The sequence below is a fragment of the Eleutherodactylus coqui genome, chromosome 7 (genome assembly GCF_035609145.1).
Source record: "Eleutherodactylus coqui strain aEleCoq1 chromosome 7, aEleCoq1.hap1, whole genome shotgun sequence".
Taxonomy (NCBI): domain Eukaryota; kingdom Metazoa; phylum Chordata; class Amphibia; order Anura; family Eleutherodactylidae; genus Eleutherodactylus; species Eleutherodactylus coqui.
The window spans coordinates 130315219-130459397 of record NC_089843.1 but is presented as its reverse complement, the minus strand read 5'-3'; the positions used below and the strand labels follow the sequence as shown (position 1 = coordinate 130459397).

The 144179-nt window shown below is 41.2% G+C and overlaps 1 protein-coding gene across 1 annotated transcript; it reads left to right on the top strand.

Moving 5' to 3' along the window:
• Positions 1 to 32246: 32246 nt before the first annotated feature.
• HHIP (hedgehog interacting protein) lies at positions 32247 to 139855 on the top strand. Its single transcript, XM_066573692.1, has 13 exons — positions 32247 to 32643; positions 44580 to 44775; positions 59653 to 59809; positions 63181 to 63382; positions 105473 to 105624; positions 107097 to 107270; positions 107618 to 107761; positions 109389 to 109510; positions 110929 to 111052; positions 112677 to 112807; positions 114164 to 114245; positions 134941 to 135089; positions 139338 to 139855. The coding sequence occupies exons 1-13, from the start codon at positions 32386 to 32388 to the stop codon at positions 139529 to 139531; spliced, it is 2085 nt and encodes a 694-aa protein (XP_066429789.1). The 5' UTR covers positions 32247 to 32385; the 3' UTR covers positions 139532 to 139855.
• The last annotated feature ends 4324 nt before the right edge of the window (positions 139856 to 144179 follow it).

Genomic DNA, 144179 nt, shown 5'->3' with positions numbered 1-144179 from the left:
AGTGCGACCACATCAACCATTTCATTGCCTGAGTGTATACTATATTTGCAGTTAATGTAGACGTAATATCATACATAGTAAGTGCAGCTCCTGATAACTGAAGCAGTAAAGTTCTATTAGCGCTGAGTCAGACGAGTGTTTTAAAAACGGCTCTTTTATAACCAATGCTTTCCCCTTTGAGAACATAGGGAGAAGATTGCTCTCTTCTGCCATTGCTGTGACAGCTGTGGCAGGGGAGTCCTTCATCCCCGCAGGGAGTTCCCTCATCACTGAACACTGTGACAGCATTGCCACTGGCCCCATTGACAACAAAGTGAAACCCCTGAATATGACAGCATCCAGGGGTTTCACATCCAAGGAATCCCATGTTGGGGCTAGCGTTCCTCTCCAATTATTTTCAATGGGGCCGCACTAGTTATGTGTGAATTTTAGCTTCGGTCATGTGTTTTTTTCACATTCATCCGGCGTTTTTTTTAACGCGCCTATACATGGTTGTCTGACTGAGCCCTTAAAGGGATTTCAAAAAGTAAGAAAATTCAAATAATTAAATTTTTCATAGAGCAGATACAGTACAGTCATTCACTCTCAATCTTTAGGTATTTGTCACATCCACCCAGGACGTGCTGGATCCATAATCTGCAGATCTAGCACAAATGTGCACAAGCTGTGTAATAATAAAAGCAAACCAAAATATGGGAACTCTTTCCCTATCTAATTAACCTCAGGTACAGGGACCTGCCTAAACAAAGACAATTCGCCCTGACAAGGGCGTACCTGACCTTGTACCTCTGCCCTTAGTTAACCCTACGTGGGATAGGGGAAACAAAGAACACCAATAGAAAATAAACACAAACTTAGCTTAGATGCAGCGGGGCAAATAAATGATCCAGAAGAGAGCTCTGACTGAGACCACAGTCAGAGATAGATTGAAGATTCAACGGCAATTCTGCCCCGCCTCAGCCAGACTAAATAGCCTGATATTTAGCCTCAGGTGTGCCTAAGCATGTCTCACCTAATACTATACCCACCAAGGCCAGAAGATGGAGAACCACCTGCAAAACCTGCACTTTGGCAGCAATACCAAAACTGCTGCAACAGTTTTCCTACAACCTCAACATTAGGTTCAAATAAGACTTCAAAAAACAGTTTTTTTGTTCTCAAAGACAGGATTATTTTATCAATTTTTATTTCTCTGTATTCCAACAGTCAGAACTTTCTTTTACTTTTATATTGATTAAAATAGCTGTATGAGGCTTTCTTAGCTGAAGGATAATTTGTTATTTCTGTTATTTTTTACTTATTTCCCATGTGGCATAAATAAAGTGTTAACTTTGATTTATGAGTTGATACAGTTACGGTGTTACCAAATATGTATAGTTTTTATGTTTTGCACTTTTGAACAATAAAGGCAAGTGAATAAACAGAAATTTGCGTTACTGGATTCCGAGAATCATTACCCTTTCCCTTAGAAATAGCCATAAGGGGTCTTAATTTTGGCAGGACAATTTATAGGTTTAATTCGCACAATTTTGGGATACATTTAATTTATTGATAATGGGAAAACACATCAAATTCAATAGCATTTTTAATGATAGTACATTGGAGTTTTTTTGTGGGGGAGGGTGGATTTTTTTCAACTATAGGATAATAATCTTTATTTATATAGCCCCAACATATTCCACAGCACTTTACAAATCAGGGGCTACATGTACAGAAAACATCCTACATTAGCTCTATTATTACTAATGACTAGAGATGAGCGAGCGTACTCGCTAAGGCAAACTACTCGAGCGAGTGAGTTGCTGGAGTGAGCAGGGAGGAGCGGGGGAGAGAGTGAGAGAGAGATCTCCCCACGTTTCTCCCCGCTCTCCCCTGCCCCCCGCCAGCCCCCGAATCTTTAGAGACGAGCGGGCAGGTACTCGCATAAGGCACTACTCGCTCGAGTAATTTGTCTTAGCGAGTACGCTTGCTCATCTCTAGTAATGACCAATTTAAACAATAGGGCTGAGGTCTGCTCAGAAAGCCTACAATCTATGAGGAGTGATACGAGAGGTAGAAGTGATGTTCTGTACAATGGTCCAACCATCTTTTTAAATAAATAGGCTAGTAGTTATAAATCTGCATGAGCTGGTATCTGTGTATGTACATTTACGAAGTACATTACAGTTTTGGGTGTGGGGGATACTATGATCTGGGTCTGAAGGAGAATGTAATTGGTTATATAATGCTTTGGAATACTTAGCATTCTTAAGCATTATGGCCCTTAGTGTGTCACTCCAAGCCATCTAGGGAGATACCTATTACAGACGTGTAGACTTTTAGGCCCCCACCGGTATAGTATTTCATATGCACCCTGCAATTACATCAAGGGGTATTGATGGGCTAACAGAGAGAGCCCCTTCCCTTTGTCAATCTCCTGAAATGTTCGTGGTCGCTAATGACTACTGCACCTAGACATACACTTTAAAACTATTAACTAGAATATGATCTGATATGACTGAAAAAATGCCCTAAAAGGCCTTAACACTGGATTGCTCTTGGTGTAAAAAGATAAATTGTTGCTGGGCTTCATTGCACCCCCCATTTGTTGATATAGTATTGACCATGGTGTTAAATATCCTGAATTAAAGAACTATAGTGCTGAAGTGTATATGTCGACTTCAGCCACTCTACCAGTGGTTACTACATGGGCGCAACTGCTGTACCTGCATGATCACACGTACATACAGGTAAATTCAATTAATTTCTGCTTTGGTTATATATTCACATCTTGGTGTGGGAGCGGTCTTTAGCAAACTGCGTTACATGTGTATTTTTTTTTATTAAATGCTTTATTTAATATTTTATTTTTAAAAAAAACATTTTTCAAAATCAACAAGGAGTAAAATCTGGCAAGAAATGGGAGGCGAGAGTATTACCTAAGGAGTCCAAGCAATGGTGTTGATGAGAGTAGACCTTAGGAAGACTAAGGCCTCGGTCACACGGGCGATTTTCCGTGCGGTCTGCGCATGCGATCTGCGATTTTATAAAACCATTGCTTTTCAATGGTATCGGACACATGAGCGCTTTTTATGCGCTCGTCCGATAAATTATAGAACAGAAATCGCAGATCGCACCTATCTGCGATTCCTGTTCTCTTATCTATATGCGCTCAATGGGGCCGGCGGCAGCAGCGCCGACCCCATTGAGAACATATATTAGACAAATCATTCTCCTCTGCCACAGCTGTAACAGCTGTGGCAGAGAAGAATGATGTTTGCCCATTAAATTCAATGGAGCCGGCAATACAGCCAGCTCCATTGAAAGCAATGGGCTGCCGGCGATCGCACGATGAATTTTCGGGAAGGGCTTAAAAATATAAGCCCTTCCTGAAAATTCATCGTGAGATCGCCCGCAGCCCATTGCTTTCAATGGAGCCGGCTGTATTGCCGACTCCATTGAATTCAATGCGCTGGACAGCGCTGCACAGCTCCGGCCCGTTTCTAATGAAACTCGGCTAGAAGCAGATTTTTCGGGCGATTTTTCGGCCCCGGTCACGCGATTTGCGGATGCGCATCCGTCATGCGATCCGAAAATCGCGGGAAAAAATGCCTGTGTGACCGAGGCCTTAGGGTTCTATCCAGGCAGATTTCAGTTATTTTGCATGTGAGTACAATCAAAGAGAGCTCTGCTGTATTTAAGGCAAGTATAACTTTAGTATGGATAGATACTGCCAGCCTGGTAATCAATCAGCCATGAGTTAAATCCTTGAAGCTTGCTTTTTGAATAGTTTGTAAGATGTCCTCTTCCTCGTTAATTGTCATAGATAGACTTGTACTATGTAGGGGAGAGAAAAGTGAGGACATACAGAGCAAAGTCACTGCAAATGAATCTCTCTCCAAGCAATTGGACACAAGCTGTTAAGATGTCAAGGTTGAATGGGATGTCTGCTTCCTATTGCTTGTTCTAGGTACCACATGGTGGGGTGAAAGCAATCATATATTCAGTATTAAAGTGGACAGGAAATATTTGAATTATGGGTTCCCGGGTTTCAGAAAAATGTTTAGATCCTTTTTGTAATGAAGCGTTAACCCAATCCATTTTTAGGAAGAATTTTAGTTGCTCCAAGAATAACTGAAATGATGGTCAATCGGGGTCTAACCACATTTGCAAAAATGGTTTTACGAGCTATGGATATACAAAACACAAGTCTCTTCTGCTTTAGCGAAGTGTGATTTTTCAGTGGGCAGTGGGTGCCCAAAGAAGTCCCAACCTGTTGTGATAGACTTCTAGTGGCTAACAAAGAGTTGGATTCTCCACCAGACCATTCGAATAAGTGAGCATGCCCAAAGACGATGGAGAAGGTTTACTTCTGGTTCTCCACATCTGGAGCAGGATGTTTCTGATACATTATCCATGAGGAAATTGCATGTTTTTCTAATGTTGTGCATTAGTGTGGGAGTGATGATTACAACAAAACATACAACACTCAGGTATTTTGATATGATATCTTTCAAGCATTGAGGTGATATATATTGATAGCATCGCAATATTAATGAAATTCTAGAGGATTTGTGAAGTATTGGAATGTGATGTTGGACTTTTAAAGTTGGGCTGTGTACTTCAGTCATTGCTCTGGCCCAAGTCTTTGAGTAGTTTCCATATTACAAAGGCAATGTATCAGGAAACGGATGTGAATCCGATTTAGCAACACACTGATTTGGCTTAAAGCTAGATACACAGGCCACACTTGGGCAACCTTGGATCTCATCTTTTAACTCTCCAACTGGGATTTGGTCTTTGCTGCAGGATACCCAAGCCGGTACAGTTGTCAGAAACAGGCCAGAGACAGGCAGCCAATGGAGAACACAACACCAGTTGAACAGGCTTACACAGATAAAAGACTCAAATTGCTTAGGCATCCTCCTTAGGGGTAGGATGCCTTCTAAAGCCAAGGCTGACAGGTGATAGGTGGGGAACAGATAGCACAGCATGCACTGGCCCTTTAAGTATCAGGGCAGGATCACGTGAGAGCCCTATAGGTAGAGGCAAGTGACCATGCACCAAGAAGGACATGGCATGTGCTATGGGAATATGCAGCAACAGCAGATGAGCGGAAACAGTGGCGTGGCGTGGCGTGACACAGTGCATAATTAGGGTATGTTACTGAAGTAGAATAATATAGACATCATAAGCCTTATTATTGCCAAATCACAATTGATAGGGTGAATCTGGCATTTGCAACCTGAAAAAAATATTGTATAGTTAATAAATTACAAACAGTATCACAGATCCATGTCTCAGTCATGTTACTAGTTACTAGTAAACCTAAAGAATGCAGAGTTTGCAAGTCATTGGTCTGGCTTCTTTTAATGCATATACAAGACAAATTGACTTAAATGTCCCAAAATAATAAATGAATATCTTAACAAATGGTTGGATACTGAATATGGAAAATGTTTAAAGGAGATTTACAAATTAGAGGTTCGCTTTTGCCTTGGACACTAGGCAATTCTTCCGAGATGGAAAAACAACTTTTTTGGATTCTGTTTGAAAAATGTACTAACCGAGCAATAAGATATTGTTGTCATCATGGGTGGTTTAATGATTGTTTCACAGAACCCTGATATGTGATGCTGTAAAGTGGGTTTTAGATGGACTATAGTGTGAATGTGGTTTGAACTGACACAGATCCAATGAACTGTGGTTAGTAAAGCAAAGTGTATGGATGCCATAGAATTTGAGAATGTGGTTTTTAAGGGTGTAGTAATATTTTGTTTGTGGTTTTACTGGTGCATCCACATTGACTTATCTCCGGTATTTACAGAGTCAGTGTTATCCCAAATTAGTATTTCAGGCAATTCCAGAAAATAAAATCTACAACAATACAATCATCTCCATTACTAGATGGAATTATAGCGTTGTGGTTGAAGGCAAAATAGAACCTTATGGAATAGCTGCATCTGTAAATAAAATCAATCAAAGTAATTATTGGATAATGCTTGTTTTATCTGGACTTCTAAAGAAGAAAAAATGTTTGCTGAGTAGAGATATAGTATTACATGAGACAGAGGTGACCTGCATTCTCCTATCAACACTCCTGCTTAAAGGGGCTTTCTAGAACTCCTATATTGATAGGATGGCTCACCAATATACAATTGGTGGGGGCCTGTCACTCAAGACCCCCATTGATCCATTGAAAAGTAGAGATGAGCGAACGTGCTTGTTTAGGACAATTACTCGATTGAGCATCGCTTTTTTCGAGTAACTGACTATTCGGGCAAAAAGACGCGGGGGGCGGCGGGGTGGAGCGGGGGGTAGCAGGGGGGAACAGGGGGGAGCTCTCTCTCTCTCTTTCCCCCCCACTCCCCACCGCAACCCCCCACTCATTCCCGGCGCCCCCCAAATCTTTTCGCCCGATTGGGCAGTTACTCGAAAAAAGCGATGTTCAATCGAGTAATTGTCCTAAACGAGCACGTTCACTCATCTCTATTGAAGAGGCCTCTTTACTGCATACCAGGCATAGTGCTGTACATTTCATAGCAGCATACATTCACTTGAATGGGACTGAGCTGCTCTCAGGCCATGTGACAAATGAACGTGTTATCACTGGGATGAGAAGAGACGGTTGGGCTCAGGTCTCTTTAAATAGCTGATTGGTGTGGATTTCTTGCAACTGACCTCGCCCGATTTAATACTGATGACCTATTCTAAGGATAGGTCATTAATATTGGAGTCCTGACAAAACTATTTAACCCTTTCCCACCATCTGCGATACATGTATAATGGAGGTGGGTGGCAGTGTATGAATAACATGTATAATGGAGGTGGGTGGCAGTTGGGAGCCAAGCCCACTCAATATGGCCTGACAGGGGGAGGGAGCTCCCTCTGTCTCCCAAATACCCCCTCCTCCATGACAAGATCACAGGGTGACGTTCAGTCACCATGGTAGCCTAGGGGCCCCCAGGCATGCCATAGATGTTTCTATTAAGCCCAAACTTATCCTCTATTCACAGCAGTCGGACCCCACCTATCCCAAGATTTCACCCCCAGCTCATCTTGAAATTCTGGCTGCATTGGCCAGTGGCATGCATGTCTCCACTTCATTCATTTCTACCGGACAGCCAGAGACTGCTGAGTTTAGAAGGGTTTTGTCATACGAAAGAAAAAAATTCTATACCCACCTATTCCTACCCAGGCAGACTCCTTACCTCATCTTCTCTCCGCCGATCTTCTCCTGTCTCCTGCAATCCAACCAAGTCACGTCACCTCCAGCCGGCCGGATCCTCTTCTTCTTGTCATGGAGCTTGCCTTTCTCACATACTTTTTCTGGCAGGTCAGTGAAGGTCACTAGCCTGTGACGTAGCGTTCACTGGCTAGGAAGGAATGCTGATCTATTGCTGAGACAGCACACATGCGCAGTCTCTGCAATAGCTCAGCACTACCTGCTAGGCTGTGAAAGCTATGTCACTAGTGACGTAGTGTACATTGCTGGGCAGGAAGAATAATGCCTCTGAATGTATGTAGCGTCAAGGGAAGCAGAAGAATCAGCCAGCTGGAGGTGAGGTGAACCCCCTCCAACCCCCTTGGACTGAAGGAGACAGGAGAAAATCAGAGAGGAGAAGATGAGGTAAGTAGACTGCCTGGGGAGAAATAGGTAAGTATGCAATTTGTTTTTTAATGACAGAACCCCTTTAAGCACTCAGCTATCTCCAGCAGTCCCATTGAAGTGAATGGAGCAGAGCCTCACACACCCAATCATCGCTGTCATAACTTAAGGATGTGTTGAGGTGAAATCCTGAGATGGGGCATTCCCTTTAATAGACTTCCTGTAAATGTATGTTATACTGAAATATACTGTCCAAGCAGTCAGACAATTGCTAGAGGATAAGGTGACATCAGCTAAACCTGTCACTTTGGCTTCTAATGTAGAAGTCCCTGGCTGCAGTGCTTGTAAACAAAAGACCACAGTGCGTCATTGCCACAATGGGAGGTAAGTATTGTGTTTTGTTGTTTTTTCTTCAGGGTTATTACAAATCATCTTCCTAATTTTAAAACCTCATCACTCATGTTTAATGACACTCAGATACGTAAATTTGCTATCAATGGAAATAGAAACTCAAAAAAGTTTTGTTGCACAATATGACAAATGTTTAACACATCATAAGTGTTCAATGTGACATACATCGAGCCGTAGTCAAGTTCCTGCCATACATGTTGCAGCGTATCACTACTGACTGATGGAATGGCTTATGGGATGCACACTCGCAGATCCTGCATGGTGGGTGGTAAGGGGGGCATGTAGACTCTTATTTGTAAATCTCCCTCAGAGAAAGAAATTACAAGGTGTAAAGTCCGGGGAATGTGGAGGCCAAGGAAGAAGTTCACTATCGTCACGACCTGCATGGCCAATCCATTTGTTTGAAAGTCGCCTACTGAGCTCACTTATGTATTTATGTTGATAATTGGGATGGGGGTGGCGTAGGGGGATGCCCCATCCTGTTGGAAGATGAAACCTAGGATTTCCTGTTCCAGTGGCTGCAGAAGCCAAATTTGTAGTATGTCCAGGTACTAAATCCCAGAGATTGCTTCCTCATGGAGAAAGATGGGGTCGTACACATTCCTACGGGTTATAGCACAAAACACATTCACCTTGGGGAAGCCATGCATATGCTCCACATAGAACAGGTGGGCTTCCTCCCCCAGATTCTGACATTACGTTCGTTAACTGTGCCTGAAAGATGGGAGGTGGCTTCATCACTAAACACTACAGATTCCATGGAACCTCACTTTCAATTAGAGTTTTGGTATACTAACAAAAAGAATATCACCTCACTTTGTCATTCGGTTTCAGGGCTGGTAACAATTACAATCGGCAGAGATAACGTTACACACATTTGCGCAGAATCTTCCACATAGGCCGCCTGCACACGGGCGGAAATCCCGCGGCGGGATTTCCTGCGGGATTTCCGCCACTGAAAGTTTGCATAGGAGCGCATTACAATACGCACTCCTATGCAGACGGCCGCGGTTTGGCCGCGCGAAATCTCGCGCGGCAAACAACCCGCGACATGTCCTATTTTTGTGCGGGGCTCGCACTCAACCGGCCGCCGACTCCGGTCTGCGCATGCGCCGTCTGCGCCCCAGCCGGCACATGAAAGAGCTGGGGCCGCCAGGCGCGGGAGAGTACGCGCTCGTCCCTGCAGGCTCTCGGGTCGGGTCCCGCGGCGAGAATTCTCGCTGCCGGATCCGACCCGCTCGTCTGCAGGCGGCCATAGTCGGCTATGTGATGTCCAGTTCTTTGCTTGCTCCATCAGTGGATTTTGGAGGACTTTGTGTGAAATTTACATGGACACGCTCCACTGTTTCCACACTTACTGGTGGACGTCCGGATGTTTTTCGTTTACAGATGCAACCTTTTTCCTTAAAATGGGAGTCTCACTTACAAATTATGCACCCACTGGGTTGATCTTCACCGAACTTTGTTCAAAAATGATATTGCACACTAATAACAGACCAGTAGACGTGAAAGTCAAGGACACCAAACTCTCTCCTGTCTTCATCGACTGGCATTTTGTCATTACACGTGAGTTCTGAGGGTTTCAAATCGCGAAGATCATTTGTAGTAACACTGCATATACTGCATCCCTCCACTACCACCAACCAATAAATTGGAAAACTCTTCAATTACACAGATTTCTGTACGAAATTTTAATATATTTATGCATAAAAATATATACATAGCTTAAATTCAAATTGAAGGGATTAAATCCACTGTGGATCTGCACTAAGACTGTCAAAATCTATAGGTGCAGATTTGCTGCATATTTTTTAAGGCAATGGCAGCTTTGGTATGGGTATTCCACGGCAAAAAAAAAATTACACGGCTTCACAACACACTTTACCTCTTCAATTGAAATGGTGAAATATGCTATCGATCCGCATCATAATCCACATCAAACGGTGTTGATTTTAACATACATCATGGTGCGGATCAGCACCAAAATCTATAGCGCAAAATATGCTGCGGATTTTGGCGCAGATCCACACTAAAATCCACTATGTGTGAACAGACACTCAAGATACTTCCCTGCGTTTAGTTTCCAGCTAGCCTTTCCGCAGGTAGTCCTATTTCTTATTTCATTGCCTAGTACAGTAGCAAATTATGTGGCTGTAGCCTGTAGCCTTCATCATGTGATGGGTGTGTTTTACAAGGGTCCTTAGTGGTCTGCATATTTACATTTCAGGCTCATGAAAAGAGAAAGTTTATCTTTGTAACTGTCGTCACCGTGGTCTCCCAGTGCTGCACATTTTCTAATCCATCTGTTGCTCCACACTTGTTTTAATTTACCCTTCCCTCAAAGTCTCAGTTACATATGCACTTATGAAAACCCCAGGTGATGTGAAGATCTGGTTTCAGCTGCACAATGAACTTTGATTGTGCATGTTACTGCTGTATGTTATCACTGTTCTATGATAAATGGTTTCTTAAAGACTGGAATGACCATGAATGTGTTTTTCCAACGTCTGTTCCATAATATTCCAGCAGATTTATGTACATTCTACACATTGGTCACATTATATTGATCTTTCCTCTATCCTGAACCATGTCAATTAAAGACTTGGAGACATGAATAAAGCACCGGTCAGTAGACTAAAAGAGAAGAAAATACTTTTAACCAATACAATACATAACCTTGTTATAGGAATACATTAAAAAGCACATACCGTAGGTTTACATTAATACATTAGTGCTTCTTTGGAAATTATCTTAATTTACATACTTAATTTACAACCTTTCATAATGAAGTTTATTTACCCAAGTTTGGAATACGTAAAATGCTCACCTTCTTAATCATTTTATCTAATTTATTTTGTAGTGAAAAAGTAGGCAAATATTTATATTTTAAATGTATTAAGGACTACTCAAGGAAGACCTAACATGTCCTCGGGTCAGCGGGTGGCCTTGTTGACTCTACTGCAGCTTCTCTTTTCCTTCTACCTCCCCCACTCCCACGTACTGTTACATAGGCCTCCCAGCACTTTTAATCTGTCAAGTAGTGGGTCTGCACATTGCTCACTGTCAATGGATGACATCAGATTTGATTGACATTGAGCAGTGGAGACTGCAGGCTTGCCAAATTCACCGCACCATAAGCCGAATCTAAAGGGATTTGGTACAGGTGAACGAGGGGGAAGAGAGAGAAAAAAGCTGTGCTATAGTCAATGGAGCTAAGGCTTCAAAGCTATGCAGCCAGCCCCTCTGAGCAAAGGACCAGACAGATTCTCTTACTTGAAATGCTGTACATGTACGGAACCTAGATGATGCAAGCTGAGAAAGTGAGCCCCCGACATCCGCAGCAGGAGCCAGCTGTAATTGAAAGCTGGTATCCCGCTGCAATGGCAGGGAGCTCCAGGACCCTCTATAAATCCATTTCATGCCATGATCAATGCTGATGTATGTATTAGCTGACTTCATGAACAGGAACCAGACATTGGGTGGATAGTATGTAAGCTGTTAACTGAGGGAGTGAGCTTCCTCTTTGACGTCATCTGCCCTCCACCATCCAATCGGGGCTGACGGGTTGATTTGTTAATGTTTTATCATATTTGTAAATATTTTTTGATTAAATGTAACACTTTGCTGATGAATTGGAGAGTTTACTCTTATTCAATCAAATACAGCAGAGCTGGATGCATCCAAATACATTGTATAATGTAACAATGTCATGGATGGAATTTCATATTTTCACTAATACATACCAGTGCATGATGCATAATTGAACATTTCATAAATGTGTGGTGGTTATTCAGATTTTCCATTTCCTCTGCATGGCAGTTAACTAGTTAAGTTTCTTAGCCTACTGCACAGTGGGATCACTGTTTTTCTCCTATGTGTCAGTTCTTTGTCCTACGAAATAGCAAGATATTTCAGCCAGGTGTTCTGCATGACCTTGTTCACATAACTTAACCCTGCATTGTGCTAAACATCTGTAAGCTACAAGTGTTCACACCAAGGCCACCGTGCACATGAGAGAACAAGATTCTGCTGCACCTTAGCTTAGTCTTGAGAGTTTTACCTTTATTGTCATCACATAAATTCCTGTGTACATAGATGCAATAGTCAAAGGCTCTTATGCTGCATGTTCCATCCAAATAGAATGCATATTCAGTAGGCACATGAATTAACTTAGAGTGCTATGAGGTGAGGGGACAGGGAGCCAGGTAAGGTACTTTTAATACTCACCCACTTCCTGGTTCCCGTGGTGCCCGCCTATGAAGTCTGTGCCAGCTGAAAATCCAACTCTTTTCAAAGTCCCATGTGCTATCCTGTACAACAGGACAGTAAAATATAAACTATTCAAAAAGAATAGCAATATAGTATAACTTACTCCGAAGGGGGGTAATTGCAACATCAGAAAAACTCCAAATCCAGGATGGCCGTATAAAATGTAGCTTCTTGGACAATGGTATCCCATTGGTCACACCACAGGTAGAAGCACTGGGAGAATTATTAGCAAACTTCAAGAACCAGGCACTCAGCTCACAGGGTTAACATACTATTCCTCTTTCTCAAGCACATACATAATGGAAAAGGACTTAGGAATTATAATTAATATTGAAACCAAACTGGAGTGACCAGTGTCAGGCAGCTGTTACCAAGCCAAGTGTGATAGGTCTCCAAACCCATACATTCTATAGACCCTCCAAATACTTTCATACTATTATAACACAATACATGTACATAGTGCAATTTGGTTCAGTTTCTTTTTCCAGAATATTTTGGGGAGAAGCAAAACTAGAAGTGGATCAAAATGTGAAAGTGTTTAAAATAAAGGATTCTTGTTTGATGCAATTCCTGTTTCGGTAAAAATAATAATAATACTGTAAGCTGCATCCAAGCCTTAATGGAGTAAAGTTAGAAGGGTTAAATTTTGTCCTTAGGGAGAGCACCTAGTAGAATCATAGAATGATAGAATAGGAAGGGACCTACCCTAAATCATCCCAGCTTCTATTTTGAGGACTTCCATTGAAGGAGGGCTCACCACTTCTCGTGGTGTCAAGAGACTTGTAAGGCCATGCATTCTGCTCTGAGAAGTTTATGCAAATAGAAGACAGTACAATGGCTCTACAGTGCCACCTATTAGAAGGTAGCATTCCTAGAAGCCAAAGTCTGACCTTTTAACAGGCCTTATAACAATGACTGGGAATATGAGCCAAATCCAGAGTCTTCTCCAGAAGGAAAAGATAACCAGGCACAGACAGAGTGTTTCTGGGTTTTTGCCCCTCATCGGTGTGCAGCAATAGGCTGGGTGGGTGGGTGGGAAGCCTATGAAATGGAGTTAAAAAGTAAAGTAGGTGAATAAAAAGTTTTCTACATATTAAAAGCAACCCTGTAGGCAGCGAAAGTGGAACTATAGGCAAATCACGCCAATGCTAAACATGCCTGGAGATGCCAGAATTACCACATGGCATGGGCTTCGAATGGTCAACAACAATTCTAAATATTCTTTAGAATAAAGTGCCAAGTTGCCATTTAGTAAACACAATGTAAGATGACACGGCCAGTGATAAAGCATGCAGTTGGGGTTGTGAGTGATGGATTGTGGAGAGGGTTATCACAAATTACAAATACAGTGAAGGTTTTTATGATGGACCTCCACTAAGCATGAAAGTAATGCAATGTTCAGATTACACTGTAGCATGAAATTTCTAGCTTTCGCTATAATATCTACTTTAAATGAGAACATTTGCAGAGTACAGACATACACTGGATATGAAGAGTGGACACACCGTAAAAAACTGGAAGATGATATATAATCATTTAAATAAGCAGTTCCTTAGACATTATATAAGCTATAATATAAGCTTTGGTCGTGTCTGGTATCCATGGCTTAATATGATAAATACTATGAGATCAATCTAAAAAGCAATGTGACAAATGTACTGACAAGAAAATTACTTCTGCAACATAGGTGGCATGGGTATGATTTTATTATGAGTTTGTAACCACATTAACCACAGTTCTAAGCTATAAACTGTGCGAAAAAAAGAGAAAAATGTGGCATATTCTGGTCCTGGATGCCATCATAAATGCAACATGCTGATTTAGCTACTTGTTCTTGTCTATAGTATCAGTTTAGGGAGTGAGGAATCATCTAAAATTTGACATAAATGATCCGTGCTGACATGTAGTCACACTGTACTTACACGCAGAACACAACAAGCTGAAGTTCCATTATTTTTTTTTACCAGTGAGGCCAATGGAAAAATGAATCAAAATATAGGGTAATTCAAAAAGAATGGTGCAAAAGTAGAGCTGACTTATTCATACATGAATTGCCATACAACAGCCAGAATGACATGAAAAACTTTTGAAACTTTTAATGCCCCTTACGGATGTTCAATGTGGGCATCATTAGTGACACAGCAGATGTTGAATGAGTAGTCCAGTTCTGCCTAGATGTGTTTCAGTATATCCTCTGTTATCAATTCCACTGCAGTGGAGATGCATTGTCTTAGATTGTCTAGTGTCACCAATGACACCCACATCGAATACCTGTAAGGTGCATTAAAACCTTCAAGAGTTCTACTTTTTCATGTCATTCTGCTTGTTGCATGTATGACTAAATCAGCTTTTCTTTTGCACCACTCATTTTGAATCACCTTGTAGAAAGCATGTTATGTTATTCCTTCTGATATGATCTATTAAAAATGATCTTATTAAAGATGTTGTCTAGAGATGAGCGAGCGTACTCGGAAAAGCACTACTCACTCGAGTAATTTGCTTTATCCGAGTATCGCTGTGCTCGTCCCTGAAGATTCGGGTGCCGGCACGGAGCGGGGAGCTGCAGGGGAGAGCGGGGAGGAACGGAGGTAAGATCTTTCTCTCCCTCTCTCCCGCCCGCTCTCCCCTGCTCCCCGCTGCGACTCACCTGTCAGCCGCAGCGGCACCCGAATCTTCAGGGACGAGCACAGCGATACTCGGATAAAGCAAATTACTCGAGCGAGTAGTGCTTTTCCGAGTACGCTCGCTCATCTCTAATGTTGTCCCATTGTGACCTTGCTTGAACATGTGGATATGAGGTAAGGCCCACTCTATTAGCCAGAGCTGAGATCCACTGAACTCAGCTTGACTATATAGTATAGTATATGGTCAGGGGCGTAAGTAAAGGTTCAGGGGCCCTGATGCAAAAGATGAACTGGGGCCCCCACTCTATCTGTATCTGTACCCGTACCCATACCTAAACCATGCTGCACAGAGACATAACTTGAAGCTTCTGGGCCCCAATGCAAAACCTGTAAAAGGGCCCCCAACTATAATGCTTTATTCATAGTACTGGGTTCCCTATATGGAGAAGAGAGGCCTTATGGGCCCCCTAAGGCTCCTGGGCCGGGTGCAACCGCATCCCCTTCAGCTTCCATAGTTACGCCCCTGTATATGGTTATGCAGTCATCGAAATAGGCACCGAGTACACTACATTTCTGTTACCGTACAGTAGAGTTATGCAGCCACCTACTGCTTTCACCATAACAGTTAACGGCTGTTTCAGATCAGTTAGGGAATCGGTAGTCCAGATGGACAACCCCTTTTAAGACAAAGAACATAACGCTACTGTATACAGAAACTAGGCAATTCTCTGTGAGTTAAACACAGCTGCAGCATACATTTCCAGGGCTCACTCTGCGTTCTTCTCTATGTGATGACCTTTCTTTTTTTTATTATATCTTTATTTAACAGTAAAAACGGTACCAGGTATACAGACAATGCTGTAAAATAAGAGCAGGTAGTAAAGAGAGGCAATAATGACAAACCAAACAAATAATATAGACCACAGATACAAAAGACAATCTTTATAAAAGACATCAAATGTGTTGAGTGTAAAATGATACTTTAAAGAAGGAGGTTAGCCAAGGACCAGATTGACCAAGGGGACCGAGTTTCCAGAAACTTCTCATCAGACCAAGAATTCCAGCTTGAAAGCTCTTCCAGGCGGAAGATCTGTGATACTTTATTAAACCACATCTGAGCGTCTGGTGGGTTGCTATTTAGCCAACAATTCGAGGTTAGTAATTTGGCTGCCATCAGTAAGAAAGTTGTAAAGGGTAGTCCATTGAGGGTAAATTCAGGAGAACTAATTCTGGGGTGGGAGTGAGATTGGAAGAGCAAATCGCATTAATGTTCCTTTTAACCATTGACCAGAAGCGTGTAATTAGGGAACGGCTGCACCAAATATGATACAGAGAACCTGGTGCTCGACCACACCTTCAGCATAAATTAGAGACTACACGATGCATTTTAACTAATGTGATAGGGGTCCTAAACCACCTAGACACCAAGTTGAATGCATTCTCCTGTGAGGTGATACATCTCAAAAAACCATGAGACTGTGATAGTATTTGTTTAATCCTGTTGCTAGAAAAGGACTTCCCAGTCTTGTTTTCCCACTGATCAAGATAGTAAGGTTTGGGTGAGGCATTTTCAGAGAGCAATTTATTATATGATAATGAGACTAAATGTTGTGGTGGAGAGAGCCATGCTAGTATGAACTTGAACCTTGGTAAAGGTGGTACAAATTTATAGGAGATAAGATATATCTGGCAGAAGGGCTGGAAATGTTTACAATGTAAGTGAGACCACTGTTTAATATGATAATTCCCTTGGAGGTAACCCAATGAAGAAATTAAGTTCCCTCTAGGGATAAGCGATCCCAAACCCCACTGAAGATATGCCACAAATTGAATGTATCTACAAAAGAAGGGTTGAGCATATATTGTATCAAGTAGGCTGGGGTAAGAGGTGAGGGACAGATAAGAAGGGTTGACAGTGAGTCGGCTGACCTCCACGTTTGATGTACACCCCAAAAGACCCAACTGGATGGAGAAATGGCTTTGAGATTAATAGAGGGGGTCCAGAAAGAAGATAACTCACAATTTTTCTATTAGGTTTATGGCTGTGCAAGGAAAGCAATTTAGTATGAACTCACAATTGGATGGCTTGGTAATAAAGAGACAGATCTGGCAAGCCGAAGCCACTCAATTTTTTCAGGACATGTAACAAATTAAAGGCCAACCTAGGTTTGGCAGGTTTCCATAGGAAGCAGAGAAAAGTTGTTGCACGGAGCTGAAGAAGGAAACGAGGACTTTAATAGGGATGGCTGAAATTGATAGATTTTTCCTGCCCATCCGCAACATCAAGTAGATTTCTAGTCACTTTAATTGAGAACACACCTCTTTTAATAACTTAAGATCCTTGAGTGTGAAAACATCTGATATATCTGCAGACATTCTAACTTCTAAAAAGGTGATGTACGATGTTGGCCATGTAAATAGAAAGTCAGATGATAGTTTTGGTATCAGATACTTTGTCAAATGCTTTGCTGAAGTCAAGATCCACTATATCTACTGCATTTCCATGATCAACACAGTTGGTGATTCTGTCATACAAGACAATTAGATTAGTCTGGCATTAGAGATGAGCAAGTATACTCGCTAAGGCACATTACTCGAGTGAGTATCTCCCCGCTCGTCTCTAAAGATTCCGGGGCCGGCACGGGTGACAGATGAGTTGCGGCAGGGAGCGGGGGGGGGGGGAGGGAGAAAGAGATCTCCCCTCCGTTCCTCCCCGCTCTCCCCCGCCGCTCCCCACCCGCCGCCGGCCCCCGAATCTTTAGAGACAAGCGGGGAGATACTCGCTTGAGTAATGTGCCTTTGCGAGTATACTTGCTCATCTCTATCTGGCATGACTTGTTTGTAACAAACCCATGCTGGCTCTGGTTAATGACTCCATCCTCATTCAAGTACTTGCATACATGCTGTTTAATAATTTGTTCAAAGATTTTTTCCCATTGTTTCTTATGTTTTAAAAATATTTTCTGCAAGAAGAGAATTTAAAAGAAAGCAAGGAATGGGATCCATAAGAGGAAATTAAGATAGTGTGTGGCCATGGATTTACCCTCTACATGCTTAAGGGTAGTTATAGAAACATTAATTAGTACTTGACTGTGAAGGAATCCCTGAAAGATTGGAATTTTCAACATCTTAACAGAAAAGTTAAGGACCATGATTTACAAAACTTAAAGGCCTTTTCACTACAACATAAAAGTAACCAAAAATCCTAAAGCTTAAAAATTATCTATGGACATTAAAAACTGTGCTTGAGGCCGAGCTCACGTGAGTGTACCGAGTATTACATGTGCGATGTACGCTTGTGTGATACGCGGTAATTTGTGGGCAATCAAATACATTGATTTACGCTGTTTTGCTCAATTTGTGCGTATTATAGATGAGCGAGTATACTCGCTAAAGGCAATTGCTCGAGCGAGCATTGCCTTTAGCGAGTATCTTCCCGCTCGAGACAGAAGGTTCGGGTGCCGGCAGCGGGCACGGAGCTGCGGGGGAGAGCGGGGCGGAATGGAGGGGAGATCTCTCTCTCCCTCTCTCCCCTCCACTCCCTCCTGCTGTCAGCCGCTACTCACCGCTCCCCCGCGCCGGCACCCGAACCTTCTGTCTCGAGCGGGGGAGATACTCGCTAAAGGCAATGCTTGCTCGAGCGATTGCCTTTAGCGAGTTTACTCGCTCATCTCTAGTGTATATGCATTGCATATTACGCGAGCGCAAAGAAGAATGCAGCATATTCTATTTTGCTGTGTAATACGTGCGAGAGAGCCCATTGTTCTCTATGAGTGTGTAATCAATGCTGTCCATACGCAATTACATTGTGTATGGGTGGTGCTGATATGTGCTGTGTAGAGATGAGCGAGCACGCTCGTTTAAGGCTGATGCTCAAGAGAGCATTGGCCTTTTCGAGTAACTGCTTACTCATCCGAGCACCATGTGGGGGTGGGGGACGGGGGCAGCGGGGGGAGGGAGTAAGAGAGATCTCTCTCCCCCCCGCGGCCCCCCTCCCCGCATGGTGCTCAAACGAGTAAGCAGTAACTCAAAAAGACCGATGCTCTCTCGAGCATTAGCCTTAAATGAGCGTGCTCGCTCATCTCTAGTGCTGTTGCAAGTAGGAAATTTAAACAAAAAATAAAAACAAAAAGACTGCACATGACAGTGTGGTGAGATACACTGGTAGGCCGGCTCACTGCAGACTCCAAAGCCGTGTGACTCATGCTGGGTTTTACAAATACGGTCCTATGAGCCCGGCCTGACTTGTCTTCAGTTCTATTTAAAAGTTGCTTGCATCCGTGTACATCCTATCAGGTGATGGGGGCTTTTACACAGAGTTCTGAGAAAAAACACTCTAATTTTTCAGTTTTTCCTGCCATTTTTATACAAATTTTCTTGAAAAAATGCTACAGCAAGAATTCAGCATAAAGTCAATGGAGAATTGTTTTTTGTTTTTTCCTGTGGCTTTTTCCCTTACTTTTTGTGCAACTTTTGGATCCAAAGCGCTTCTTCGTGCTCTAGATATATTTTTTTCCAGGCTCCTCTATAGGTTGAAAAAGCCTGGACAAAATCTATAAAAAATGTATATATAAAAAAAGGAGCTTGTAAAAAATGTGTGAAACTCAAGTTGTTTTTTGCAAGTCCAAAAAAACACCGCAAGAAAAGTTGTGTCTTAAGTAACAAACTGTTCAAGTAATAAATAATCATCTTTATTTGTATAGCACCAACTTCTTCCGCAGTTCTTAAATTAGAATAACAATCCAAACTTTCCTACATAGTAAAGAGATGGCTGAAATTTTTATTTTTGCAATATGTCAATGTGTGCGAAAATCAAACACATTGCGCATACCATTTTACCATAATATTTAGACCAAAATATTGTCTGTTAGTCTAAATAGGATTAAGTAGACTTGTCATTAGTACCTACATATGAGGGGTATTATCCCAAGCTCTATACAAAAGTTATCTGTTTTGCTTCACTAATAAGTGACTGACCACAATTACCCGAATTAACTATTTACTTTAATTTCGCCTCATTACAAGAGAGGAAATTCCCTATTTGCAAGAATATTTTAGCATAACATTATTCTTTTCAGTCATCATATTGTAAAGCCAAAGGAAATACCTAATTATGGTTCAGTGGCAAACACTCAGGGGTCACTTACAGTCATAATTTTGCCTCTTTAGTGTTCACCATAGAAGCAGTGTCGTATTGTGAATAATGCAAATAAGAAAGGAACTAACATGAAGGAGGAAGTTGCAATGGAGGGAAATTCATTGAACCTTGACTAACAGCAACTGTGAACCATTATTACAACCAATGTTACCCCTTCCTATCCCAGACTCAACTCTTTTCCTTTACGTTATGAGAAAGCTTAAAAAATATGTTGATAACAATGTGGGATTTTTTAAAATTAACCCTTTCCAATGCACTGTCTGACGTCTAAAGACATTCTGATTGAAGACTGTACAGCTCCGATGTCAGAAGACGTCCAGCAGGGTATTCTTACTGTATATTACTGGCCGCTCTGTTGTCAGGGGCCTCTCCAGCATGTCCCATACCGCAGTACTGGCTCTAGCCAGCAGATTGTGCCATTGTATAATGGCAGAAAGAGAAAGCTCCCTAGGAATCCTGAATACCAATTCGGATTGCAAAGGGTTAAAAGTGCTAGTTAAGGTAAGCAGATACAGGTACTTTTTGAATGATATCATAAAATCAGTTTCTTCATTAAAATGAATGCTGAGTATAGTCTGGGTTTGAGTCATGAAGACAATCTAAATCCAAGTATTTGAGATATTAGAATTACTGTATGGACCTGTGTAATCTTGGACAGTCCTACCAGAGCACCACAGGATCCTCGGGTGGTCCCAAGCTCTGGCATAGCAATAGACCCCTGATAGAAGAGGACCCTAAAGGTCAAGTACAATGCAACTCCATGTAGAGCTGACTTTGGAGGCACTAGAGTAATTTCTTATGAGTTAAGTTACAAATAACCTGTAAACAATACTGATGATATATCCTGTATGTGTTAGGATAACAATGAGGATTACAATGAGATGAAAGAGAACTGTCAACAGCAGCGGGGGCTATGTTTGTAGTGATTATAACTTCTGGCCCTGTTATAGTAATGTTCTTTGAGATGTCAGGATTAGAATCACACACTTGTATATTAAAGTCAGTTGCAACATCAGTTGAGGTCCTTACCAAAGCTGCAAATTGATACTGTGAACGGCCCTGTCAACAGTCTTTACCTTCCACAAGGGCCTCAACTGATGTTGCGACTGACTATAGTGAGCTATATTCAACTATTTTACTGAAGGCCCGGACTATTTTCTTTTAACTCCGCACATGTTCAGTGGTAATGTTAAAGGGGATAAATAAAGTTTTGAAATTGTTGGCCTAATCTCAGGATAGGCTATCAATGTCTGATCAGTGGAGTGCACTGGCTGCCAGCGGTGTCGTGCCTTCACGTGTAAGTTATGTGTATATGGTTCTATAGTACACACAAGCACAGGTAGATACAGGGGTGGACAAACATTTGGAGACACCAAACACCAAAAATATGGAGACACCAAACGCCAAAAATATGGAAACACCAAAAAAAAAAAAAAAACCTTGACAAATATGCTGCAGGAAAAACCTTTCGCTGTCAGAACTGCTTGCAGTCTCTTTGGAACGGATAAATAGGGGTCCTGTATTGTTTGCATGGGGATCTTGTACCATTATTCCTGCAAAACATTGGCAAGTTCCAGAAACAATGATGAAGGTGGATTTCTTTCCAACACTGAACACAACGGTTCAATGATATTGATATCGGGAGATTTTGGAGACCATGGCAAATGTGACACTTCATTTTCATGCTCAGAAAACTAGTCCTGGATGATGTGAGCTGTGTGAACAGGGGCTTTATCGTCTTGATAAATGGCTTCACCATCAGAGAACAAACTTTGCACCATAGGATGGACCTGGTTGCTCAAAATGGTCACATAATAGTTGGCAGTGACTGTGCAGCGTAATGATGGTTCCGCCAGAATACCATGATATGGCTGCTCATACCATGACTGAACTCCCACCAAGTTTCACTCTTGGCAGCAAGCAATCTGGATTGTAAGCTTGGTATGGAATTCTCCAGACGTAAATTTTACCAGAAGTCGGAAACTGTGTAAATTTCGACTCAACAGACCAAATGACCTCTCCATTGTCCAGGTTTAATGACTTTTACACCGCTGTCTTCTATGAGTAGCATTTCGATCACTGATGAGTGGTTTTTGAATGGCAACTCATCCATAAAAACCTTGTTTGTGAAGTTCCCCTTGCATTGTATTGGTACTAATAGGGTTTGTGAGCACGGTATTCAGCTCAGCAGTCACTTTTACAGCTGTAGCCTGCTTCTTTTTCATCACAACCCTATGCATTGATTGTCTGTCTCTGTCACTCAGCACACATTTTCCAGTCTAACTGTATGCAGTCATAATCTTAGATACCATGCCTTGTGATACAGCAAAAACCTCTGCTACCTTTGTTACAGAGGCACCCACCATACGGGCTCCAACAATTTGACCACGTTGGCATTTTGCCAGCTCTGCCATAATTCCCTGAGAACTGCGTAAAATGCTGTCTCGAAGACAAATGACGCTTACTGTTGGCATTGTTATACAGATCATTGCATCATGCAACGACTACAGCACCGCCTAGTAACTTCGCTGTACTACAGAACAGATGTATAGATCCCAGACCATTAGGAGGGATCCGCATGGGATTTTAATAATTAGCACTGAGTTGCCCTTTTGCCCCCTGCTTGGCTGAGAGCTTTTCCACCAAACTTGTGTTCACTTCACCTCTTGCCCTGCTCTGGGTGGTTTTGGGAGCCAGTTGGTAACAGCAGCTGATTGACTCAAACCACTGACCAATGGAACCTTGTTATTCGGGCAGATATTCACTTCTGCCCGGCAGCATCTGTGTCATATTACCTCCTTATTGATATACAGTAGTTAAAATTTACTGGTAGTATTGTGAAATATGGTTTATAATCCCATGTAACATAAGGCATACATTTCGTAAGGTGTTTCCATAGTTTTGTTCACCCCCTGTAGGTGTTTCAGAGAAAAAAAACAGATGCATACCTCACAACTGGCTTTTTTTTCACAGGATTGTCACATGAAACAGACCTCCAAGGGGATTTAAATGGACCTCAAAATTGGAGTTTTTGGGAGAATTTGTGGGCGTTTATGGGTTAATCAAGGGCAAGGCGTAAAAAGTTCTCCAATAAACCTATATTATTTCACTCTTTCTTATTCTCTACAGGGAATTACACACATGGCACATCTTTGGGTGTAGCTTACCAAGTCCTGATACGTAGGGAACATGCAGAGTTTTGGTCCATGAATCAGTGTGTATTCACTGACCAAAACAAAATACGCTTGTGAGAATGAGCTCTTACTTGTATTTCATTCACTTAAATCTCTGCTCCTTGTAAGCTTAAAGGTCCAGTGGGCAGTCTTATCAGTGGCTGACAGATATTTCTTTATACACAGTCATACATAGATAGCTCAGTCACTGTCAGGACCACTTACTGGACCTCTATTTTTTAGTGTGTGCTTCTGGGATCTATTGTTCTACATGGGTTTTTCAGCAGCACAGCCCCACAGGTGGGGTTGATTGGGCTGGCTGGGTGTGGATTTCTTCAGCCAGCCAATCCCCCACGTCTGTTGCTCATATATACCAGCTCCTCTGCTAGAGACTGCTGGGCTTTCCTCTGCATGTTCAGTGTATTTAGGTGTAAATAGTGTCATATTCCTGTGTGTCTGTGCATGTGCCTGAGCTGTGGTAGGAACAGTACTGTTCAGGGTGTGGCGTCCAAGGAGCGGGCCCACAGCCGAGGAGATAGCTGAGTAGATTGAGGCCTTGTCACAGGGCTCTACCATCTCCTCCCCTGGGGGTAGCATGATGGAAGTTTCACAGGGGTAACCCAATATATGGTTTACCTTAACAGTCCTGTCACTCGTGATGTCACCGTTCCTTCCTCTGCGGTGAATCCAGATGGCAGAAATAAGTAGTCCACACACAGGAAAAAACATTTAAGAAACAAAGTCGGGAACAGTCAGCAGTGCTCGTTTACCTGAAGAATTATTTACAGTCCAACAGTGGTACACACATGCCAGCAGGAAAATGGTGCTAAACTCAAAGCAGTGAGACACAGAGGATTCACAGGATAATAAATAATTCCACAGTCTAAGTTATCTGTGAGGTTCTGTTCCGGGCCAGTCTCCTTCACTCTCTTCAGCTCTCTATCAGTCAACCCTCCCCTTTGGAAGAACAGGCACCCTATGCTGCATGACAGCTCCGCCCTCTCTCTCTCTCTCTCTCTTAGTGTTTAAGGATAACACTGGCATTTCCTGGGTAAAGCAGGCCCAGGTCAGGCTGGTGGATACCGTTCAGCCTCTTCCATTCCGGCCCACACAGAACAGATGGTGTCAGTGTGGCTCACTTGCAAAACAGCACTCTCCTCTCTTCTCTCTTGCAAGTCCAGAAGAGAACTCATTTGCAGACACCTTGCAAAAACATATATACGAAGCACGATCACATGACATACAACAAGATATATTTTCCAGACATTTCATATACCAGACAGTTACCTCATTCAGTGCTGCAGCTATGCAATACACATCATATTCATGCAACATAGGAGACACTGACAACACATAGGCATAAGACAAGTGAATGCATAGTTATGGAGGGGCTCCATTAATTCTGGGCCACTACAAGGGTGCATGGTGTTCTGTGTTGTATGCAAATCTCTGGCGTGTTGGTGTGAGCTGCGTTCAGTCCTGCTGTGTGTTTTTTTCATCTAGGTCTAGGTAGGTCCCTAAGTTCAAGCCCAGGGTTATCCCTGTGGTTAGTTGTCTTGTTAGATTAGGGACCTGTGAGACAATGAGGACCCTTGAAGTGGGCTTGCGGGCTTAAGTATCTTGGCCAAAATACAAACTAATACCTCGTACATTCTATAGTTATTCCATCTAGCCATGTGTGCAGGTGAGTGTTTTGAACATTTGTTAGTCATGAGTTATCCCTGTTTAATGGGAAAACCTTAAAACTCTACTCTGTGTATATATTTTCCTCGGTAGGTTTACTGCATAGCATTGAATACCGTGCAACCTCATAGGAATGTGTTCAATGTGAATAAAATGTACAAAAATGTACATGTGACATGCAAAAACATTCATATGAAAAGATAACCTAAATCAACTCGAGACTATAATAATACCTCTTTCATAGTTTTTGGTAACTGCTAAGCAGTAGATAAGTTGATACTGCCCAGCTAGACATATGTACTACTCAGTTAAAGAGCTGTTATGTTGCAATAATCAGGCACTTCTAAGAAATAGGAGTCCTTCAGGTGATTGTATGCAGCCGTACTATAGTACAATAGTAATTTTAATGCCGGAAGGATTAGAATACTGCTTCCTCATACAATTAAGTGGAATTCCATTCATCTGAAGCAAGAAGCTGAATGATCTCATCCACAATAACTGCAAACTAAAGTATGAACACCTGAATGGATGTGAGTGGAAGAGTCTGTCTCAAAGCTACAGGTTAAATTAGGTTGGGTCATTAAAATGTATGAAAGGAACAACTGCAGACCATCTCTTAAAAACTTTGGTGGGAGTCACTGTGATGGAGAATAGAAAGTCTGCACATTGTGTAATTTACATTGGTGTTTTTAAGTGTTGCTTGTAAGCAGTATACAAAGTACTGGTAAAAAGTTTTATTCTCATTATTTTAGTTTCACATGCCTAAAATAATATGATTAATAATAGCAGAGTCATGAAAAGGAAAGAAAAGTGATCTTTAAAATTTCATATTATTGACAAATCTCATTTGTAATAAATATCTTGGCCATTTTTTGACCTCCTTATTCTGTTCTTCTTCATTTTTCTATGTTTTTCTGACTCTACCCAAATCAACAGCAATCTGACTCTAAGGGATTATTCACACATCCGTATATCGGCCAAGTTTGCACGTCCGGCCAATATACGGTGTCCCTTTCTGCAGGGGGAGGAGGCAGGCCGGGAGCAGTGCACTGAGCTCCTGCCCCCTCTCCGCCCCTCACCACTCTTTGCAATGTAAGGGATGGGAAGAGGGCAGAGCTACGTACCACCCACCCCGCCTTTCCCATTGCAAATAGTGGTGAGGGGTGGAGAGAGGGCGGGAGCTCAGTGCATTGCTCCCAGCCCACCTCCTCCCCCTGCAGAAAGGGACACCGTATATTGGCCGGGCATGAAAACCCGGCCAATATAAGGACTTATAAATAAGCCCCAAGATGTACTTTAATATAAAAATTGCATATAATAAAATATATATTTAAGTAGTGTGGTAGACTGACACCAGAGGGCCTTTGTACAAGGAGAGTACAAGCCCCATGCTCTCTTATGGTTAGGATTTTGTCTGAGCTCAACTGCCTTATAGCACTCTAGCAGAACACAATACAGAGAGTATTGAGAGTCAGCTTTCTCCAACATGATCAGCAGCTTTGGGCTATGAAGTGAATACCTTTATCAATACACTTGTTCTTCTTAAAGGGGTTTTCTGTTATATTTTTAACATTGGTGGCAGTGGGGGGATGAAGTGTGTGTAAGCTGCTGGCTGCCGCTTCGGGACTCTGTTTGCATGGTGGCAGTGGTCATGTGGGTTGTTTACCCACGTGAGCGCTGCAGGAAATGGGATGCTGGCAGGGACATCATCAGTGATGTCCCATAAACCTGCCTTGGGACTTCTACATTAGAAGCCCACGTGACAGGTTTATGGGATGTCACCAAGCCTGCTGGCTGAGTACCGTTACCTGTCAAATGCCACAGTGCCGGACTGCCAAAACCGTGGTCTGGTGCTGTGGTGAGTATATTTCTTTCATATAATTTTGGGCATGGGGAGACTAAAACTATATAAAGGAATTAAATCAGAAAACCCCTTTAAGGTACCCATACATCTTGAATAGCAGCTGGCTGACAGCTATTTCCCCGACTCTACCAAACACATGAATACTCGGTTTAGCCAAGTGTTCGTGTGTCTCTTACATGGGGACTGTAGAGCAACCGTAGCTAGATAGCTCTGGCAGCATATTATCTCCAGGGGAACAAAAGTATTGGGCACTGAAATTCAACACGCCCAGTTATTCTTTCCCCCATAATCTGTCAGTGGGGAGTTGGGAGGCCCCCATGCACTTACAAGAGTCATACTGTCCCGCCAAAATTGGTGGGTTTGGATTACTGTAGTCTTATGTGTATGGGAGTCTATAGAATGAGGTTGGTAGAGTATCTAGTGGTGACCCATTAGTGTCAGTAGAATCCTCACCCTTAAAGTGAATGTCCGTCATTTTTACTTCCTAAAATCTGTCTTGATTATTGGGGTTATCCAGGTTGTAGAGATTCATGAACTATCCTCAAAATAGGCCTTCAATATCTGATCGGTGGGAGTCCACCACCCAGGACCCCTGTGATCAGCTAATTGAAGGGGCAGGGGCATTCATTTGAGCATCACAGCCTCTTCAATGTTTACTTCTAAGAACAATCCTGTTATTAAGAATGCCATACTTTTCATTGTGGCCATTCTGAGTACTTCAAGTTTATTTCATTGTAGTGCATGGGACACGCCTGCAGTACCCAGAAGGGCCACTGCAAAAAGTATGGTGTTCTAAGTATGAACAGGATCATACTTGGATGTAAACACTGAAGAGGCTGCGATGCTCAAATGAGCACCGCTGCCCCTTCAATGCTCAGACAAGCTCCACATCCCCCTAGTCAGCTAATCAGTAAGGGTCCCGGGTGTCAGACTCCCACTAAATAGATATTGATGGCCTATGCTGAGATTTCTAAATTCTGCATAACCCCTTTAATTTGTTACTCAATGTGTCTATGGATATTCCATTCTGGCTGCCTGCAAAAACCACTAGAGGCGCTTACTGCACCCAGAAGTAATACTACATTATACTCCGAAGCTCCTGCTAGTGGAGGCCATGGGCAGTCGCAGTTGTATCTCTTAACACTAGGTATGCAGGTAGGCCACTATAAAATATATTCTAAATTGAATCAGCATAAAATGAGACTGATGGCCATGTCATCATACAGTATTTGCTCTTCTAAAGGGCAGGTAATTGGGAACATTGCATATAAACAGGCACATCAGCTTCTGAGATTCACTCTTTGGGGCCAAATTGGAAAGAAATTGAAAACTTTAGGCACACTCGATAAACTTTATTTACAATGTCTAAAACTATCCTATTAAGTTTATGCCTTCTCTGACAGGGTAAGATTCAGCAAGGACAGTCTTTGTTTATCCATCACCCTCCTGTGCCTCTCACATAGCCCCATAAATAGAAATGCACTTGCAGCAAAGCAGTTTGCTGTATTGTGCAATAAAGCAAACTTTGGGTTCTGCCTTTGCACTCCCATAACTATTAAAAACTATTATGAATGCATATTCTATTGGTATCGAGTAGTAACAACAACTCTTAAGCAAAAAAGAGGAAATTCTGCATAGTATCATTCCAGCGGAATTACTGTATACAAGAGCAGCAGGGTCACTCCAGGCTAGAAGGTCAGCGTGCTGAGGGACGCGAAACGCGTTACAGCTATAGTGTCAGGTTAAACAGTGCATGCGGTGATGATAATAATAGTGACTTTGGCTTAATTGAGGGTGAGGCCAGTCACATAATGAATATGTACATGAAGTTCATTTTTTAAATAGCATGACTTGTAACCATGAATTGTAAGTATAAGTTTGTGACCTACCCTGCCATAAGAGATTCACAACTTGATAATATGTGGGTTACTCTTTCACACATTCTAGGTAGTGCTGTGCCAGGAAGTCTCATCTATGGAACAGAGTTGCGTGGAATCTATATGCTCTCCCCGTGTTTGTGTGGGTGTACTTCGGTTTCTCCCCATACTCCAAAAACACTGATAGTTAACTTGGACTGTGAACCCCAGTGGGGACATCAAGTGATGTATAGTATGCACTATATAAATGTGTAGAATAAATAAAACTAGGGAAATCATTTATCAACTAAGCACCATTTTTTCTTTCAGTAAGGTCTACTGATTCTAGAGATTTCTAACATTCGTTTTTTATTAAAGGGATATGTCGGCAGGATTGCCAATATAAAACTGCTGACAGCGCTAGGTAGGGTTATGTGAGGGTGTAATCATACCTATATCGATGACTTTATTATAATCAGTACTGGAGAAGAGCGAGTATACTCGCTAAGGCACATTACTCGAGCGAGTAGTGCCTTAGCCGAGTATCTCCCCGCTCGTCTCTAAAGATTCAGGGGCCGGCGGCGGCCGGGGAGCGGCGGGGGAGAGCGGGGAGGAACGGAGGGGAGATCTCTCTCTCCCTCTCCCCCCATCCGGCTCCCCCCTGCTCCCCGCCAACTCACCTGTCAGCCGTGCCGGCCCCCGAATCTTTAGAGACGAGCGGGGAGATACTCGGCTAAGGCACTACTCGCTCGAGTAACGTGCCTTAGCGAGTATACTCGCTCATCTCTAAGCAGCACTGAGAAATAGAAGTCTTAATGACCAAGGCTAGCCTTCTCTCGTAGGTGCCCTCCGATCTGGCCGCTGAGCTCCTCTACAGCTCTTATTGACAGCCGCTGTGGCCTCCTGGTTGGATACTACCAAATTCCATATCAAAAACTGTGCCAAAAAAACGCAGCAAATGGTGCTAATTTTTAATGCAGATTTTGCATGTTCACTGTGGACACTCCGCGGCAAATTCCAACCTGCGTGTACAGATTTTCTGTTAGCAAATCCGTGCGGAAACCCTGCAGCATTTCTACTATGTGTGGACAAAGCTTTGGGCAGGCGCACAAGTCATGTAAAATGAACACTGTGGAACCAACCTAAGGGTTCGTCAGATTAGCGTGTAATGTAACTCGCTTGCTTCTGTGCAATTTTTTTCAGTGAACAAGCATATTTAACGCTCCTGTCTGCGCAAATACGAAGCGTATTTGCGCAGGCACCACTTGTTCACACGGGCAGTGGAATCACCCCGTCCGGATTTAGTAAGCTAATTTGACTAACAAGATGCCGGTGATTGCGGGTATGCGCTGTGTTTAGCGCATACACACGTAGGCAAATGTGCATGTTTGCACACTTCCCATAGAACTCTATGGAGATCTTTGGTGTGCAAAATGCGGAAAGATAGGTCAGGTCCTAATTTTTTTTGCACCCATGAAAACAACAAGTGCAAGTAAAAAAAAGTAGTAAGGAATCCATTGAAATCAATGGGCTCCATTCTCCACGTTATGTGTGCGGGAACTTCCTGCACACATAGTCCCGGCGTTGCAATGCATGGGTTAAATGCTGCAGTTGATCTGCTATTAGGGTACTTTCACCTGGAAAGAACTATTCCGCAGAACACAACACAGTTGTGGATTTTATGAAATAATGCGGATTTGGGGCTTATGTACACTGACATAGGTGCAGCTATGCTTGGCAGCACGGTGCATAGTTGTGCCTGAATGGGGGAGAATTCTTCTCCCTTGCCGGCAGTTCAAACTCCGTGCAGGAGCGATGTATTTACTACCAGTGAGGTAGATTTGCTCGCGTATTGGTGCATTGTACTGAACCTTCTGCGCACGCAGGGCCTGTTCACATGCGCGTGTAAAACACCCCTGCCCTTATTTAAAAGGCTTTTCAGCTTAATGAGGTCCAGGTGTGTTCTTTTTTTCACGCAATTGCGCACCTCCATAGGCTTCTGTGAGGGTCTTCACCCCCCCCCCCTCCCCAGATATGTAGAAAGTAGAGATAAGCGAGCGTACTTGCTAAGGCAAATTACTCAAGCGAGTAGTGTCTTATGCGAGTATCTGCCCGCTCGTCTCTAAAGATTCGGGTGTCGGCGGGGGTGGGGAGGAACGGAAGGGAGATCTCTCTCTCACTCTCTCCCCCCGCCCCCCCCCTGCTCACTCCCGCAACTCACCGCTCTTCCCCGCCGGCCCCTGAATCTTTAGAGACGAGCGGGCAGGTACTCGCATAAGGCACTACTCGCTCAAGTAGTTTGCCTTAGCGAATACGCTCGCTCATCTCTAGTAAAAAGATAAATCAGGTCCTAATTTTTTTGTACGTGCATGAAATGCGCGCATAAAACACATTTATGAAAATGGACCCATTGACATCAATGGGTTTTATTCTCTGCCATTGCTCGCGTTATATTTTACGCAAATGCGGTTGCCTGATGAAGCCCTAATCCTGAAACAGAAAGCTTTCCAGCAGCGGAATAATATTGTGACGCAGAAATGTCTAAAACATGATTGTTTTCTGTAAAAGGGCTTCAACAGACAAACATAGGCGCAATTACACTCGCCACAACGGAGCGCATTTGCGCATGAACAAGGTTTGGAGATGGCAATAATCAGGCTGTTTCATGTGTATCTGCACATAATACTGTAATGCCAGTTCGCGCGTGCACGTTACTCCCTTTCCGTGGCATAGAATGGCTATCTAAAGCCTAATACCAGCCAGTCGTCTTCTTTTCCCTGCATTTTGCGCAGGGTCACATTCTTCCCCTTGCTTTTTCGAACCCGCCTGCTATGGCAGCTGGCTGCGTAAAACATAGAAAGATAGGGCAAGTCCCGTTTTCGCGGACGTGATTTTAAAGAGTGCAAAACTGTGTGCAAACAAGTTCATCTGTTTCAGCCCAAAGACTAACAAAACAGCTTTCGAATCTACTTAGAATTCTTCATCAAGCCATTGTAATTTGCATAAATGTCCGTGCGCACTAATTCTACCCTTAAATACCGATAAGTTGCAGATAGGACCACTGAGGATGAGGTGCGCATTTTCCGAAAAGCACGCAACGAATAAACCACCAATGAAGGTAGCAATAAAGTTTCAAAGTCGGCAGCCTGTCCTTAATTTCATTCTGCAACATATTTGGGTTTTATCAAACTTCTATACACTGTACTATTTTTTTTTCTTCTCTTTTTTACTGACTTTTGGATTCTGCAAGACTATCAGCCATAAATGTGTTGCTCATCTGCTCAGCACAGGCTTGCCTCCATTATATAATTGTCCCCAATCACTGTAATGACTGGACTTGCAGTCTGCACGCCCAGCCACCCAGGTTGGTAGAGTCATAAAGTTTCTTGTGACTCCAGATGTTCTTTCAGGTAGTGCAATCTAATAGGGACTGTCAGTAGCATCCTCCCTCCAGCACAGTCCACATGTGATGGGCAGCCCAGCGGCTATGTATACAGATCCCAGCCCCATCCTGGTGCCTGGCGTGTGTACAGGGGGCAGTGACGTCAGGGGGTGGCAGCACCTCCTTGTGCTCCACTTAAAAAGAAGCAAAAAGAGGAGCGAAACATGAGAGCCCCGAGGAGATGTGCGAGCTGCACAGTCCCAGGCAGCAGCTGTAGAGGAGAGAGCACTCGTGCGCTGCGCTACCTGCACTCAGGACACCTGGTGGTCTGCTGCTGCTGCTGCTCAGGACTATTGCTGGACTCTGCAGGGAAGAAGATGCTGATGTTCCAGTGGATGATCATTTGGGGAGCTGCTATGCTGCTGATCCTGGAGTGTGAAGCTAAATATGGGGAGAAGAGTGAGTCTGGGGCCAGGAGGAGAAGGTGCCTGAATGGGAACCCCCCAAAACGTGTCAAAAAGAGGCACAGAAAGTTACAGAGCCTGGACCTGGGGGGAGCTGGATGTAGAGGACTGTATCCCCGGCTGTCCTGCTGCCCTAGACCTGATAGCACTGGCATGCACATAGATCCCAAGGTAAGCAGCAAGCTCCTGGGGGCACAGATATGATGCTGGTTGGCACTACTGTACTGAGCTAGATGGAGCACACGTGTCTGCAGGTGTCTGCTGAAGTTTAGAAGTTAGCTTTAACTTTGCACACCTCTGTTTTCTAGCAGTCTTATTAAAATACATTCACCTGCAATTTTTGAATAGTTCTGCTATTTACACTGAAAACATACTTGCTCACACATCTTTCTGCACCAAAATCTGCCAGCGGGTCATGGAGCAGATTACGCTGCGTCTTTAGTGCGTGTTGCAGAAAAATGACGCATGTGTGAAAAGTCCTTAATAGGAATTAGGAAAGGTCTGTATACATGCTGAGCGTTGGAGTACTATAACTGTCAGCAGAGTCCGCTGCAGCTGATGGGGATGAACACAGGTTGTTTTCTTCATGCCTGTGGGATCAAGTGAAAGCTCATGCACTTTGAAGTCCATCATCTGATCATGAAGAGCTGTTTTCATATTCGCATGTCTCACTTGATCATCTAGATGCATCTAGAAGATATATAAAGTTACAGAAAATGGTAATACTCTGTTGGAACTGTGCTGGGAGTTGTAGTTCTATAGTCGTCAGCACATTGTGGGGAGCTGCAGGTTGTAGATGAAGAAGAACCTCCATGCAGATTATGATTTTGGAACTTCATCTGTGCTAACAGCTCTTGACACTAAGAGGCTCCAAAGCATCACATGTGATGAGGGGAGCAGCAGGCGCAGTCCATCCACTACTACATGCTTATACCATTGAAAGGTTTGTGAAGTCTCAGAGACGATCTGTATCCCTAAAACGTTGATAGAATCCATTTATTGCTCTTTTTCATACACATTTGTGCATACATTGAAAATGTATCGATCTTCAATATACCCTTTTGTTCTGCCCGCCAGTCTTCAAATGTTGCACAACACGAAACATTTGTGAGAGTCGCTTCTAAGATGTTAAGGTTGTATATAATATATAACAGCAAGTCTGAGAAAAATGTTTGCGGAATGAATAGTACATAAGATGGGGTATGTTTATGATTGACACATGTGCCCTTTGTGGGACCTTTCACACGTGCGGAATAGTAAGTTGCACCTAAGGCCGCCTTCACACAGGCAGTAAACGCTGCAGAATTTCTGCTGGCGGAATCATTACCGAAATCCCGCAGTGTTTACAGTACAAGCCACGGGGAGGAGATTTCATAAATCTCTTTCGCATGGTGCGGAACATTTCCATGACAAATACGCAGCACGTCTATATATGCTGTGGAATTCAACCCTTGATATGGAAGGGTTAAATTCCGCAGCCGATCCTCAATTAAAAATGTAGCCAAATTCACACCTAAATGGTGCAGATTTGGCCACTATAGTTTTATGGCAGAACTGATGCTGATTTTCTGTTGCAGAATGCCTGCAGCGATTTTGTCCGACCTACTCTGCGGGCTTAGTCACATGAACACATTTGCGCTGCGTATTACGCAATATGCAATGTATAGAACCTATTGATTCATTCATGTAAGCGTATTTTGCACACGCATTTTGTTCTTGCAGAAAAATACGCAGCATGTTCTATTTTCATGTTTATGGCGCACAAAAATAGCACTTATTAAACTAATTCAACTTAATTGCTCATTGCAACAAATGGGGGCATGCTTGGGGGTTTTATTGCACATGCAAGTATGTAGGGCATGCGCGCGGAAAAAATACAGTAAAATAGACACAAGTGCACAAACAAGCAATGCCCATCGCTCAAATACGCAATGCAAATGCACACGTAAATATGCTTATGTACATGTGAAGTTAGTTGGCCCTTCTGCACCAAATCCGCATGTTTGCATGTAGGTTATTCCACACGTTCCCGAGTGTGATACCCGTTTACAAACAGGTGTGACAACCTAAATGAATCATCCATCATCCCATCCGGTGTGGTCCACGTTTATGGCCAGTGGTACGAAAAAATTAATTTATATGTAAACTTGCTGCTCCTGCTTTAGGATGTATCAGACTACTAGTCCTAGCAGAATATGAGTAAAGGTGGTCATAGGATTATTAGCTAGTTAGCTATTCATCCCTTCCTCTATCTATGTTGCCAATGTAATGGCAACATTTGGAGTATTTGTAAATAAAGAGTTAACAGAGGTGGTATGTGTATGTTTGTACACACATCTATACTGTTTGTGTTACATTTGTATACTTTTTAATGGTGCTTATAAATGGAAGGACAGGGATTTGTGCATGTATGCATGTATTTAGTAAATATACCCTGCATACGTTTATGGTAAATCTATACTAAGTATACACACGCACAGAGGAAAGCTTGTATCAATGTGTGTCAATAGGATTTTTAGACATATAGGTAAGCAGAATTCTGTTTATATACAGAGTGGGTGGAAATTTACATGTGTCATAATAAATTCTATCAAAAGCGTGGGCATAATGTATATTTGGAGATTGTTGTATACATTTGTCCATTTAGCCATAAACAGGAGTATGAAATAGGGGTCCGTGTCCATCCGCTGTTTATTTATATGTGTTTGGAAAGACTTGTGTTCACATTCACAAAAATCGACGTGATCCATTATGTCACCATAAAGTAAACACTGTCATTGAGACAGAAACTAACGAGTGAATGGTGGTGTTACCAGGACTGGACATTGGCGTATAAATGAGATGGTTGCTTTGCGTTTTGTAGTTGCTATAGCGATTACCTCAGATGCTCAGCATTGTACCTCCGCTACATCTTACCCAGACCATGGACAGAGACATCCTTGCAAACAAGCCTCATGTTACAGACCACACAGAAAAGAACTCGCTTCATGCCAAATTTCGAAGTAGAAAATAGAGGCTGGTGTAGATGTTTATCTTGACATGTTCATAGCTTCCTACACCTTCTGCAAAGTTTATAAGACCCTGGCTGTCTGAAATCTGAAATGCAATCACTGGTACCTGATGGCTAAAATAAGTTTGTTTCCAATATTTGGCCATTAGTTTCTTGTAGCAACTTGAATTTGATGTATTAACAAGTTATAGACTGCAACTTCTAAAGGGTACTTGCTCAGTCTTCTGGAGCAAATGTGGCATCTTTACAGCTTTGACACTAATGTATTAAGTGCTATTACTCTTACCAGCCTGATCTTCTATCCAGGTCATTGTTGTGGGGTACATTAAACAACAGCCAAAGAGTCACATGGTGCCTAAAGCTGACCTTAGGTCTGTAGGCTAGTGATATCATAGAGCTTAATGTCACTCCTTTATTGGCTTTAGTGTGCGGCGTTGGGAAGCTAAGTGCTCATGAGCTGTGCCTTATTGTCCATAGAATAACTATGTGGTCTTACTACAGAACCAAGAAGATAAAGAAATTAAAAACGTGCACCTTGTATCTTTCCTTGGTGGTCATTATATATGCAAATTAAAAATATTTAGAGTCTTAGATGTTAGAAGTACATAAGTTCTTACCATTCTCATCCATCATCCATCCCAGAATGGCATATACGCCATTGACCATTTGATATTTTGGAAGATCTGGTTTTGTAGGATAAGATTTTGAAAGTGATAATGTGTCTTGGTCAGGTTTGGAATTGGATTAAGGCATTGACTAGACAATAGAGGAGGGACTCTTGAATGGTGAATGTGTTAAATGTGCCCTTTGTATTATGCATTTATCTGCATTGGTGTCAACGAATCATTTCATTAAGAATCAGTGCACGTGAAATAAACCATCAGGTGTCCCTTTTTCCTTACCCTGGTTTTAGTTTAATTAAGAATTCTTCAGTGGCAAGTATGTTGTTGTCAAGGCCTGAGAGACTCTCGGAAAACTTGTGTTTCAGCCTTTCTGGCCCAAGCACAGTAAAGAAAAATGGCCATTGCTGAATCGAATTTTTATGCTTAGTTCACGGTAGATTTCATTCTATTCTCATGTAAACAGCTTCTACGAATCAACATATGTGTCTGGGTGGTATCTTTCACTTTGTTTTGTAACAAAAAGCCATATTGCATCATTTAATTTGCTCAAGTCATGCAAATAGAACAAAATCAATAGGACAAAAAGGGGTCGACTTCTCCTCCTCCTCACTAAACTGCTGCCCACACACAGAGTCTTGTTGCTTATGGCAAAAGAATAACAACACCATTGTGTTTGTTAGTTAGTTCACTAATGGGTGAAACTGGAGAACATCATTCTCCTTCAGCCCCTGCGCTCTGTCTAAATGTTCTTGCCTTTTCAGGGAGAATTTGGGCCAGGCCCCTTTTCTTATCCCAGATGAGTGAGAACTGTCTTGCTGCAGGTTTTAGTGTCAGTTTGTCCATTATTCTCCAGTGACCAGGAGCAATTTATGATTCTAGGCATGGGTAAAGCTTCATGTTTATAGTGTTCCAGGACCACTGAGGTTAGGCTGTGATTGAAATGTACTGCAAACAGATGGTTTTAAGCATGTGTAGATTCATGCCCTAATCCCTTATTCTTTTTTTTCCTACATTGGAGCTTAGAATTCTTTTGTATTCTGTGTGTCTGTACTATAATCAATGGGCCCTTAGGATTTATTGTAGGGTAGTCAATAAAGTATATAATTGATACATACTGTAGTCCACGAAGGTGTTGGGCCCAATTATTGTCATAGACAATTACGAACAAGTTAGCTAGTTGTGTTGTCTCACCATTGGAAGGTCTAGTGCACAATGTAGCTCCTAGGTTTTGGTAGAATATCTTCATTTCTAGGTAAAATGAGGAAGAATTGATTGGACAGTCATCTTGATGACTGTGTTTAATCTCTTAATTGACCAACCAAACCTGTTTATTGGTTTACCTTAGGCCTAGTACAAGTTTCAAGGATTCACAGCCAAGGCTGTCAATAGTTGTTTGAATATGGCTCCTAAGTGTGTTCTTTTACAATCATCTGTTTGCTTTAGCTCTTTAGAGACAAAAGCTTTTTGTCAGTTTCGGGACTAAACAAACAACGCCTCCTAGGCTCTTGTTAAACCCCACCAGGGTATTATTATTTATTTACTTACTCACTTAAAATTGAATTTGAACTCTTTAATAATGGAGATCAGGTTCATATACTTATTTAGGTTTAGGAAATGGATATTTTTGGGACATAAACATTTCCAGGTGAACAATGGAAAATGTTCTATAACTTTGGTGGCAAACTTTGGTCAACAGTTATGAAACAGGACATGAAAAAAGATCCAATAACTTAAAGGTAGCAGTCACTTTTTCCATATGTTCATTATGGTGTTTGCTTTCAGCCAATAAAGGCACATAACCCTGGAGTGCAGCATAAAATCAAGAGAGCATCTTTTCTGTGGATTAGTTTCAGTGGTAATCCACAATTAGAATGAGAAAATTGAGCGATCTGAGAGACTTTCGCAAGGCATTGGCATTGGTGCCAGATAAGTTGGGACCAGTATTTCAAAACTGCCTACATTGTGGGCTTTTTTTGTGCAATAGTTTTGAGAATATACAGAGATTGATGTGATTGAAGAAAAACATTCAGCAAATGGAACTCAATCCTGTGAACGTAAACTGCTCATCAATGAAGAAGATAATAATAATAATAATCTTTATATGTATAGCGCCAACTTATTCCGCAGCGCTTTCAGGCATGGATAAATGCAAAACAATACAACAATTGCAACAAATACAATGTGAGGTACATTTGGTTAGACATAAATGGGTTGAGGGTGGTACAGGAGGTGCAGGGGTTGGGGAACACAGGCAATAGGAAATTTCATGTACAGAACATTTATTAGAAGGCAAACAGGGTGGAGCACCATAGGGAGGGGCGAGGGACTAGGTCAGGAGATTTGGTATGCTTCCCTGAAGAGGTGCGTTTTTAAGGCACGTCTGAAATTTCGTGCATCGGGAATTGTCCGGATGCCTTGGGGTAGTGCATTCCAGAGGATGGGTGCTGCTCTGGTGAAGTCCTGTAGGCGAGCATGTGAGGTTCGTATTACAGGGGTGCTTAGTCTGAGTGTGTTAGCCGATCGGAGTGAGCGGGCTGGGTGGTGTACTGACAGTAGGGAGGCGATGTATGGTGGCGCAGCACCATGCAGAGCTTTGTGAGTGAGGTAGAGGAGTTTAAATTTAGTTCTGCAGTGGATGGGCAGCCAATGCAGCGACTGGCATAATGCAGAGGCGTCTGAATAATGACTGGATAGAAAAATTAGTCTAGCTGCTGCATTTAGTATGGATTGGAGCGGAGCGAGTCTAGTGCGGGGGAGGCCAATGAGTAGCGAGTTGCAGTAGTCAAGCTGGGAGTGGATGAGGGCAACCACGAGAGTCTTTAGCGTGTCCGTGGTTAGGAACGGACGTATTTTAGCAAAATTTCTGAGGTGCATGTGGCATGTTTGGGCCAGAGATTGGATATCGGGGGCAAAGGAGAGGTCAGAGTCCAGTGTGACCCCAAGGCATCGGGCATGCCGTCTGGGGGTTATGATGGTGCCAGACACTGGAATGGAGATGTTGAGGGGAGGTCGGTTAGAAGGTGGAAAGACAAGGAGGTCAGTTTTAGAGAGGTTTAGTTTGAGAAAAAGGGAGGACATAGTGTTAGAGACAGCGGACAGACAGTCAGTGATATTTTGGAGGAATGGTCCAGAGATCTCACGAGAGGAGGTGTATAGTTGGGTGTCATCAGCGTAGAGATGGTATTGGAGGCCAAATTTGTGGATGGTTCGTCCAATTGGGGCAGTATAGATAGAGAAGAGAAGGGGACCAAGGACAGAGCCCTGGGGCACCCCAACAGCGAGAGGAAGTGGAGCAGAGATAGAACCAGCAAAGGAAACACTGAAAGAGCGGCCAGAGAAGTAGGAAGAGAACCAGGAGAGAGCAGTATCCTTTAGACCAATAGAGTGGAGCATAGTGAGAAGGAGATTATGATCGACAGTGTCAAATGCAGCAGACAGGTCAAGGAGGATTAGTAGGGAGTAATCACCTCTCGATTTTGCAGTCATCAGGTCATTTGTTACTTTTGTAAGGGCAGTTTCAGTCGAGTGTAGAGAGCGGAAACCAGACTGGAGGGGGTCAAGGAGTGAGTTGTCAGAGAGAAAGCGGGTAAGGCGGGAGTAAAACAGGCATTCCAGTAATTTGGAGATGAAGGGCAGGTTTGAGACTGATCGGTAGTTGGCAGCATCAGTTGGGTCCAGGGTTGGTTTTTTAAGCAGAGGGGATATAATGGAGTGTTTGAATGAGGAGGGAAAAATGCCAGAGGTTAGGGAGAGGTTGCAGATTGTAGTGAGGTGAGTAATGAGAGCTGGGGAAAGGGACCGGAGGAGGTGAGAGGGGAGAGGGTCGCTAGCGCAGGTGGTGGGGCGGGCAGCGGAAAGGAGCCTGGTGACTTCTTCATCTGTCGTTGGTTCTAGTGTAGATAGTGAGTAGGTGCTGGGTGCAGTGCTGATGAAACTGGGATCGGGGCTGACCATGCAGCTTTCAGAGATTTCTTTTCGAATGTTGTCGATTTTTTCTTTGAAGTAGGCAGCTAGTTCTCCAGCAGTCAGGTCTGTTACAGGGGCCTGTTCTTTGGGGCTGAGGAGTGAGTGAAAGGTCGCAAAGAGTTGTTTGGGGTTGTGGGATAGTGAGGAGACAAGGGAGGTGAAATAAACTTGTTTGGCGTGGTGAAGGGCTAGGTTATAGGTTTTAAGCATGAATTTGGAGTGGAGGAAGAAGATCACAGTAGGATGTCAAAAATAATTCTGATAAACAGTCCTTGCACCATTAAGCAAATTGTACCAGAATACAATGCTGGTGCTCCAGTTAGCATGTCCAAATACACAACTTGTCATTCCTTGGCACGGATGGGCTATAACAGCAGATGACCAGTTTACGTGCCATTGCTGCTGGAGAGAAACAGAAGGCAAGACTCCAGTGTGCAAAAAGCACAACAATTGGACCACTGAGCAGTGGGAAAAAATTGCCTGGTCAGATGAATCCAGATTTCTGTTACACCATGTTGACTGAAGGGTAAGAAGTTGGCGCAGGCTGCATGATTTAATGAGCTCTTCCTGTCAGCTGAACAAACATTTCAGTACCTTTATCTAATTTGGGGCAACTGTTGGCCATGTTGGCCATTTTCCTACAGAATGATTTCAACACCTAATGCCATGAAGAACTGCTAAGATCCTTAGGGCTACAGGAGGTCCAACCCAAAGTGGATGAGTGTCTCTAATAAAGTATATAACATTATAGAAAGTAATGTAAAAACTAAAAACACTAGCTTTCACTGGTAACAGTATTCAAAATACAATACATAAAAGTGCATTGACAGGTATTGCAAGAGGAGATCCCTTATCAAAATAGATCACAAACCAATTAGCTTTACAGTCAACAGAGACAATTAGGCTGCTTTCACACATGCTTTAGAGCTCCGTTCAGGGTTTCCGTCTCTCTGCTCCCTTTTTGGAGGAAACTGAAATAAAATTGAAAAAAAAAAGTTCTGTTTTTTTGCCTCATGGAATGTAGTGATGTTTCAAAAAAAACGTTAAGCAAATGGAAAGGCTTCAGTTTGTTTCCATTCTGTCAGGTTTTCATGTTTTTAACTGAAATATAACGCTGGAGACCATCCACAAAAATGGAAAACTAACAGAAGGGAAGCAAATGGAAGCCTTTCCATTTGTTTTATGGTTTTTTGAAACCCCACTGAATTCAATACGTAAAAAGACAGATCGATTTTTTTTTAATTTTATTTCAGTTGCTCTCCTCCAAAAATGGAGCACAGATACGAAACCCTGACCTGAGCTCTAACGCATGTGTGAAAGCAGCCTTAGAGTTATTTACTAAGACATTTCCAACATGTACATCTGCACCGTAAAGATACATTTCATTCATTGCTTGATTTGCATGAGAGAGAAAAAACTACCACAATGCTAGTGAGCTCTAGTACAGATTTGTACTGTAAAGAAATTGTAGGTAAAGGTAAAGTCCCCTGGTGCAAGCACCGAGTCTTGACTGACTCCTCGGATGACATCACATTGTGACCTTTTCTTGGCAGACTGTTTTTGCGGGTGGTTTCTCATTGCCTTCCCCGGTCATCTTTTACCCCCCAGCCAGCTGGGTATTCATTTTACCGGCCTTGGAAAGTTGGAAGGCCGAGTCAACCTTGAGCCAGCTACCTAAACCACACAGGGATTAAACCCGCAACCTTTAGGTTGTGAGCGAGAGCTTAGGACTGTATTTCTGCTGCCCTTTTAGAAGAAACTGTAGTGAATAAAAAATGTTCAGAAATTGCCTATTATATGGCAAGCAATTCATCCAGCCAACAGCAATAAAACTGTATGTTCCCTAATGACGGCACTAATGATTATTTGTGCACATAGAATAGTACTAATCTCTTCATGTAAATGGAGCTAAATCAGCCCCAATTGGCATGCGAAAAACATTGATTGGTGCTCTTTCCTGAGAAAAAAAAACTGCTAGTTTAGAAGAACGTTTAAGATATTTCCTATACTATAAATGATTTTTCCAATGGAAAGCACTAGGCCTCTGCTTTGTCCCCCCTACATTTTTCTCGGATGATAACTAGTAACGATCAAGGAAATTAATGAAATAGGAACAATAGGTGAAAGAATATTCCATCGGTCAGAACTGATCATTTTTTTAGTACCATAGTCATAACAATTATTATTAGCAATCATAAAATTGCTGAGGTCACCGATGATCGGCATTATTTCTGTAGCCACCTTAAAAACTATATCAACATCCATATTTCTTAAAAAAACAGAAACCAGAATGACAGAAAACTGCTTTCCAGCAAGAAAGGCAATACGGGCAGTCATACAGCTCGTTACATGTGCCCCTCTAGGTTGTGTTGACTTGGATATGTTCTTTGACTTCATAGAAGGTTCTTGATCTTTGAGACTGATGTGGTAAGACAAGAAAAAAGGAAAGCAAAAAGGACAGAGCTATGTCCCAAAGGAGTATTACGTGTCTGACATGCCTATCCAGCAATTCAGGAGTTAAATAGGGCCCTAAGGCATTATAATTGACTTCACAGAGAGTATTAGTTTATTGAAACCAAACCTGGAATGATGGCTCTATCAATCTTCCAGAAAGGTAATTCCACCACAGACCTCACACAGAACAAGATGTTAGGCTCCTGCTGTGTTGGAACAGCAAGAGACACACACACAATAAAGAATAGTGTAGTTGAATTTTGACAATTTATGGAACCCCATTTCACATCTCACATTTTAAGGATTTTTTTTTATCTGCCCACAACATTCATTAATAATTTTCTTTGACAGTTGAATAGAAAGAACTGCATTATGCCAAGAACTGACTTATCTCTTCCAATTATATTTACTTTTCGATACTTGACTTTTACTACTTATGGTGCAGCGCAGGCTACTGAGCTATTTTCTTTTACATATTCAGCTAAATGAAACCATCCTGTGTTTCTGTGAATCAAAATAAATTCTTTAATATGAAAGGAGTCTCGAGATCCTGGCATCCGACAACACAACAATGTGGTTTCTGTTGGGCCCATTGGCTGTTCATGTAATCAACCTTCGGGGATTATGTTATTTACCAATGGATAACACCAAGTCCAGATCACAGTGGTCAGCATTTTTTTCTTCAGAATCTGGCCAATCATACAAATGTAATCATGTCTCCATAGTAAAGGCGCGGTATTAATGGACTCAGTCCTGTTGTGGAGCTTCCTGCATTTCGAAATATCTTCACAATTGAGTTCACTTCAAAGGTAAACCCCTATTGGGAACATTCCAAGGTAGGAATTTCAGGAATAGGATCAAACACTCTAAAGTATGCATATTGAACCCACCTGTGTATATATCTTTTCAAATACATTTTGCCTTTAGAGTTTCAGTGCTGCTTTATAGGTACCTATAGAATTTCACAAAAATTCAGCAGTTGACCACAAAATGAAGGGAAATTCCTCAAATTCTGTATATGCATACACTATCCTACCAAAGGCATTTGGACAGCCCTATCAGTAGAATGGATCGTGTCTTATTAGCATGTCACATATCCTAAACCATGCTACATAAGTTTTAGACCCTTGGATATGTCAGCCATAGTTGGTGACGGGACCTGTACACTATTGGTTATGGTTATGCCGCTGCACGCAAGCCATCCATCACGAAGCGCAATCCATCGGCTTGTCTACAGTGGTGCAAGGAGCGTCGTCATTGGACAGTTGAGCAACAGAAAAATGTTTTATGGAGTGATGAATCGCACTACTCCATCTTCAAATCAGATGGACATACCTAAATGTGGAGGATGTCTGGAGAACACCTTTTGCTCGAGTGTGTTGTGCCAACAGTTAAGTACAGCAGAGGTTCTGTTGTGGTCTGGGGGTGGTTTATAGGTGCAAGGACCATGAACATGGAGGTGTACCCTGACATTATAGACAATAATGTGCTGCTGACAATGTGGCAATACTCTGGGAATGGTCAGCAGTACTTTCAACAAGGCAATGTGTCTTGTCACAAATCCAATGCTGTTTTACGTTTGTTTGAGAATATGGATATTTCATGATTGGACTGGCCTGCACAGAGTAAAGACCTGAACCATACTAAATATCTTCAAGAAGAACTGGAATGGTCAGGAAATATGAACAACATCCATCTTCTTTAGGAGCACTCACTAGACATTTGCAGGATGAATGGAGGGAAATACTAGCTGAAGTTTATCAGATGTTTGTAGCAAGTATGCCACAGGGAGTATCCAATGTCATTAGGGCCAAAGGAGGCCCCAATAAGTAATCACATATGTAAATAAAGAGATATACTACTTTTGATTCTTGCTCAGGTGTCCAATTACTTTTGGTAGGATTGAGAAGCTGTTCTGTGGATATATTTTACGAAAATGTGCAACCAGCATGTTCTTCTGCATTTCAGTTTATTGTTCTCTTAGCACTGTTTAAATATTTGTCCAAGTGAAACATACATAATGTGCTTATTTTTCTCCGGTTTGTGACTTGCAGATATTTTCAGTTACCAACAATACGGAATGTGCAAAAATCTTGGAGGAAATCAGATGCGCCTACTGTTCACCACATGCCCAGAATCTCTTCCATCCTCCGGAAAGCTCTGACACATTTGACAAGCAACTGGTGCTCCCAACCTTGTGCAAGGACTATTGTAAGGAATTCTATTACACATGCCGAGGACAGATACCAGGTAATGGGATTACTTCAGCCAAGCTGGAGTAAGAAAACATTTGTGACCTCTAATTGCTATCCACTCAAGATCATTCTAGGGGCTTTAAAACAGTGAGATAGTGAAGCACTAGCAAAGATGTTAAGGTGCATTTACACACACGGATGATCGCTCAAAATTCGCCAGAAACTGACAGTTTTGAGCCATCATTTTGCATTAGCTACTAATAGGCTAATTAACTCATTAGTAGCTAACTAGCATCATTTGCATGTATTTAGAGAACAGCGGTGGGTCTGTTCTCTGAATACATCATTATTGTTCTCCAGCCAGACAGCTGCTGAAAGAATGTTATCAGCACTGCTCACGGAGAACTTGACATGCGGTCAGTTTTATCGATGCATTTTAAGCTGAGCTGAACTCAGCGATGGACGAAAAGTGCACGGTAAGTGCATGATGGGCGCACATTTACACAGAACAATTATTGCTCAAAAGATGGCTTTTGAGCGAATTTTGAGCGATAATCGTTGTGTGTAAAAGGGCCATCAGAGTAGCTTCACATGACCCTATGCGCAAATACGCACATCTCAGCGCAGCGTATTTGCGCATGAACAAGGCTATTGAGGTTGATTTGTGCACATTTCTGCACATAGTACAGTGCACAGGACTAGTTCGCACGCAGGACACACCGCTTCCGTGGATTAAAAATCTATTTAGCCTAATGAGGTTCATATGTGTACTTTTTTTGCAGTTTTTCACAGGGTTTCACGCATCCCCTTTGAATATTTGCGCACCTCCCATAGACTTCTATGGGGGCCTTTGCTGCGCAAAACACAGAAAGATAGAGGAGGTCCTAGTTTTTTACGTGTGTGTGAAATGTACACACAAAACACGCTCATAATAATAATAATAAACTTTATTTGTATAGCGCCAACATATTCCGCAGCGCTTACATAGACAGGGGGATACAGAAAGACAAAAGTACAAACATTACAGAACCACAGTTACATAGTAATCAATTGATGGAAACAATAGGGGTGTGAGTCCTGCTCCAACGAGCTTACATACTACAAGTAATGGGGTGATACAGAGGGTAAAGGGGCTGGAGATGTGCACGGTATGGCGAGGTGGAGAGTGAGCGATGCTATACACATAGACAATGGTCATTTAGCCGTGTGACGGCAGAAATGGTGTGACTGCAGGAGCGGTTTATGATGGCTAGCAGGGATTGCAGTCAGTAGGTCAGGGAGCATGTTATCAGGCGGAGTACAGAGAGGTTTGTTTAGGGAATGCGGTATGCCTCCCTGAAGAGGTGCGTTCTTAGAGCACGCCTGAAGTTCTGCGAGTCCTGGATTGCTCGGGTAGCCTTCGGTAGTGCGTTCCAGAGGACCGGTGCTGCTCTGGAGAAGTCTTGGAGGCGGGAATGAGAAGTTTGAATTAAAGGGGCGCTCAATCTGGTTTCGTTAGCAGAGCGGAGAGCCCGGGCTGGTTGATGGATTGAGATGAGGGAGGCGATATAGGGGGGCGCTGCACTGTGGAGGGGTTTGTGGATGAAGGTGGCGAGTTTAAATTAAATTCTGTATTTAACGGGCAGCCAGTGCAGTGACCGGCACAGGGCAGAGGCGTCCGAGTAGCGGCTGGACAGAAAGATGAGCCTGGCTGCCGCATTCAGGATGGATTGGAGAGGGTAGAGTCTGGTGCAGGGGAGGCCGATCAGCAACGAGTTGCAATAATCGAGCCGGGAGTGGATGAGGGCAACAGTAAGCGTTTTTAGCATGTCCACAGTGAGAAAAGAGCGGATTCTTGCGATGTTCTTGAGGTGCAGCTGACATGTTCGGGCCAGAGATTGGATGTAGGGGGTAAAAGAGAGATCAGAATCAAATATGACTCCAAGGCAGCGGGCATGTTGTCTAGGAGTTATGGTGGGGCCACACACTGAGATGGAGATGTCAGGAGGAGGTCGGTTAGTGGAGGGTGGAAATACCAGCAGGTCAGTTTTAGAGAGGTTTAGTTTTAGGTAGAGAGAGGACATGGTGTTAGAGACAGCGGACAGACAGTTAGTGATGTTTTGGAGTAAAGGTGCAGAGATGTCACGGGAAGAGGTGTATAGCTGGGTGTCATCAACATACAGGTGGTATTGGAGGCCAAATCTCCTGATGGTTTGTCCAATAGGGGCTGTGTAGATAGAGAAAAGAAGGGGGCCGAGGACAGAGCCCTGGGGGACCCCAACAGCAAGGGGAAGAGGAGGGGAGGTAGAGCCAGCAAAGGAGACACTGAAAGAGCGGTCAGATAGGTAGGAAGAGAACCAGGAGAGGGCAGTGTCCTTTAGGCCAATGGACCAATGGAGCGTAGCATACTGAGGAGGAGTTTGTGGTCAACAGTGTCAAATGCTGCGGAAAGGTCGAGGAGGATCAGTAGGGAGTAATCGCCCCTCGATTTGGCTGTCAGTAGGTCATTGGATACCCTTGTAAGGGCAGTTTCTGTCGAGTGTTGAGGTCGAAAGCCAGACTGTAGGGGGTCTAGGAGAGAGTGCTCTGATAGGTAGCTTACAAGGCGGGAGTAAACCAGCCATTCTAGTAGTTTGGAGATGAAGGGGAGGTTTGAGATGGGTCGGTAGTTGGCAGCATCAGTCGCATCCAGAGTCGGCTTCTTTAGCAGTGGGGATATGATGGCGTGTTTGAAAGAAGAGGGAAAGATGCCAGAGGTCAGAGAGAGGTTGAATATAGTGGTGAGATGGGAGATGACCACTGGGGAGAAGGAACGGAGGAGGTTTGAGGGGAGGGGGTCGCTAGCGCAGGTGGTGGGGCGAGCAGAGAAGAGCAATTTGGAGACTTCTTCCTCTGTCGCTGGTCTGAGTACAGACAGTGAGCAGGAGCTAGATGCAGTGCTGACAAGACTAGGGTCAGGGCTAGTCTGGGATTGGGAAGTTATTTCCTGACGGATGTCATCAATTTTCTTTTTGAAGTAAGCAGCCAGCTCTTCGGCACTGAGATCCGTCACCGGGGGCTGTGGTTTAGGGCTGAGAAGGGAGTGAAAAGTATCAAAGAGCCGTTTAGGGTTGTGGGATAGTGAGGAGACTAGAGAGGTGAAATAGACTTGTTTGGCATGGTGGAGGGCGAGGTTGTAGGTTCTGAGCATGAATTTGTAGTGGAGGAAGTCTGCGGACGTTTGCGATTTCCTCCACAGCCGTTCAGCACTTCTAGAGCACCGCCGGATGAAGCGCATTTGAGGCGTGAGCCAGGGTTGCCGTGGTCTACATCGGATGGCTCGGGTCCTGGGGGGCGCCGCTTCATCCAGGGCATGTTTGAGAGCAGTGTTGTAGTGAGCGGCAGCCAGGTTGGGGCAGGTGAGGAGAGAGATGGGGGACAGAGAGGACTGTAGGGATTCAGCAAAGTTCTGGGTGTGAATGGCCTTAAGGTTCCTGTAGGTACTGTAGGTAGGTGGGTCTGGAGAGATGTTAGGGAGCGTGACAGAGAAAGAGAGGAGGTTATGATCTGAGAGCGGGAGAGGGGAGTTAGTGAAGTTGGCAGCAGAGCAGAGCCGGAGGAAGCCCAGATCCAGGGTGTTTCCATCCCTGTGAGTGGGAGAGGCTGTGAGTTGAGAGAGACCAAGGGAGGAGGTGAGCGAAAGAAGCTTAGAGGCAGATGGGGAGATAGGGTCATTGAAACGAACCCATTGAAATCAGTGGATTCTATTCTCTGTGTTTTGTCCACGTATATTTTATGTGCGAAAAACATGCGCAAATACGGTGGCATGAAGAAACCCTAATAATCTGACAAGAAGGTAGTAGACCTCTTAAATTTTATTATGGTAGTGAAGCTGTGGACTGGATCTTTTTTGTTTTATGGAAAAGTGTTAAATAAAAGGACTTTTAGGGTATAGTAACAAATTTAAAAAAAAATGAAGATTTATCAAAACTTATCAAAAAGAAAGTTCTGTTTGTTGCGCATATCAAGTGATGTTCGTCATGTGTTGGGGCTTATTCACATGTGTGTATAATTGTGCTATGTGTTGTCTGTGTATTTCACAGTGAGCACATGGCTCTTCAATAGCCAATGAAATTATTTGTATGCCCTTATTTCACCTGGACCAACGATTCATGTGAAAAAAATTTCTGCATGTCGTGTTAAAGGGAATTTTCAGTTGATACTACTGATGACCTGTCCTCAGGATAGGTCATCAGTAGTTGATCAGCTAGGGTCCAACGACAAGGTTGTACTACCATGTGAGTTGAAGGAATGATAGTCTTGATTTAATGTCTGTGACCCTGCCACTGGGTATGCTTTAGTATGTTTCTGTGACCCCTTTAAGACCAGAGATTTTTCATGTTTTAATTTCATTTTTTCATCCCTGCCCTTCAAGTGCCATAACCTTATTAGTTTTTCATCGACATAACTGTATGAGAACTTACTTTTGCGGCATGAGACCCATCCCGTACACCCTTCGTGACCACATGACGTACATCTACATGATGCAGTCAGGAAGGGGTTAAACTATTGCCTAGAAAGGCTACTCGGAAAGACTTAGTTTAATTTTGAATGATTTGCTTAATGAGATTGGTGCGTCTTTAATTCATCTTCAAATGAGCCGATTCACACAGGATGAATGCTCGTTCATGCGATCATTAATCCACATAGGGAATCATCGCTGATGGTAGCACATTCCCCAATTATACAGGTAGATGTGCAGCTGACGATGCTTTTTTTTGGGGTGCGCAAAAGGTGCAATCAGCCAATGATCGAGCATTTACTTGTTCATCGACTGATCAGTTGCAGCTTTACACGAGGTGAGAGTCAGGCAAGCCAGTGATCATATGAAAGTTTGTGCCTCATTTTCGTCCCGCCTGTAGAAGTACAATACCGTAACAAAAAATCTATTACACATGGAAAGTCGGGGTTCCTTATACTTTGCCCCTTAGGTCTTTGGTGGATATCTTTACTGACATCCTTTTTATTCTGTTTTTTTTAGGAGAATTTATAAAACGGATACGTCAAAAAAACTGAGAAAATACTTTCTGCTTTATGTCCTTTTTAGCATTTAAAACAAGTGTTTTTTCTTGTGCAGCCTGCTAGACATGAGGAGGTTTCTCTGATCCCCATAGGACACTTGTGTAATGGTGGTGCCTCTTCAATTAAGGCTTAGTGGTTAGCACTTGCAATGGTTGGGTTCTAGGTTCAAATCTCTTTAAGGACAACATCAACTTTGAAAAACTCCGGATCAGATTTGAACCTAAAACTCCAGTATTGCAAGACAAAGGTTCTACCAACTGAGCCACCACACTTGTTCTCCAAAGGAGGAGTAGTACAAGAAGAATAAACACAGAACATAAAACCTCCATACAGATGTCAGTGCTAACCACTGAGCCACCCTGCTTGTTTTTCCTTCTTCTCCTTCTTCCTTTTTATCATTCCTCCTCCAGAGGAGAAGGAGAAGAATGTGAGGGAGAGGAGGAACATGGAGATGAGGAGAGGGGGGGAGAGGAAGAAGCTCAGTGGCTCAGTGAGTAGCACTGCTGCCTTGTAATGCTGGTGTTATTTGTTCACATCTGCCTATGGACAACAGCTGCAGGGAGTTTGTATGTTCTTATTGTGTTTATTTTTTTCTCCTCCTCCTGCTCTGGGGAAAGATGATGCAGCATGGTGGCTTGGTTGTTAGCATTGTTGCCTTGCAGTACTGAAGTAATATGTTCAAATCTGACTAAGGGTAACATCTGTATGTAGTTTTTCAAAGTTGAAGTTGTCCTTGGTAAGAAATGAACTGAGGACCCCAGCAATGCAAGACAACAGTGCTAACCACTGAGCCACATTCATTGAAGAGCCACTACTACCACGAAAAAACGGATTGCTTTCCAGTTTCAGCCATCTCCTATTGACTACAATGTAATAAAAACTGGGTCTGTCTATATTTTGTTTTTGTAGCGTGAAACAAAGGCACTGCAGCAGCCTGCACTTCTGTTCCAGTATAAAAACAAAAAAGAAACGGAAAACACAGAGAGTGATTGAAAGCGAGGATCTTCAATTTCAGTACATTTCTCTGGGCTGCAAAAGTAAAACTGTCACTTTCTGCTTTGTTGTTTCCACGACAGAACAGCAAAATGGAAAAGAAAATGCTAGTGTGAAAAGGTCCTTACTTCCTAAATATGCCAGTAGTTTTCTGTATTTATTGGTCTTTTACAGAATTTTTCTAGTTATGAACTTGTAACCCTTTGCAGTCCAATTTTGGATCAGGGTTTGCTAGGGGTTTTTCTCTTACTACTATTATACAATGGCGCCACCTGTTGGCTAGAGTCAGTACTGTGGTATTGGACATGCTGGAGAGGCCCCCGACAACAGAGCGGTCAGTAATATACAGTAAGAATACCCTGCCGGATGTTTTCCGACATCGCAAGCTGTACAGCCTTCAAACAGAATGTCTTTAGACGTCAGGCAGTGCATTGGAAAGGGTTAAATTGTGTGAAAATTTAGTAGGAGTGATTTATCTAATTACAACAGTTTTCTAGCGAATAATCCAAACTCCATATTTAAGAAGCACACCTCCCATAGAAGTTTTTTTTTTTTTTAAGCAAACTGATTAGTAACATTTACTGTAACTTTTGTACATATAAAAGTGGCAGTAGACTCCACAAGATCTAGGTTGGTGTTACTCAGTACCCGCGTACTTTGATCCCGGGGTGGACATATTCTTAAAGACTTTAGGAGACAGTTTCTGTATTACAGGTGTGAATGTGCTTTGGACATAGTGACATTTTTCTATTGTGCTATGGCCATTCTTGCAAAAGTTACAACAGGAAATACAGTCATATTGGTTCCACCTTTTAGAGACTGATAGTAAAATTATCCTTATTTTCAGCATGTCCTATCAATAGTAAAGTGACAATTTTATCATTATCTTAGGCTGTGTTCATACGGGCGATTGTCATTTAAGATGGACAGAACTGGCATGGAAAAAGAACCCCTTCATTTGAAGGGGTTAATTCACACATGCAATTTTTCACTCGGACCGATAGTCTGAGTTTGAAAAAAATCGCGCTCACCTTTATGAATACAGCCTTGGGCCTCTTTCACATGACCATTATTTCGATGCTAAGTAGGCAAGTTAAAAAAACGCGTCTATTAGAACTAATGGTTTCCTATGGATTCCTTTAGACTAATGATTTTTTGACACTCTCCCAAAAAATCGCACTGCAAAATATAGGACATAAACGCATTATTTCAATGCCTGAAATTTCGTTGTGAGCTATCTTGTCCTATCTTTAGACCGCAAAATGCAGGAGGCTCCATAGACTCTTATGGGAGTCTACGAGAGCTGTCCGAAAAAGGGAGGGGGAGGGAGTCTAGCAGCAACACTGCTGACAGCGCTATGTAGGCTTGGAAGAGAGGAGACTATACATACCTCTATTGATGCTTTTACCATCAGTAGGACTCTAAAGAATACATTTTTACTCTCCCGCATGCTGGCCCTGTAAAGTGCCATGAATGCAGACCTACTTGCTAAAGTGCCCTCTGCTCTCCCCACTAGGCTGCTACACTACAGTGAGTGACATCTGTAGCGATCTCCTAGTTGGAGCAGCTCAATGGACAGATAGTAGGCCAGACTTCCTGGCACTTCCCAGAGCCGTACGCAGGAATACAATGTCATTTTCTGAGTTGTACAGATGATTAAAGCATCGATAGAGATGTGTATAATCCCCTGACCCTACGGAGTGCTGTCAGCAGTTTTGCATGGTCAAAACTACTGACACTCTTTTTAAGTAACGGACCTGCAGTGATGGCAAATAGAGATGAGCGAGCATACTCGGTAAGGACAGATACTCGAGCGAGTATCGTCCTTACCGAGTACCTGCCTGCTCGCCCGCAAAGATTCGGGTGCTGGCGTGGGTGAGCGCTGTGTTGCGGGAGTGAGCAGGAGGGAGCGGGTGGGGAGAGAGAGAGAGATCTCCCTCCCATTCCTCTCTGCCGCTCCCCGCCCCCCGCCGGCACCCGAATCTTTGCGGGCGAGCAGGCAGGTACTCAGTAAGGACGATACTCGCTCGAGTATCTGTCCTTACCGCGTACGCTCGCTCATCTCTAATGGCAAACTTCGAGAGGATTATGGCTGGTCTAAAGTATTAGTGCAGTAAAGATCAGATTTTAAAACTAGATAAAATCTTTAGCATAATTCATATTAATGTCTTAATGATTGGGTGTTATTCTGGCCAAATCAATTTTGTTTTAGTGCTTGTCTTTTTGTTACCAAAGTTGCTTGAAAATAACATACAAAAGTATTGAAATTCATTAAAATGATCCTCTATCAGAAATTCTGGAATTGGTACTTGTTTCTAGTACGGATCTTTCAAATGATCTGGAATTCCAACAGGCATGAATCAGAGGAAAGAGCAGAGAAAATCAATTTTGAGACACCGCGTTTCCCCAAAATAAGACCTACCCTGAAAATAAAACCTACCCTGATTTTTCAGGATTTTCGGGTAGGTGTAAAATATAAGCCCTACCTAAAAATAAGCCCTTGCTGCACTACATTAAAAAAGGAATACATTACCCAACAGGCTCATGTCCTGACACTGCTTTCTGGAGCTTTACCGTGCCTCCTGCAGTCCTCGCCCACAGAAGATCCCTTCCTGGTTACGGGATTCATAAATCCCACCTCCAGAAAGCGATAGCTCTCATTGGTTCTCAATCGCCAATCAATGCAGTGGTCGATGAACCAATGTGATGGCTGTGATTGGTTCATCCACTGTTGCATTGATTGGCTGTGCCGCAGTCGAAGAACCAATCAAAGCCGTCACATTATGGAGGCGGGATTTATGAATTGGCTGAGACACAGCATTGATTGGCCAATTCATAAATCCCGCCACCACAGCACGACGGCTGTGATTGTTTCTTCGACCGCTGCTCAGCCAGTCAATGCAGCACTGGAAGAACCAATCATAGCCATCTCATTGGTTCATTGAGAGCTGCATTGATTGGCTGAGTAGCGCTCCAGAACCAATGAGAGCTATCGCTTCCTAGAGGCGGGATTTATTAATCCCGTAACCAGAAAGGGATCTTCTATGGATGAAGGAGGACTGCGGTCACGCGGAAGCCCTAGAAAGCAGTGGCAGGACGTGGACCGATCATGCTTAATAAGTAAAATAAGACCTTCCCTGAAAATAAGACCTAGTGCCTCTTTTGGAGCAAAAATTAATATAAGCCAGGGTCTTATTTTGAGGGAAAACACGGTAGTAGATTTTTTCATAAACAATTTATGTGCAGGCTATCTTCCTGAAGAGTTTCCGCCTTTATATTTTTTATACTTTTGTTTAACCCTCCAGATTAGTAATTCTAAATGAGATCCCATTAATACCAGATTTAATTAATCTTGTGGTATAGTGATTATTACTTCTAAATCTTTGTTGAAATTTTCAATTACCCATGATCTTCAGTTTTGTAAAATGCATAGCTCAACAGAAAACCTAAAAGAGATTAAAACCCCATTGAAGCTTTCTTAATGTGTCTTTATGGCGTGTGCAGTTTATCAGACTTGTCATATGTGTTCTCACTCGGCATGAATCTAGAAAACATTCTATAGACTAGAACTGTGCTTGGTTGTATGACACAGGGAATGTTCTTTGAGTTAGGCCGGCTGGCCACCTCATGTACCTTTGAATTTCTGCAATGTGGATGACTGCGGATGCAACAAAATCCACTACATGTTGCTCTAGCATTAGGGCTCATTCACACGGGTGTAATTTCGGTCCGTATTATGTATGTAGTTTTTACACGTGTAATATGGACATTCGAAAAAAAACATTGGTTACTATTAGGCTAGGTTCACACGGGGAGGAATTGCCACAGACTTCCGCACAGAAATTCCACCAGCAACCTGAAACTTGAGGCTAAGCAGCAAAGTAGACAAGTTGCAAAAATGTCAGCCACACGCTGCAGCCAACCCGCGCTGAAACTGACAAACCGCTTGAAATTCAAAGCCACGGCATGTCAGTTGTATCGCCGTTTCCACTGTGGCCATCTCTCCTCTCTATGGGAAGAGATGGCTGCAGTGGAATGCAGGCAGCGAAGCTGCTTCAAAACCCGCTTTGAACGGTGTGGGTTTTGAAGCTGCTTTTCTGCCGCGGAAATCCGCGGGATTTACACCCCGTGTGAACCCAGCCTTAGTGTATTCTGATATGCGTTTTTCATGAGTGTATTTTACATGTGTGAAAAAAATTACAGCATGTCCTATTTTGGTGCATATCACACAGTGAAATAAGATGCAGCATGTGGGTACAAAAACATATATTTAGCAAATACGCAACAAAACTGCAGGCACACACGCAGCAAAAACGCTGCGTATTTTGCAAACCGAATACGCATATGCCCGTGTGAATGATGTCTAAGGGCGGCTTCACATGGGTCTATGAGCTTTTGCCTGCGACTCAGCTCAACATATTTGTGCTACGAATGACTCTTTTTTTGAGTGCATATCCGCATATTTTACTGTACTTTTTGTATGCTTCCAGGATATGTTTTTTGGCGCACGGGACACAACCACGCCCTGGCTATTTAGCCTACTAAGTTCCAGACGTGTTCTTCTTTTTGCGGAATTTCGCAGCATGCAGCGCATCCTCTTGCACTTTGCACGCACATTTACACACACCCATATACTTCTATGGAGACCTTTGGTGGGCAAATGTGCACAAAAGTAGAGCATGCTGGGTTTTTTTAATGCGTGAAATGCATGCGCAAAAAAAGGGAATGAGAACAACCTGTTGCAATCAATGAGTTCTATTCTCTGCATATTGTGTGCAAATTTTGCACACGCAAATACGCCCATATGAGACTGCACTAGATGTTATGATTTCTTTCCAGGTAGACTTGTTGACTTTATTGTTGCAATCATCAATTGGCTTGCATTGGGGACTTTGGCACGAGATTCGGTCCATGTTCATGGATGTTCCATGTCTTCTAGACTATGAGCTTCATTACAATGTGAGAGATAATACTATGTGGTGTAACTACTTCTGTGTAACATTGCTATCTAGAACAGTTTCTTCTGCGTGGCTGATGAAGCCATTTCTCTGAATGTACTTACTGTCACAAACACATTGTTCTCGGAGAAAACTTTCTTCTTGAGTCCAAGAACGTTGTGTTTCGCTAGGAGTTGGGTTGCAGTTGGTGGAGCGTCATATGTCTCCTAGAAGGAACTCTTCTTTAGTATTTAATACCCCGAATTCGGCAGTAACAATGACACACTGGAATATTTTTGTTGAAGGGGTTAAGGTGATTCAGGAGAGTAAGGCTTGAGAGAATGATGGAGAAACACAGGAGCCAGAGCTGCTGGAACCTCACTCCCCAGATCAACATATGTGGTGACGAATGACAAATTTATTTTTCTACAAAGGCTGTGTATATGTAAAACTGCTGAAGTGCATCAAGATGTCAAGTGCTTTCTGTGACCACCCAGGCTGCTCTGAAGGATAACCAGATGAAAGCATAACTCAAGTACTGGACAGAGCCATGCTGCTCTGTATGGGAAGAGAGGGAATCGGTCACACACTGCACAATCAAGGAGAGTCAGATGCTAATAATTACTTGAAACGTCTAGAATAAGAGATAACCATGACAGAGATACATGGAGTTTGGAGGTCTTCATTATCATTATTTTCACTATTTAGTTTTTATTTTTATTCCATTGTTGTACACCGATTAGCCATAACATTAAAACCACTAATATTGTATGGACATCCTTTGTGCCACCAAAGCAGCTTTGACCTGTTGAAGTTTAGACTCCATAAGACATCTGAAGAGGTCTTCTCGTATCTGGCACCAAGACATTAGCAGCAGATCCTTTAAAGGAAACTTGTCGCCAGCATCTCACCCACAAAAATAACTTCACTGGGGATGAAAAATTAATAATTTCCAATGCCCTCTTTTTTTCCTAATAAGCCCTGTTACCTCCACAATTAGGTTCTAAAGTTAATCTACTTTGCATGCAAATGGACAGAGGAGAGTCATCTGACCGAGAAGAGTCACACTGATTCATGAGCTGCTGAGCTAGCCATGCCCTTCTCTTGGTAGTTTATCCTATTCCCCATTACACAGGAAACCCTATCAATCAAAAGAAGGAGGTGTAGTTAGCTCGGCAGCTCATGCTTCAACATGACTCTTCTTGGCTAGATGACTCTTCTCTGCAGAAATGCATGCTGGGTGGGATAACTTTGGAATCTAATTGCAGAGGTACAAGAACTTATTCGCAAAAGAGACAGCATTAGAAGTGATTGATGTCTTATCCCTTGCTGGTCAGATAAGTTACATTTGTGGGTAAGATGGCGATGACAGATTCCCTTTAAAGGGGTTGTCCCGCGAAACAAAGTTGGGGTATACACTTCTGTATGGCCATATTAATGCACTTTGTAATGTACATTGTGCATTAATTATGAGCCATACAGAAGTTATTCACTTACCTGTTCCGTTGCTAGCGTCCCCGTCTCCATGGTGCCGTCTAATTTTCAGCGTCTAATCGCCCGATTAGACGCGCTTGCGCAGTCCGGTCTTCTCCGTGTTGAATGGGGCTGCTCGTGCTGGAGAGCTGCCCTCGTAGCTCCGCCCCGTCACGTGTGCCGATTCCAGCCAATCAGGAGTCTGGAATCGGCAATGGACCGCACAGAAGACCTGCGGTCCACCGAGGGTGAAGATCCCGGCGGCCATCTTCGCAATGTAAGTAAGAAGTCACCGGAGCACGGGGATTCGGGTAAGTACTATCCGTTTTTTTTTTTCAACACATGCATCGGGTTTGTCTCGCGCTGAACGGGGGGGGGCTATTGGAAAAAAAAAACGTTTCGGCGCGGGACAACCCCTTTAAGTCCTATATGTTATGAGGTGAGGCCTTCAGAATCAGACTTGTATTTCTAGCACATCACACAGATGGTTGATTGCATTTAAATCTGGGGAATTTGGAGGCCAAGTCAACACAACCTGAACTCTTTGTCATGTTTGTTAAACAATTACTGAACAATTTTTGCTGTGTGGCAGGGTGCATTGTCCTGCTGAAAGGGGCCATTGCCATTAGGGAATACAATCACATATCTCTGCCAGCTTACCTTTATACTAGAGATGAGTGAGCACCAAAATGCTCTGGTCCTCTTTATTCGAGTAAAGCTTTTCATAAAATTCGAGAGCTCTATTCAAGTAACGAACCCCATTGACTTCAATGGGAGACTCTAGCATTTTTGTATGGGACCCGCCGATTGCCGATTTTTTTTTTTTTCTTCCTGTGTTCGTTCTCTCTCTCTCTCTCTCCTCCGCCAAGCCAGCCACAAACTACCGTTGACGAGCGCACCATCGCAGTGGGGAGGGGTCAAATCTGACACGTCAGCGGTGGGGAGGGGCCAAAACTGGGGCAGGGTCGAACGCGGCGTGATGCAAGCACCATCGAGTATGCTAATACTCGAATGAGCATCAAGCTCGGAAGAGTACGTTCGCTCAACTCTACTTTATACCTTACCTTTATATAGTGCATCCTGGTACCATCTCCTCCCCAGATAAGCAACACATGAACATCCTGCCATCCACATGATGTAAAAGACAATATGATTCAACAAACCAGGCCACAGTCTTTGTTCCATGGTCCACTTCCGATGCTCACATACCTATAATGGCACTGTAACAATCTGGTTCTGGGTTGGAGCCTCCTTGTTGTAACTAGTACAGATCGGTAGCGTGGCCAGTGTAAGCCAGGGATTGGTATCCGGATAGTATCAGTTGCAGTACAAGAAGAGCAGGCAGGTAGCGTGGTCAGGGTGAAGCCAGGGGTCGCTATCTGGTTAGTATCGGTTGCAGTACAAGAGGAGCAGGCAGATAGCATAGTCAGGGTGAAATCAGGGGTTGGTATCCAGGTAGTATCGGTTACAGTACAAGAGAAGCAGGCAGGTAGCGGAGTTGGGGAAAGCCAAGGGTTGGTACACAGAGCAATTGTTTGGAGATGTAGAAGCAGGATAGGGAGGAGATTGATTACAGTCTGGGAACTCAATGACTAGGCAAGGTGGGGAGATGCTAGCCCAGCTTATATAGGGTATCTAATCAGGAAGCAGGGTGGAGCCAATCACAAAGACAAGAGCAGGAACAAGGAACAGGGACAGGGACAGGGACAGGGGCAAGGTTAGCAAAGAAGCTGAATAACTCAACAGGTAGAGCTGCCACCTAGAACACAGGAGCTCCTGGGTTCGAGCCCTGAAAGGTACCTTTAGTGGTGAATATGGGTACACAACCTCATACTCAGCAATATGGGATATACTGTGTATTGTATATGTCCAGCATTATTTCCTCTTCTTTGGGAACAAATTAGATAGGCTAGCCTTCGATCCATCTGTGCACCTTGGGTTGAAGAAGCCTGATGTATTACTTTCATTTGACACTTTTTCAAGGTCAGAATTATTCAATGCATAGATATAATTCAGAATACCTCATTGATGAACGCAAACTCCAGAATAAGAGGATCTGTGGTGTGTTCCTTCAATGATGTGTCAGATTGACAGAAATCTCTGGTCCAAAGTTGATTACAATGTAATCATTTCACACATTTCCATGACGTATTATGAGATTATTTTCAGATAACTAGCATTTTAGTGCATCATTTCTTGGTCTTCAGTAGTTTGGTGCTCCAGAACTAGTGGTTTGGTAACTGATGAAGGTTCTGGTTGTAGGTGGTTGTTTCATACTGCAGAGTACATGGTCTACTTTGGTGTGTTGTCTGTTGCTTCCTATACCTGCATCAATATCTGTATCAAGAAATCCTGAACATTTATTAATGACTTGTGGGCTGTATAGGCTGTATAGGCCAATAAAATGGAGAAGAATGTTACCGCTTCATTGGTAGTTGGAATAACTGTCTTATATATAACTTTATACATCTGTCTTGCATTCATTTCAGGTTTACTCCAAACAACCGCAGATGAATTCTGCTTCTACCATGGTATGAGGGGCAGTGGTCTGTGCTTTCCAGACTTTCCAAGAAAGCAAGTGCGAGGACCAGCCTCAAACTACTTGGACCAAATGGAGGAGTATGACAAACCGGAAGAGATCAGCAGGTTCATATCGATAACATTTCTTTTATCTTTTTAAAAACACTGACAACTTTTGTGGTTTTGACAGTAAATTAACTTAGTCTGGCCTGATTTTCCACAGCTGTGCCCTCCAGATGTTTTGCTCATCTGCTGTTTATGTGATTGCCTGGGAACAAATGCCTTTTTAATATTTTGGATGCTTGTCATGCTTTCTCAGTTGTTAGTAGAGCACTTCCGACCCACAGCACTCTCCCATTAGTATGTTTAGAGATTTTCTTTTGTAATTAAGTCTCAAATTAATTTAGCCCTTTTCCTTTAAAATAAGAAAACAAAAGAAGCAAGCAATGACCTCTGCAACTATTTTCACCAGATTTTACAATCATGGGTTTACTTAGTAGGTTTGCCAATGCTGTGAGTGTTCCAAAGACATTAGTCAGATACAGGAATAGTATATAGATAGGCATTTGTGATTGCTGATGGTCTTTGACAATTAGTAAATGTTTAATACATTTTAATATATAAATGTTAGCCTGGAGTATGCCAGATGTAGTAAGGCTGCTTTCACATCTGCTCTTGGGGGTTCCGTTTTCCAGCTGCTTTCGGGGAGCAGGAAAGTGGAATCTCCTGGCCGAACGGCTCTGTCTTATGACAGAACAGACCTTATTAACTATAATGGGGTCAGTTCAGTTTTTACTCAGCTGCCCGGCAATATACCGGAAGAAAAATGTATGCAGCACTTTTTCTTCCTGTTTTTTTATGCCGGTTCTGCGACGGAACCACCAGAACAAAGGTTCCAAAGCAGATGTGAAACCACCCTTCAATATAGGATGCACTAAAGATCTATTCTGGCTTGCATTCAGGGTTCTTTTGGGTTTTTTCTCTGACTTTTTGGTTTTTTTGGACAGTCTGCAGCATTATTTTTGCTGTCAAACATACCACAACCCCCCGGCTTAAACTGTAGCAGACCCCATTAAAGTCAGTGAGGACAGCATTTTTTAGCATCCATTGGAAAACCAATCTGGTATAGCTGGTGTGTCTTTTAGTAAACACAAATTTGGCGGCAAAGCTCTCAGCCAAGCTGGGGTCAAAAGGGCAGTTCAGTGTTAATGATTAAAATCCAATGCATTTCATGCGGTGTTTCCATATTTTTGTCCACACCATGTAAGTTCCCATTAGCACAGGTGTTCTTGTTTGACAGGGCTGGCCAATCATCTAATGTGTATAGCAGCAGTCAGATTTCAACTACCCGATCCTTTTGTTTTCATGAGGTGAGCCGCTGCCAGAGAAGTCTGGCAGCAGCTTCCTTCCTTCTCTTAATTCTGAACAGATATACCTTTGGCCGAACCAAGCATGCATGTGTATGGGGGTAGCAGGAACTATTTAAAGTGTTTAAGCAGTCAAAGAGATCTTTCAATTTTTTTTTGTTAATAATAGGCTGTCCATATTAACAAAAAATATAAGCCTACACTCACCCGTTTCAGCTCCCAACAGCTGCAGCCCGGCACCTCCATTCACACTGCCCAGTTTATTCAGCTCTGTAGTCAACTGCTAAGATTTGTGATTGTCTGTAAACAGCCTGAGCAGTGTTAACGGAGGTGTCATGCTAGAGGTGTCGGGAGCCGGAATGGGTGAGAAATGGGCTAGTTTGTTATTTTTTAACCTTGGAGGCCTATTTTTAGCAAACAAGATAACTTGGGAAACCCCTTTAAGAGGTTTTTTAGGAGACAAGATTGTTTACAGTCACTGAAAGCAGAGATCTTGAAAATAGTGAAGAATTGTAACAAAGTTGCGTAAGCCTTGATTATACACTGACATGCCAAAAATCATGGGATAGCAATATGTAAATTGATAATGAAGTGGTGTTACCTCACGTGATGGCTTGGGAACTCCCACATATATATAAGTTGTGAGGTGCTATCTTGTGAGTGAGGTTGAACACTGGCCAGCATGCTCATAGCAAAGAGACGGGAATTATTGGAATTCGAACGAGGCATGATAGCGGGTGCCAGACAGATGGGTCATTCCACTTCTAAAGTTGTGCGAGTATTTAACATTCTTCGATTCCCAGTGTCACATTTTTCCCGGGAATATATCATACAACATGTTGCTACCTACAGTGGACAGCACAGTGGCCACCCACAGGTGCAACAAAGTAAGTTCAGGAGAGCACACAAAGGATGCCCAGGTATGTGTCTACTTTGTGCTCCAAATTATGAAGTAGCATACAAGAGAGAGTTTCTAATCCAATTTTGGATTTGGGGTTTCCTAAAAGGCTTTCTCTTTTTGCTGTTATACAACGGTGCCATCTACTGGCTATTTAGCCAGTTTGTGTGTTGCTATCTAGACGTTAGAGGACTGGCAACATGTAGCATGGCCCAATCAGTCACGGTACCAAATTCTTTCGGGCTTATGGTAGGACTTATGTTTGGCGCAGACCCCTTGATGTCATGGACCCCAGCTGTCAACAAGGAAGTGTGCAGGCTGTTGATTGTTCCATATTGGTGTGTTTTCTCATAGCAGGAGTTGAGTTCATTGGTCCACCTAAACACATCATTGACTGGTGCCTGCTTTGTTTTTCACTGCTTAGTGACCATTGCCAGCCCTTCATGGACTTCATGTACCCCCCCCCCCCCCCCCAATGATGAGATATTCTAGCAGGATAATGCAGCATGCTATCAGGCCCAAGTTGTCCAATATTGATTCAAGGAGCACTCTGGAGAGCTTTTATGAATGGCGTGGCCTGCATGTTCACCTGACATGAGCGCAATTGACCATTTATGGGTTGAGGTGGAGAAATCCATGCGCACTTGAGATCCTACACCTGCAAATACCATGGAACTGTGGGTGGCTATTCAGATGGAATGACTCAACATCCCTCCAGTTGTCTTTTGTCTTCTTTTGGAATTGATGCAATTTCGAGTTGCTGCACTTTGATAGGCCAAAGTGAGTCCTTCATAATATTAGTTCCTGTCCCATGACTTTTGGCATATCAGTGTACAATGATTATATACATATAGATAAAATGTTAAAACTGTTTACAGTTATTCGTGAATATTTTGGATTATATTTATCGGTGGACATATATAAGGGCTTAGTCAAACGGGCGCATCTGGGTGCCGATGCGCCCGTGTTACTACAGGATAAGACAGCCGCACTGCAGGTGTGGACGACTCTCCGCACCACCGTAAGAAAGAACACATGACCGGCTCCATTGCCAGTCATGTGTTCTTTCTTCCGGCGGTGCGGAGAGTCATCCGCACCTGCAGTGCGGCCGCCTTCTTCGTGCAAAAACACGGGCACATCGGCGCCCAGATGCGCCCGTGTGACTCAGCCCTAAGTGTTACTATAGAAGATTTTGTAAATAAATGTACTATAACAGTACCTGTTTCTTGTAGAAAACACAAGCACAATTGCTACTGCATTCAAGAAGTTATGAGAGGCCTGAGGCAGCCAATTGGAGCTATGCATAGTGGAGATGGATCACACCGACTCTTTATCCTTGAAAAGGAAGGTTATGTGAAGATTCTTACCCCCGAAGGAGATTTAGTAAAGGAGCCTTTCTTGGATATACATAAAGTGGTTCAAAGTGGAATTAAGGTAAGACATGATTTGAATACTTTAGTAGTTCTTTAGGTGTAAGCTTTGGCTATTATTCTGGAATGCATATAGTACTGCAAGTACAGTATTTGCAAGTACTTGCCAGTTTCCAGTTCTCACCTATGTATGCCACACTGAATTATTTCTGATATTTGGGTCTCTAGCACACGACAGACCTGTTTGGATGAGGTTGCGCAGAGGTACATGCAGGTCAGAAAAAGTTATATGTCTCTTTATGAAATGAGAAGCATGCAGAAGTGAAGTAGAGACCCATAAGGTACCTTTCACACATGCGGAATATTTCTGCAATAAATATTTTTGCAGTTTGGGGAGCCTCTTTTCATACTTACCTGGTCCCCTGTTTCTGCGTGCACAGCAAGCTTGACTCTTTTCAGAAGATTGTGCGCTCATACTCCCATAGAGATGAATGGAAACATGTACGCACTGAGAAGAGTTCACCTTGCTGTGCATCCACTGACTTTGCTGGGGGACACCACAGGAATAGGGGACCAGGTGAGTAGGAAAAGAGGCTCACTAGACTCCACGTCACCTAAACTATAAGCATCATAAGGCCTCATGTCTACAGGCGGGTTGGATTCCGCACTGAAAGCTCGCAGCGGAATCCAACCCTGCCCACGGCTGAGAATAGTGCTTACCTGTCCGGGTCTTCACTGCGAATATGTGCGGAAGCGCCGGTGCACATGCTTTCCCGCAGAATCCGTGACCTATTCGCAATTCAATTGCGGACGGGCCACGGATCGGACGGCTTCGATTGACTCCAATGGAAACCGTCCGTGCAGAAACTGCAGCAGAATGGAGCATGCTGCGATTTGCTTTCCAGACCAAATGGTCCACTAAACAAATCTGCATGCTTTAATTCAGCTGCAGACGCCCATGTCTTCCTATTGGCGGCTTGAACTGTGGATTCTGCAGTTCAAATTTGCCCGTGGTCATTAGGCCTAACTTAGTTGTGATGTTTATAGTTGGTGACAGGTTTCCTTTAAGTCCTAGTTAGAAAGCCATTTCTGGCTTGGGGATGCTGTAATACCATGGCGAAATCCATTGTCTATCAGTACCAATGAAAAATGATTTGAGACCCTTTTTTAGGAGTGGTCTACTAGGACACAGTAACAGCTCATTCGAAAGGTCACACGATGCAGTCAGTGTTCATTAAACAATACAAAAGAGACTGAGCAGAAATGGAACCTATGTCTGCCTAAAACCAGTGTTCTAAGTAACATAAAAAACCATCTAGATGATCCCCAAGTTTTTAAACTTTTTTATGGACAGATAAGCAGATGATCTTTTTTCCACTCACGTTAGGACATGCTAACAGTCCGTGGGTGATGGTGAAAATGTGATAGTGGTGGAGTGCTTTTCTGCATGAGAACCTGGCCAAGTAGTACCAGTAATAAGGGAATGTGGACTGCACTAGAAAATTATCTTTCTAGAATCTGAAGCGGTATTGAGTTATGTGTCAAAAAATCAATTGGATAGAACGATTCACAGATCTGACTCGAACCAGAACCTAAAATAGTTGTTGACATGAAATGCGCAGTTCATTCATGAAAGCCTACTGATGCGTTGCACTTGGCTGCATCCTACAAAAAAGACTGGACTGAATTTCATAATTGAAATCAAATTCTAGGAAGCATTTGGATGGAAGTATTGTATTTTTTCTAAAAATGATCATACCATTAACCTTCAGGTGCAGCTATTTTTTGAGACTGGATGCTTGAGCAAGGTGTTATTCCTAAATACCAGTTACTTGGAATAGGAGGGTGCTTATTAAAGGGAACCAGTCATCAGGTTTTACCCCTCTACAGAGTTATCAGTACGCTCTAGAACAGGTAGACACCTTTCTAAATGTTTGCCTGTTTGTCTCCAGTAAGTAAGTGTCCGCTGGGCGTATGCCTAGCTCAGATATTTCCACCATTTTCAGCACTAATGCAGCCCATGTTTCGCGGATTGATGTAGATAATGTCTTCTGCGTCATCTACAGGCTTCTACAAGTCTCACTGTACACCGGTGCATGCACATTGAGAAACGTTCTGTATATGAGTATATTGTGAGAGAACTCTTTACTGCTATTAGACTGCAAAATCTAAAGTTACAGAAATGTTGGGTACAACTGGATCATTAAATGTTGCATATACGGGTCTAGGCTATATAATATCTTAATTTACTGATGTTTCTAATTGATGGAGCTTTGACAATCTCTCACTTCATATCATAAGAAATGGGTGTTTGTCACCATTAAAATCTAATTAGCTTGGATGGTTATATCTTTAATAAGGTATACAGATCCTAAGAAGATAATTAAAAAATTGCATCTTAGGCCTCCAACACACTAGCCATGTGTCTGGTTTCACCCGAGGGGCTCGGGCGCAACTTGCATTGGACACCACACAGACACCTTTGCATGTGCTGTTTAATGTATGGACTGCCTGCACATTGACATGCATTTGCATAGCCTAATTCTTGTCCGTGATATTGACAAGAATAGGACATGTGATGAGTTTTTGTCACATGGACCATCCCATCAGTTAGCATTAAAAAAACATCAGTGTGTATATACTCATAGGCCCAAATATGCTAGCGTGTCATAAGGGATTTACATTTGAAGGCTGGTCTCACAGTTGAATTGCGGATTCTGCACTTGCCGCACTCTCATGCATTAAAAGGCATGTACTTTTGATTTTTTCTTCATACTCGCGGAAGAAAGACCGCAGCATGCTCTATTTTACCAGATTCCACGCGGACAGCCTCCATTGATGCCAATGGAGGAGTCTAGCCATAAGCTCATATGCTTAACATTGCGTATGGGCTGTGAGTACCTGCGTCAAATACAACCCGTGCGGGAAATACAGAAAAAACAAACACCCTCTACTTCACATCACTGCAAGACTCCGCAGTCATCTGCAATACACGTTAGTGCCTTACGCAGAGTCACCAGCCGGGCTTACAGCCAGAATCCGCTGTGGGTCTCCTCCATGCGGAATCCAACCCGATGGTGTGAGCCCAGCCCTAAGGGAAGGGAGGGTTAAACGAAATCTCACACAGGTAGAAATTTTCATTAAATAGACTCACATTATTGTAATACTGATAAGTGACAATACCTTGAAGGTCTTAGGACAAACAATTTGCATTTTGCCAGATTACTGGAAATTCGGTGCCTCTGGAAGTTCATTGGTCCGTAGACTTTCTCAAGTGCTTTCGCAGCAGAATGACTGGCCATCATTGCTACTGTGGTCCTGGACTTTATGCTTTAGCTACAAGTGGAGATTTTCTACTTGTCCAACAATAAGACTTTTGCGTCAACTTCTAGATCCTCAGAAGTTTTGAACAATCCAGTCCCGGAATGATTTGATATAAAAGGGGCTTCCAGGCTGTGAAATGAAATGTATTGTTATAAACTAAGTGCTTCCAAGAAAGGTTAAACTCACTTGCTACCTTGTGGGAGAATCTGGCTACACTGTAACTCAGCGAGGTGGTATTAGCTTTCTTGCAGCCATTGACTTTAATGTTTGCCAAAATATTTCCACTTCACTATCTTATTCAAGTCACTCTATCTTAATGTGTATTTCAAGGATGTGATTATTTCACATAGCTTGATGCTATGTGGCACGTTTCTCTGCCAAACAGATTGCCTACATATGTTTTTCATTATGTGGTTTCGAGAATACAAGTGGAATAATTATTTCTTTTCCAGCAAGGTGCTATTTAGCAAGTGTTTAAAAAAGTTGTAACAATAACAGCAAACCGCATTAAACCGAATAATGCAGAATAGTGGAATCATCTGATGTCTATTTACTTCATCAAAATTAACCTTAACTTTCTCAGTAATCGTCTGGTTTACAAATAATGTACACATGTCGATTGGAATGCTTGTTTTTACTTTGTCCTTCATAATGAAGTCTTAGTTAAAGTTGAACACCGGGACCTCCCATGCCTTACACAAGCTCAATTGCCTTAAAGGAGTTTTCTGGGACATGCTAAAAAAATCATACAGGCTTAAGAATTCAGAAAAATAGAATGCTCTCCTATCCCGGTGGCTCCTTGTCCAGCGCTGCAGCCCCGGTGCCAGCCGCATGGAACCGCCAGAAGCGACAGATGGCCATTCAATGTGCACGTGACTGCTCAGCCACTCACAGACTTTAGCTGGGATTTTTTTTCATGGCCGCGATGGTGTTCAGTCCCCAGCTCCAGTCTCTGTTTACAGCTGCGATCCTGCCTGGTTTACGGAACATCAGGGGCTACAGCCAATAACCAAGCTTGTTGATCGATCGATGAGCTCTGTTATTGGCTGCACCCCCTGTAACGTCCTGCAACCCGTATGGGACTGCAGCTGTAAACAGAGACCACAGCGGGAGACGGGAGTGGTGAATATATCCTTATTTGTTATGTTACTCCATGGTGAAGGGGTTGTACCAAGATATACAACTCTGACAACCCCTTTATTGATATTGGCTGTTTGAGGTCATTGTGCTGCAGAATAAATTTGGAGTCAATCAGATGCATTGAAATTTAGTGTTAAATTAGTGGAAAGTAGTAACTTTACATTTTAAGGCTGCAACTACAGATTGCTTTAAGAATATTTTACTTGCGAATAGATAGATAGATAGATAGATAGATAGATAGATAGATAGATAGATAGATAGATAGATAGATAGATAGATAGATAGATAGATATGAGATAGATAGATATGAGATAGATAGATAGATAGATAGATAGATATGATATAGATAGATACATAGATATGAGACGGATGGATATGATATAGATAGATACATAGATAGATAGTTATGAGATAGATAGATAGATAGATAGATAGATAGATAGATAAATAGATAGATAGATATGAGATAGATAGATATGAGACAGATGGATATGATATAGATAGATAGATAGATAGATAGATAGATAGATAGATAGATAGATATGAGATAGATAGATAGATAGATATGAGATTGATGGATAGATAGATAGATAGATAGATAGATATGAGATAGATAGATAGATAGGAGATAGACAGATAGACAGATAGATAGATAGATAGATAGATAGATAGATAGATAGATAGACATGAGATAGATAGATATAAGTTAGATAGACATGAGATAGATAGACATGAGATAGATAGATATGAGACAGACATATATGAGATAGATAGATAGATAGATAGATAGATAGATAGATAGATAGATAGATAGATAGATAGATTGATAGATAGATAGACAGACAGACAGACAGACAGACAGATAGACAGACAGATAGATAGATGCTTTAGAGCCGGACTACATGGCTGACTTTCTTCGGAACAATAAATCCTGTATAGCAGCATTGCAGTACATATGATTTGTTAATTATAATTATCATTTTTTGTTACATTTTCCAAAGGTGATACTTGGAATACAAAAATCACAATAAATGATTTTGTATTTTGTTACCTTTTACTATTATTGTCTTTTTTAAATGAATGGTCTTTTATTACTGCTTGAATTTCATTGGGTTTTTCACTACTATGTACTTTGGAAGAAGTTTGCAGAGAAGACACGCTGTCTCATAAAATAACACCTTGGCCATTTTAATTAGCACACTGTTAAAATCGTATTTGTAATACGGTAATTAAACAGAGCAGATCATGTTAGTTTTATAGTTGTACACACCCATGTACTGACAAAATTACTGCTTTTCAATGCAGTCTACTGCATTTTATTTTGGCTCATCCACACAAGTATTACATTCATGTCTGAATCACACTTACATCAACAATTATTAACACAGATACTTCAAGCAAAGAAGAGCAATGATGGTGAACATCTAAATTTGCTGGGAAAGTGGGGGGGGGGGGGGCATGGTCAGACAAAAATGACCGCTGCAGGGGAAGTGTAGTAATACATGGCAGCCATTCAGATGATGTAATACATGGATATCTCCAATCCACCAGAGCAGCTCTACATGATTTTGCCGGGAGAAGCCATTGTCATCCAGACATGCATTACATGACCATTCTATTGATGTAATACAAGCATGGCTTGAGTGTGCCAGAATGGGAGCTACTCATACAGAGCAGCTGTTTATTCTGGTTCAAAGAGGGGGTCCTGAGGTCTTCGCTGTCCACATGCCCTAATAGAATATATGGATAGTAGTTGTCTTGTATGGAATAACTTCATCCATGTAAAGCCATAATAAAGGCATGTAGGAGAAAGGTCTTTAAAAACACGTTGGGTGAATAAAGAGTCAAGTATGTATGTGTGAGAAAATTGTAAAATCTCATGAAAGTTCATATTTACATTGTTCTGCGACTATGACAATTATCAGCAGTGGCTATATGCATAAACATTTAAAATTAAAGACAATCTGAACTGAAAAAAGAAGTGTTCTAATCTCATAGTAACATAGTATGTAAGGCCGAAAAAAGACATATGTACATCCAGTTCAGCCTATTACCACCCCCACCCCCAATGTTGATCCAGAGGAAGGCAAGAAACCCCAATGAAGTAGAAACCAATTTATGGGGGAAAATTTCTTCTCGACTCCAATTTTGTTAATCAGAATAATCCCATTTAGACACAACGATTCTCGCTCAAAATTCGCTCAAAGCCATCATTTGAGTGATAACCGTTGCGTCTAAATGCATGGACATCGTGCAGTTTTCATGCACAATTCGTTCCTCGCTCAATTCTAGTTTTCTAGAATTGAGCAATGAACTCTTATCAGCGGTGCAGACTGTAATCACAGTCGGCAGCACTGATAAGATTCTTTCAGCTCATGTTCCGCTGGTGGTTCACAGTGGGACATGAGCTGTAAGGGCGGGGGAACAATGCAGCTGTTTGCTTATGCAAAACAGCTGTATTGTTCTCGTAGTGATCACGGCAGTGTCTCGCTCTGCCTGCATAGCTCTTTAGTAGCTAATTAGCTACTATAGACTATGCAAAGATGATTGCTTAAAACTGTCACTCAAACTGTCATCTGAGCGATCATCTGTCAGTGTAAATGAGGTCTAAGTTGATGGTCTCTTGAATACCTTTCAAGCAGGACAGAATTGTCGACAGGACGCAATGCAGATGCGGATTTTGTTGCATTTTAACTGCGGAACAACAATTCCGCATGATGTTCTTAATTCTGCAGCAGAAAGCATTTCCATTGCGGAATTGAATCTTGCAGTTTTGATGTAAAGACGCACAGATTTTAACAGGTGCGGAATTCAAGCCCCATGGGGATAACATTGTGACGCAGAAATGTCCATGTGGACTAATTCCGTCCCGCGTGAAAGGTCCCATGGTTGCTCCTGTGATCATTCAGTCTTAGCTTTGAAAACTCTGGGAAGGGGAAGGGGTACAAGAATGATACATGACACATCGTTTATGTGCTTCCAGCTGGACAGTGAGTGAACTCCAACATTTCTTCTAGCTCTTAGTGACAGTTGTCTACTAGGCAATGCCTGCATGGTGATGTATTCAATCTGTCAGCAGACTCTACCATTAAGCTTTATGGGTCTTAGCAGACTTGTTTATGATCCCTTGCCAGAATATTTTCATTTGGCTGCAACTATAGTCGTTTCATTCCTCATGGGCAGCTTTGAACTGTTTGGGCAACTCCCATCTGTGCTGTGAATATATTTTGTTCCTGAGATCATGTAATATTAAATATTATTTCACATTTCTTAAAGAAGTCAGTAGGGTTTATTTGTAGACATGTAATAGAACAAGATGAATGCTGTTTCAGGATAGCATGCCTCTGCTTAGGAGCAAATACACCTGTTACAAATAAGTGAACGTGGTAAATTGAGGGGCAAAAGCCTTTTGCTGTGGTGGAGTGAGTGATATTGGTCCAAAAACATCATAAAGATTTTTTAGAAGTTTTTTTCAGCTTAAACATCTTTCCTTTCATTGCTCTTCTTATTCTATAGTTAAGAATCTGATGTGATGTGAATCATCAAAGTTACTTCGTGCTTGTGTTAGGACGGTCCCACGCACAGTGTTTTTCAGAAAAACACCACATTTTCCTTTTCTTGATCAGAACGCAGCAGCTACCCCGTTTCCCTCAAAATAAGCCCTACCCAGATTTTCAGGTAAGCTTGAAATATAGCGTCTACCCCCAAAATAAGCCCTAGCTGCAATACAATAAAAAAAGGAATACATTACCTTGCAGGCTCAGTTCAGGTCCCACTCACTGCTCTACGGAGCTCCAACGTGCTTCTTGGAGTCCTGAATCACCCACAGAAGATCACTTCCTGGTTACAGGATTCATAAATCCCACCTCCAGCTTCTGATTGATTCTTGAGTGAAACTTAGCCACTAAATGCAGTGCTCGATGGACCAATGCGATGGCTGTGATTGGTTCATCGAGAGCTGCATTGATTGTTGAGGTGAGATTTATGAATTGGCCAATCAATGCTGCTGCTCAGCCCATCAGAGCTCCAGGGAGCAGTGGGAGGGACCTGGACTGAGCCTGCTAGGTTAATATACTAAGCCTGGACTGCACAATTGTTTCTGGATGGTATTCTGGTCTTGATCCAGACCAAACCGGGCTTTGCACCTTGCCTCATCAAATAGGCGTATATCCACCAAGAGACTTGTGTGGTCTCCAACTGCTGCTGTGTACACCATTTTTTCTTCAGGTTAATATACTAAGACACCCCCTGAAAATAAGACCTAGCGCTTCTTTGGGGGCAAAAATTAATATAAGACAGGGTCTTATTTTTGATGAAATACAGTAGATGTTACTGTAAAGTCTATAGTGAACTAAAAAATGCATTTTTTGTTTGAGGTGTTTTGGCCTTTTTAGCATTTTTTTTGGATCAATGGTATTTTTTTTCCAAAACATAACATTTTCAGTGTATGGTGTTTTTTTTCCTGCTGTTTTGCTCATAGGCTTCTCTATAGGAATTGAAAAAACGTCAGGAGAAATACATGTACAAACTAACACTAAATAAAAAAATACACCAGAATCATTGCTATAGATCAAAAGAAAAAAAAATGGATGTTACATATAAAAAAAAGCTGTCACTTTCAAGTGCAATTCTTTTCAATACCAGAGAATGGCAAGTTCCCCTACGCTTTCAGTAATTAAAAAAAAGCACTACCATGACACAATTAATTTCTACAGCTCCTAACATTGCTGTTTCTAGGAGAAAAAAAAGGAAAAAAAATTTTTCCCTAATTCTGAACAACCTCTTTAAAGTGACCTCCAGTCTTGAAGAAACAAAGATGACCATACCACTTTTCTGACTACCTGATATACACTTCCCATTAGTATGCATTGGTAGTCAAAGCAATGTGTAGTGTCTTAAGGCCCATTTAGACACAAGGATTATCGCTAGAGGTGAGTGAACATACTCTGCCGAGCTTGATGCTCACTCGAGTATTAGCGCACTCGATGGTGCTCGTTACTCGAACGAGCACAAAGCCGTGTTCAACCCCGCCCCAGTTTTTGGCTCCTCCCCATTGTGACGTGCCTGTTTTGGCCCTTCCCCACCGCGACACAGTGCGCGTCATTGGCAAATTTTTTGTCTGGGGGAGAGAGAGAGAGAGAGAGTTAGACACGAACCTAGGAGGAAAAAAAAGCTCGGCACCCAGCGTCCCACATACAAAAATGTTCGAGTCTCCCATTGTAGTCAATGGGGTTCATTACTCGAGTAGAGCTCTCGAATTATACGAAAAGCTCGACTCGAATAACGCGGACCCGAGCATTTGGGTGCTCGCTAATCTCTAATAATCGCTTAAAATTCACTCAAAAGCGATCTTTTGAGCGATAATCGTTGTGTCTAAATGCGCTGTCATCGTGCATTGTTCGTGCACTATCCGTTCATCGCTGATTTCTAGCAAGCTAGAAATCAGCGATGGCTGTTATCAGCGCCGCACGCTGATTTTCTTAGCGGGTGGCGCTGATAGCATTCTTACAGCTGGTATCCCGCTGGAACTTCTAAGCAGGATACCAGCTGAAAGCTCCAAGAACAATGCAGCTGTTAGATTATTAATGATACATACTAATGTACAGTGTACATCTAATAGTCACAGTAGCATCTTTGTTTCTTCAGGACTGGAGAGTCACCTTAAGTTTACTTTATATAAGCAATCAATCTTCTAGCAAAGTATTATTGACAGCTGTTATAGGCAGATGCATCTCTTAATTTTGCATGATTCCATGACATTAGCTTTGATGGCTTTTAGTTTTCTGTTTTGGACTTGTACTCCCTTGATCAGGAGCTCGCTGCAGCATTGGCCATTTTTTTCTGTTAAATATTCCATTGGATATCATTTGTACTACACCAGATGTTACACTACTTTTTGTAATCTAGGGAAACAGTGCACTGTACCGCAGATAGATTGGTTTGTCAGGAGTTGTTCACAGTACATGCATGAGTTCATCTTGTAATTGGATATCCTTCTCAAGTGTTATTTGTGGAAGTCCTAATGAGTATGACAAGAGTAGAGGCACAGAGAGCCTGAAAGGCCAGCATTTTTGTGGGGGAGCACCTTTCACCTTCCTTACTAGCCAAGAATGCTGTTCGTTGAGCCTTAGGAAATTCACTCTCTCTTGGTTTTGTTCCTATTATCTAAGATTTCAGAATCTGGGAAAAAAAGATAATACTTCATTGGTTTACATACACATGTGTACATTTCAATGTTCTCTGTTTCCTTGAGAGGAATCCCAAGGAGCCAATTAACCTAACGTGTTCCCAAACAATTCTCTGTTTGGAAAGAATAATTTTCAGTGTGGGTGTTCCTTGAAATTGTATGCCTCATACCCTGTTATTACTGAAATGTGTGCAGTGCTCTACAGAGTGCCAGCTACATTCTCATGCACTGTATAGATTATGGCAATATCCCACACACAGTGCAAGATAATCCCTGTTTTGATTTTGTTAGGCGTACAAATCCTTTTTGAACGTTTAGTAATTTAAAAAATGTAGAAATCCCATCTGTATCTAGAACGACGATGTGTAAACAGAAATTGCTTCATTTAAATGTTTTAATTAGTGAATTATTTGATTAAAAACAGTAGTGTGACATGTTTAAGGAGTTTTTGTAGGGAGAAATCAATGCTGGTTTTCTTCTACATAACCCCATACTGAAATGGTTTTCATTACTTGCTAGGCTTGTCCATTTAAACACTATAAATCTAAGGCTGTACTAATTGTCTTTGTAATAGCATGGGGTTTAATTATCCAGCATGAGCCGCTGTGATCAGTACGGCACATCTTTACACTGTGTGGTCTAAGTTTACACTGTCTAAGTATTACATAGGCTTAAAGCACTTTTACATAGTACAACTGTTGGGCGCATTGATTTGAAGGAATGCTGCCTTCCAATAGGTGGCGCTGCAGAGGTATTGTTTCATCTCCCTTATTTGCATATTACCCAGAGGAGCATGGATGGCCTTATAAGTCTCCCCACCCACCTCTCTTGGTGGTCTCCTTAAGGAGTGATATTACCCCTCACAAGTTACTTGGTTTAGCTCTGCTAAAACCAAACAACTCTGATCAGTGAGCGATTTCTTGCTCAGTGCCCTGTTGGTGGCCCTGATGGATGGTTAATATATGAATTCACTGTTTCCAGCGATAACCACCCCATGTAAAGGTACCTTAAGTAAATCTGTCCCAGGATGTCAATTTTTATTATAGTCTTTCTTTAATTTAAATTCACAAAGATTAGGAAAAAGGGCCCAAGATATGTTTTTATGACAAGTCTATTATTATTATTGCCTATATTATATAAATTGACTTTGTATCTAAAATTGATAGTTTATGAAAATATGTGATTTAGTAAGTAAATATGTTATACAGATGGTCATTTCTCCTTGTTGCCTGTATTATTTAAATATGGAATACAATCACCATTTTTTTTTTTAAATGGCCGCTCCACAAGATCTAATCCATTATTTTTCATTAAGGAATAATGCTTGGCGTTAGAGGGAATATGTCATTAGAAAGTGACCAATTGTTTAAATCAGGTTTTTATGCTAAAGGTGTTAAAAAATTGACTACCTATCCTCAGGATAGGTCATCAATAGCTGGTGCTCGGGCCCCCAGTGAAGTGAATGGGAGTTGTGATCCCAATACCATGCTGGGTCTATGCCAATGTATGGAGGTCTTTGCTTCCTTCTCTGCACACCATGAAAATTTCCAGGTGAACAGCTGATCATTGAGGTCCTGAGCGGTGGACTACCGCCGATCAATTATTCTTGACCTTTCATCAGAAAACTCCTATTTTTGTATACAAATTTTCAGTAATTTTTATTTTTTTTTATGTCCAATGTCATCTATATTAAAAATAATCCTAATATCTTGGAGTTTTTACCCCGGCCCCTGAAGGTATCATTACACGGGACAGCTGTACTGTATCTTGCTGACTGACCAATCACAGCAATTTCTGTGGCAGGACTGCTGTGATTGGTTCCCCAGCGGCAAGCAGTGATAGGCTGCTAACTATGTTTGCAGTCACCACTACAGTGTCGCCGTTATTGCCACCGCGGCCACACTTTAAACACAGGACATAAATTTACATACTGTTTCACTAGATACCATGCGCCCATGACATAAACTTATGTCCAGTGCTGTTAAGAGATTAAACTACATTGTGCACTATATATGAACAAAGTTATTATATTGTTGTAGTAACTGCAATAGGTTATATGCCCAAACAAAATTTAAATTTGGTTTATTGCACCCTGGTGGCAAATCTAGTGAACTACACCAACTGCAATATGTCGTATGTTAGCAGACCAATAAAAAACTGTCAAATTCCCTTGCATGCTGCAATTTCTTTTCCGCACGTGGGATCCACAAATCAAGTCCACAGGTGTTAATTGAACTGCGGACGCCCCATGTTTCCCTATGGATGGTTTGAAGTGCAGATCATCCGCGCGGGTGTCCCGCATGGATTCCGCAATTCAAATCTGCCCATGGACATTAAAAAGAAAGAAAAATCTGTGGATTTAGAAGATATATGCCATACTTTTGATCAAAAGTTTGCCAACAAAGGATAGTCCCAGAATACTTGTAGTACCGTACCCTCCTCTTGCCTACATGTCCAATATATGGCTGGGATAGAAGGAAATAAAGTATGTATTCTGGAAGGTACCAATGAGATAAAACCTAAAACCCGCCTCCTGTATATTACTAGTAATAGATGATTTATGAGTCACTGTATATATAATCTAACCTTCTGATCTTCAGAAAACACTAGATCTAAATCCCCCTCCCATCTAGAAAGAAAAGCCGGTCTGCCATATTTGTTGGGGAGACTAGTAATCTATATATTTCAGAGAGAACATGTCAAATAATTCCTGACATCGAGCACAAACATTTAATCTGAGGCTTTGTTCGATCAGAATTCTCAATCGGAGGCAATGAACATAAAAAATGAGGAATTTGGATCATTTCTAGAGATGAGCGAGCGTACTCGGATAAGCACTACTCGCTCGAGTAATGTGCTTTTATCCGAGTATCGCTGTACTCGGGGCTAAAGATTCGGGTGCCGGCACGGAGCGGGGAGCTGCAGGGGAGAGCGGGGAGGAACGGAGGTAAGATCTTTCTCTCCTTCTCTCCCGCCCGCTCTCCCCTGCTCCCCGCTGCGACTCACCTGTCAGCCGCAGCGGCACCCGAATCTTTAGCCCCGAGTACAGCGAGTAGTGCGTATCCGAGTACGCTCGCTCATCTCTAATCATTTCCAAAATTGTGATGTCACATGGCTCAGAAATATGTGACTGAATTAACTCAGATACCCATCTTCCATCTTGAATAAAATGTCTGCATTTCATACTGAGGTCTACTTCAGAATCTGAAAGAAAAAAATGAGAGCATGCAGCATTGAATTCCTTATGTACAGAGATACTCACACCTAAAGGCATTACGTTTAGGGCTTAAACAGATGAGCCTGAAATGCTGCAATTTTGTGCGCAGTAATTTCCCACGTGCATAACGCGGAGAATAAAACCCATTGATGGGGTCATTCTCACTTTTGTTTGTGCCCGCTTTGCGCAGGTACAAAAAAAAGGACCTGCCCTATCTTGTGCATATTTGCAAACCAAAAAGCCTCATGGAGGTCTATGGGAAGTGCCCAAACATGCACATCTTCCCACGCGGATATGCGCTAAACACAGCACATACCCGCACTCATACCCTGCCCGTGTGAAAAAGCGATGCCTGCGCAAATACGCTTCGTATTAGTGCAGATTTGAGTGCAAAATTACCTCGTTCTCTATGCAAACAAATTGTGCAGGAGCGAGCATATTACATACCACTCTCATCTGTTTAAGCCGCTAGTAGAGAGCATCTCTACCTGACAGAGCCTAAATGTGGGTGTTGTGTTGGGTGTTGTGCGGTTCTGTACCAGGGGATCATATGGTTTCTGTGCCCTTTCATATAGGCTTCATACAGCTCTACCATGTGCATCCGGTCTTAGAATGGGTTATGGTTCAAGTGCTATTTTGCACTAACAATGGGTCTGTGCTTGTGTCCTTAGCGCTTCCAAGGACCAGGCTCTAAGTACACAGCAGAGACCAACAAAGTTAAGAGGAAAATCTTCTGTGGGATGTGGAAGGTTTATTCATCCATAGCTTTTATAGCAGCATTTCAGCCCTCATTGGAGCCCCTGCTACTTCCTTTTTACTTTGTAGGAAAATACGTAACTATTTTGCACAATTCATACTAGTGAAATTTTAATCCTCATTCTGTCTATGCATGCATGCTGACCTATGGACGCATTACTGTATAGGCAGCAGACAAGTACCCATTCCATGTCATGGAGGGGGCATGGAGGCATACAGGTTCTGTATGATATCCTCATATCACTCCACATTTTCTGCAACTGAGCCTCTAGATCGTACAAACTCATAGGCTGTTGACGTTGGCGTCCCAGATGGTCCCATACATATTCTATTGGTGATAAATCTGATGACCGGGCAGCCACGGAAGTGTTGTGGAGGCATTATTGTGACACTCTTGCTGTGTGCGGCCAAGCATTATCCTGCTGGTAGATGCCTCTTGGAAGCCGTCATGAGAGGAACATGTGTCTGCAGGAGGTCCTGAACATATCGCTGAGCTGTCATTGTCCCTCGTACCACTACCAGGGGTGACTGACTGTTGTATGCGATGGACCTCCAGATCATCACAGCAGCAGTGTGGGCATTGTGCTGCTCTATAGCAAAGGCAAGATTGAGGTACTCACCCTTAGGTCTCCAGACACGAACCTGACCATCATCAGTGCCCAAACTAAACCTGGATACATTGCTGAAGACAACCCACTTCCACTCCGTAGCAGTCCAGTTTTGTCATTCATTACACCACAGCAAACAGAGGTGATGGTGTATGGTGTCAAAGGCAGACACCCAATGGGCGCCATGAGACCAAAAAATAAATTCTTCTCGGCACAGTTGAACACAGTTTTTGAAGTAACTCGTCAGGGCAATTTTTTACTAACCACAGATCCTTCTGTGGATGTAGCTTGCTCAGATCCTTCTGTCTCATCATGCAATCCCACACTGACTTGATGATGATTAATCAGGGCTCTGTGGGGCCACATCATCACTTCCAGGACTCCTTATTCTTCTTTACACTGAAGATAGTTTTTAATGATATTGGATATATGTTTGATATATGTTTGCTGCAGAATTATTTGGAGCCTATAAGACGTCTTCTATTTTTGCTCCATTTGGTGAAAAGAAAAAGGTTTGGCACTGTGCTTGCCAGAAGAAGAACGTTTGGTATCCACTGGCTAACAAGGTGCCAAACGTTTATTTTCACCAATTGGAGGATACCAGAAAACACTACACAGACAGAAGAAACATACAAATCAGAAGTTTTTTTTAGTTCATACACTTGTAATGCCTGATAAAAGGAACTATGTGGTCTCGAAAGCTTGCAGTTTAACATCTTTGTTTTTGTTAGCTGTTAATAGGTTTCATATCTTCAAGATTGCTTTGTTTCTCTTACTAAGAGCTATAACTAAGAGAGTTAATGGAATGTGCACAAATTGATTATATACTTCTGGATGGTAATAGTTCGTTTAGTTCATGAAGTAATGATCTTTTGCTAAATACTTCAGAATAATACAGAAACCATATAAACACACTACTCTGTCAATATTACAGATATCACGTAACACCATCATGCTGCTAAGAGAAGCCAACTTCTGATGGAGGCCCTCATTACAAATCTAATTCAGCCATAACTAAAGATCTTTCATCTGTACATTCCTGCAATACTTCTTAATTTAGCTTTCAAGGTACTGAGAGGGTAAATACCCCCCTCTCCTTCCAGACTATGCAAACTGTTTAAATTACTCTTAGAGAAAAGTGTAGTGGATTTTTAATTTAGAGATCTGCATTCCGAGGGCTTACATTCCAAATGGCATGTTGGTAATTATTTTTAGTTGCATTATTTACCCATTCGGTATTTAGTGTCCTCTCTCTTTAAATGTTATTATTGTTTTACATTTCTATGTAAATCAATGACTTTTTTATAAATATACGGTAGTTGAATTGTATAATGATTTTGTCTCATTGGTATAATTATAATTATGGTTGGATTCATAGTGCCATTAAATGTCATGATGAAGCATGGAGTTGAAATCTGAAATATTAATTAGGCTCATGCTGCTTATCTTTATACTACTATTTCGGTGTTGTATCTGTTTGCGTAATGCTAAACATAGCAGAATAGAGTTTATATAACTTTTTCTGTGTCTGTATTTCATGTTTTATATTTCAGCATGCTCGGCTCAGCATGTTCCTGTCCCCATTGGGGCTCACGACTCTGGTTTCTCAGTCGCACACACATTGGGGCTACTTTCAGTACACACGTATGTTGTTAGAGTCTGGCAAACTAGATTATTCAAGTGGTTGACTCTTGAATAAGTGAGACGTGAGCTCCTTAAAATGTTGCAGCGTGCCAAGGCTGGTGAAAGACGCTGAAAGCAATCCAACCCAATATAAGAAAAAAATGGCGATTTAAAACAAATGCGCAGATAGCGAATACATATAAAGCAAATCTTTATATGTAAAAGCCAAAAAGAGCTGCTAGAAGCCGAAAAGCACTTTTTCTGTCAAAGACAGGAGCTTCTTCGGATCTTGTACAGAACACACAGTCGACTAGAAAAATAACATGGAGCTGCCCTCACCTGGTGCCCAAAAAAGCAGCTATTAGTGGCACAGGTAATGGGCAGGGCACAACATATAGTAGCGCCCTGCACTATAGAGAAGCGCTACCTGGCAGCCAAGTAATACAGGTGCTTTTCAAGTGAAATGCCCATGCTGAGTGGCTGAACCTCCCTATCAGTCACAGAAGCTGCACATCGGCAGTATCTATGGCGTTGTATATTGGATGTGATTCCACTTCACAGTTGTCCAGGAAAGACCATTGTGTGTTACAAATATTGAAACATGAAGGCATTGTAACTTGAGAGACCACTGTATTGTTATAACTGGTACCTTTTGTAGTCCATCTACGAACAGGTGCACTTTATAAGGCTAGCCATTAAAGTAACTGAAGCCCCCTATCCTACCTGATGGATTTACTAGTAGTAGCATGAGATTCTAAAATAATAGAACATGCCCATAAGGTGGGAAACCGGATAAATGGGTCAGGCGAAATAAAACATTTTTTAATTTTTTGATGCAATTACATCATACATTACCAGTCTACAGATTATGTGAAAAAAACACAAATACTTTCTGAATGAAGCTCCACCGTAATACAAAATATACTAAACATAGGGTGAAAAATTACAAAATATAGGCAAGAATAAACAAAATATGGGCTGAAAATTTGATGAAAATTAAAACATAACTTTCAGTCATTATATAATAAATTAGACTATATATATATGTGTGTGTGTGTGTATATATATATATATATATATATAGACCACATAACCAGGCTGCCGGAATGCACTAAAGGAGCCAGTAAATATATAGAAATATGCAAGCAGTATATGAATAATTGCAGAGTCTAATAACTTATTAGAGCCAGTGAAAAAGAAGGAATTGGAACAGTCTTACCACCACCCAGATGATCCACATCCATTCAGATACTACAAATTGCTGGTTGCAATAGTATTCCCAAATTCAGCATGGTCCATAGGGAGTCTCGCAATCAGGTTCCATCCACAAACAAACACCCAGCTGTGCACGATAGGGAAGTGATGATTAATTACAACTAACCTTATAACTCCCTACCAACTAATCAGCCCTGAGTTGCATTATGGAGACCCTGCCTTAAAAAGGACAACCATGTCCAGTTCTATCCTTAGTCTGGAGACCCTAAACAATCTGTAAACAAAAAATGTCACCTCTACTCATTTTACCCCAAAATTTGGACTTGTAACAGGACAGTTACATTTGACAGGAGTGCAAATAGGTGTAGTATGCAGGAATGGACACTATTTTATAGATTCCCATATCAATAATACTGAATGTAGCAGCAAACACACTGCATATAGCATTGCTGATTCTGGCACAACATCCTGTGACAGCTCATATGGGAGAAGACACCACCTCTAAGGACATGACATCCGAGATCCCCATTGACATCAGTAAGGCACCATCCCATGTGTAAGCACCAGGAGGGGTAGGAGTGGATCACAGTAGAGGCCACTGCCCATATTTCATTATGGGGTGTGCTGTTTAAACATTACTTGATGGGTGGTTGCTAGGAGTTCCTCCTGGCCTGAACACTAAGATAGTTGTTGCCGCTATTGTTGCCGTGCTCCTTTGTCTCCCCATTTAGGGGCAGATGGGCCCTTGTTCCTTTTGTGGCCTAATAGGAGCCAGGTATGTAATATTCACTCTATAGTGTTCAAGTGTCGATGCATCATCCGTTTTTTCAGCTATCCATTAAGCGGTTATGCTGGGATTTATAGTTCCCGATTTTTGAACTTTTTTTTTACCTTTTAACATGTAACTGTTTTTGGGTGGAGCTTGTTAATGAGTGTAGTTTAGAGATGATAAACATATGCCTATCAGAGTATTATTCACCTTACCCCTTAAAATGCGGGGTTTTGTTGTTCCTGTTTCCCTGATTACCTAGCAACCTACTGTAGGTTGCTGGATTAGGTAGGAAGATACACTACGATTCTCCTGGTCATGTGATCGGAAATGATCAGCTGAACGAGGGATTGCCATATCAGTACTTAGCTTCTTTTTGTCATTGCCAAATATTCGTATGTTCACATTGGCGAATGCTCCTGCATGCATGGGACAGCCAGAAATCCCAGGTGAAGACAGGCTGAGCACCATGATGGTTATGCACATGGTTTTGGGATGCCGTTTCTCTCCATGGGTGTAAGTGCAATTTATGTTAATATTTGTACACCTGTGAAGGTATTTTCTGAGTAGTTGATTGTTTTATACAATTTAGTACATAGATGTGATACATGAGTTTGTTTGTATGCTTGATAAAGACCTGTTGGTCGAAACGTTGGTACTTATGGAAGACTAAAGATAATTTTTGTACTGCAGCCTCGATGATGTTACATCTACTTTGTGAATCACAGCGGTCGTCAAGGTAATCGCCTAATAACAATGCCTGCTCTGCAATTGCTGTACAATAGCCCATTAGGCTGTATAACTAGTAGAGATGAGCGAGCACCCAAATGCTCGGGTCCGCGTTATTCAAGTCGAGCTTTTCATAAAATTCGAGAGCTCTATTCGAGTAACGAACCCCATTGACTACAATGGGAGACTTGAGCGTTTTTGTATGTGGGACGCCGGGTCCCGAGCTTTTCCCGAGGTTCCTCTCTCTCTCTCTCCCCTATGCCTGCCAGACAAAAAAATTGCCAATGACGCACGCTGCGTCGCAGCGGGGAGGGGCCAAAAACTGGGGTGGGGTCGAACACGGCTTGATGCTCGTTCGAGTAATGAGCACCATCGAGTATGCTAATACTCGAACGAGCATCAAGCTCGGCAGAGTACGTTCACTCAACTCCAATCACTGGAGGTGAGTGCTTTGCAGACTTTACAAACCGCTACTTCAGACACAACACTATAAAAGCCAAACTAGGGTCAACTCCAGACAAGCTTGTTCGCACACGTTTTTGCACAAGCAAAATCTGCGCTCACTAAACACAGAGAATAGAACCCAATGGTTTCAATGGATTTGTTCTCATAAGCAGGTTTTGCAAAAAAATAGATACTGCTTTATCCTTCTGCGAAAAACGTTCATGTGCAACTATGCTCCGTAGCGGCGAGCGTATTTACGCATACGGCCATCTGTTTTGTCCTAACCAGTCTTTTTATACATATGGATGTTCTGTTTTAGTGTGTTACAATTAAACATTATGCTATAATTTCCATCAATTCGTCCCCCCTCTTATCGTATTCTCCTCTATATACAGTATATAATGTATAATGACAATTTAGCTCTCCCATCGAAATCTGGTCATATATGAATAACACATGCTGTATACCTGGATGCATATACATTTCTAAGTAGACCAGATTTCCCAATAGATTTCTAAATCCACCGTAGAATAAAGGCATATTCACATGCTATACCTTTATTGCACACATTTCTAAAACTGTCCCATTCACCTGAATGGGGTTTGTAGAAATCCATCCACATGCTGCAGAAACAACCCCATTGAGATCTACGGAATGGATTTTCAATCACTGAACTTTCTGCAACCAATCTGCCGTATGTGAATATACCCTAAACATGTATCCAGATTTATATTACCCTGGACTAAAACACATTACCCACTCCACTCCCACTAATTCTATTAAAAATGAAGGCCTAAATTGTTGAAGAACATTGTTATAACCCAAACCATTTGTTGAAATCCCTAACCAATTAATGACCTTGATGACATTTTTATTGAGCGCCTCAAATAATTTATACCGTTGCTGGAGGAGACAGGTTCAAGAAACACGTAATAATTGTTACAATTAACAATGATTTGTTGTTAACACATATTAGCATCTAGCATAAGTAGAATGTGTTCAGCAGAAGTCTGAGAATGCACACATATACACACATTAGTCGTTATTAAACCTACATTTCGAAAGCATTTCCCCTTAACTACCCTCAGATTTTTTCATTTAAAATTATATGGTTTTTCCATGAATATTACACCCAGTTCTTTAACTTTTGCAACTAACGGGTCTATATAACACTCAGCAGGAACTGTTTTATAAACCAAAAATGAAGGAGATTTGGGAGTGTTTATGTTGCCCTTATGTATTATTGTGAAGTAGTATCTTATGGCTGTAATGAACCTATAAAAGAATTGGCTCTGGTGCACTTTTTGGCATATAGTGAGACTGCAGTAAGACTAGCAAATTACAATTTTAGATTTTTATAGCCTTAAATCAAATCAGTCCGTTTGCTAGATGTGCATTCCCCGATATCTGTAAAGCACAGCTGTGTCAATTCATTCTGTTGGTTCTCCCTAATTAAGTGCAAGGTACTGGTCTCAAAAACTGACTTTCCACACATCATTACTTAAGCATAGTCATCTGTTTTGCCACATTCCCTGGTCTGTTCCATTTATGAACTTTGACCTTAAAGGGCCAGAAGTCACTAGCCTCCGGAAGGTGAAGCAATATGGCCATTGGGCTCATCAGAGATCCAACTTTTTTTTTACACAGGGGCTAAATTGTGCTGTATGAAGAAATGGGTTGTTTGACATATTTAGAGCTAAAAAGTGTTTATTGCTTATTTCCCATTTCATTTTTAAAATAAAGCTGTCTTTCTTGTCTCTTAATATAACAGATTAATACATCATATAATCACAATTATTTATATTTATTCCTCTATGTGTAAAAAAGTAGAAGAACTGCCATTTTCCATATTATATATATATATATATATATATATATATATATATATATATATATATATATATGTATATATATATATATATATATATATATATATATATATTGTAATGTTGGGTTAGGTAAACAAATCTTTTATAAAGGCAATCCATGCGGCTGCTATGCGGCTCAGCCTTGGTTACTCCTGTCCTGTAGAGCACTTGTACAAGACTCCGCTATTCAGAGGAAATACAATGTTAACACAAGGATGGGAAGTTGAACCAAGAGTTATTAAAAAGTTTAGAGAGAGAAAGAAAACACCAGGCACTTCAGTCCTATATGGAAAACCCAGCATAAAACTTTAATTTTTGCTATGGAGCCCCCTCTTTTCTATGTAAAGCACCAACTATATGTAAGGCCTTTGAAACATACAAGTTACAAATGACATGTTTGACCAAGGAATTGCTGTCTGAAAAATGGATTAACCAGAGGTCCATATACTGCAATACAAATTATCGACCAATGCCCTTCCCAGCATTATCTCCCTAAACCTTTCCGAATTCTAACCATGTATTTACATTGTAACTGGGGCTCCTCAGAAGAACACAGATGTTGCAGTTGAACAAATGGCTTTATTAACGAGTGGCATGACCTTTCAGAGTTGTCCTTAAACTGGGGTCTATCACACTGTTGTCCGCTTCCTCTTTCCTGTAACTTTAATGCCCTCGTATTGGTCCTTCCCTCTGCAGTAACAGCACAGCTTTCAGTGCCTTAAAGTTATACCTTTATTAGCCTCAATCCCTGCTTGGGCCCACGCTGATGCTAAACTCCTCCTTTAAATTGGTCGTCAAGAAATTTTATTTCCGGGCTACCAGTAGTGCTGCAAGAGTTTCCTGCTGGATACTAAAGGTGCCAGACCGGAATAAATCACAGGAAAGGACAAGCATATCGGGGCTGAACGTGAGGGTACATTAAGGGGACAAAACCAAATGGCAAACATAATGTGGTTGTTCTCAGTAAGAAAAACCAAGTAATCTTGTAGATATGATACATTTTATTAATGTCTAACAAAAATACATGATGTTACAGCAAGCTTTTGAACCTGAGGAAGGACCCTGAGAGGTTGGAAAGCTCACTATAACATCATGTATTTTTGTTAGCCATTAAAAGGTATCATATCTACAAGATTACTTGGTTTCTCTTGCTGAGAACAATCACATTTTGCTCTACTGGCTAACACGGTACTACATTTTTTTTTTCGTTTTACCTAGTGGAAAACACAAATATGCTGTAAGGGTTACCCCTAAAAACTTAACCAAGAATGATAAGGCTTTATGTCTGTTTGTTCCTTTAAGTATACAACTTCCACTCTTTAATTGTCATTGCTATCTAGATTGCCTGATCCCTGGGGGTTGGTGGCATACCAGTTCATTAGGCTGAATGCCTTTGCTTTACAATGATTGGCGTTATCGAATCTGGTAATTATTTACACATTTTATCCAGTTTCAGAGTAACATGATCTACTATATGACAGTATAGATACCCAGGGCTACTATTTGAAATGTGGGCCAAATATAGTGAAACAGTCAGGACTGTAGGGCTGTCTTCCAAAATTTATAAAGCATCAGCACTCAAATGTCAGTATATTCCAATTTGAATTATAGAATAGATACTCTGATTACCCAAATGGTATAAACTATAAAATACTTGTGACATGCCATATGATACGTGTATCAAGGAGCACTTACATGTCGGTAATAATTTACAAAGTGAGTTTTTTTGTATTTCTATGGTTGTATACATGTCTGTCAAGGCTACAAAAATGGCAGGATAAGTAACTTGGTGAACTCAGAATAGATCTGTACAGGTTATTTGTTTTATGGTTCTAAATTAACTGTTTATAACAAGCAGGAGATGTGGCTGTACATGGCTGACAGTCTTCAGCACGCACAGGCTGTGTTTAGGTATACTGAAGCATAGACTAAACCTTGGACACTCTGTTAAAATAAATTATATGAAAATTATAATGCCGCTTCTACTAGCAAAGCCGACATAATACTCCATTTACCAGTCTGGTCCTAAATGAATCATGGCGTAGTCAGGAATGACTAGGACTTTTAAAGGATTAAACAAAGAGGATGATTCTGAATTTATAGCATGGTGTGCAATGGAAATTTACGCAAATTCTCACGTTTGCTTCTTCAACATACTAAATAAGTAGATTAAGGGCTCAAGCACACAGACACGTTACAGTGGTACAGACATAGACACAATTTCACAGTCATATAGAGTCTTAATACATTACCTCACACTTAGGAGGATATGGGCCCACAGCTTACCTTCTTATGTCTTATATTTCATACAGAATTTAAAGCATACCTTACTTGTCAGAATAAGCTATTCTGTATGTATATGTACATGAGAAATAACACTATTTATGGACATTATATGACTTGTGTCCTGCATTTTTCACCATGTTTTCACTCAGCAGGCTGTATATCTGATTTTCAGTTTTCTCTGAAGTGCTGAATGTAATCTAGCTCTTCTGATGACTTCTATACACAGTGCACAGAGAACTGAGGATTCTGCTCCATAGGAATTTAGAGAAGTACTGAGCAGTGTGTATGTGAATAAATCACAATAAATAACTCACCATTAGCCCTAATAGAACCTCTGTATATGTCTCTGCTTCTCTTCTCCATCCACTCTGCTCTCTGTAGGCATCAATGGGCTGCACTGATTCATCACCCTCCTTCACGTTCTGTTCTTCATCTTGTTATCTGTGTTACTAGAGACAGGCAGCACTTGACAACAGGCAATGGACAGCAAATTAGAAGGAAGGGAGACCCCTAGTGGTCAACACTTTAGAGTGATTTTTCTGCAAAAAAATGTCATTTTAGGTTAATAAAGCAATTAGCACTTTAGCTAATTATCACATTGGCTATCACATAAGCACAAGTTGTTTGAAAAATGAATGACCATTTAACTATATATCCTTCAGGAAAAAGTTTGTGCTGTGTAACATTAAATGCTGTGATGATGATATATTAAAAGTAATCTGTTCGAGATACTTTTTTCCACTTGGTATTTTGTAATAAATGTTGCATTCAGTAAAATTTGGTTTCAGTCTAGTGTGAGGTACAGTCGCTGCTTGTTGGGTGCACCACACTGAGAACCGGCAACAACAGATCTTGTTGACAACCTTCAAGTAAGAAACACAAGTGAATCATAAGTGAATCATAAGTGTTGCATTTTTATGGGCGACCGATATACGCAAACATCTGAGCCATTGGTTTCCAATGCATCCATTCACACGGGCGAATATACGGCACGTAAAAATGGCAAACCGTGAAAAATGGGACGTACGGAACTGAAATACGCACCGACACATATTCGTTGGGCAAAAAGATAGTTCTGGAACTATATATTGGCCAATATACGCCGGCGGGTCCCATAGACTCCTGTGGGAGCAGGGGAAAAAAGGGAGGGGAAGGTTGCAAAAAGCTTACAGGTGCCTCTATGTAGGCATTAGAAGTCATTCAGAGGAATAAAGCCGAGCGAGGGTTTTCCAAAGTACAACGTATTTTTTTCGCTAAAAACCATGCTTACCAGTCATGTGAATGGGCGAGAAAACGCTAATTACCCTGGCGGAAAAATGTTCTTTAACATGATTTTACAGCACTGGCGAGAAAACGTAAAAACACCTACGCCCGTGTGAAAGAACCCTAAGGAAGGTGTGTGAGTAGTTGTTCATCAGTACCTTGCACCTGCGCAATGCTCCTCCATTTAGCATTTGGTTGTCTGCATGCTGAGGGATGTGGTCCTTCTACCTGCCCTTCTAGTTTACATTAGCTTATCGGTAAGTATATGGCTGCTTTCCATGATTTTTTTTAATCATGTCATGTGCGCTCATCAAGAACTCAAACGCAAATTACATAGTTACATCACAAATATTTCATGCTAAATTAGTCTAGGCATTAGAGATGAGCGAGCGTACTCGCTAAGGCAAACTACTCGAGCGAGTAGTGCCTTATGCGAGTACCTGCCCACTCGTCTCTAAAGATTCGGGTGACGGCGGGGTGCGGAGCGGCGCGGGAGAGCGGGTAGGAGAGTGGGTCTCTCACTCTCTCCCCCGTGCTCACTTCCACAACTCACCGCTCTCCCACGCCGGCACCTGAATCTTTAGAGAAGAGCGGGCAGGTACTCGCATAAGGCACTACTCGCTCGAGTAGTTTGCCTTAGCGAGTATGCTCGCTCATCTCTACTAGGCATATGTACTTCTCGATGTTTAGCAGAAGATCTTCTTTAATACATATTATCAGTAGCCGTGCAATCTATTGGACCTAGTTGATAAATATACTTGCTTATAGCACCCGATTAACCTGTCATATGACATTGCCTGGATATAGCCTGAGAGGAAGTTCTCTACAAGAAGTGAAGTTTGCAACTTTTTACAAGAATCATGTGGCCAGTATTATTGATAGTGAGCTGGCTATAAAATGTAAGATCAGAGCTTGGCATTCCCGCTAATGTGTATCATTTGCAAGTGAAATTTATACATATTGAACAACATTAACAGAGACCTGTCATATAAATATAGCACTTCCTTGATGCGACCTGTGAGGTATAAAACTTTTAGTAATATGCAAAGACTTGTTTGACATCTCATGTTATAAGGCACTCACATTGTTATTGCTTGAATTTTCTGGTGGTAATAACATTGGCGGTTGTTTTAAATATATTCATGTGCGCCGCTTCTTCATATCAAAATATTTTCTTGAGAATGAATACAGTGTTATATTTTATTAGACAGCATGTTACTAGCAGCATGTTCACTGACTTTACTATTTAATGGTAGCGGGCATGACAAGACCAGTAGATCTGCATTCAGCAAGAATGAAAAATAAGTGGGAATATCCACATTCTCCTGTATATGCTTTCACCTACCTGCAGTACAATACTATATGTCCTTATCTGCTAGTGGTTATATTATTGCATGGCTTTATACTACTAATTCTTCTAATAAATTGCTTTTGCCTTGATAAACTGCATATAAGCATTAACCCTTTGCAATCCAATTTGGATTCAGGGTTTTCTAGGGGGCTTTCTCTTTCTGCCATTATTCAATGGCGTCATCTGCTTGTTAGAGCCAGTACTGTAGTATGGGACATGCTGGAGAGGCCCCCGACAACAGAGTAACCAGAAATATACAGTAATAATACCCTGCTTGATGTCTTCCGACATCGGAGCTGTACAGCCTTCAATCAGAATGTCTTCAGACGTCAGACAGTGGATTGGAAAGGGTTAAGTAAAGATTACTTACTTGACTTTCTTGCAATCCTTTGTGATGTTTAATACCCCCGTATAAAAAATACTAAAGTTTTAAGAGATGATACCTTTATTCGCTTACAAGAAAAATTCTATTTGCAAGCATTCGAGGCTACTTAGGCCTCCTCATCAGGCTAGAATCGCAGATATATTGAGCTATATGCTACTGGTCCAAAGTTTTAGAACACCTCAATTTTTTCAGTTTATATTGATATTCACACAGTTTATTGACTCAAATGTACTTTTAAATGAAAGCGCATAATAAATAAAGAAGTTAAGGGGCATAAAAATAATGGATATACATTGTTTTACCAAATTAAATGTAGATTTTTGACTCTTCAAAGTAGCCACCTGTAGTTGACATAACAGCTTTACACAATGGAGGCATTCTTTCTACAATTGCTTTCAGATATTATTCAGAAATTTCTTCCCAACATTGTTGCAGAAGTTCCCACAAATGTGCTGCACTTTTAAGTAGCTTTGCTTTCACCCTTCTGTCCAGTTCATTCTAAACAAGGTCAATGGGGTTAAGTCTGGAGACTGTGCTGGTCATTCCATTCTTTGAAGCCTACCAGGTTCTTCTTGTCTTTCTATGCAGTTCTGTCATAACCTAGAAGTATGTTTTGGATCATTATCTTGCTGTAATTTGAACTCCTGACCAACAAGGTGTTCACCAGAGGGCATTGCATGGCATATCAAAATACTGTAGTAACCTTTTTTGTCCAGTGCGCCAGTATCACCAAGTTGCCAACTCTGGATCCAGTAAAAGAGCCCCAAACCATCATGCTTCTTTCTCCATGTTGGGCAGTTGATGTCACACATGCAGAAACCATTCTTTCACCTACTCGGCGGTATACAAAAACCCTTTGTGATGAACCAAGGATGTCAAATTTTGATTTATCAATCTATAATACTGTCTTTCCAATCTTCATTAGTCTACTGGAGATCCTGCATGGCCCAGGAAAGTCTTTCTCTTATTTTGCAATCTTAGCAGTTGCTTTCATACTGCAGATAGAACTCTTCTCTACACAGTTGAAATGAAAATGTCTTTATTTTTTGCTGCATTAAGCTTTTACTTGAAGATTTTGTGTTGTGACTCTCAAAATTTGTCATCTGATTTTATAGTGGTTTTTGACTCTGCCAGAACTCTTCCTGTCAGAAACTTCTGCAATTTCCAGGTGCCTTTTCTTGGTATAGGAAACTGTACTGAGTGCCGTGTTGACTTTCTTAGCAATTTCTCTGTGGGACAGACCTAAACTTCTAATAGTTATAATTCTCTGTCTGTCTTGTTTGGGTAATTACCTTTTTCTTACTTTTATAATAGCAATGTGTCCATCCTGAAGAGCTAAATTGTCAAAATCCTGCCCAAGAGGATGTTCTAATGCACTAGTTATATAGAATCAGAGAATTTACGAGTAATCTGAAAATGTTGAGACACCTGTAGGAATAGCTTGCATCCAATTTCAAACCATAATTTGCTTTCTGTGCTGCAGAGCAGCTGTCCTTGATGTGTTCCATGAAAAAAGCCCTTTGGCTAAAACCATGCACTCAGACTATTGTTGTGTTTCAAGCTTCAATGTTATAATACTTTTATGTTTTTAACTTACTTTTGAACCTTTGAACCACTTCACATTATACGTTGGACTTGACCTGTGTTCATGTAAAAAATAACTGGAAAAATTTAGGTGTTCTAAAACTTTTGACTGATAGTGTATTGGTGACTGAGGCCTGATGAAGGGGCCTAAATAGCCCTAAAAGCTTGCAAATTTATTTCTTCTGGTTAGCCAGTAGAGGTGTCACCTCCTAATACTTTTGTATTCTCTATACGAGAGTATTTAACATCACATAGATCTTTTTGGGTAACACGGTACCACGCTGTTTTTGTTCTACATCATTGCAATCCTATTCTTATGATTCTTGGGATCTTATAGATCCTTATAGTGCTTTAACGCTTTCCAATCCACTGTCTGACGTCTTCCAACATTCTGATTGAAGGCTGTACAACTCCGATGATGGAAGAAATCCGACAGGATATTCTTACAGTATATTACTGGCCACTCTGTTGTCAGGGGCCTCTCCAGCATGTCACATACTGCAGTACTGGCACTAGCAAGCAGATGGCGCCATTGTAAATGGCAGAAAGAGAAAGCCCCCTAGGAATCCATGAATCCAAAATTGGATTGCAAAGGGTTAAATTTGGTTCAGTAGAAAGCTTAAACATAGGTGCAATGCACCTATCTTATGAGGCCTTAGATAGAGCACATATAGCAGTCTAGTATTACATAAGTACATTATATATTCCCAACAAATCCCTATATTTTACTGCTATAATGTACAAGGTTCCATTTGCAATCTTGTTCACATCTGCTTATAATCATTCTATCCAGTGCCATTGCAATCAGTACTGCCATTAGTTTTCTTGTTCTGTCCCTGTACAAGAGCAGAGCAAGTTATAATGCTGGCAAGCGCCAATAAAGACAAGCCCATATTTGGAAAATGTAATTCCATGTTTGTTTGTCTTTTAAAGAATATGAGCATAAAAATAAGAATTGTCCGAAAAATGGGACATGAAAGTAACGTCTCTTGTTCAGATACTATACTTGAAATAGTGGATAACCCTTCCCATCTTTTTAGTTGGCTATAAGATAAGAAATGGGATCATAGGATCATTTTAACTTGGGTTTGTTGGTGATTCTGCTGTAAACATTTATTCCATCTAGAATTCTGAACAAAGCTTAAAGGAATTCTAACTAATGCCTGAGGGATAAGTAAGGTGGAAGCATGGAGGTGTTTCTTTTGGAGTATTGATGTTGATTTTGAACATGGCTCAGTGTAGCTGCTTCTTTGCCTGAAATTTAGCAGCATTGATGCCTTTTCAGATTTGCATGTTTGCTGCTGGCGGCTAATACCCACATCCACCACAGAGGTTACACACTATTTGTACCAGTAGTCAATAAAATCTGAACTAACTTGATTGCCCACGGCTGGGTTGGATTCCAACTGCGAAATCTCTCAGCGGAATCAGAGCCGGTGCCCCCCAGAGACCCATACTCACCTGTCTGTATCTGCCGCGAGTGTCTCGGCTGGCGAGCAGGCGTGCATGCGCAGTGCAGTGCATAACACACCAGCGCTGGGCTACGACGTGGATTCCCATGATACTTCCACAGTGCTCACAGCAGAAGTATGGTGGGATGGACGGCTTCCATTGACCGCAATAGAAGCCATATGTGCTATTTTCCGCACTGAATAGAACATGCTGTGATCCTTCCCCAGGAGCGGAACATCGTAGTTGATTTCCACTCGTGGGCAGGGGAGAATCTTTTAACCTAGCCTGTCTATGGACGGACATTGCTGTGGAATCCGCAGCGGGTGTCTGGCCGCAAATTCCACTGCGAAAATCCATACGTGGGCATTCGGATATATATATATATATCCTAGATAAGTACTTGCAGTTAGTGGTAAGCAGCAGGATTATTGAAAAGCCCTGATGGTGGTTTCATCAAAATTGTAAGCGTTTCAGTATTTCTTTAGTGAGAGGGTAAATAAATATACCTGTAGCATAATGTCTGTATGCATTCAGGCTAGTGGGTTTAACACTTAATTACCTTACTGAATAAACGTGCTGCCATGTGGTGACATGGCCAGAGCAGGAATCCTGTGGTTTTTGATTGGTTGAGTATGTAGGCTTTGTGTTAATGTCTAGATAATTCCTTTCACCTCCAGTAATTCCCCATTTAATTCAGTATTTAAGATGACTTTGGATCACTTATTTCAAATTAAGAAAAAGTACTGTTTTAAGGAATGAAAACACAATAGCTGATAGTCTGTAGGTTAAACACTCACCATTATCTATCATCATGTTATCTTATCATAGTGGGATGATCTGTCAGGCCGTTCCAGCGATAATCATTCCTGGGCTTTTACACAAGAAGCTAGTGAATGGAGGCGGAGCAAGCCGAGGATCGTTCCGGCCGCCCACCTCCATTCATAGTAAGTAGGCAGTCATTCGTATGGGAACGATGGCCTGCTTACACTAAATACGGTAATATGTCATTCAGTTTTCTGCATGAAGAAGCTGAATGATGAATGTGAAGTGAAAGACTTCTCGTCTGCCATTCAGTTGGTCCATGCATTTACACTGAACGATAATTGCTCAGATTCTCTCTGGATCGTGGGAATCTGACCAATAGTTTTTCCGTTTAAGTGGATATATATATTTATCATTAGCCTGACTTTAATAATCTATGGGTTTTTTTTACATTGTGCTTTGTAATAATTGTTGATCACTATGTTTCATATGTATTGAACATTTTTTCCACATTTTCACAAAAGCATTGTAAATGTTTGATAATATATGACATGGGTGTGAGATAGTGAGACATTTTTGTGCACATTGTGCCAGGTCAAGGTTTGGGTAGCGAACTTGGTAAAATATAGTGGGAGCGCCTTATATAGTAACAGTGTCACATAATGTGTTGTTAATTAAAAGGGTTTTTCTAGAGTTTGAAAACTGCTTATTTTGTCAATTCTTACAACACTCCAAAAAGAACTGAAGTACCTAGCAAAAAAGGAATCTGCTTGGTTTGGGAGGATAGTGCTCTATAAGAAGCTGATACTATCAAAAATCCTATATCTTTTGTACTCTTCCCCTTTTTGATCTCACATTAGAATTTCAGAGACACCTGAAATTTATATGGGAAAATAAAAGACCTAGGGTTCCATTCACCATACTTTACCCCCACCGCAGACAAGGAGGGCTAGGAGTACCCAATTTAGGGTAATAGTACTAGGCTATAAATATGAACCTCTTTATCCAATGGCTTGACAGCACTCAAGGGGCAGCATGAAAACATATCGTAAGACACCTGAACAACAACAAAGCCTTGGACTCCGTTTTTAAGGCATCAATACTCAACATACTATATCCAAAGCTACCCTCTTCCGTAGATGTACACGGCTTGTATCCCCCCCCCCCCCCATGCTGGCGTCCCTCCAAGCCTGAAACTTATGGGCCCACAAACTTAGTCAAGATACAGATAGAATCCATATTGAATTATCTCTGGAGACTCTCACCTACTTTATCCCTAACTTATCCATGGAAAGGTGTTCTAGGTAGGGAATTAAACTTGTCACTGATCCTCTAGTTGAAAATGAAATCATCCCATTGCACAGATTTGATCTGTCTATTGGCGACTTTCACACATACTACCAGATACACTCTTTTCTTACAAATTACCATCTGGGAGAATGTACGTTTCCCAATAAAATAATATCCTTACTATCCAAATGGGACCCAATACATGGAGCATTCAATAGAAGATGCTATAATATTTTCTCTGGAGATATGGGAGTAATTAAGAAGGTCCACTTGCTGAATTGGGAGCAAGATCTAGAGGAAGGTTTCTCCCCAGCTCAATGGACATTGGCGTTTGAGTGGGCAAGCAAATCCACACTGAGTGCAAATCTTATTCAAACACACAACAAGCTATTAACTAGCTACACTCCTTCTAGATTAGCGAGACATTTCCCCAATACTAGCGACAGATGCTGGAGAGAATGTGGACGAGAGGGGACCTGATACCATCTATTCTGGGACTGCCCATGAATACATGTTTATTAGGAAGAAATATTTTAAACTGTGCAAAGTGTAACAAAGTGCAAAATTCATAAACATCCACAACTAGCTCTATTGATGATTGATAGCAAATCCATTTCCCCACAATTTCAGAAATCATTTTGCCACTTCCTGTTAATGACTAAACTTGCCTTGATTAGAAAGTGGACAGCTGTTACCTCCTCCCACCCCCCACCCCCATCACGGTCAAAGAGGTACACGACATGATAGCATATCATTGAACCTAGGAGAAAATATTTATTTTCTATAGCTCATGAGAACCTTCCTAGATTCTATCAAATATGGAAGCCTTGGATAAGATTCACTTTAAAATCACTTTTTCCTCTACCCTGTTGCCTATTAACTCATAAGTCCCACTACAAACATCTAACTGCTTCCCTTAGGTCCTGTAGAGAGAAAGTTCAGTTTAGATCGTGGGTTCGGGGACCTACTGACCAAAGCTATGCCCCCACTAAAGGGAGATCTTTGACAGATGAGACTTTGGCTGGTGTTGGTGGGCTTCAAATCATAACATAGCTGGATAAGAAACAACTAAAGATGGGAGGCTCCCAAGCCTTCAATAAATCTAGAGAGTACGTTGATTGAAATACTAGTACAAGCACCTCAGTTCTGGTTATATTGCTTTCCTCCTAGCACCTAAGAATTCCTGGCATGAGACTAGAGAAGTCTAACTAATTGAAAGTGTATGAGCTACAACCATCAATTCTTACCTGATAGATTTGATTTTGGTGGAATCCCACACTGCGTTGTTATTGTTCAAAATTATGTTTATATACTTAGTTAACTGATACCTCTCCATTCTTCCATCACCGGAGTGCTAGATCTCCCACCACTGCTTATTTAGTGCAGTGCATGATGATGTCCTGCTCCAAGCACCTGATCACATCATTCCCCACTACTGTGCTATGTAGTTTTAGCTAGAAATGGGGGAAAGAGGCTTTAGAACTCCGAACAAGAATAATGTTACTTTGATCAATATTTCATAACACCTACATAAAAACTGTAATATGTGGCAAAAGAAGTGACTGTGTTGTTTGATTAACGAATAAAGATTGGTATTGTTTTAGCTAGTAGAGTAAAAGTTAAACCAAGTCATCTTATAAATATGAAACTTTTTCATCTCTACTTGGTTTAATCTTTTATGTTGTTTAAGGTACACTTAAGAACTTTTCAGACTCCCATGTCTTACATGGGAGGGAAAACGGAGGTGGAAACCCCTGGACATCCCTGTTTTGCTTTAATCCAGCTTTCAGCGCACATTGCAAACAAATCTTTGACATTAGTACATTTTCAAGGTCAAACTTTTTCTTGAGTATTCTCCTATGGAAGTTAACAGTAAAAGAAGTAAGGGCACAATGAGTAAGTTAACATTCTTGCTCTTACTAAGCCCATTTCTTTCCAGTGAATACGCTTCTCTTTAATATCGTAGTTTTCTAACTTGCTCTAATATCTCAGTTTTTTCTCAGCTGTCTTATTCCCTAGATTTGAAGTCTGTGTGTAATAAAACTTGTTGGCCACTAGAAATAAAAAGGTGTGACTCAGCCATGATTTAATTGACAAAATTATTGCAGCACTATGTAATGCTTCTCTGAAGATTACCCTATTTTTGTAGCTGGTTTTTATTAGTTGCAGGAGCCGGCATGTGACTTTTGCGATTGTGTGTGTTGATGTCTATATAAGGAGGAGGGATCAAGGAAAGGTTGATTATGTAATCCACGTGCCACCGAGAGAATGAACAGGGGATCTACAGGAGCAACTGAAAAGTGCCTTTGTGTTGTTTCGTTCTGCTCGGCACCATGTGAATTTTCATTATCCCATCAAAAATATGAGGGTTGTTTCATTGATGTACAAAATGGCTAAACTTTGCAGACATCATACGAAAGAAATCTTTTCCAAGCAAGAAGGTGTTCATTTAACAAACAGGAAACACCATGAAATATTATCCAAGATTGAGGAATGGAAAGCTGCATGGATGAAGTCGCACATTACAAATATTATTTGTACTTTCAGGCTTTTTTTAAGACATTATGAGAATGACATCATATATATGACTAGTTTTTAATAGCTTTTTTTTTTTCAAAACTCTAGACTGGAACTGTTAAAGCCAGTGTTCCAAGATATGCAAACTCCGGCCATGTTCAGCCTACTCTTTAGGGCAATTTTCTTAATAAAACTGTGAGCATAGACCTATACAGTGATTTAACAAATGCTCTTAATTTGCTTATAATGTAAAGCTCCGGGTTAGAAGATGATACTTTTATTTTATGCTTGTAAAAAGGAGGAAATGAGCACATTTTATTTTATTCCCTTCAGCTTTATGTTGCTTGGATTGGCCAATAGACTTTTTACATTTATTTTGTTTGGGAAAGATTGTGCAGAAATCATATGAAAGATTTGTCCATTATCACACCCCTCCCCAAAAAAAGTTCTGCCATCATCGGTAGAAACGCACATTATTCTTGCTTGAAAGCCAATGGTCCAATCAGTTAAAATGGAAATAATAATGCAAAGAAAACAATATCTTGGAACCAGGTTTACATCAGGATGTTTCCTTGGGAAATATATATATTTTTTTTTTTTTTTTTTAAAAGGCACACTATTTCAGGTACTACGATAAGGTAGGAGCACTGGAATTATCAAAAAATTACCCTACATTGTAAATGAGCCATCACCTGGTAGCTCTTCCACTATAGAAGTTAGGGTGTAAAAAGGTTTAGCAACCACACTCATTCTGGGCATTCTAATGCACACACTCAAGTTTTATACAGAATTACACAAAATTATACAAGGCAGCTAATGGCCTGCATGTGAGAGGGCTGGAATACGAGATAGGCAGGGCAGGTGATCTCCAAGGGTGCCATTAAGGGGGCACCCTTTATGACTTTTTCAATTTGTTTGAACATATATATAAGAACTCCAGAGGTTGGTGAGTTAAGATGCATCATATGATCGTCCATGCAGTAGTTATCATACAGAACCTTGGGAGCGAGGCTGGTCGGACACATTCTGAAAGCGCCTCCCCCGTTCATGTTGCCTAAAAGCATGTGACACTAAAAAAAGTCAAAATCATAGTGTTAGTGCTACAAGCAGACTGTATATTAGTGTGTTTTAGTGTTTTTATTAGACATTTGGAAATAAATATTTAACTCCTTTTTCCTGTTTGGACTTACTACTTTTTATTGGCTATTGCACCATGGCTATTGCACCATAACAACACATCCATTTCCTATCGTCTGACAAATCAGTGTTATCATAGGGTCAATAGACCTCATTGTAACCAATCAAAATCCAGATTTCATTTTTCTGAAACAAGTAAAAAGATTCAAGAAGAAAAACTGTTCTTATAGGCATCCAGTAAGTTGATTCTCTAATAACTCAAGACAGAAAATAGGTTGGTCAGCCTTATGATTAGATGGATTATTTATTGTGTAAAACTCTGCAAAGTTCCAATATACTCTGTTACAGTTTTCACCATTGTTAAAGCAGCGGTATGCAGTCTTAAGCTCTCGCTCACAACCTGAAGGTTTGCGAGTTCAATCCACGCATTGATTCAGGTAGACAGCTCAAGGTTGAATCAGCCTTCCATCCTTCAGAGGTCGGTAAAATGAGCACCCAGCTTGGTGGAGGGTAGTACATAATTTACCTGAAAGCGCTGCGGAAAAGTAGAATAATCTGATGTGTAAGGTAGTCTCCCGTTTTTATACCTACAGCAGATATCAGGTGAAAGAAATAGGCATATTGAATTTCAACATGCCCAATGCTTTATTTTCGTGGGAGATACTGTAGGCCACCACCACAGGTGGCATTCTGTCCATTGAGAACACATGTATGTTCAGCCAAACCAAGGGTGCTGTGTGTCGGAGATTTGGGAGAAGTAGCTGTCAAATAGATCCCTATTTGGTCAATAGCCATTACATTTGAATGGCCATGTTAATACTGAAACCAATCCTGGCCTAGTTCTATAGTGTATGCAATCCTCTGTGAATTAAATTCCTCTCCTGGTGTCCTGGCTGCTTTTGCCATTACTATGTAGCTGTGTCAGAAAGACTAGATCCAGAAGACATTCTACTTTCTGAATGTGATCAAGAATGATTCCATTCATTCAGAAGAACCAGAGATCTTTAAAATGGTAACAAGTACATCAAAACAGAGAATCATCTTACAAAACTGTGCAGCTTTTCATGACTGCAAAACTAGGCTTTATATACATGACTGGACAACACCTTAAGTGTGTGTGCATGTTATGAGTCCTGTGGTTATCATTGGCGAAATCCGACGACAAATTCAGTAAGGACCAGGTCAAAAGTTTTGTAAACCGGCCTATGCTCCTTCAGAATCATGGCCTCATAATACCAGGTATATATATATATATATATATATATATATATATATATATATACATATATATAGCTAGATAGATAAATAGATAGATAGAGATATATATGTATAAATATATATATATATATATATATATATATATAGTCATTACTTTTATACACTAAAGCTACCTTCCATTTTACTGTGTATTTTGATCTTTCTGGTGGTACTCCACTGTCTTGTTCACTTCTAGGTATCAGAGAGCTATTCGCATGTATTATACAGTACTCATATTTATCTTTCTGGCCAGTGACCCATCTTAATTGTTGTCATCGATGTTTTAAGAACAGAGTATCCCGTATTACAGAAGTATGCGGTCCATTTTTTTAACCTGACCTCGGAGTCAAAATAATCTGTTGCAAAACTCCGCAGGGGCAGAAACGTGATAGAAACCTCATATTTCTTAAAATTTATGACTGTTTCTTGGTGGTCTACAAGCCATTCAGGAAAGGGAGTACTTAGTCTTCTAAATTGTTTAATGTTTGTTCTTAAGGAAGGTCAGTGTAAGTTCTTATTTAGATTTATGATTGCAAATATAGAATGTCAGTAGCAAATCCAAAGACTAGCAAGTTACAAGTCGAGGTTACTGGATTTATGTTTCATTATAATGATGTGAGGATAATTCTTTTAGCTCCATGACCATTTCATTAGTCACAGTTTGTAGAAACAAATCTTTATACAAATAAAGGTTTAAATTAAAACAAAAACAAAGGAAGTCATGTTTATCCCCGTCTTCCGTTTAGCAAGAGCAATGAGATTGTTCCTCCAGTTAAAATAGCAGGGAATTCAATATTTTCAGAGTATCCATTGCTATATTGGGGTACTTTACCACCTTGTTAGAAACCGGGAAAAGGCTAGGATTAGTATAATGGCTTGGGTCTCATTATACCATTATTTTATTATTTATTTTTTTATTTTTACATCTTAATTCTATTCTCTTATTCTGAAAATATTATGCTTTGCTTTAAAGGGGTGGTCCGGTTACAAATGAACTTTTTTAAATATCAGCCAAATGGGTTACAATAATAAAACAAATCAGTACTTACCCTCTTCAACCTCAGCGATCCAGCCTTACAGCACCACGATTATCCCGGTCTCTGATGACAGCAAAAGTCAGGTAACCGCTAGCTACCAATCAGAGGCCTCAACATCACCAGTCAGAACTCCTGGCGTCATGGCGCCCAGGATGTGAGCACTGATGCCAGTACAATGAGCAGTGACAATGCAGCCTCTGATTGGCAGCCAGCGTTCACCTAACTTCCGCTGTCATTAGAGATTGGGAGAGAGAATTGTGGTGGTGCAGTGCTGGATTGCCGTTGCTGAGGGCGGTAAGCACAATTTGTTTGGTTCATATTTTAAAAAGCTCATTGTCACCAGAAAACCCCTATAAGATGCACAACTTAGAATTGAGCATCATGCACATAGTCATGCATGCAGTCTGTAGGAACATACACTGAGTCCCTACCTACTACAAATCTGTAGGCATTCCATGTGTCACAATATGGTGCCTCCATGTGGCACTATATATGGATATATTCTACTCTAAAAGTCATGTTTCTAGGGCAGATTACGTACTGTAGCCTACATAGGGGAGGTTACTTACCAGAGTGTCAATTGTAGTAGCTAAAGAACCTGGAAAAACCCACACAAATATTGGGAAAATATACAAATTCTAGGCAAATTTTGCTGTGATCAATTTTGAGACCTACTTGAAATTTCAGAAACCACATAAATCAGAAACTCTTGAAAAAAAATGAAAAAACAGAATCCTATGACCTCAAAGAATTACTCAACCACACATGTTGTTATCTAGGATGAGACCATAACTTGGAACCACTCCTGCAGTCTTTGTCTTGTTGAAAATAATTGTTGGTAAGGATCATAGTACATTTTTTTGGCACGTGTCTTATAGCTGAAAACTATACCCGTAATCTCTTGGAACGTATTAGAACAATCTCATTCATTCAGGAAGATGTGTAAAAAATGTTTCACTCCTAGTGCAAATCTCTGGATTTTTCAGATGTTTCCCTCTCCATTCATTAGCTGGAACGTGGCATTCTAATCTACACTAGGACTGGGTGCCAGATTCTTATCAAAGAACGAGTGGCACTAATATTTGTGAGGTGGAATTTTTTTCTTGACTAACAAGGGATTGAGTGTCATGCATTCTGGAAATGCTTTCAATGCATGCTTAGCTAGAAAAGAAATGTTTTCACTCACAGGGTCACTAGGGAGACGGTGTTACATGAGTCAGTATCCAGAGTCTGTAACTGAGTTGGGTCTATTTATTAAAACTTCCCAGCTAAAACAGCTTGGAGCAGTCAGAATTCACATAGAAGTGAAGGGTTTCCTAAACAACACTGGAAGAACTGGTTGATTTTCGGTTATTTTAGATTCTGTTGATCACATAATTAATATCAATCTATCAATCTTCCAATCAGTTCTCTTTAGGGCTATTTCACATGGGCATAATATGGGCACATTATAGCATATGTGTTATGGACATAACATGTGGACCTCTAGAGATTCTGCTGGACAGAGCTTAGATCACTTAGGGTTCCAGATGGTCTATAGTAAGTCCATTTTACTACAACCGTAGGGAGCCTAGATCTTGTGACCATAATATGGATGTCTTCAAAGAGGACCCTGCAGCTCCCCGAGATGTATTTTTTAGTACATTTAGTACATTAGTGCATTCCACATTAAATACTAATTCTGGAGCATCTTTTTTTTTAGAGCTCTGAGTCGTCTTGTTTTTATTCCTCCTGGAAATTTATGAAAAAATTGACAACTGGGTGTTCCAATTCCCCCTGTCAATAGGCTGGGTCCATACATTGACACTGGATAGTGCAGAGTGTGTAGAGACATGCCTCATTGACAAATTAAATAGTAGCAACCAGTTGTCATTTTATTTGCACATTTTCTGGAGAAATACAGGGTAACAACACAATACAAAGTTCTAGGAAAGATGCTTCTGAATTGCTATTTCACAAGGAGTACAAGTATTAAGAAGAATTGGCGGGTCCCCTTTAAATCCTGATGCAAAACTCACATATATACTATCTTGCTACAGAGTAAATAACTGCACCTTGTCTATAAGGCTGGGTTTACACAGGGCTGAAATCCCGCGTAAATCTCGCAGAATGTCCGCAGCGGGACCACATGGCAATTCCCCGAGATTTCTGCAGCTGAAATCTTGGGACATTTGATGCGGGGTTGGAAAGCAGTTTATTTTGCTACGGCCATCTCTCTCCTTAGAGAGAAGAGAGCCAACAGCGGATACAGCGATACAATTGACATGCCGCGGCATGTCAGTTTCAGAGCAACTTGGCCAAAGCAGATTGTCCTCAGCGTGTGGATGAGATTTTTGCATGCGCTGTTGCGCTATTACTATACTTGTGCCTCACACAAGATGGCGCGGCACCATGAGAATTGGCATGTATGATCACACATGCGCAGTACAATTCAATGGACGCCGATGGCTGGCAACGGGAATCAGTATGGCAGCACAAGAAACACGTGTTTGTATGTTTATTATTGTTATGTGTATATATGTTTTTAATGCTTCAATTAGATACAACTGTTTGCTTATGTCAGGGGTGGTAACCTGTCTTGTGATTGGAGATGGATGCCCCATGGTGACTTCTTAAGGGGGATAATTGTGCATTTGGGGATAGCTTGACGAAGACCATCTGGTTGACACGTTGCTGTCTTTGTCTGATGACATGGGAGAATAAAGGTTGACTTCTATTCTTGTAAACCTGGATGCTGCCGCTTTCCTTTATTTGTAGGCTTAAGACTGCAGGCGGAATTTCCGTGTGGAAAGTCTGCACGGAAATTCCATGGCAGTTCCGTCCCGTTTGAACCTAGCCTCAAGATTATCAATACCCATCCAGTCAGGGGCGTAACTATAGAGGATGCAGGGGATGCGGTTGCACCCGGGCCCAGGAGCCTTAGGGGGCCCATAAGGCCTCTCTTCTCCATATAGGGAACGCAGTACTATACGTAAAGCAATATAGTTGGGGGCCCTGTTACAGGTTTTGCATCGGGGTCCAGGAGCTTCAAGTTACGCCTCTGCATCCAGTTATCTGTTACAGGCATCCATACAGCACATTTGATCTCATTACACAATCTTATGGAAGATTTCATGACTATGAATATTTATCTAGTTTGCTGTCAATATTGCAGAATGTTTCTGTATTACAACATGTGCTATTATAATGTATGATACAGTATAAGGAATAGTCAGACGTTGCTAAATCCAAAGTCAATTCACAATTGAAAAATCTGAAATGAAATTACTTTTAAGAGCGTTTCTGCATGCAACTATGTACGGAAAGTGTCTTTACTCACACTGACCACATTCTCAGCTATGAATTCCATGCAGGAATCAGAGATAGCCGGTTAGTACCTACAGGGAGCTATGATGTGAGGACCACCAGAGTTGTGACAAGTGATGTAGCTGCCTCCAGGGTAAAACAAAGGTTTACATATTACACTAGCAATTTGAATGTTTTCAAAACATATTGCCAAGACAGTGGGACTTGGCAGCCGTGGCTCAGTTTTTCTTCTTCTACTTCTTATGTTGTGCATAGTTGGATTAAATGTTATTAACCTTTTTTTTTTTTTTCATTTGCCTACAAGAAACTACAAGCAACCTAGTAACCCAGCTAAGAATTCTTTGCAGCACTTAAACTTGTCTTCATGGCTACCAAAAGATTACACACACAAATCACTTCACAAAAGTAGCGTAAGAGCCTAGAGCATAGATAACCATGCAGGACAATTGTCTTTTCCAAACTCTTAAATAGTCTCCCAAAGTGAAATGTTTTATAATCGTTTTTTGTGCGGTAGTCAGAGAAGAAAGAAAGAAGTTTGGGCACAGATTATCCATTCGAAAGAAAGGATTTTTTTCTTGGTTCCAACTGCAACACAATAAAGCACATAATTAACTTCACAATTCTTTGTGTTTCTCGTTTGACTGCAGGGAGGAGATGAAAGAGGACTGCTAGGCCTTGCATTCCATCCCAATTATAAGAAAAATGGAAAGCTGTATGTGTCATACACCACCAACCAAGAGCGTTGGGCCAGCGGACCTCACGACCACATTCTTCGAGTTGTAGAGTACACAGTATCTAGGTACTGCATCTAAAAAGCAGCGTGGTGCTGTTCATTCTATTAATAATACTTATAACATCTAGTTTATGCCTAAGACTCTGCACGTGTTTTGGTTGTAGTATTACTCACTGATCATAAATCATTTCTTACATTTTTTTTTTTCTTCTTTTCATAAAGTCAATTGCCACAGAACAATCTAAGTATTTATGCAGAATGTGTGTGGCTCTAGATCTAGAAAGATTAAAAATGACCTATTGTTTAAATCAAGTTTTTATGTTATTCATATTTCTAATTGTTCATGTCACTATCTATATGGAAAAAAAATCCTGAAATCCTCCAGTTTTCACTGAGTCTTGATAGAAGACTGACTCTTATGGCTATGTAAGAGAACATTACCAGCAGCACATATGATAAACCACAACTGTGGTGGGAGCTTGAATGATGCAGCAGCCACCTGGAACCGGACCTCATCCGTCATATATGCAGAAATGAAAAAACGTGGCAGCATCAATGGATGTGAAAAAGTTCAAGAAGTACTTTACTCTCCCATAACATCAACAGGTATGGGTGACCTTTCGGACCCCAATTAGGTCTTTGTCAAGCTTGACAAAGGCCCAATTGGGGGCTGAAACATCGCCCATACCTGTTGGTGTTATGGAAGAATAAAGTACTTCTTGAACTTTTTTACATCCATTGATGCTGCCACGTTTTTTTCACTTCTTCTTATGGCTGTGTGGAGATCTTCTCAGTAGTCATCTCAATATCAATGCAGGCAAGATTACAATGAAAAGTAATGCTGCGTTTAACTGAATGATTATCGTTCAGAAAATTGTTCAAGCAAGCGAAACTGTACGATAATCTTTCAGTTTAAATGCAAAAAAATGAGAATTGTGAAGGTCTCGCTCGTCGTCCTGTTTCAGCCGGCATAAAAATCTGTGCCGGATTGTGTACTTCTTGTGTAGTTTAAACAGTTTAGTGTTTTATATCCGTTCAGGAATAGGAAACGCTGAACGATTAGTGCACAAGAACTACACGATTCTCAATAAGAATCGTGCAGTCTAAACTCGCTGCACAGGCGCGGATGAGCTGGTGATGACGTCACCAGTTCGTACGTTTGGGCAAATGAGGATCGTGAGATTCCCCTCTCATGTAAAACTGGCATAACACCTTTATATATAGATAACACAATAACAAATCATTCCCCATAGGTGATGGTCACAACTCATCTTTCCCCCATCCCTGTAAATGACTTCTGCCATAATCACAGAGCATGGCCACAACACTTTTCCATAGAAGTCAATGAAGCATCTCCATTCCAAAGGTTCCTAATGCTTCGCGAATATCTCTGAATACTGTTAAGCTCCAGCAAAATGACTGCCAACATATTAGCATATTAGAAAAATAGAAAATGTATCTTTATCAAATTAGTAAAAAAAAAATAGATGCTACATTTCCTTTAAATATGTGATTTTAAATTAATGATTTCAAAACAGGAAGAACCCCAGTCAAGTGGATGTGAGAACCGAGAGGATGTTTCTTGAAGTAGCAGAACTGCATAGAAAACACCTGGGAGGACAGCTCTTGTTTGGTCCAGATGGCTTCTTGTATATTTTTCTAGGAGATGGAATGATAACTATTGATGATATGGAAGAAATGGATGGTTTGAGGTAAGACTACAAATAGCTGGAAGAATGCTTTTTTCTATTGGTATTGGGTTATATGGCAGAGTGATGTTGAGAAACGGACATTATTTCCTATTAATGTATTTAATGGCAATATTTTGCATTATAGTGTTTGCATTTTTGCTTGAATGCTTTTAATTACACTTTATGGAATGAAAGCTAAATGATATCAATAGGCCATTAAAAATACATTGTACATTATGTTGTTCTCAGCAGTGAGATTATTTAGCCTTGATACATTATTAGCCTTGATTGTTTTGTTTTGTGTAAAAAAAATGTTCACTTCTAGCTTTTATCATTTGATGCACTTCTTATGATGTTGATTTTTTTAGTGACTTTACAGGGTCAGTACTAAGATTAGATGTTGACATTGATGGATGCAATGCTCTCTACTCCATTCCAAGAAGCAATCCTCACTTTAACAGTACAAACCAGCCCCCTGAAATCTTTGCGCACGGACTTCATAACCCAGGCAGGTAAGCCACATGTTATTGTTGTAAGCACTTATGAGCTAGAGAGGAAATATGGAAGATATAGGTTTTCACGGACAGAGGCTTAAAGGGGTTGTCTGGTTACCAGACAACATTGCTGCTATAGTACCAACTGTCTTCAAATAACAAAAACAGCAGTACTTACCCGTTCATTGGGATCCAGCGCTGCTGCCTTACCGTCCTCCTGTGGCGAACAGGATGTGAGCGCTGATGCCAGGGGAACAGGTGGTGACACTGCAGCCTCTGATTGGCTGCAGTGTTCAGGTGAGTTCCTCCTAAGTCATCTTCCACAGCAGTCACTGGGAGGACATCAGGGGCAACAGTGCTGCTTCGCTGCAGTAGAGGACAGTTGGAGCTATAGCAGCAATGTTGTTTGGTATCTGGAGAACTCTTTTAATATTAAGAACTGAGAGAACAGAGAGAACAATGTAACTTCGATGAGTGGCACATAAACTCACAACTACTTTCCTTTATACTTAAAACAATGGATTGAAATAACCCCTATAGCAGCTTTTGGGTTGATCCAATAATAGATATTATAAGCCTCTGCAGAACTCCACTCACCAAAGACATCACAGGATTGAGAACTAGTCTGAGCATCAGTGTTTCTGCCCATTAACTAAATATGCAATATGGCCTCCTCATGAGGGCCGCAATGGGGTGGCGGTAGGGGGTATGATATAGTAAAATAGTATGTAAGGCTGAAAAAAGACATATCCATCCAGTTCAGCCTATTGCCCCCAATGTTGATCCAGAGGAAGGCAAAAAACCCAATGAGGTAGAAGCCAATTTTCCCCATTTAAGGGAAAAACTTCCTTCCTGATTCCAGTTTGGCAATTGGAATAATCCCTGGATAGACAAACTTTATGAGGTTATTAATGATCATAACATATAATATTGTGTCGCTCAAGAAAGGTGTCCAGGCCCCTCTTGAACTCTTATCGAATTCGCCACCACCCGATCCTCAGGGAGAGAGTTCCATAGTCTCACTGCTCTTACAGGAAAGAACCTCCTTCTATGTCAGTGTACAAACCTTCTTTCCTCTAGATGTAGGGGATGCCCCCTTGTTACAGTCGCAGTCCTGGGTATAAATGGATGATGGGAGAGATCTCTGTATTGTCCCCTATACATAGTTATTAGATCGCCCCTCAGCCATCTTTTTACCAAACAAAATAATCCCAATTTTGATAACCTCTCTGAACTAGAAAGGGTGAATTGTGACTCTCGCGATAAAGTCTCCCACCACTATGCACCCCAATTAACATAATATATGAACATTTTCAGATGCATTGTGAAAGTTAATTCCTTTGGGATTATGATTTCAGTGGGTTGTTATTCAGTGACTTCAGCCTTCTCTGTATGAACCTGCATATAGAAGTTCATGTCAATCACTGAGAAGGATCACCCACTGGATTTATAAGCCGAGCAAGGGCAAGAATTTAAATCATTACATTAAAAGTTGTGCAGAATCTTTTTCATAAAGCTATACAGTATATAAACCTACTCGGAGCATTAGCTGATCCTTCTCTATGATATGATGCTCGAAAATACGGCAGCATGTCCAATGTGGAAAGCATATAGAATATTGAACTCCTTTTTTATCTTGTTTTAGGTGTGCTGTTGATCGTCATTCCAAGGATAGCAGTGTGAATTTAACAATTCTTTGCTCAGATTCCAGTGCCAAGAACAGGTCCACTTCACGAATATTACACATCATTAAAGGAAAGGATTATGGTAGGCTACATTGTGATTTTCCTTGTCTTCAAACAATAGCTGATATATAAAGATTTATAATGGCACATGTTACCGCATAATAAAATATTCCAACATGCAGAATAAGCCAGACATAAAAGACTAAACAATTTTCGCAGTAAAATTTAAAGGGTCACTCCACTTTGAGACAATTTGTGCTAATGTGATAGCCAATGTGATAACTAGCAAAACTGCAAATCACTTTATCTTATATGCAGACTTAAAGATATATGCAAAACTACTGGCTAATCGGCTACACCTTTTCTCATCTGTCCTCGTTCATCCTGATCAAGTGGGCTTTGTGCCGGATAGGGAGGCATGCTTTTCATGTTCTACCTTGACTACCTTTGTGTTTCCTTTAGTCTTTGGGTTGTTTGAAAGTTAATAAATAGAGATGAGCGAACGTGCTCATTTAGAGCAATTACTCGATCAAGCATCGCTTTTTCAAGTAACTGCCTAATTGGGCGAAAAGATTCGGGGGGCACCAGGGGTGAGCGGGGGGCTGCGGTGGGGAGTGAGGGGGGGAAAGAGAGAGAGAGCTCCCACCTGTTCCCCCCTACTAACCCCCGCTCCACCCCACTGCCACCCCCCCCCCGGCGCCCCCCAAATCTTTTCGCTCGAGTAGGCAGTTACTCGAAAAAAGCGATTCTCGATCGAGTAATTGTCCTAAACGAGCACGTTCGCTCATCTCTATTAATACATTTTTCGAATTTGAAAAAAAAATACATCACCTTGGCCTCTGTTACGTCCCTTAGAAGCACCATATCTTTATGGCTCTGTGAGTCATCACAGGTTCCCTTTAACACACTTTTGTCATTGAGGGAAAGAAAATCATCAGTGACTACAAATGCTCATGAGGAACCCTCTAATATGAGTATGCTACCAAGCAGAATAGCATTGCTATCCAACACACTAATGAAACAGATGTACTTAAGTGGAAAGATTCCAAATGAGCAAATATTGTGGTCATGTGATTGGAAATAGAGCAGAGTTTATTAACGTAACATCATTATCTAATAAGTTTTACACACTTTACAATATTTCAGATGCTCATGATGGAATAAGGGAATTTACACGATGGGAAATAATAAATCATTAAAATATGTATGTGATGTAAATATCTAGTTTAAACTAGAAAGACACATTTGGGGAAATTATAATTAAATGTATGGCTCGGTTTCAAATTAAGGACACTTTAGGAATAGAAAAGGGACACTTCAAAACAAAAAAACCCCACAGATATTAAGCTATAAAATCTATTGGACTTGGATCATTTTCCTTATTATTTCATACCCCCATTTTTAAGGGGTTATAATATCAACATAATTTATCACAATTCATACAAGACACTTTTTGTACTGTTTTGGCCTAATGCTACAACAGGTCCTTTTCATTTTCAGAAAATGAGCTTCCACTCTTAGAATTCAAGCCACTAAGCAATGGACAAACAGTTGGTGGCTTTATATACAGAGGCTGTCAGTCGGAGCGGCTATATGGAAGCTATGTATTTGGAGACCGTTATGGGTATGTTACAATTATTTTCAACTAGAAATTACAGTAATCACACAGTGAAGGTTTTGGACTTTTATCTTGTGAACACCAGGCAGCAGGTTAATGAAATAAAACTATTAAGTGAACAGCTCCACTAATATGATGACCTATCCCAAGGAGTCCCTATGCTTGGAATTCCCGGCGATGAGCTCATTGCTTGGCCCACTGTTGGTGCAGGGGGCTGGACATCATCATCAGTGACGGTAGCGGAAGTGCCATAGCCGATTTCACTCCCCTTGAAAGAAATGGGAGCTGAAGCTGGCTACTACACTTTTGGTACTTCCTTCCCCGACACAGCTAATTGCATGTGATTCAGAGTACCCTGAGGATATGTCATCAATAGTTAATTGACAGGGTCCCACTGCTTGGAATTCCCGGCGATGAGCTGATTGCTCGGCCCACTGTCAGTGCAGAGGGCTGGGTATCATCATCGGTGATGGTAGTGGAAGTGCCATAGCCGACTTCACTCCCCTTGAAAGAAATGGGAGCTGAAGCTGGTTACTACACTTTTGGTACTTCTGTCCCCGTCACAGCTGATTGCATGGGATTCAGAGTACCCTGAGGATATGTCATCAACAATTTTTTTGCCCAGAAAACCCCCTTTTCATATGCCCTGGTAGGGTATATGACTGTCATAGCACGATTTCTGCACTCAGGACCCCCTTCTATGTACAGAGATTGCTCTGTAACAGCAACTCGCATTCATGTAAACTTTGCGCCATCCTATAATACTACATTAGCCCCTCTGCGAAGGCTGCATTGGAAGTGTCTAGCTGACACCAGTTTACCCAGCAAAATCAGCTGCTTGCCTGGACCAGGACCTGGGGTGATTAGCTGTTTACCCTAGGCACTGCATTCATAAAAATGGCTTGTGCCTGTATTCGTTTTTCCACATACATAGACAGACTGCATCTGCAATGTGATTTTTCTCTAATGTTTAGTCCCCATCATAACAATGTTCCCTCTCAGTTGACCACCTGCGCATTTAACACAACTAATCATTAACCAGTCATTTGTTACTATTGTTTAGTTTATGATGTAAACATTTACTTTACAGTGTATAGCTGAGTGTGGCAGGGATCTGTCTTACTGATGTTCCTTCTTATCGGAAGAATAATTATGGCTTTGTTGAATATTTGCCATACATTACATGATAATAATCATATATTAACATATTTAAATATCTTTAAGTGCAGATTCCAGCTCTCCAAGCCTTAATTTCTAAGGCAGCACAATGCTTTTACAAAAGTCCATATATTGGTAATTCATCAACTAGAGAGTTAGCCAAAGTTTGGTAATAATTATTTATCGGTTGCTTACAGAGATATTGCCATTCTTTTATTCATTTTTGGTAACTACTTTTACAAGAGTAACAACAGGATTTGCAACCACATTGGTTGTTCCCTATTAAGGGCTATTTCTCAGCAACTAATTAACAGTATGGTTGCAAATCCCGAAATGAGAAAATGTCAAGTTAGTAACATTGTAGGAGAACAGCTTGAAATGCTTTGATGATTAAAATGTCATCTATGTGAAATTGTAATTTTTTTTCCCACTTATTTGAGAGCATGAGCAAATAATGATTATGTAATTTCAGAAACTTTATAACACTCCACCAAAACTCCATCACTAAACAGTGGCAGGAAAAACCATTCTGTCTTGGCAGTGGAGGTTCCTGCAGAGGACCCTTCATGGGACACATTCTGGGTTTCGGAGAAGATGAACTAGGTACAACCACATCTAATGTGTTAATATGTTTTATGTAGGATTGTCATAGATGATATGTACATAAAGGCAGCCGCATATATAAATTATTAAGTAATAAAGCGATAGTAGACCAAACAACTCATGTCTACTGACAGGCTAAAGCTATGGAAAATACGTTGTAAATACACATTTTGAATTGATATTGGCTTTAAAATGTGCAAGTTTGTACTAAGAATAAAAGTGTGTGTGTTTGAAAGTTAAAGGGGTTTTTTAAAGGCAAAAACTATTTACTATATATACTCGAGTTTTAGCTGACCCGAGTATAAACCGAGTCAGTAAGTTTTACCACAAAAAACCTGGTAAAACCTATTGACTCGAGTATAAGCCTAGCTATACTCGAGTATATACTGGGTAAAACAAAAACGCAATACTCACCTCTCAGCCGGCATCTGTGTCCCCGGCGCAATGCTGTCCCTGGTGCGATGCTCTCCCCGTCGGTGTGGCAAGCTGCTTCAGACTTCTCCCCGCTGTCATCTCCTTGGCTCAGTTTTAAATTCCCCCACCGTCAATGCTGTGTAACCAAGCGCTGTGATTGGATCGAGTGACAGCCAATCACAGTGATGTCATTCACTGAATGGCTGTGAATGATTGAGCGCCGGCTGTGATTGGCTGGCGCTTGATCCAATCACAGTGCCTAATTACACAGCACTGATGGCGGGGGAATTCAAAACCAAGCCAGGGAGATGACAGCGGGAGAAGTCTAAAGCAGCTTGCCGCACCGACAGGGAGAGCATCGCGCAAGGGGAAGGAATTGCGCCGGGGACACAGATGACGGCTAAAAGGTGAGTATTGCGTTTTTGTTTTTTACCTCACTCGAGTATAAGCTCATGGGGGCTTTTTCAGCACATTTTTTTTGTATATACGGTAATCGCTAGAGACCTGTTGCTCCGGATCCCCAGCTAACACCTGATCATGCAGCCCGCAGACATGCATCATAAGGGACAGAAGCAAAAGTGCACTAGCTGGCTTTACTCCCATTGAAATCAATAGGGGCTGAAACAGCTCTTGCTCTGTGGCGCACTTCTGGCCTGCTGTACTAACAAGTAGGCCCGCACGATTAGCTTATCGCCAAGGAAGTCGAACGCCAGGTCCCCAGTACTATTGATGACTTATCCTGAGGATAGGTCATCAATAATTTTTGCCTGGAAAACGCCTTTAAACCAAAAATACTCCCGTTATCTTGTGCGAAGTTAAAGATCACCAGAATCCTTCAGCAATGCGAGGAAATAGCTATGACTGATTCTGAAATGATAAATGCGTCTGGCATATCATGAAGAAATGTACATAACCTCCATGTTATATTGGCATTTTTAACAGGTGAAGTCTACATACTGTCAAGTAGTAAAAGTATGACTCAGACACACAGTGGAAAACTTTACAAGATCATTGATCCTAAAAGGTAAGAGGTGTTTATTACCTTAAGTACGGAAGTAAGATACTTTTTAAGTATTCACTCTATATGCAAATAATAGCATGCAGTGCAAAATGTATAAAATGATTAACAAAACCAGACATTATATACAGAAATTGACATGTGACACAATTTTGTAATACTCTTTCGGGAAGCTCACTGATGAAATACAGGGAATCTGGGCCTCCTTTTACAATGGAGAAGTGCTTTTTAAAGTGAACTTGTCACTTGCCTAAAGCACCTTAAACTAACTTATGGTGCTGTATGCAAGGTCATAGGGAGCCAGGTGCTATATTTTTATACTCACCCTCTTCCTGATTCCCGCTGTGCCCACCTCTTAAGTTCGCGCATCGGACGAAAACCTGACTCTTTTCAGAGTTCTGTGCTCTCACATAGACTTGTATAGGAAAGCACACGGACTTCAACAGGAGGCATCGTGGGAACCAGGAAGTGGAAGAGTATGAAGAATACAGCCCCTGACTCCCTGTCACCTGCCCTAAATTCACAATAAGTTAGTTTATGGTGCTTTAGGCAGGTGACAGGTTCCCTTTAACTGACTGATGTGACTAAGACTAGGATTCCTTCCTCCTTGATATCACGGATGGTTGCAGCAGTCACTTAATATGAATTACTTTTCTATAAAAGTCCATATTATGTATTAGTACAATGTACATTTTGGAACCAAGTAATGCATGATGTAATGATTCGCTACCCACTGAAATGAAAGGTATTTTGCTTTAAGACGTTATTAACATTCACAAAGTATATGTAATTGTTTCCATTCCCTTAAAGACGCTTCAGATGTTTCACATGTTATTAACATTTGCTGTGTAGAAAGTATAATCTTACGGTATGTAATCTGCTATTTTGGGTTTGGGTGAGGTTGCCTACAATGTTTATGGAGGGGATATTTACTGCCCAATGTAATCGCAATTTAAATATATCCCCAATAGCAAATACAAAAACCTAGTATTGCAGTTGTATTTCAGACTGTTCTTACATACTTAGCTCACGCCTCATTTCAGTGGCAGGATTTCCTGTTAGCTCTTCCGATAATTTTATGGCATCCTGAAGTCAGATGGCCATAAGCCGTAATATACATAGACAGACAGATGGAGTCATGTTTTTTTATTTAAAGTATCCTGTTATCATTCCAGTTCTGAAGTGAAGCATTTTAATAGCATGTACGAGATATTGGGGAATTGACATGGCAGCAGTTATCTTATGGATTGTAGGTCTATAGTCACACTCGTATTTATGGTATTTTGAGGCACATATTTCAATTTGTTTTAACCATTTATATTTTAATGGATTTGGTACAAATCTATTGTAAGTTTTTCTAAACTGATTTGCACCAAAAAGAAGACAGAACTAGAGATGAGCGAGCATACTCGCTAAGGCAAACTACTCGAGCGAGTAGTGCCTTATGCGAGTACCTGCCCGCTTGTCTCTAAAGATTCGGGTGCCGGCGGGGGGCAGGAAGCGGCGGGGGAGAGCAGGGAGGAACAGGGGGGAGATCTCTCTCTCACTCTCTCCCCTCCGCTCCCCCCTGCTCACCGCCGCAACTCACCGCTCTCCCCCGCCGGCACCCGAATCTTTAGAGACGAGCGGGCAGGTACTCGCATAAGGCACTACTCGCTCGAGTAGTTTGCCTTAGCGAGTACGCTCGCTCATCTCTAGACAGAACTTATTCCAGAATTCTAGCCCAATAGCATTAGTAAATGCAGCCCATAGTGCAAAAGCAAAACAAAAAAAGTGTTGACCAAAGCCTTCATTACTAGAAAAGTGGCCAAACATGTCAGTATTTCACTGACACTAAAGATCATTGTGATATCTCCTGTACCTTGACTTGTCTTTAGATGTTAGAACATAAAAGTTGGGCAGATTTATTAATATCATTTAGAATAAAACTAGGAGGGACAGGCAGACCATGCGCTGAATTCCATACCTAGATTCTGCACAATAATCCACAATCCTCCGTGCAGATTTTGATGTGGAATCGAAATGACATAACTCACCCTGCAATTCCACATCAAAATCCACAATGAGAGTTGCAAGTCTTGGTTCAGAATTCGCAGCTGCGGATTTGGGTGCTGAATAATTCCGCCCTGTGTGAAAGCACCCTTAGACACTCTTATCTGACTTACATCACATCTTGGTTGGCTTACCTTACACCAGTATTGTGCCAAAATTATGGTGCACGTGATTAATAAAATTGGTGCACCTTTGAACTCCACATAGCTGCAGCCCCTTTTTTAGACACTTTTGAAAAATGCATAATGAGGCAAAAAAGTGTCCAAAACATGTACGAAAAAAACTTCACGGCCTGCACACCAGTAGTTTAGTGCTATTTACAATGTGCTATAGTAAATCTGCCCCAGTGTGTAGCACTTTATTTCTTTCCATTTATGCTTTTGTACTCCGCACACTTATTGTAATACACCTACCCTGTTTCCCTGAAAATAATACATACCCTGAGAATAAGACATAGCATGATTTTCCAGAATTTTTGAGGATGCAAAATGATTTTTCAGGCTATTTGAAGATGCTTGAAATATAAGCCCTACTCCAAAATTAAGCCCTGCTAACAGTTAATTTAAAAAGTCAATTTAAATAGTGTCCAGACAGCTATACATGTGAAAAAGTTAAACCTTTTTGAACAAAAATTAATATAAGACACTGTCTTATTTTCGGGGAAACACGGTATATACTGTATATTTTGCCAGCTTAAAACACATTTTTTTAAAAATGAGTGTAAACATAAATTTGTATAAAAATATTGTAGAAAAATAATGTCAAAGTACATAGCAAAATAGATAGATCTTGTTTTCTTATTGTAATTATTGGAATGTTGTAACTTACAAAGAACAGTTAAACACCTTGTGTGTATATAAACGGAGCTGAGCTCTAGCTGATTATAATGGCCAAAAGACAAGCAGATCCCAAAATGGTTGTGTTTACAGACAGAGTAAACGTTTAGAAATAGATGGACAGTGCAGCATTCTTCTAGAAAAGAACGTAAACAGAAAGAAACGGCTTCAGCTTCATTTACAAAGCAGGGCCAGACGCACACACTTTTGTTAACCTGTGAAATGATTGAAAATAAATGACATTTACCCCACACAGTGGATACCGGCTAAGCCACCATGACATGGACCTGACCTTTTCCTCAAAAATAATGTAAATGTCGAGCTTATTCAAGCTATTGCTTGCATGAGACTGCTAATACTCTTCTCAGAACGTTACTGTCGCTTTAAGCAAATTCCGTCAACTGTTTTGATCTGATTACGAAAAGCATTTTAATTGACCTTGACTCGTCTCGTAGGGTGGTCCCAAAATGTCATACCTGAAAAGCCAGACCTCACAGTGCAGTAGTGTGTGTGGGTGGAAAGGATGCTTTGTATTGAGTATCGGAGGGGATATGTAGGAAGCAGTCTACAAATATGTTAAACCCATTGACCCCATATGGTTGATGGAGACATTGGAAGTGATATGCAATCTGTCACAGTAATGTGATTTTCATACACGACTCAGGAAATAAATACTGAATTTTATTTCACTTGTCATGTAAAGCTTGTTTTACATAACAATTGTGCTAGGTAAAAGGAAACCTGATGTCTTATTTTTTTATTATTCTCAGTGTATGTATCATTAGGATTGTATTTCCATTTGAAATCTAAAGTCATACAGCAAAATACTGAAATCTACAAAATAATAATGCTAATTAAACAGGGTCTTGCCTAAAATAATAAGGTTCTGATTATTTCTGGGGTCTAAATATACGAACCTGTGAATTTTTTAACATGTATTTTTTTAGAATAGCTATATTCTGAAAAATAAATGCCTTTGCTTAGGATTCAAGCATTATTTTTCCATAGTACCTCTTTATCCAAACATGTAGTAGGAAATACTCAATCTCTATGTGGTGTAAATGTGTACTGCAGGGAAAATGTTCCCGAACCAGGGTTCTTGATTTTCTTATTTCAAAGGCTGTGGAAACCTTTATGCATGAAAAATCCAATACACACTTATCTTACTAAGCCCCTGCAAAGAAAAATTATGTACTTGTTTTTTTGTTTTTCTTTTCATTGAATTTTCCTTCTCATGCATTTAGAAAGCCTCATCTTTTAGTTTGCAGGCTTTCCTACATTCAAGTTTTTGGCTTGAGAAAATTCCCAGCACTGATCAGCTGGTCCTTTTATGACACAAACAAGCTCAACTACCCATTTCCTCTCTCAGAGACTGTGTAGCATAACCATACCCACTCAATACTACACAGCTATCTCAACATCCTCTCTCTCTCTCTGAGTAGCTGTTTGTCATTTCCGTTCACTTCTAATAAGAGCAGAAAATTCAACCAGAGTAAATCACAACCCTCTGTAATAGTAGCTTTCTCTGCTCTCTTATTGGAATTCCTCTAATCTCCTCCACCAATCTCCAGCAATGTCATACAGCCCTCTGTAATAGCTCACTGGAGAGCCAGTAATGGCACATTCACAACAGGGGAGCAGGCTAGGGGAGAGGCTGAGGATCAACCTATCAGTTTAGTCTAACTGACAGAAGATTTCAGTCCTCCAGTCTGCAGTGACTTGCAAAACAATGCAAGCATAAAAATCAAGCAACCAGAAATTTTTCATGAAAACCAATTCCACAAAGTCTTCATTTCCAAAAACACATAAAAAAATATAAAAGTGCACATAGCTTTTCAAGTAACACTAAACCTAGAAAGTGCACAAATATCCCAATAATTTCTTCTTTAATTTTCTACTTTTCTTTGAAACATATTATAACTTCTCTGTGTCCCAGGAGATCAGTTATGTCCCCGTTCTTCTCATTATCCTGTGTCTCTCTGGCTGTAAACCAACAAGCTACAGCAGGAGCTTCCTCCTCTGCCCTGTCTGCAGTAGGACAAAATGATTGTTAAACCCTAGATAATCCATACCTCCACACCCATTCCCTGGCCAAAAATGGAGATTAACTCCCATGTTCTACTCTGAAAGAATTCTCCAGAAGAGTTTAGCTTTTATCATTCATTTCTAGGTTTAGCTTTCATTTAAATCAGTGTTTCCCAAACTCCAGTCTTCAAAACCCCCCAACAGGTCATTCTTTGAGGATATCCTGTAGAGAGAACACCTGTTTCTGAGACACTGACAATAATTACACTAACTATGCAATACTATGGAAATCCTGAAAAATCTGACCTGTTAGGGGGTTATACTGTGAATATTCATAATTTGTTCTGTAGCTTCTTATAGGGATCAATAACCTCCTTAAAGAGGTTTTGTCATTAAAACAAAACCCAGTTCCCCAGCTGTGTCCTGCCTAAAATAACTAAGGATGATATACTAACCTCTCTTGGGTGAGTCACCACCTAAACCCCATGGAATAAGTGTTCATATCCTGGCCGCCATGATGCCAGAAGTTTGGGGATGTGACTCCTAAGCACCTTATTGGCCACAGCGATCACATGGTTCTGCTTAGCCAGTCTACCCGAATGTCTCAGCCGATGCCAATACTGGCTGTCAGCTGAGTCCTGGGACTCCAGGAGAGGTGAGTATACAGACCTTTGTTATTTTCGGCAGGGCCCAGTTGGGGAACTGGGTTTTGTTTTTTATTGACAAAACCCTTTTAACTCTGATCTGATGTTTGTCTTGCTTTGCTTGGAAAATAGAGACCAACCTTTACTGCACGATAAACCAGGAGTGCATAACCTATGGCCCATGCTACCACACATTATGGCCCCAGCTTACTAGAGAGAAAGAAGGCTGATTGCCTATCTGTGTGGTTAGCTGTGTTTCTGCGAATTGCTAGGGCCAGCAATGGCAGGGCTGCAATGAGTCGTTTCCTTGGTTGTGAAGGAGAGCGCTCATTGGCTCATACAGGCTCCTCATACATATACATCCTACGTTTGAGTGTTAAGAGCCTGTATTAACTAATGAGTGATTTCCTTTACAGCTGAGGAAAGCGCTTATTAGTCGCTGAGATCTATATGTCAACGTGCTGTGATAGAGTAGGGTGTTGAATGGGAAGAGTACTACAGAGGGGTGGGAAAGGAGTTGAGACAGATGTGTTATGCGCAGAAGATTGTGATGTGGTGGTAGAAATAGATTTGGCGAATGGTGCTGAGGTAGATATAGCTCCAAGTGGTGATTCTGTGATGGGAAAACATACTTCTGTGGGGAGAGATTCTGATGAGGGAAACATGGCTCTTGGGCGGATGGAGATTATGATTGGGGTAGACAAGATTCTATGTGGGGAGAAGGGAGATTGTGATGGGAAGACATGGTTCTGAGGAGGGGGAGATGTGAGGGGGATATTGTGATGGGTTTACCTGAGTCTGCTTAATGGGGGGTAGACTGTGTTTGGGAGACGTGGTTCTGTGGGGAGGAGTGAGAAGAGGGAGGCATAGTTCTGTTAGGAGAAAATGTTTTGTGGGGGGGAAATTGTGATGTGAGGGAAGACGTGTGCCTTTGGAGGAGAAAAATTGTGATGGGGTACAAGTGGTTCTGTGGAAGCTAATTGTGATGTGGGGGAGACACGGTTTGGTGGGGGCAAAGATGGAGTGGAGGCAGTTGATGTCCAGAGTACTACATTGGGTGGGACCAGACGACCATTTGGTTCTGATGAGCAAGGGCACCCTGCTAATAGTGGAAATCGCAACTGGTATTCAGAGAATAATATTACAATTAATTAATTTTAAATTTTTATTTCATGTCACTTTAAATTAAGTCATGACCTTAGGGCTTTGCTAGGCTCTTTTATCGGATCCATATAGCTATTTTCGAGATCCGGTTTGGCTATTTTATTTGCTTGTTGTATGAATCAGTTATCTACACTCTGTATGAATTTGTTGTCTGCGCCCTGTAGGTATGTAATTATCTGCACCCAAGAAGGCCTCTGTTATTTGCATATCATATGGTCCTGTCCTGTGTGCTTTCTAGTATTTGTGTTCCATAGGGCCCTGTGGTTTACATCTCATTATGTCATTTGTGTTTCCTGAATTATTAATTGGGTGGGTGTCTACTCCCTTTTTTTGACCCATTGGGGTAAAAAAAACATGACTACGTGGCCTTACACTAAAGAAGATTGTGCACCCCTCCATTAAACATATTCTTGCAGTCAGTTGTGTTTATTGACAGTGGATCACCACTAATGGTGGAAGGATTCAGTACAGTAGCTGTAGTGTAGTTTACTAATGTAGTGTCTTATTTTTGTTTGACACAAACTGCTGCAAGTATGAAGACACTTTGTCCAAAACTATTAGTAACAGAAAGAGCTTTTAAATTAACTTTTCATCTTCATGGGGTTCTCTTATGCCCTTCAGTTCTTTAATAATCATAATCAGCTTTATACAGTACATGCATATTACATAGCACTTTATATCACTTGATACTTGGTTCTCTCCCCATTGGGGCTCACAATTTATATTTGTCTATCGGTATGGTTATGGTTAAAGACCATTAACCCACAGAGCTACAATTAGGAAGATATATAAAAAATGTAAAGACAACAACACTCAGAATTCTCAATTAGTCTGGTTGATTTATTGATTTTTCACCAGTGATTTTTGGAGTTGGTGAAAACCTCTGAAATGCTCCATCGTGTCTACCAGAATATATAGCTTTCAGTAGGACACCTGCCTAAAACCCCATTTACACTGACAGATGATCGCTCAAAAGTCGCTCAAACGACAGTTTGAGTGACAGTTTTGAGCGATCATCTTTGCATAGCCTATAGTAGCTAATTAACTACTAAACAACTATGCAGGCAGAGTAGAACACTGCTGCTATCATTCGGTGAACAATACAGCTGTTCTGCACAAGCAAACAGCTGTATTGTTCGCCACGATTACAGCTCGCATCTCAATGTGAACTACCAGCGGGACACGGGCTGTAAGAATCTTATCAGCGCTGCTGACTGTGATAACAGCCTGCACCGCTGATAAGAGTTCATCGCTCAATTCAAGAAAATTATAATTGAACGATGTACGACTCGTGCACAAAAACTGCACGATGTCCATGCTTTTAGACACAACGGTTATCGCTCAAAAGACGGTTTTAAGCGAATTTTGAGCTACAATCGTTGTGTCTAAATGGGCCTTTTGAGCTTCTTCACATGACCATATTTGTGCATGTTTTGGCGTGCCCAAATATATGCGCACCAAACACAGAGAATAGAACCCATTGATTTCAATAGGTTTGTTCATGTGAGCGTGTTTTGTGTGCATGGAAACACATCTTTCTGTGTTTTGTACAGTAAAGGCCCCCATAGAAGTCTATGGGAGGTGCTCAAACATGCAGGGGACGCGTACAACACTGCAAAAAAACGCAAAAGAAAAGAACACATGGACATCATTAGGCTAAACAGCCTTTTAATCCACAGAAGGTGTGTGTCACTTGCCCTGTCTGCACAAAAAGGACAGTAATATGCACAAACACACATGCAAATCAACCTCGTTCATGCGCAAATACATTGCGCTGAGGTGAGCTTTTTTGCGCATACGCTCATGTAAAGCCGCCCTAAGAGCTCAATCACATGGGCGTATATTGCCCACATATTACGCATCTTTTATTTACTTGCATAATAGGCGGTGCTAAAAGCCCTAGATTTCTATTGGGCCACTCACATCTGTGTAATACGCAGCATGACTTGTAGCTGCGTATTACACAGATGTGAGTGGCCCAATAGAAATCTAGGGCTTTTAGCACCGCCTATTATGCAAGTAAAGAAAAGATGCGTAATATGCAGCATGTCTTGTAATACAAAGCAATATAGTCTATGGGGATTTAACATAGACAGCAAATGTATATTTGCTGTGTACTGCGTATTCTACGCGCGTGAAAAATATGTGTGTAATACAGGGACATATACCCCCATGTGAGTAAGCCCTTACACATAGATGCCTGGGAGGTTGGAAAGTTCCATGAAAAGTTGCAGTGGGCCTGTTGTGCTTTTAATTTTGCTCAGCAGTTTTTAACATAATGCATTATACATAGTCAGTGAGGGATGTGCAGCCTTGAGAACACCCGTACCGACTGGAAAACACATTTCAGCAATCCACAATGTAAAGGTTTTATTAAGTGGTTATGTATATGTTCCAGAAGTGTATGAAGATTGGAGTAACAAGCGAGTTGTTTGGAAATACTTTATGTACGACTCAGCAACTCCCCCCTTTATGGTGCATTAAAATCCCGTATTGTTATTTATTCCTATAAGTAGAAAAATGCTGCCCCTTTATAACAGGTGGCAAAAATATCCCAGAACCTTTACCTTTTTTCATAAGTGTTTTTTAATGCTCTCAGACTACATCCAGATGTTCATCTCTTTATTCTTTCTTTTACAGTTAAGATGCTTTACTAAAATGATCTTTATTATGTATTCTATTATTTATTATGTTATTGATTTATGTTATTTATCTTGTTTTTCTCTCTTTCTTATTTGCTCTCCAAAGTTCTATAGCAAAAGTTTCATACAATTGGCCTCTTTAGTTGATAAACTCCTACAGGGCCTGTTGACCCAGCTGCTAAGTGCTTAGGCAGCAGGTGTTGTTTTTGCGACCACCCTGATAGTAGTGCAAACTGTTTAGCAGTTGCACTAAACTCCTGAGCTTTTAATCTCTTTTCTGGGCAAGGTGGCAGCATACAAGTTAATGTTCATTGTAGCTATACAAAAGCTTTCAAACCACATATAAAATTGTAGAAACACAGATCAAGAGCAACCTTAATCAAGAACTGCAAATTAGAATGGTTGTTCCACAAAAGCCACAAATATAATATGAGTGGAATAATAATTAGAATCATACAAAAAATAAGTCAACAATGTTGTCAGTCACACTAAATAAACTATTAACGGATACAAAAAAAGTGACCCAGCCATAGTATAAATAAAGTCCAAAAGCATAGAAACTAAATGAGCCAAAAATAATCAATAAGCGACTATGCTGTCCTTTGGCTAATTTTATAATTAAGGGACATCTCTATGTTGTAATAAGTGATAGGACGAATAATTAATAGATTACTTTATTGCATGTAAGTGTTTCAAATTAGTTTTGTCCTACTTTTATCAGTTCACTAACTTTCCTAAGGGACCTTTCACACTGAATAGAATTACGCAGCCGAATCCGCAGTTGTGGAATTCCACACCAAAATCTGCAAGTCTAACTGTGGATTTTGATGTAGAATTGCAGGCAGGTTTACAGTAAGAAAAGGATCCAGCATCCATAAAATCATGGCTTTAGTGAGGCATATTAAAATGCCAACAGGAAGGACATACAATGGCACAACATCCTACGCGTTTCAAGCTGTCACAACAGCTCTTAGTCATAGCTGGATCATTTTCTTGCTGTCTTCTGCAGTTGATTCCGGTCAAGTTTGTGCATTCTGCTAGTGAGCTGCTTCATTTTCTCTGCAGGCAGGTTTTAAGTCATTTTCAATTCCACAACACAGACCGCAGGTAGGCTGCAGATTTTGGTAGGGAATTTACCACGACTTGCGGTGAGCCATGCGGTCTATTCCATCCCGTGTGGAAGGTCCTCTAAAGGTTTTGTCACATGAAGACACTGGCCTGGTACTAAGCTGATTCAAGTTTGCCTTTAGAAGCCAGCAGCAATCATCTGAATCTAACATTGCCAAAAAAGCTGTTGAAAGCCTTGCAAGAGGAATCTGGTATTACCAGTCAGCCCTTCAAGTGAATGACCATCCATGTAATACACTGACAGGTCCATCCACCTATTTATTAAAGGGCTCTCCCAGGCAAGGACACCATGTATGAGGTCCATATGCCCTAATAGGGCACGAGGGGAACCTTTCTAAATAAAGTAAAACCCAACAACTTCATTAGAAATTTTAGAGTAGAAGATCATGGAAGGAAGGAAACTGAAAATCTGGTCCTACCAAAACCGGTACAATAACCTTAAAGCCATCCAGTTTGGGGACAAAATTCTGTCCTGGGACCAGAGTAGGAGGGGTTATATTATCTACAGTTGATTTTCTCTGCCATCCCTCTGATTCACTGGTTTTCTGTCCCTTAATCAGACATCCACGATGGCCAAAGTAATCTCCAGGCTACTTAATCCCCAGAGTGCATTGGTAGTGTTAGGCTACCGGTGTACTATACTTACTCTCTGATTAACTAGCACGGCTGTTGTGATCAGTGCTGGCTAATCAGAAAGCAGTGCACAGTGTGCATTGGCTAGTTAGAAAATCGTTACGGCCGTCTTGGACAGTCGATAACAGGAACCAACGGATTGGACAGATGTCAGGGAAGTACAACTGCATGTAGTACACCCCTAATACCTCCAGTTCTAGGACAGAATTTTGTCTCAAAATGGGAAGGTTGCTTTAACATGTAACATAAGGTCTCATTTTCCTACACAAATGATAATCAAAGCAATATTCCTTTGAGCATTGCAAAATGTCTAACTCTATGCAAACCCCACCATGTTTTGGTTGTCAACTGGAGAGTTGTTGTAATTAAACTTTATATGTGTGGATGTAATGATGATATATGTAAGTAATTACAATCTTAGACAAGTATTTGGGGGAAAACTGTAAAATTCAAAGTAGACTGCAATACCCTGCTGGGCCGCCTCTAGCCTGGATACATAATGAGATATGGTCAGGCATAGAAGCATACAAGCTCCGTATGTTAGCCTGCAGTTCATTTGCCCAAAGATGTTGCAATTAGGCCTCTAGATTCTGCACACTCCTAGGCTGCCGGAGCTGGTGTCCCAGCCAATCCCATAAATGCTTGATGGATGATAAATCGGCTGACCGTGCAGGCCAAGAAAGTGTGACGACCTGAAATGCCTGTTGGAAGACCAGCCATGAGAGGCAACATATGTGTTCATAGGATATCGAGCATGTATCACTGAGCTGTTAATGTCTCTCGATCACTATTACGAGTGACTGACAGTCGTATGCGATGGTTCCCTAGACCATCACACCAGCAGTTGAAGCAGTGTGTCACTCTACAACAGAGGCAGGATTGAAGCATTCATCACAAGACCTCCATACTCAAACACGACTGTCATCTGCTCCCAAACAGAACTTGGAATCGTCGCGAAACACAATATGGTTGCAGACCATAGCAGCTTAGGTTACTTGCTCATTACACCATTGCAACTGAAGGCAACAATGTGGGGATGTTAATGGCAGGACACATAATGAGTGCCATGATGTCAGAGTTACCTCTGCCATGCAGTTGTAAATGGTCCAGGCAGAAACGGGGTTCAGTAATGAAGGTGCCACCTTGCCTGGATGGTGGACAACAAAACGATTGTTCTTGCTTATCAGTGGATCAAAGAGTTCTCTATGTTGGTCTGTCTGGACTCTCTGGAGCCTGTTCACCGTGGGCATGCCCTCATGTAACCACTACTCCCAACACCTTCTAAGAGCTTGGTCAGAACAGTCTAGATGGTGGCCAATTTGTTGAAATGACCATCCTACTTCTCTTATTCCAACAATGCTCCACCTCTCAAAGACTGTTAACTGGGCAAAATGTCTTCAAGTGCATCATAGAGGTATGTCTAGCAGTCAATGATATCTCAATAAGTAGTACACTACACAAAAGTAGTATCTGAGAGTCTTTTTACAGTGCAACGCTGGAAGCACTTTTATGGCTTCTGGTGGGAAGACCTCATGTCTAATCAGACCACAACTGTAATCATTTACATATCTGCTGAGCCATAACTGCGTGACGAGTTTTGCAACAATCCAATATTTCTATCTGGGTGGATTATTTTTTTCTCTCAATGGGAGCAGGTGCATAAAATCAGCATTTTATATCTATCCCTGCCTGCGATGACACATGGTGTGCAAACAAAGTTCTGTACACATTGTACTGATGATATTATGCTTATGGCCAGTAGCACTGGTCTTATATTTACTTTTGAAATGCATCCTGATCAGATAACCTTCCTGAACCTACAAATATCTAAGCTAGATAGGAGAATAGTGTTAACAATGTATCGCAAACCTACCGCAACCAATAGGCTCTTAGAGTGGAATAGCCACCATTTAGCAGTTCTAAGAATGGAATTACCTAAGGGGCAATATCTTGCTCTTCCTTAAATGACTTTCAAGTCCAGGCCAGGAATTGCGAGAAGGTTTTCTTAGCAAAGGATATCCACGACTCATTCTACAAAATGTGCTAGAACAAGATAGACAACATTTAATTATCCCCAAATGGACATGAGAGAATAATAAGCAGATATTATCAGTACTTATGAGAGCCGGGCAAGAAATGTCATGCAGGTTTTCACCAAATTCTGTCTTATTTTGAAGACAGATGACTTGCTTTTAGACAGCCTGAGTGTCACTGTTACGTCCATGTAGGCCATTGAAACAACGACCTACACACACTGTGTAGTGATGCCCAGTTCTATTACTAGAGATAATATGAATGATATAGGAAGTGAAGAAGGGCAATAACCTATGCTGCCCATAGAAGTCTATGAAGAAAAGAGGGTAGGGGAACTGAGCTTTTGGAAGTAGAGGGACTCACCCAAACACTGCCTGTGTCTCTTTAGTGTCCTCTATGATGATCCATTCTCTCTGTGTGTATTATAGAGAACAGAATCTGCATTTTTTTCTGTGTACAGAAAACAGCATAACAACTAGACTCCTCCCACTTACTCAAAGGCAACTGAAAATTACATATAAATCCTGCAAAGGGAAAATGTAGTGAAAAGTGCAGAATACAAATCATATATAGTATTATTCTTCATATACATACACGGCAGCTAATCCTGAAAAGTCATCTGAAATGTTAGATAAGCTAGATATGATATTGAATATAAGAAGGACATGTTAATGCCAGTCATCAAGGTATCCTAAATGTGTTACATTCCACTGTTATCAAATCAATCAATTAGACCATCACCTGGACAAGGTGATTGGAATAAAAGCATCTTGTCCAAAGACAAGAAATAGAAATACATATTGTTTTAAGTCGCAGCATCCACTTGGCCTGAATGAAATGTTAATTTTTAGATGTTTTCTGGATGTTTTAGATGTTTGGTACTAATAACCTTGTCAATATATAGTAATCTGCTTGCTAGACATGAATCAGGGGCAACTGATCTGATTATGAGGGTGCAATCTGATTATAAGTGTGCTCTCACTTGGAACATGATATTCTGTAACAGAATTGCAGAATATGCCGTCCTGTGGAATATTTAGCACTGCTAGCATGTAGAATTCAATGTGGAATTGAAAATGACAAAATTGTATGTGGTGTTAAAGCTCATTCTGTGTATACTACCGTGTTTCCTCAAAAATAAGCCCTACCCTGAAAATAAGCCCTATCCTAATTTCCGTAGGAAGGTGGGGCTTGAAATATAAGCCCTCCCCTGAAAATAATCCCTAGCTACACTTCAGAAAAAAAAAACTCACCTAGTAGCCGACATTCGGGTCCCTTGCGCTGGTCTCCGGCACTGCTGCGGGCTTCTGTGTAGTCCTCGGCGGTGACAGAGCATTGCTTCCTGGTAGCAGGGCTTGAATACTCCGCCTCCAGCAAGCGATTGCTCTAATTGGTTTAGTCAATGAATGGCCGTGATTGGTTAATCGAACGCCTGCTCTGATTGGCTGATGAACCAATCAGACCAATCGCTTGCTGGAGACGGACTACTCAAGCCCTGCTACCAGGAAGAAATGCTCTGTCACTGCTGAAAACTACACAGAAAACCTGCAGCAGCGCCGGAGACCAGCACAAGAGACCCGAACTCCGGCTACTAGGTGAGTATTATAAGACACCCCAAGAAAATAAGACACTGTGCCTCTTTTGGATCAAAAATTATTATAAGACAGTGTCTTATTTTTTGGGAAATACGGTAGTAAGATATAGCTGGTATTAGATATAGAAACATTTCATTTGATGGAGTATTGGTGGCTACTTTTGCAGTTTTATGATGTGATACTATTTTCTCAACATATACAAAATCTGGTAATTGTAAAGGCATTAGGGGAGTCATGTTTATGGAAAAGCTATAGCTATATATTTAATTTCTAACTGATCTGGATCACAGGTGCAATTATTTATAGGCCCTATTAAAATATGTGAATGCATGCAAGGCAACATATATATTGAAATAGCTATAAAACATGCACGCTTATAAAGTAAGCTTCAACTTCAATATGCCCCTTCTATAACAGCATGTTTATTTTGGCTGAATTAGTTTCAGGTTCTAGAAATGTTTTCTTTAGGCTGTTTTGCTCCCTCCAGAAGATATTTGGTTAAACAGAAAATATATGTGCAGCTTTATACATTGAATAGGGATGTGTGATTAGTAATTAAATAAACTAATACCCTTTACAAATGTGTTGAATTGTAATGTATTTGTGGGAACAGGAGTGTAATACGGCCCAACCTTAAACATAATTCACTGTGTAGATGTGTAAGCGACTTATATTAGATATTCAGGTGATTTGTGATTGTGGGCCAATAGCTTTGGAAAGTTAACTTGTGTTTCTACTAACTTTTCAAGTTAAAGTCCGGCATTTATAAGGGCATATCGCATACAGATTACTCGTGCTCAAGCTATACAGACATCTGAGACAATTGCTTATTCATTGCTTGCATACATTTTCATCATACAATTAAGCTTTATTTACATAGAACTAGAAAACTCCTTTAAATATCTGCACATGCTGTGCCACGGCATATTCATGTTCACTGCCCTGGCGGAGAGACTGGCACACTGGTCATATGTGCCCCAGTCATAATAAATCTTCCCCGCTAAATTGCGTATAAGCCCCACTCTTATTTCTACCCAAGGTACATATGTGTTAGAAACTAAAACGTAAAGGGATTGTATGAGATTAAAAAGGGCTGTACTTTTGTCTAGAGACAGTGCCCCTCTTATCCATTGACTGTGTCTGGTATTGCGGCTCAGCCCATTCAATTGTTTGTCTCATACCACTTATTTAAAGAAAACCTGTCAGCTCTCCTGACATGCTTATTGTAGTAAGTGCTTGCTCCACTCGTGAAATAACACTGCTGAAGCACTTTTTTCTGGTACTACTCCAGGAAGTGTATGAATAAATTGACAACTTGATATTCCCATCCACTGATATTGTCAGCATTCATTGGGCAGTGTAAGTTGTGTAAAACAGAATATAGTCTCCGTAAAAATGGTAATTGAAAGAACCATCCTGGGTTCTGTCCAACATGCAGAAGAACCTAGTGAGTATGAAACATACCTCATCCCATTCCCTCATCTTTGAGCTCCATAACATAATTTATGGGGTTCAAAGGGGATTATAGGTTCCCTTTAAGCAGGGGTGACATTCCCAAGATAAAAGAGTGATATAGTAGTTTAGATGAAGGGTTTGAAATTTGTCAACCCAGGAAGTTCATATATTGATAAAGTGACCCCTAACATCTGAAAGAGTGGCACTAATTTCTTTTAAAAATAGACTCACGTTGACCTTATTAATTATCTCAATTAAGAAAAGGGTGATGGTTGTCCATTTGGCAGTAATGAAGATCCTTACAGCCATTAATATGTATTGTGATCATTTGTAAGAAACAAGAAACCTGGGGGTTTGTTTCCAAGAAGGAAGCTGGCTGTGGATAGGGCAACATCAATTCCAAATACTATTATCAAAAGGTATCTCATAGCTTTCCAAAAGCTAATCACTTTTGGATATGTCCACCAAGTGTGAAGGATAGTCCCCAAATTCAGTACAGCTTCTAAAGCAAGGGGGTGGAACACCTCTGTGAAATTGTTGGACTAGCAGTAATGACCCTATAAGTCCTATGCCATTCACAAAGATCCAGCATTGTTATATTATAGGAAAGTATCTTTACCTGGGGCGATAGTCGTCTTGTGTACACAGTCACCGACAGGGCACTAAGCAATAAATCGCTAGCTTGCCGGAGTCGCTTGGTTTTTAGTTAATCTATGAATGACTGCCTGTTTGCAGTGATCGGAGGCCTGTTTGCAGAAGAGACCTCCGGCATGCTCATGCTCCATTCTCTGAATGACTATCGCTCCTATGTAAAGGTACCTTTACTCTACATGGGGAGTCTCTTTAAAGGGTTGATGTTCAATACTTGACTGTTGTCTGTAGGGTAGGAGAGCGGTGTTCAGATATATCTGTGTAAAGACTGTTTTTATCAGCTACACCAAACAATTCAAATTTTATTCCTCGGCACACATCACTGCAAGTGCTCTGAAGGCTTCTTCCTCAAATGCTCTCCATTTATCTGCTCCACAACTCTGATTGACAGCATCCAACCAGGAGAAGACTGCAGCTGTTATCAGAGCTGAGAAGCTGCTCAATAGACAGCACTTGAGGAAGGCGTCCCTTCCCCAGAGCACTTCCAGTGGTGCGTGACATGAAAATTGACTTTATCAGTGCTGCAGATACTAACAGCCTTTACACAGGTATGTCTGAGACCTGCTCCCTTGTCTCTTCATAGAGCTGTCAGCAATTTGGCATTGGCAATACTGCTGACAGCAGAGGCGTAACTTTAAGCTCCTGGGCCCCAATGCAAAACCTGTAACAGGGCCTCCAACTATAATGGTTTATTCATTGTACTGGGCTCCCTATATGGAAAAGAAAGACCTTATGGGCCCCGGGTCAACCGCAACCGCTCATCCCCTATAGTTACACCAGTGGCTGACAGACTCTTTAAAGGGGTTGTCCCGCGGCAGCAAGTGGGTCTATACACTTCTGTATGGCCATAATAATGCACTTTGTAATATACATTGTGCATTAATTATGAGCCATACAGAAGTTATAAAAAGTTTTTTACTTACCTGCTCCGTTGCTAGCGTCCTCGTTCCCATGGAGCCGACTAATTTTCGCCCTCCGATGGCCAAATTAGCCGCGCTTGCGCAGTCCGGGTCTTCTGCAGTCTTCTATGGAGCCGCTCGTGCAGAATGCTGGCTCCGTGTAGCTCCGCCCCGTCACGTGCCGATTCCAGCCAATCAGGAGGCTGGAATCGGCAATGGACCGCACAGAAGAGCTGCGGTCCACGGAGGAAGAGGTTCCCGGCGGCCATCTTCACAGGTAAGTATAGAAGTCACCGGAGCGCGGGGATTAAGGTAAGCGCTCCGGTAAGCTTTCTGTACGTCCCTGCATCGGGGTTGTCTCGCGCCGAACGGGGGGGGGGTTGAAAAAAAAAAAACCCGTTTCGGCGCGGGACAACCCCTTTAAGCCAACACAAAATGCTGGGAGACTTTAGTTCTGAAGCCTGTAGGATTTTGAATGCAGTTCTAGACTATAATTTCTGCTGTAACTGTGAACCAGTATATACAGTAATGTATTTATAAAGATACTCAACATTTCCCAATGCTTGATTATTTATTAAGACTGTAAAATGGTGCTCTATGACCTTAGTATGTGCAGTGCAACAAAAGTAATCTATTATACAGTACAATGTTACTGTGCCATGGTTGGTAAAGAAACATGCAACTGATGTAAATCGAAAGTGTTACACCCAGAAGGAATTGGTGGAATTTCATGAAACATGGTAGATATTTACAGAGTCATACCCAGAATAAATGATAGCAAATTGTAATGAATCAGAGAAAGTTCATTACCTTTTGGAACAGGTTTCAGTAAGACGTGTGCACACCATGAGCACCTGTACACTCTTGGATCCTTGCAGGTCTTGAACCAATAAGTGTTTGGATATCTTGTTGGGGTATGTCTCTCCATGCCTGCAGGACTTGTGCAGTCAGTTTTTGAATAGTTTGCGGTGGGTGCCCATGTGACCCAATGCGTCTACCAATGGTGTCCCAGACATTCTCCATTGGAAATAAATTTGGGGATAGCGTGGGCCAATCCATGGTCGTGATACCTTGCAAGGCATGTCTTGTGGTGGCTGCAGTATATGGACACGCATTAACCTATTGGAAGATACCATTTTTCATGGTGGTCATGAAGGTGTGACAACAGGGTATACCACTCTATTCACATATTGGCAGGGAGCCATTGTGCCTTCTATGACCACCAAACTCATTCTTGCTGATTACCCCCAAACCATAACTCCACGGGTTGGACCGATGTGGCGCTCTGAAATTACAGCAGGTGGGCCTTTTCTCCAAAATGCCAACGAGTACGTTGACGATTATCACTTTGCCCAAAATATAATCGGGACAAATCACTAAACACAACTGTTCTCCATTCATGTATCCAGTTGCATTCATTAGCTTAGTTGTTGCTGGCAGTGAAATCGGGTTAATGGCACACACTGCATGGAGATCAAAGAATGCAAACTAACTTCAAGCAATTAGCTTACACTTGTTCATTAGGTGACTGACTCCAAACACTGCTCGGATTTGAGCTTCAATCCCCCTTCTATCCGCAAGTGCCGTCGGCCCAATTTGGTGGTCTTCACGTGATGTTGTCCTTCCACGTAGACCTGTGCCAGGTCTGCCAGGCTCCCTGTGTCCACTTAATAACCATTCTCTGTACTAACATTGTACCGCAGCCAGTAATTCAGGAGATTTCACAATATGCTGCCTACATTTCCAACATGCCAATTATCTGACTTCTCAAAATCAGACATTTGGGTGTGTGGAGTTCAAACTCTACAATTTGGCATACTTGGTCACCAACAATCTGTGAGCAAAAAAGGTCCTTTTTACATAACATTCCTTATGACTTATAAACAAAAACAATGTAGCATCTTGCATACTTTGCATACTAATACACGTATTCCATCCAATTTGTAATTATCCAGTACCCTACATATGTAGATACTATGATCCAAGTTTCGTAAATTTTCTGCAACTTCGCCTGGGTGCAACACTGTCAGTTCGATTTGCACCAGTGTGCAATGTCTATGCTATTTTTTAAAGAAAACCTTATAAAGAATTTATAGATATAATTTCTTTATAATATTTTCTTTAAAAAATAGCATAGACATTTCTTTTTAATAATGGCCATAGCTTGACTTGATTTACACCTGTGCCTGCTATACCTTTCTCTGTTCCACTCGAATATAGCATACAACTGTGTACTGGCATTTACAGTGCCCATTTATTGGCTCTTTTTAGTGCATTGCTGTCACTGGATTTATTATGCGTTTTAACTGCTTGCACCTGGGACCAAATAGATTTTTTTCAACTAGTTAGCATGTAGTAACGAGCAAATGGTTATGACTGTGAGCTGAAGAGGTACGCTATAATTCTGGGTGGAAAAAGTGCATTGCCATGATGTGTACCGGCCTTATAAACTAGACATATATCATAACTGTTGCAACATGATTGAAATATGTTACTGACCTGCTTACTTAACAGTTAGGTTAAAGTCATAGTTCTTCATTGTCTACATTTGTACATGTAGAAAATATGTATTTTGGGGTCATGTAGATGGAGAAGAACTTAAGAGCAGCTGCATGGTATCCTAAAATAAGAGTTCTAATTACTTTTTGGGGGAAAACTATCATGAACTTCGTCTCCCATAGATAAGAAGAAAATGAAGTTCTCTTGAATGGCTGGAAAAATAAATGACAAATATACATTATTATTGCAGGTTCTTTAGATGGCAACACGTAGACAATACAATGAATACTTAAAAATAGAGAAAGCTACAAAACTATTGCTTCATTTAGTTGCTTGCAGTAAAAAAAAAATTATTACATTCCTATTAAGGTGTTTTTTAATGTTTTTTTTTAGCTTTAATAGTCTTTCATTTTTTTTAACCTATCTTTTTGTTCTTTGGCGCAGACCAACAATGCCTGAAGAATGTAAGCGGACAGTGATACCACCCCAGCCTCTGTCATCCGAGTGTTCCCGAAACTGTAAAAATGGCCACTGCACACCCACGGGAAAATGTTGTTGTAATCAAGGATGGGAAGGAGAATTCTGTCGAATTGGTAAGTAATCTTTTTATGACATATGTTACGACTTTTTGTGCTTTCCATTAATTTGTCATCATTACCACAAAACAATAACTATACCCAGATTGAAGTAACTGGAGAGTGAAGGATTAGGAGGATTTAGTAACCTAACCGAGTAATCCAGCGTAAATCTTCTATATGTTCTCCGGGCGCCTCAGGATATATAATTTAGGACCTTGTAATTTTATAGTGATGGATCCATGCTGAAATGTGCAGTGTCTCCATATAATGACAGCTTGAGCCTTAAATGACATGTGAACCATATTACTGTGTCTGTACCATGATGTGAATACGCCGTTGGTGATCCAATGGAGACGTCACTCTCGATTTTCCACTACTGTGTCCTTTTTAAAGTAAGAGTTGCATTTCAAGTCAGATTTTCATTTTGAAGAGTAGTGGTTTTCTTTATATTGAAAGCCTCTAAATGTTTAAAAGCATAAGTGTAATTATGGGGCCGCTGTAAAATGCACGCTATCTCATGTATAAATCAGCATGTGAAAATATGAAGCTGCCCTTTGGCATCAGACACAAATCTGCCATCGGTTATTATGCTTTTTTAAAGGGAGTCTGTCAGCTTGAGCATGCTGTCTAAACCACTGGCATCATGTTATAGAGCAGGAGGAGCTGAGCAGATTGTTATATCGCTTATGGAGAAAGATTCAGTAGAACTTGTATTTTAGTCATTAAAACTATTGCACATTTTGAGCTGAACAGTCCAATGGGCGGAGCTATCAGTGATTGGCAGCTCTGTATGACTGTACACACAGTGAAGGCTATCAATCACTGATAGGACCGCCCACTGGACTACTCAGCTCAAAACGTGCAATGGTTTTAATGAATAACATATAGGTTATACTAAATCTTAAGGTGTGGATAAAATGCTGCAAAGTGACAATGCTTCTAAAAATTGAATTGTTAATAGTTTATTTCTGTCAACTAACAAAATCCAAAGTGAATGAACAAAAGAGAAATTTAAATCAAATCAATATTTGGTGTGACCACTCTTCGCCTTGAAAACAGCATCAATTCTTCTAGGTACACTTGCACACAGGATTTGAAGGAACTGAGCAAGGAGGTTTTTGCAGACATCGTGTAGAACTAACCACAGATCTTCTGTGGAGGTTGACTTGCTCAAATCCTTCTGTTTCTTCATGTAATCCAAGACTTACTCGATGATGTTGAGATCAGGGCTCTGTGGGGCCGTATCACCACTTCCAGGACCCCTTTGTTTGTCTTTATGCTGAAGATAGTTGTTAGACATTGGCTGTATATTTGGTGTCGTCATCCTGCTGCAGAATGAAGTTAGAGCCAATCAATTGCCTTCCTGATGGTATTACATGATGGCTAAGTATCTGCCTGTATTTCTCATCATTGAGAACACCATTAATCCTGACCAAATCCCCAACTTCATTTGCAGAAATGCAGTCCCATACTTGCCAGGAACTTCCACCATGCTTTACTGCTGCCTGCAAACACTCATTATTGTATGTCTGTCTAGGCCTTTCAGATAGTTGGCTGTAACAGAAGGCAGTCTGTTCTCAAATTCTGACTTATCAGTCCAGAGCACCTGCTGCCATTTTTCTACTCCTCAGTTTCTATGTTTTTATGCATAGTTGAGTCACTTGGCCTTGTTTTTACATCGAAGGAATTGCTTTTTGTCTGCAATTCTTCTATGAAGGACACTTCTGGCCAGACTTCTCCAAACAGTAGATGGATTCCACTGGTTTCTGAACGTTCTGAGGAACATTTTTCAATTTCAAAAGGCCGTAAGCATGATGTGTATTTCATCTATTTCCTTGGCGGACGACTATGTCTATATTCCATAACATTGCCTGTTTCTTTGTGCTTCTTTAAAAGAGCCTGAAAAGCACATATTAAAACCAGGTCTGCTTAGAAATCTTTGCCTGGGAGAGGCCTTGTGCCATTGTATATGACCTATTATATGAAACTGTCTTCCACAATCTCACCTTTGTAGCAGAGTTTGCCTGTTCTGCACCCAGTTTTAAGCCTTCTACACAGCTGTTTGTTTCAGTTAATGACTGTATCAACCTACATATGAAAATGATGATCATTACCAACTGTTTGGTATAATTGGTTAATCATACACCTGATGTTAATCCTACCAAATCCCTGACATTGTGCAAGTGTACCTAGAAGGATTGATGCTGTTTTGAAAGCAAAGGATGGTCACACCAAATATTGATTAGATTTAGATTTTTGTTCATTCACTTAGCATTTTGTGAATTGACAAAAATGAAACTATTAATATTTTAATTTTTAAAAGCCTTCTTTCTTTTCAGCATGTTTCCACTCTTGCTGAAAACACAGTACTGTATTCAGTGATGAGAAGCAAAAATGCAGAAACAGTGCTATCTCTGGTTGGGTGTACGTGGTTTGGCAGACAGACACAATAATGTCTCACGGCTGTTTATTGGTTAAGATATATGTTTACAGGGTATCTACCCATACATTGCACTAGGTAGAAAGAACAAGAAAGGGGGGTGTTTTGTTTCTGTTCTGCTTACTGGACGAGAAATGTATTGCAGAATATATATAGAAAGCACTTATTTCATATAAGTGCTTCCTTTATATATTCTGCAATACATTTCTCGTCCAGTAAGAAGCGCAGAAACAAAACACCCCCCTTTTTGTTCTTTCTACCTATTTTATGTCCTGGGTACGGTGATCTGGACCTGGAGTTTGGGTGTCTGCAGCTCACCAGAACGCCTTGTTCTTGTTAGAGGAAGGGATATATTGGTGGCGGAGGATCGATTCCAAGGTTGCAGTGGTCTGGTACCCCCTTTCTCTAGGGGTGATAGGACCGCAAGCACCAGATTAGTCTCCTCTGCATTTATTTGCCTAAATTAATCACCTGTGAAGATATACCCTGAGCACTATTCCTGTTATATATACACATACATTGCACTAGAAAGACAGTTTTCTTACTTATAGAGAACTATTTTGCATATTTTACAAAGGAAATATTGTCTGTAAGGCTCCTACACCACCGGGAAGTATGTCAGGAGAAATAGAATTATATAAATCCTTTCTATTTAGTGTTCCTTTACATTGTTTGGGTCAGTTGAATGAACGGGCTGTGGAGCTCCAGCTCTGGTTCCTTATTTGTGTATTCAGGTTTAGCATTTTTGTACGTACATATGACTGTATCTGGTACTGAAACTCAACTACATTAAGTTCTAAAGTCCACGGGCAGGTCGGATTCCGCATGCAGGAGCCCGCAACAGAATTCTACCTTGCCCGCGGCTGAGGACCAAACTGCTGCTTTCCTGCAGAATCTGTGGCATATCCGCAATGTCAATTGCGGATGGGCCACAGATCAGACGGCTTCCATTGACTTCAATGGAATCCGTCTATGGGGGAACCGCACTGAAATGGACCATGCTATGATTTGATTTCCGCATCCAAAGGTCCACATATCAAATCTGCATGCTTTAATTCAGTTGTGGACACCCATGTTTCCCTATGGACAGCTTGAACAGCAGATCATCTGAGTCCGTTCCCCATGCGGATTCTGCAATTCGAATCCTCCCATGGACATTGGGCCTTACTGGTTCTAGTTCTGAAACCCCCCTTTTAAGGGACTGGCAAGTTGATGTAAGAGGCAAGGATTTATGGCAGTTGTAGGAACTGGAAATCATATGGACATTTGCTGTAATTCAGCACCTAGACTTCAGTCTGTCTAATAACAAGCAAAGCTTCACTAGAGTCTTGAAGACCCAATTAAATGTAATTGTCATTTACCGAGTTCCATCATATCCATTTATTGTTTGTACGTGAAGTGTTTCTGTATGTTAAAGAGGCATGCTTCTATATTGCTTATTGCTATGACAAGCGTACATATAAAGCAGCAGTTGGTGTGGGATCTTGGCAGTATAAGTGACAATAAACTGAGGAATTTAAGTCATGTCAATTATTTCCTATAAATACCAGCTTCTTCTATGACTTCTGGCCCTGCAAGCCACCAGAAAAAATGCTTAGCATGATTAATTCTTCATCGTGTAATCAATGCCTTAATTATCAGATGCTCGGGATACATTTGAGGTCTACATAACTTGTTTTAGAAGTCAGTATAAAGAGTTGCTTTTTCTTCAGACGTAAAGTAATGTAATATTTGCTTCTTTGGAAGATTGGATATTTGTAACATTTTTGTGATATTTTGGAAAACTCTTGTAAGTCATATTGCTTTTCTTGTGTTCCTTACAGCAAAATGTGAGCCAGCCTGTCGACATGGAGGAGTCTGCGTGAGACCGAACAAGTGTTTATGTAAAAAAGGTTACCTGGGCCCACAATGTGAGCAAGTGGATAGAAACATTCGGAGAGTGGCCAGGGCAGGTATTCTAGACCAGATCATTGATGTGACGTCATACTTGCTGGATCTTACCAGCTACATTGTATAGTTATCAAGGACTGCTTGGATACGTTCTAAACGGGCATTTATTTTTAAACCATGTAAATTAAGCAAACAAAAAGGACTTTGTAATTCTGCTCTAAATCCCTGTGTTTTAAAATATTTTTATTAATTTAAATATATTGTCCATAAAAGTGAGTTTGTGTGTGTAATTTATGAATACTTGAGTGTATATGTATGTGTGAAGATATAGACAATATTCATTTATTAAACATTCTGGTATTGTAAACACTGGCTGTGACAAGGTCATGTGAGCAAGATTATACTTTTGGTTGTCTCTAAAATAACATTAAAATAGTTATTTAGATTAAAATGTTGTCATGTGTACAGTATTTCATTTGTATCTACCATGGGAGGGACAAATTTTCATAAATCACTTTTGCTTTTTTTATATTATCATCTCAGGTAATTGCATTTTTTTAGCTTTCACAGGTCATTTTACTATATTATAATAGTAATGCAATAAGTATTCTTTGCAATAAACCTGTAACTGATATTACTTTTTTTGATTGTTTCTTTGTTTTCAGTGCTAGACAGTATATGTGTTTCTGGTAATTTAGGGTCATTGCAGTATAAATGCAGATATACAGAAGGTGTTTACACTTTTGCAGTTGTTGAAAGTAGCAAAAATAACTACAAAAACTATATTACAATTGCAAGATGTGGTCACGTGTTTAAGGAAAAACTAGTAATTATTAGGAAATTATAGTACCATTGTGCCACATAGCTGTGCTACATGCACGTCACACACACAACGCTGCTATATACATTGTTCATCCCATATAACAGGGATCAGAAGCCGCACAGCACTGGAGATGAAGGACCTGTGATGACGACACCGTCATACTCTGCCCCTGATCACATGATGGTGACGCTCATCCTTAGTGAGTGACTTACATGCTCTGCCCCTGATCACATGATGATGACGTCATCAAAGCTCCATCATCACCAGTGGGGGAGTTACATGTTCTGCTCGTTATCACATGACATTGTCCTGCATCCTTGTGCAGATTACAGGCGGACTACAAACCCCCTGCAGCCTCAGTTGCTATGGAATACTAAGAAACAACTAGCTGGACAGCAGCCGTGTGCGTACAGGACCTGTGATGATGTCACCATCATGTGATCAGTGGCGGAGCATGTAACTCCCTCACTGAGGATGAAGGACCTTTGATGATGTCACTGTCATGTGATGAAAGCGGAGCATGTAAGTAACTCACAAACTCACTCACGCATGGACGGACAGATCATTGTTAGTAGTTTGATTTCTGTTGCTGCTCATACAAACAAAGCAATGATCAGCTTTCATCCTCTAAATTGGACTAGATATATTGAAAGCTGAGCTTTAATTGTTGCCTACTGGTCTTATCTGTTTTATTACTTCAATTATTTTAATGCAAGAAATCCAGGAAAACACCATAAAAATCTATAATAATATCATAAAGTTAAATTAACTTAGGCAGAAAATACATTTAGAGTTTAAATTCAGTTTAGTGAATATATTAGCTAATTGTTTACAATGGAATTTCTTCATAGAATACAATAGTATCAATAAAATGTACCCTGCGGTACTATGGGGACGCAGGAGAAAATGTAAGTTTTCAATGAGTATCCATCAGCAAACTACAGGCTTCTGTTTATGATAGTCTGTAGTCTCTAAATCTTAAGTAGAGCCTAAAATTAGTCTATAGTCTGTAGAAAGTTGGGAAACTACAGCGAACTTAAATTTCCCCAACCTCCCTGAAGTAAATTGAGATCACTCCCACATCTAAACTTCCAATGAAAATGTATAATTTTTTTATATTTTACTATATATACACACACTAAACGATTACTGCATTAGGAACACCTACTTATTAACGTGTTTGTCCACCTTTTTGAGTGATTACAGCTTTCAGATGTGAACATGGTGAAGATCCTGCATACTTAATTTGATCCCCACCCACTGCAGCAGCCATAAGTTGGTGCACATTTTGGGGCCAAGTGGGAGCATATACACTAGCACACTTGAAGCAGCTTCATACAAAGCTATAAGCCTAATTTTGCTTTTGGAATTGTATCATGTAGTAGCTATATAAAGTGTATCATCTGTACAATAAATAGATGACTAAACTTAATGATAGTGCAGGGATTTAGTATGATCCATTATTCTCTAAGCTTTGTCCTATCCAGAGTAGTGATCCTTTGTCACAAGCTTTTGTCACTTTTCAAGTATCCCTCATCTCGCTTCTTTTTCCATATTCAGATTGAAAGACATGGTGCTTTACAGAACCCACTGGAGATAATGGATGTTCATAGGGCCTCTGTCGTAGTGGCACCTATTAGAAAGGGGTTTAATGGGGTGCAATGCCTGTTGTCAGCTTATATGTATCATCAACTGGAAACTGTTACAAATAATTCCAATTGGGATGTCCATGGAGAACAGTACCTGAAAGCAAAAGAAGAGAACACTGGAAGGCTTGGTGTATTACAAAACATGTCCACATGGAAAGAGTTTAAATACTTAAAAAACATGCCCTAGGCACTATACACATATGGACATACAACGAATAATAGTGTTATCCTCTGGATATTTCCAACCCATATCGCATCAGCAAAAATTTGAGGCGAGAGAAGGTACTCTATCCAGGTGGAGAAAACAGGCAGGTTTGAAGCCAACTAAGGACATCTGTATGGAGTTTGCATGTTTTCTAGTGTTTTCATGGATTTCTTATGGTCTATCTGATTTCCTCCTACACTCTAAAGACATACTTATAGGTTAATTGGCTTCCTATTACATTGGCCCCAAGCCCAATTTACACGCAACGATTGTCGCTTTAAATTTGTTCAAACGAGCAAAAGTAAGCGATAATCGTTAAAGGGGTTGTCCCGCGGCAGCAAGTGGGTCTATACACTTCTGTATGGCCATAATAATGCACTTTGTAATATACATTGTGCATTAATTATGAGCCATACAGAAGTTATAAAAAGTTTTTTACTTACCTGCTCCGTTGCTAGCGTCCTCGTTCCCATGGAGCCGACTAATTTTCGCCCTCCGATGGCCAAATTAGCCGCGCTTGCGCAGTCCTGGTCTTCTGCTCTCTTCAATGGAGCCGCTCGTGCAGAATGCCGGCTCCGTGTAGCTCCGCCCCGTCACGTGCCGATTCCAGCCAATCAGGAGGCTGGAATCGGCAATGGACCGCACAGAAGAGCTGCGGTCCACGGAGGAAGAGGATTCCGGCGGCCATCTTCACCGGTAAGTATAGAAGTCACCGGAGCGCGTGGATTAAGGTAAGCGCTCCGGTAAGCTTTCTTTAGGTCCCTGCATCGGGGTTGTCTCGCGCCGAACGGGGGGGGGGTTGAAAAAAAAAAAAAAAACGTTTCGGCGCGGGACAACCCCTTTAAGTGTAAACGCAAAGCCATCATGCACTATTCATTCTCTTGTCGATGGTCACGTAGTTTCAGCCTGCATAAAAACAGTCGTTAGTTTGTTCGCTTGTCATTAGGTTTAAATGGGCATTCGTTCAGTTGTTTGGTCTTTCAAACGACTTGAAGGAAGGTGTGATTTTTTTTGCCCCACTAAACACAATAACTCATGTGGCAGTAGACAATGTCTTTTTCTTCCCACTAATTAAAAACCTAGAGATTCTTTGCATCAACACACGCCCACCGGGGCAAACATATACAGTGGTTACTTAGCTAATGAGGGAAATGGCGAGGATTTCAAACAATTATCTTTACTTGTAAATGCTCAGCATTCGAAAGCAAAAAAGTTGCTAAGTCGTTCTTTCATTCTAACGACAATCCTTGTTTGTAAATGGGGCATTAGTGTGTCTGTGCAGAAGATAAGGAAATCAGATTGTAAGTCCCTTTGGGGACAGGGACTGATGAATAATGCTGATTAGAGATGAGCGAACCTACTCGTTTCGAGTAATTACTCGATCGAGCACCGCGATTTTTGAGTACTTCAATACTCGGGTGAAAAGATTTGGGGGGCACCAGGGGGCAGGGGGAGGCGTGGCGGCGCGGGGGGTAGCAGCGGGGAACAGGGGGAGCCCTCTCTCTCTCCCTCTCCCCCCACTCCCCGCTGCAACCCCCCACTCACCCATGGCGCCCCCCAAATCTTTACGGAAGTACTCGAAAATCGCGGTACTTGGGCGAAAAAGGGGCGTGGCCGAGTAGGCTCGCTCATCTCTAATGCTAATCTGTATCCAGCACTATAGAATATGTTGGTGGCATATTAGTAACTGGAAATAAATGAAAATAAAAGAGGAAAATTGGACCAAGTCTAACATTAGTAAGAACTACTTCAATAAAATATAAATGGGAAGAATCTGCAAATATTTTATTTTCTTGTTTTAATACTCTTTTGATGAAAAGTGCCTTACTATAATTCCAAAAGAAGGGCACTTATGTAGCTAAGAGACAGACATTTAAAATACCTTTTAAATATAAACTTATCAAGAACAGAATGTAATAGGGAAATTCTTACAAAATACAGATATGGAGATATCCTCCAGGACCAAGCAGAAGTATGCGGTAACAGCCAAAATATGTTCACAAGAATCAAATCTTTATATTAAGGCATTTCTTAAGGAGGAAGTATCAGTTTTCTCTATTTTGAAATTAACTGTTGTATGTTAACAAGCCTTAATTAA

Coding starts and splice junctions, on each gene's coding strand:
- HHIP (XM_066573692.1), top strand. CDS start 32,386: ATGCTGATGTTCCAGTGGATGATCATTTGGGGAGCTGCTATGCTGCTG. Junction 32,644..44,579: donor GCATGCACATAGATCCCAAG/GTAAGCAGCAAG, acceptor TGTGACTTGCAG/ATATTTTCAGTTACCAACAA. Junction 135,090..139,337: donor AGGAGAATTCTGTCGAATTG/GTAAGTAATCTT, acceptor TGTTCCTTACAG/CAAAATGTGAGCCAGCCTGT.